Genomic DNA, 144,179 nt, shown 5'->3' with positions numbered 1-144,179 from the left:
ACATCACTCTGATACATACGGTGGCCCTGAGGGTCAAAACACCACAACATTTCACAAAACACAACAACATTTCACAAAACACGACATTTCACAAAACACAACAATATTTCACAAAACACGACATTTCACAAAACACAACATTTCACAAAACAAATTAACATTTCACAAAACACAACATTTCACAAAACACAACGACATTTCACAAAACAAATTAACATTTCACAAAACACAACATTTCACAAAACAAATTAACATTTCACAAAACACAACAACATTTCACAAAACACAACAACATTTCACAAAACACAACATTTCACAAAACACAACAACATTTCACAAAACAAATTAACATTTCACAAAACACAATAACATTTCACAAAACACAACGACATTTCACAAAACACAACATTTCACAAAACACAACAACATTTCACAAAACACAACATTTCACAAAACAAATTAACATTTCACAAAACACAACAACATTTCACAAAACACAACGACATTTCACAAAACAAATTAACATTTCACAAAACACGACATTTCACAAAACACAACAATATTTCAGAAAACACATTTCACAAAACAACAACATTTCACAAAACAAATTAACATTTCACAAAACACAACATTTCACAAAACAAATTAACATTTCACAAAACACAACATTTCACAAAACACAACATTTCACAAAACACAACGACATTTCACAAAACACAACAATATTTCAGAAAACATTTCACAAAACACAACATTTCACAAAACACAACATTTCACAAAACACAACAATATTTCAGAAAACAACATTTCACAAAACACAACATTTCACAAAACACATTAACATTTCACAAAACACATTTCACAAAACACAACATTTCACAAAACACAACATTTCACAAAACACATTTCACAAAACAAATTAACATTTCACAAAACACAACATTTCACAAAACACAACAACATTTCACAAAACACAAGATTTCACAAAACACAACAACATTTCACAAAACAAATTAACATTTCACAAAACACAACATTTCACAAAACAAATTAACATTTCACAAAACACAACATTTCACAAAACACAAGATTTCACAAAACACAACAACATTTCACAAAACAAATTAACATTTCACAAAACACAACAACATTTCACAAAACAAATTAACATTTCACAAAACACAACAACATTTCACAAAACACAACATCATTTCACAAAATACAACGGCAAAAGAGAAAACAATTCAACATTTCACAGAAAACGGAAAAGGTAGGTCCTTTCTTTGTTGTTACTGATTGGATGTATTCGTTGTCACTCAAGGTAACAGGAAGTGGGACCAAAGCAATGGCTCTGAGAGATGTGTTCCGCTGGTTCAAATGAACAGAAACTAACACTTCCGGTTTGGGCGTTTAGTCTTCAAAATAAAAGCGCAATATTTTAAACATGTATAAATACTGTTTTAAACCAATTACTTTGTATTTAATCGTCAAATTCAATAAGTGAACACCCATATTAATGTTTGATGTCAAAATAATAACTAATAAATAACTATAAACGCTGCATATACTACACTTTCTGACATTTTTGACTAAATTGGACACTGTACAGTTTACCTTTTAGTGTAACTGCACAAGTTACATGTCAAAACACTCCTGCAGACCTGAACTTTCACACACACTAATATTTAGGCCCAAATAGTTTAAGAAAAGTCATGACAGGCCCTCAAAGTCAGCCATACTCTAACACTGTGACATTTGTAGAAAAAAGTATCTAAGACACACATTTGAAACACACACAATAGTTTCAAGTCTTTTTACAGTTTTTAATTTTACTGGTTTCAATGGCAGGTGTGACTGAAAAAAAGAAATGGGACAAATTAGATATAAATACATAAATAATAAATACACAGCTTGGACCTAAATGATAGTGTGTAGAGAAAGTACAGGTCTACAGGAGTGTTTTGACATAGAACTTGTGCAGTTACAATGAAAGATAAACTGTACAGTGTCCAACTTAGTCAGAAAATGTCACAGTTTTACAGTATGGCTGACTTTGAGGGCCTGTCATGACTTTTCTTTAACAGCTTGGGCCTAAATGTTGGTGTGTAGTGAAAGTACACATCTGCAGGAGTGTTTTGACATAGAACTTGTGCAGTTACTCTAAACTGTACAGTGTCCAGTCAGAAATATTAAAAAGTGTAATATATGCAGCATTTATAGTTAACAATGGCACATAATATGGCATTTTTCATTATTAGTTTGACATCAAACATTAATATGTTTATATTCACTTATTGAATTTGATGATTAAATACAAAGTAATTGGTTTAAAACAGTATTTATACATGTTTAAAATATCGCGCTTTTATTTTGAAGGCTAAACGCCGTAAGCGTTCTTTTCTGTTAATTTGAACCAGCGGAACACATCTCTCAGAGCCATTGCTCTGGTCCCACTTCTTGTTACCTTGAGTGACAACGAATACATCCAATCAGTAACAACAAAGAAAGGACCTACCTTTTCCGTTTTCTGTGAAATGTTGAAATGTTTTCTCTTTTGCCGTTGTGTTTTGTGAAATGTTGTTGTGTTTTGTGAAATGTTGTGTTTTGTGAAATGTTAATTTGTTTTGTGAAATATTGTTGTGTTTTGTGAAATGTTGTGTTTTGTGAAATGTTGTGTTTCGTGAAATGTTGTGTTTCGTGAAATGTTAATTTGCTTTGTGAAATGTGTTTTGTGAAATGTTAATTTGTTTTGTGAAATGTTGTGTTTTGTGAAATGTTGTGTTTTGTGAAATGTTAATTTGTTTTGTGAAATGTTGTTGTGTTTTGTGAAATGTTGTGTTTTGTGAAATGTTGTTGTGTTTTGTGAAATGTTAATTTGTTTTGTGAAATGTGTTTTGTGAAATGTTGTGTTTTGTGAAATGTTAATTTGTTTTGTGAAATGTGTTTTGTGAAATGTTGTTGTGTTTTGTGAAATGTTGTTGTGTTTTGTGAAATGTCGTGTTTTCTGAAATATTGCTGTGTTTTGTGAAATGTTGTGTTTTGTGAAATGTTGTTGTGTTTTGTGAAATGTCGTTGTGTTTTCTGAAATGTTGTGTTTTGTGAAATGTCGTTGTGTTTTGTGAAATGTCGTGTTTTGTGAAATGTTGTGGTGATTTGACCCTCAGGGGCCACCGTAGGATACAGTTCCTAATATGGGATAGGATATGCGAAAGTGGCGCAGTTCAGATACAGTTAATATGCTCGACAAAGACATTGCTAGAATAGCATTTTAGCCAAAATCGCTAGCTAGCCTACTAAGTACAGAGACTGTGTAGAAAAACATTGCGGAGTTATACGCGTCAAATCCAGCAACCCTTCCCTATAATTTGTGGTGAGGCGAGTCATTCATAATGTGCATGAGCAGGGTGATGAGTTGAGATGAGGTGATGAGGTGTTTTTTTCTGGGCTGAACAAAGAGCAAAATTATTGTTAACTCTGTTTTATATGTAAGGGATAATGCCCGACTCCGGAGGACAACACGCGTCGTCCATTAATTCCTGATAATGGACACCTTGAAGGGCATTATCCCGCTTATACCATGGTCACTTGCCGAAGAAAAAAAAATTAAGACCATTAATTTATATTTTAATGCGTTTTGTAATCAAAATCTAAAGTTTTTCACAAGCCATAACTCAGTTTCCCTGGTAACACCTGAGGGTTTGACTAATACCTGGAACAATCATTACCATCCCATAAGGTTCTTATGCAATGGAAACGTTGTTCACTACTCCAGTAGATAGGATGAACCTTAGATACGACTTGGCAACGGGAGATATTTCTAGTCCGCTCAGCTCAGAGAACCCTTTGGCTCAGTTATGAGCCAGAAAGCTAACGTTATGCTAGCAAGATTCAAAGTCAATAACATTGCGTACGGTTGACAAACAGTAAATATAATTGGACAGTATGTTTAACAACAAGACTAGCTAGCTATCCAGCCATGTCATTGTCCCCAAATCAATATCAAGATTTTCACAAACAAATGATAGGCCATGCGTACTGTCGGCCGCAGCTTTGACTGCGTCCCTGTTGCTATGGTTACTCATTTTAGATACAGGCTGATACCTGATACTACGTAGCCAGCACATTAATTTAGAACGGTGAACAGACAGTTTCACTGGAACTACTTAGTTAGATTAGGTTGATTATATAAAATATTTTGAACTAGTACTCTGTCTTCTATCTTCTATTGAGAAATGTCTGACCATTATTCTCCTCAGGTGCAGTGCGACATTTGTCTTCGATGGGCACTCATGACTGTCTGAAATCTGTCCCTGCAAATGGAAATGAAAATTACATTTGCTTGAAATGCAAAAAATAGGTTACATTTTCTTGAGGAAATGTGTGTGCTTGTGAGATAACAAATAATAATAAAGATAAATGATAAATGTGTGTGTGTGTTTGTGTGTACATGTGTTGGGTGCTCATTATGAGCTACTCTACTTTTAACCATATTTATAGTAGTCCATTCCGATACATATTTCCTACCTGACAGAATGAGCTACTCTACTTATAACTACATTTATTGAGGTAGTAGTCCATTCCGATAGATATTTCCAGGGGTTAAAGTGGGCCGGAACGATCCGGAACGGTGTTCCGGCACCTTTGATTAATAAGTAAATAAATCTGATTGGCAGTTTCATACATAATAATGTCAAGTGAGTTCACAGGGCTGCCAACTCTCACGCATTGACCGTGAGACTCACGCAATTGACATTTTTCACACACTCTCACGCCACAAGTCCATTTTCTCACGCAATGAAAAACAAATTCATAACTGATAACGTCGCGGCGCGAAAAGAGACACTGACAGCGCACGGACAGACAAGACAGAGCAGCACCGTGCAGCAGCGAGTTATTCAGACCATCTGAATAGCGAGAAATATACACAAATCTATTATATTGTAATTTATTCCCAGGTTAGTATGCCTATGCAAAATCATGAATGTAAGCACCTCAATGCTGAAATCTAGTAATATAACATCATTTTACATTTTTGGTTAACATTATACAGGGTTGCTGTTTCTTTACTTACACCAAGAGGTTAGCTGGTGTAGAAATGCAGGAAATTTGTTTTAAATTACTATTTTTTTCTGACCCCCCCCACCAATTATGTATCTTACCCCCCCGGAAACAGGGTTCCTCCACCTGCCAAATCCCACTTTAACCCCTGGATATTTCCTACCTGACAGAATGAGCTACTCTACTTTTAACCACATTCATAGAGGTAGTAGTCCATTCCGATAGATATTTCCTACCTGACAGAATGAGCTACCCTACTTTTAATCCCATTTATAGGGGTTGTATGTCTGCTTCTCACACATATCTGACCTGAGTAGCTACTAAACAATGTTTTTTGCTAGGGTAGGTCATTACGAGTGAGAGGCTTAGTTCATCAGACTAGTCTGACAGGATGAGCTACTGGTAGCTCATCCTGAGTGGGTAGCGCAAACTGTCAGAACACCGGCACAAATTAAGCACTGACTTTGTCCCTACATACAATGGCCACTGTAAAACTAAACTGAATTAAGGCAAAGTGTATAAGGCAAAAAAAGTCATTCATCCATTTCATTGTGACTTAGCTGTCATCCTGGCTGGCTCCTCATCTACTGCATCCTCCCATATGGCACTGTAAACTCAACAATTAGCATGGGATTAGCATCTTTTTCCCCAAATCTACTGCCATTTGTCAATCTTTGCCCACCCCTATCTGGCCTATAATATGTCTGCCCAGAAAATCTGCAGAAGTAGAAACTGTAATAGCTTTGCTAGATAGGAATAGCAAAAGCTGAACTAAAAGTTAATTTGCTAGTCTAGTTAGCTAGCTAAGCAAACAAAAACAAAATGTCACAATGTGCGCAGTAGGGTAATTTGGTCCAAGATTGCCATCATTTGCCTGTCATTATTTACTCTTTGGCCAAACAAAAGGGCATGAATTACTTTACAGATTGCTAGTCAGTCTAGCTTGTACAGTTTCAGACCCTGTCCGCAATGCTAGTAGTGCAGTGTTAGTTCCATCGTAGTTTCTTCTATGCAGCATGTCCTTGTGGTAGAAAATAAACAATGTATATGTCTTAATTTGTGTGATAATTTATTAACCTTTATTTCATTTTAGAATGTTAAATAGTTCTGACAAATATATTTAAATTACATGATTAGCCTACATGATAAGTTTAAAGTGAGAGGTTCTAGTGAGGGTTCAGAAGGGAAGTTTCAGGAGAGAGGTTTCAAGAGAGAGGTTTTTAGGAGAGAGGTTCCAGGAAATAGGTTTTAAGAGAGAGGTTTCAGGAGAGACGTTACAGAAGACAGGTTTGAGAAGAGAGGATTCACAAGAGAGGTCTGAAGAGAGAGGTTTCAAGAGGATTCAGGAGGGAGAGGTTTAAGGAGAGAAGTTTCAAGGGAGAGGTTTCAAGAAAGTTTTCAGGAAATTTTCCAGGAAGGAGTTTTCAGTAGACAGTTTTTAGGAAAGAGGTGTCAGTAGAGAGGTTTCTGGCTGCAGCCAAACTCTCTTGGGTTTAGTCAAGTTGTAAAATGTGGCTTTCTCAGACACGTTTTGCTAGGCTCTACAGTGGAAACAGTGGAAGCATAGTATAAAGTATAAATGCTGATCAGTGAGTCAGCTATGGTAGAAGCAGCCATGTTAGCTCTATAAGCTCCATGGTCATTGCTGAATAACTAGCAATTCTGTTGCAATTGATATACCATGTTGGGCAGCTCACCATGGCGATGTTATCAAGGACATTGTTACATGTCTTTGTCCACTACTTTTTACCATGGTGCGATCTACTTTGTGCCTTCAGGAGTCAAGACACTTCACTCCTCTATAGCTGTACACTATCAAACTACAGTACATCACTCCTCTGTACATTATCAAACTATATCATCAAACTACATCACTCATCTATAGTTGTACATTATCAATCTGAATCATTCCTCTTTACCCGTATGCTATCAAACTACAGTATCAAACTTTGTGCCGTGGCACTGTACAGAGTCTGGACTTGTTTGGTTAGCAGCACTAAACAGATACTTGTGAGAGGTGCTGATGCTATTAAAAACGTATCTGAAGCACAGCATTTTCAGTGCCGAAAAGATGCTAAGCTCTTACAGCTGCCAGGAACAGGCAACAGAGCCTAATTTCCATTGAAGACAACAACAAAAAGAAGCCAACGCTGTAGAGACTGGCCTGGTGAACCAACAGCCATCTTCTCTGGTTAGAAATAGAAAGTCAACTAACAGGTCTGCTTGTTTTATTCTGATGCAGAAAGGAAGAGGAGGATGGTGTTTACGAGAACCAGGCTCTAGAGGCGGACGCGGGTGATGTCAAACAAACCAGCCTATAGAAACGCAGCCCCATCAAACCCATACAAGCCAACTCAAAACTGACCTGGAGAACACCACACTGCCATCACTGCTTCCCATTCAAATTTCAATCAAATTAAAGTTGTGAAAGGTCTATGAATGCTCCTCTGATTGGAGACCAGAATCACATTAAATTCACTTTTAATACAAGAAGTGGATTTTCTTCAAAATTCAGGTCTTGAGAGAGAGACTTTGGACAGACCAGTCATTGTTTTTAGCAAATGAATTGCAGTTTTTAATGTACTGAATGTGAACTGACCCAAGCACTGCCATCCTGTCCTCACCATTAGAGTCTACTGTTGTACTTTCCTGCCACCACTAGAGGGTCCCATAACATTACAGTAACAAGATATACAACATCAATATACTGTACAATGAAAAATATGTATACTGGCTTACATTACTGTTAGTTGCAATGTTACTTTACAGAACTCAAATAATAATACAGGACTAAAAATAATTATTGTGACAGGAACAGACTCATACTATTTACTTATAAAGGTTTTTTAAAGTTGTAGTTGTCCTTATAGGAAGGATCTTCAGTGTGAATGGGCTTCATGCTAGTAATGGACTCTGAGTGTGTCCACTACTAATTGGGTGGGATAGCAGAATAGAAAATGTCCTGTGGAAAGGAAGGAGGGAAGGATGGATGGCTGAATAAATGAGTGCAACTTACCAAAATTCTTTCAGTGTTTTCATTACCCTGCTGTCAGATGAATAACTCACATCTCCAAAAAGTTTTTCTTTCACTAATTAATGACACATTAAGTATATCAGCGACCAATAGGAATTGCAACAGCATCAAAAGAACTTACCCCCACCCCCTTTACCCCCTCTGTCCAATACATCCATGCCTCTGTCCCTTTGATCTACGGTGGTCTGTAATTGACACAAACAATAAAGTCACATTTTCCCAATGTAAAGGAGTATGGGTGTCTCTTATGCTTAAATGCTTGAAATTTTTTTCTTAGACAAATATAAATAGTGAAGTTGATCCTATGTATGAATTTCTTTCCAAAGCCTTTGCCTTTCCATCAAGGCAAAGGGCGGCTACTTTAAAGAATCTAAAATATAAGATAGTTTTGATTTGTTTAACACTGTTTTGGTCACTGCATAATTCAATTTGTGTTATTTCATAGTTTTGATGTCTTTACTATTATTGTAAAATGTGGAAAAATAGTAAAAATAAAGAAAAATGAGGTGTCCCCAAACTTTTGATGGGCTTTTTACTTGTGATAAAGGGATAATAAATAAACAAACTTGAACTTGAACTTAAAAACCATACTTACTGCCCCTTTAAGGGAAACAGCCTTTGTTTCACACTGATGACCATGCAATGGAAACTGCCATGGGGTTGGCTTCCTGACTGTTAAAAAAAACAGTAAAATGGAAAGAGTCTTTCAATAATTGATTAGTATTAATTAGTATTGATTGGTGTTGACTAGTAAGTTGTTACAGTGAAAAATGTATTTGAGTTCTGAGATTAATGTCTGTAACTTTTTTCTCATAATTCTGACTTCAAACTCATAATTCTGATTTAATTCTCAGAATTCTGACTTTAAACTCAGAACTCAAATATTTTTTTCACATGTGGCCCTCTTCCATATTATGGTTCTTTAGTGTCAGCTAATGTTATCCATATTTTAACCATAACAGAGACTTATACATGTTATAAACAACACATATGGCATTTCTGGAGGTTGTGGCAGACAGATATTTCACAAAACACATTTCAGAAAGTCCAGAGCCACTTTTGAACTGTAATGAAACTGAACCAGTCGTCTGGCCGATCATGCCAAGCATGTTACTATTTATTCAACAAATGTGTTTCCATTGCTACTTACCATATTATTTCTTTATCAACATAAAAAGTTCTGCTTCAAGTGAGTGTAAAACTTAGAAGGCTATTCTGCTCTGTCTAGTCAGTGTGAGGTCCGTCATGGGGGTTTGGGTTATGGTGTGTGTGTGTGTGTGTGTGTGTGTGTGTGTGTGAGTGAGTGAGTGAGAGAGAGAGAAAGAGAGAGAGTGTGTGTGTGTATTCTGTCCTGTAATTTTCTCTCTCTACCTCCTGTTGTTCCTCCAGACTAACGATGTGATTGGCTGAGGGCTGCTGTGTTTAAGCCTGATTGGCTGGATGTTTACACCTCTGGGGGAGGCTAATTGGCTAATTGGCTGAGGGGGTGGGAGCCTGGGGTTGATTGATTGGACTACTAATTAAAAGATTGTGTTTTGGTTTGTGTGTGTGGTGGGTTGTTTCTACATTACTAAACCCTCTGGAAGTTACAGTACTCTCCCCTCCTCTCCTCCCCATCTCCTCTCCTCTTCTCTCCTCGCTTCCCCTCCTCTCTCCTCTCCCCTCCCCCCTCATCCTCTCTCTTCCTCTCCTCTTCTCTCCTCCCTTTTCCTCCTCTCCTCCTGGACTCTCGTGAGCAAAACAAATGAGTATTTTGTTGCATGTTTACAGATGCAATGTACAGCAAGTGAAAATCTCCATTGCTAGCCAGTGGGCTGCTTTTTAACTGCACTACTGGACATAATGTCAAAACCCATTGAAAAGAACAATGAAGACCAATGAAGGCCAATGCTACCATAAATAATGGCACTAGTTTAAAGCATGCCTAAAACAGCAGTGTGACATTTGGTGGAGGAGGCCTGACCTTCTCGGCAGCCAGCTGTGGTTGGTCTGATCCAGAGACCTCAAGCCCTCAGCTGTCCAACCCTCTAACTGTAAGGCTCTAGCTCTGTGGGCTGACATAGACACTAGCCTGACCGCACTGCCACCACACTCTGAAAAACCACGGTTCCTCTCCTCAAGGGTTCTTTGGTGAGGGTAGAGGGTCTGTATGGAACTGCAATGACTCAATAAACCACACGGCGGCCATTTTGAACACTCAGGGTCGGAAACTCTACCTGGAAGAGCAGCTGCTCTACACTTAGTATTTCAAAGATTCACACTGAAAAACATATCAGAAACAAATGTATCTCAAGAATCAGAGGGAGGTTCACTCTACCTACCAGAGTCTAGTCTAGGCAGCTAGCTAGTAGCTAACTAACTAGTAAGCTAACTAGCTAACTTCCCGCTAAATTCAGGCAGTTGTTGTTGATGTTGCTAGCTAATCTGGTAACTGTTCGTCTGTCTGAAGTCCTCACTTATGTGCTGAACTAACTATTTATGCCGATCTTCCAGGTAGAATTTCCCACCCCGAGTGTTCAAAATGGCCGCCGTGTGAATAAGGTCAATTCCCTCACCTCCACCCTCTTTCCCTGGTCCTCCACCTTCCAAATCCCAATTTAACCCCTAAACACAATCCCTCATTTTAAACAACATATATAACATGACTTCATAAGGCGACTTCTGCACAAGTAAGGCACAGTGCACAGTAATTGAAAAGGTGAAACTAGTCCCTTTTAAACTTGATAATAAGCTGCATGATAAAGTCATGAGGAAAAACTGCAATACACATGTTGTTCAACATGATGTTTGAGGTTAGTCAAGGCAGCAGTTTGTCTCTGAGCTGTTCATGTATTTTTGAAAACAATGGGAGCCGATGACTTCTGGGAGGCAAGGCAAACCTGCAGTAGAACAGACAGCAGTAGCTCCTGACTGCCAAATACATTGGTGGGTTTAGACTTTTCATGGGCAGTAATGGTGATAGGAAAAACTTAAATTACTCCATTAATGTGTCTGATTTGGACCATTTTGTTCTTTGAAAAAACGTTTTTTACAGATCCACTATGTAACATTTTCATGAAAAAATACTGCCTTACTTTCAATCTAATGTGTTTGGGCTTAACAGTTAACAATCCACCCATCACCTGACCAATGGCGGAAATCTCCACTCAGAAAGCGACAAATCGAAACTTCCAAAAGTGTCTCTTCAACAAGCGAGCTCCGTCTAGAGAAAGCTGGACTCACCAATGGCGGAACCTCTTCACCACCTCCACCTCCACCAGACATTTAGTTCACTGTTGTCACCTTACAGGATTTCTGGGTAATGATGTCCTCAGAATTCAATTTGCCAATGTGCAAAAATGGTTTAATACTGATGATTGGAACATAAATAAATGAAATAAGTTAAGTCTTTTAATGCTGCTGATTCAGAACATTTCATGCTGTTGTTAAAGGGTTCTTTACAGCACCGTGAAGGGTTCTGCCCTACAAGCCCTAAAAACCATTTTCTAGTGCTATGCAGAACCTTTTTCGTTAACAGTGTGGTGAGGAAGATAGAGAGAGGGAGAAAAAGCGAGTGAGAGACATAGACAGAGAGAGAGAAAGGTCAATGTCATTATTTTATTTTAAAATGGACACTGAGTCACGGCGGACAGACAGACAGGCTTATTATAAAAAATATTTTCTTATTTGTGTTTTTTTTTTAATTTACAATAAAAACTCTTTTAAAACAAATTTTGTGTGTGTGTGTTTAGACAGCTGGCAATGTCCAGGCAGGAAGCATGTGGTGGTAGAGGTGTGTGTGTGTGTGTGTGTGTGTGTGTGTGTGTGTGTGTCTACTAGTTCCTAATCCTCTCCTTCAGAGTGACAGACCACTCACTAAATCGGAGAGAGAGAGAGAGAGAGAGAGAGAGAGAGAGACAGACAGACAGACAGACGGACAGATAGAGAGACAGACAGACAGACAGACTGAGTGAGAGATCGAGCATGGTCAGGATGGGGGTGGTTGGTTGGTGGTTGGTGCTTTTTTCTCCACTATAAATGATACAGAGGGACTGGGACTGAACAACTTTGATTTGATTCGACTCCTCTGTTTGGACTGGGAGCACCCCATTCTTCTCTAAGGTAACTGGTGAATTAGGACAGGTACTGGGAGGAGCTGGTACAGGCTGGAGATCCTTTAAAGGAACTGGAAGCTAATCAGGACTAGAAACTAACACAAGACAAATACTACGAATATGCATTGTGAAGATTATTCACATGCAGGGATCATCGGAGGATGCCAAACTCCTGGGGAATTTTACCAAAACTGAAACATGGTGACCTGCCAGAGAGGATACATCAAGAGAAATTTTATTTTTGCTGTTGCGTGTTTTCTACAGCAAAATTCATCTTTTGTGTGGAGAGGTTTTGGGAGCTAAGAAGACCACAGCAAAGAGGGACAGGTAGAGACTTTGAGTATTAAGAAACAAGTCAACTATTGAACTCATCTCTGAAACCTGACTAGCCAGTCTGGTCTACAGGGACTCGAACTAAAACACACAGTGGACTGGGACTACTAGGATGCTGTAACTGGTAACATCTTGAGGCAGTGGGAATCCAGCAGGACTGAAGATGACAGAGATGAAGCAGTGTAGAATGTAGACCTGGTTTGAGCCTCTGAGTGAGGAAAAGCACTTTGGTTTCTGAAGGTCAGAAGACTAGTTCGGTGTGCGGAACCAAGAGAATGTTATATTCTAAGAGTACGGATTGTCTTAAATAACAGTATAGGTCATGTTTTTTATTTTGAGAGACTCTGGAGAAAGCTAGATAATACCTGTGAGGCTGCAGTTTCTAGTCACTGGGTTAGTATCCTTAAGTGGTATGTGTATTTAGAAGTAAAATGTATCTCTAAGGTGCAACTTTTTCAGTGTTCAGGGATCTACAGGAGCTATATATAGGGACAAGAACCAACCACAGAGGAGTGAAACTGGTTCGGGATACAAACTGGGATAAAGCTGGGAACTTATGAGGAAAGCATTGAAAGCACGAGGCCCCTGCAACGCAAAATCCCTCTAGTCCCTCCGAGTTGCCATAGTTCAGGGAAATTACCTATTTTTTAAAGCGACGATCGCTTGGCGTCTCGGCGGCTCCCTCCCCGTTGTCATGGCGACGCCAGGGTGTTGCGGTGAGGCCGACAGCTCGGTGAAGTGGCAACTGTGTTATGATGTCACCGCCAAGACATGGTGGATGGTGAGTTTGACTTCTGACCCCTGACCTATACCTAGGGTTAAACCAATACATATGATCTTGTCTTGTCTCATGTTGTCTGATATTGTCCTTTTATTGAAATCCAGTCTGATATGATGGATATGATGCAGTTTGATTGATTAGAAAATGTATTCTAGAATTGATCAATACTACACTGGTTGTCTATGGGAAGGCCTTAACCTGAATGGATTCTAATGAGACATTTTGATCAAGTATGCATGAATATGTTATTTTATTATTATTATTATTATTATTAGTAGTAGTAGTAGTAGTAGTAGTAGTAGTGGTAGTAGTTGTTGTTTAGATTTGTATATGATGATGAGTGGTAGAATGCTTTTTTAAAATTACACAATGGCTTTTTAAAGGGTTTCATTCCAACATTTATAAATGTTTCTATACAGAGGATTGAGTCAAGGTTTTTATCTTTATATATATGATTTATATGTAAATCCTACATTTAAATATAATGTACTTAAAAGTCTTATCCTGTACATGATTTGTATATGTCAGTATAGGTGATTTTCACATTGTGACCATGTATATTTTTTTATAGAAGTATACTACAGAGAAAGAGTTTGACTCACCCTCCTACAGAGAAAGCGTTAGTCAGTAGAGCTGGTTTTGAGGGACAAGTTTAGTTGTGGGTAGGAAGAACAAAATGGCTCCCCAGATTTATATAAATTGGTGGCCCAAGCTACCCATATTTTTTTCACATGTGAAAACCCTCATGTGAATTCAAAGCACATGTGCTTTTTGGACACATGTTGGTTTTCATATGTGAAAAAAATATTGACATATCTAATGGCAAGTGAAAATGTGAAAAAGAAATCACATGTGGAACAAAAACACTTCATCTAGAAATTGAAATTTTTACATTTTTTCATCATCTAAAAACATGACATCAGAATGCAATGTGAGAAAAATTGTTCACATGCGAAAACCAACATGTGTCCAAATGCACATGTGCTTTGAATTCACATGTGGGTTTTCACATGTGACTCTTTTGTGAGGGACTAGCGACCTTTAGTGAGCGTCAGTTCTGCTCACTTAGCCCCAATAGCTCAGATCAGAAGTTGCATTAAAAATGTGAAAACCACTGTGTATCAGCATGTGTTCATAGCCAGCAAAACTATACCAAGGTTATTTTGTTATTTTGGACAGCTAGTCAGTTTGGTTGGTGTTCAGTGGTGAAAGTGAAGGACGCTTGTTTTGATGTTCAAAACAGATCAGCAGTAACATCAAATCAATAATTGATTCAGATAGAATAATAATATGAAAATACCATGTGCCTGCTGATGTATTTGGTGGGTTGGTGGATCTGAAGAGAAGAGCAGCCATGTCAGAGTAGAATAGTAATAGTAGTAATAATAGTAATAGATTCTGGTCCAGTCTGATATGATGGATATGATACAATTTTATTGATCACATAATTATTGTAAAATTGATCAATACTTCACTGGTAGTCTATGGGAAGCTCTTAACTGGAATAGATTTTTGATCAGATTCCACACAAGTATGCATGGATATGTTTTATCATTATTTCTATGTTTATTCTTACTCTAATTCTTGGGTTCCTAGGATTCAATGGAGAGTTTTAGTGCACCATGATCGAAATGCTGTTTCAGACTCATTTCCGCCCTGACAAGAATGGAATTTTGGAGGAAACCAATTTAAAGATATTTAATATCGGCACAAAATATCAGACACTGTAAAAGCAAAATAGCTGAAAAAATAGAGGAAAAAAGACTGTAAAACATAGTTTTTATACTTATGACCCCATGATATTGAATGTCTAAATTCAAATCTGTAAACATCTCTTCCACAACTAGAAATCAGGGTAATAAGGATTATCTGTGAGATCACAGAATAGCATGATAATTCTATTTTTAGTTTTACTTTTTGCTGAGTAAGCCCATTTATGTAGCAGAAAAGCTAATTTATCAAAGTTTTCTGGTAAACAACAGACTAAACCTATTGCTGACAGCAGACCCAATGCCTTCCTGCAACTCCAATCACAGCCAGTTTAGATTTAAACAACTCACTGGGTGGCAAATGATGTGGAGAGGGGGGAGTAGGAGTGAGTAGCAGTGAGTAGGAGGCCAGTAATCATCTTTATAATGAGGGGAAAGGGGGGCAGAGAAGGAGAGCGACCGAGATAAACAGTAAAAGAGAGAGGATGAGGAGCTTAAAGAAGAAGAGGGGGTGAGGAAGAGAGACAAGAAGGTGGAGAAAGATGAGGTAGGGAAAGAGAGAGAGAAACCATTCATTAGCAGCAAATATATAGGCAGGGCGAAGTGAAAAAAAACACCCAAACAACCATGTTGGTGAGAGAGAGAGAGAGAGAGAGAGAGAGAGAGAGAGAGAGAGAGAGAGAGAGAGAGAGAGACGCTGGATGGGCTTCTTTAAAGCTGCTATATGTAGCATTTTTAACCATTAATATCACTGTCAAATTAATTGTGATATCTAATCTACCGTAAACAAATGAGAGCATGGTGGAGACGATTGGTCGCCTCCATCTCACACTCTCCACATTAAGACTACATTTCCCATAACCCCTGTTGCTTCCTAACCTCCCTCCCCCTCCCTGAAGAGGATAAATATGTTGGAAGTGATTTTTCCATCGGCCTTTCACTCCTTCCACCATCTGCTGCCAGAAACTCTGAAAGCTTTAGCTCTGTTGGCACTAGAAGAACAGCGCCCTCTTCCTGTTTTGTTTCGTTAACCAATCCAGCACAATGTAAAATACAATGCAGAGGCTGGTAGAGGCTGTCGTCTCTGTTTACTACAGACAATCTTGTTGGAAGCTGGTAACTTACTTTAGCTAATAATAAAATAATTTGAAATCAATATTCTGTGTCAAATGATTAACATAGTCAGTAGCTGTGTAATAAGCGGGATAATGCGCAGTGATCCTCAGGTACTTGTGATAATGACCGGCTTGTTGTACATTATCCCTTACTTATGAGTGCAATTATAAGGAGTTTTTTTCTCGTGCTCAAACGCAAAGCTTGCCAAAGACAACAAGAGAAAGTTAGTGATGCTTGCTGATGAAGAGGAGGATGAGGAGTCCATTCTGAAACAGAGGATGTAGGTACGTGACGTCCTCCTAGGGAGAGCAGAGCACCCACAGTTTATCATCTCACCCAAGAACTCCACCTAGACAGTGTGGCTGTTTTCAATAGCTATTTTCACATTGACGAAATACACGGCAGCTTATGCTGAGATAACTTGGAGAGGCCAGGGCAGAACCGTTCCCTATTACAAAATAGTGCACTATATAGTGTGTCCGCCATGTTGTAGCCTGATAGTGTCTGAATTCTCAACGGTTAATTTGATTCACTATATAGTTCACTATAAAATACCCACAATGCACTGCAAATTGTAGTGAACAGACGATGTACCCTACAGTTTCTACAGTTCAACTCTACAGTTTCTGTATACCACATTGCAATGCGATCGTGTCGTACATAAGAAGAGTAGCTAGCTAGTCGCTAGCTTGTGAGCTAGCTACTGTTAGCTCACAAGCTTACTCTTTGCCAAACCAAAACAGCTTACTGCCCCATTAGGAGACAGCACCTTAGTTAACAAAACCACACTTGCAAATGAGAATTCAGAATTTCAACAATTTATTTGTCATTTAATGTTTGAAACTTCCTACAATCGATACCTGAGTACATTTCAACCAGCTGTCATGAGCATTCTGAACGCAGCTCAGGTGTATAGTTTGGAGGAGACGTGCCTGCCATGACCATTGGGACTCGAGTCACATTACTTGGACTCAAGTCAGACTCGAGTCACAGTTTTAATTGCTTGAGACTTGACTTGACGCATGAAGAGAAGACTTGAGACTTGACTTGAGTTCGTTCTGGTGACTTGGGACTTGACTTTGACTTGTTCTTTGATGACTTGAAAAGGTTTCTAAAGTCTTGACTTGAGATCATGTGTTTGTGTAAATGACTTAGATTGAAAGTGATGAGATTTGTTCCAGCAGACGACTGAATTTAAATTCTGTTTTCTAAATTTGTACGGAATGATTGAATTTATTGAAGTTGAAACTGATTATAGAAATCAAACTCATGATGCTCTTACCAAGTTTTTATCCAATTAAAACCATATTGCATTGAAAAGTCCTAGAAATTTAGTTTTCTTTAAGATATTAAATTGATACTGGACTCTTAATTTGTTCTGACTTGACTTGCTGTTCTACATTTAGACTTGGGACTTGACATTAATGACTTGGACTTGACTTGGACTTGACTTGGTGTTCTACATTTAGACTTGGGACTTGACTTGAGACTTGTGCCTCGAGACTTGAGACTGACTTGGGACTCGAGCAGAGTTGACTTGGTCACACCTCTGGAAAAAAGTGATGATGGCCTATGTGATGATGGCCTCATGCACTATAGATGTGGTGGTCATAGAAAGCATTATCAAACATGCTAGTACTGTGGTGATGTGTGGACTCAGCAGAAACAGGCCAAGCTCTAAAAGACTGTGATGCAGCCAGAAGCCCAGCTGATCAGTCTTAAAGCAAAGCTGCCAATAGCCTGATAAATCCTCCACTAACATCTGTCCTCTGGATGCTTAGAGAGACACGCAAACCTGACCTCCTCCCCCGCCTCCTTTTTCGCCACCTCCTCGCCTTCCTCCTCTTCTTCCCCTTCTCCTCCTCCCCTTCCCTCTCTGCCTCTTCCCCTTCTCCTCCCCCTCTTCCACCTCCTCTTCTTTGTAGTTCACTCCCTGCTCTGCTGTAGGCTACCTCTATATTTTTCCTTGTTTCTCATCCTCTGTTTTTTTTTTTAAATTTTGACTCCATCTTTGGTTTTCTGTTGATGCAGTTTGAGTTTCTGTAGGTGGCGCTTTTTTCTTTGTCTGTTCATCCATGGTGGCTATCACTGCCCAGTTCTTCTTCTATTTATTCCAAATAAACTGGAAACAAAAAAATGCATCACTTCCTGCACACAGAGGATTTTCCCCAGGAAAGACCTACCAGACACAGGGTGTTTAGAACAGCAAATGTAAAAGCTTTAGGTTGAATCACTATTGTGCTATGTTAACTGGTGATAGAGAGTAGCGAAACTAACAGTTACTTATATGAAAATGTTTCAGATTATTACTTCAGTGCACAACTGAGAGCAAAATTAGTACAGTCCAATAGCCTTTTTGCTATCAACCCATCAATCAATCATCTTTGCTAATGAAGCCGTTACCGTGTAAGCCGTGTTGAAGTCTTGGGGTGATGGACATCAAAATTATGAAAAAATGAAAACCATCATGCTTTGATTCCAAATTGTAAATGATAATATGCATGAATGGGGCAAATTAGTAATGTAAATTGCTGAGCATGCAGCTCAGTCAATTTTCCCTAAATAAGTAAAGGTTTGAAAAATAGAATCAGTTGAAGTCAGCTGTTACAATGTCCTGTCTTGAAGGCCTGGGAGGTTGAAAAACCTTAAATCAAATACTTGTTTTGAATATGGTTGTAACTGTGGGTAGCATGGAAATGTGTATTGTGCATGTATCCAAGGACTCAGACGTCTTTGCAGGCCTCTAGCGCTCTCTGGGTTTTACTCTAACTCTGGTTTAATCAGAGTAATGCTGTTTTCTGGCTGTTGGTCCTTGGTGTGATGGAGCTTTGGAGGCTGAGAGATTTAAACTGAAGCCCTTGTAGCAAAAAATGACAAGCTTATAGCAAGTGCTGTATTCAGACTTGTCAAGCTTATTTCCATATATTATAAGCAAAATCATCTTGCCGCACTGGTAGTAACTTTAGAAATTAACTTGTTTTACCATAATGTAACTTGTTTCAATACATTTATTTGAAATAAATCAGCACAATATTCAGTAACTTGCAATAACTAAAATAATAAAAAATAATCACTTGCTATACTTATACTCCCAAGTTTTAGTAATGTTGGCATGTCTTCATATGTCGAGCACTAATCTTTCCTAAGAGTATTTAGGTTTGCTCATGGTAAGTAGATTTGGCCTTCCCTTCAACTGTCCAGTAAAAGCTATCCTATCCTATCCAGAGACATTATAAAGTGAAAATACATCTGAAAACATAATTTGCATATTATGCATATTTCTATGATCTTAGATTGCATTTACACAAGCAAGTCAAGGGACCAAATCGGATCTTCTGAATATGTTTGATAATTGGTATCCTGGTCAAATCCTCCAGACACAAGCATGCTGAAATTAATCTTTGTACACTGAATGCCAGTGGGCTCTCATTCATAAAAACGCACACAAACTGGATTTCATTGAATCTAATTTAAACACATTTTTCAAGTAACTGAACTGGATTTACAGAAATGATGAATGATTTTCTAAACTGTAAACATCCTGTTATACCTGCATTTTTCCCAAAATTCACAAAGGCTTGGTTAAACCAAAAGTAATGTTATTCTAAGTACCCTTGATGTGAAGAGCTTACATTACATTAATATCTCCCATGAGAGGGGTTTGGCAGCTCTTGAGTGTTATGTTGAAGAATGCACCAGAGGAAGCTCTCCCACATTGTTTTTTTTTATATCTGTATTTTTTTTTTATATCTGTATTTATTTGGATAAAATCAACTATATATTTTTTTCTTAATACCTAAGATGGTCAATGTTGTTTTTTTCTTTTATCTTAGTATAGGTAGATAATTACTAGCCATGATGAGCCTCACTTTGCAAGCATTATAACAGCTCTTTACATTCCCCCATAATGCACTCTGGGTGTTCTCTCCTCACCCATATTTTAAAATAGTTTTTCTCAACATAACAGAACTGTCCTGTAAAAATACTTGAGCAATTCAAGCCACCAGCTCCTCTAGAATTACTTAGGAAATCATTTTAATCTGACCCTGATGCAGTTTTGGGTTTAAAAATCAAATTTAAAAAGGTTTACAGTGCTAAATCTAATAATGCAAGTCGCCCAATGTCTGGCACAGAGGACTATAACATCTGCATATTGGCAAATGACATGATTAATGTGAAAATATATGATACTCTACCTTTGTATCTTTTTTATTTCGTTGACATTTATTTTCACTCCCTTTTTACACTCCTGCCAACCCCGGAGAAGGCGGAGTGAACATGTAAACTCCCCACAGAAAGGACTGGGAATCGAACCCACAACCTTCTGGCTGTGAGACCACGGTGCTAACCACTGAGACACCGTGCTGCCCTAATAAATAGGGAAATTCTTGTAGGGAAATAAGTCTTTTCTATGGCCCCCCTGTACAGTGTCTTGCTCAAGGAAACATCCGCAGGGTGGGGGGGGGGTTGAAGGACAGTCAATCTAATCACCGGGCCAATTAAAGAAGATTTTCTGTAAAATTCAACTAGTGAAAAACATGTGACACGTGGCTGTATGGTAGGTTAACAGGAACATGATGTAAGTGGATAAAATGAGAGATCTTTTGGTGCTTTCTGTAACCACTGGATGGAGCCAAACAGCTTTGTTTGTCTCAGAGCTCACTATGGAGGCTGGGTTTTACTTTCAATTTGAAATCTAAATAGAAACTGAAATTCATTGGCTAGTGATAACGCATCCATTCTAAATAAATTCTTATTGGGTTGACTACAACAACCTGCTTATGTTTAATGTTTTCCCATTTGTGAGATTTTAATAAATCGACAAGCTGTATTGACTGAAATCAAATAACTTTCCGTTATCTTTATAGGTTTTAGATTCACATACAATGATAAAACACTTAAAATGACACAAGAAAAAAGGAAATGCAAACTGTGCGGGTGAGAGGAAGAAACGCCAAGAGGCTCGTAAAAATATGTCACCGCAAAAGAGAAAGGCAGAAGCGAGATGACAAAGACATGAATGAAGTGGATCACAGAAACCGAATGACATCAAAAACTCAGCAAGGAAGAGAATGAAATAAAAAAGAACAAAATGCATAAATAACAAGTAAGGGATATAAAACATGCCAAACATAGCCCTGCTTCAGATGATAATAATTAAGTCAGAGGGAAAGTGTTAAAGTGTGGTAGTGAGTTGGAAGGTTGTGTGTATGTACACATGTATGTATGAGTATTCAAAGAATAAAAGAGGGCGAGAATGTTGACTGCGACTGTTGTATGCGTAATAAATAACAGATCAGGTTAGATCAGTCTTCAATAACACCTTGGAGAGAACCTGAGAGTGCCCCTGTTTCCCCAAATAGGATTCAAGACCTGATCTTCTCAGGGACTACTCATCGCTTTAATATGTCAACTTCTGGCGCAATCATCGCCAACTCCTTGTTTGTGTAATGTATTTCTACCAGGTAATATTGCTCACATGCACTATGAAGGAAACATCTTTATCTTGACTTTACTCAGACTTCAAGCTCATAACGTTATTGTAGAGTTTCACCTCAGCATGGTGGCGCCCTTGGCCAACTCCAGGCGCTCTACATGCCACAGTGTGTCCTTAACCAAACCCATTCACGTATTAGTCCGCGGTACTATATACTGCATCCCTTTTTCTCTATATGGAAAATATGTTTTCAAACTTGAACACATTCAATAATGAAAATAAGTGCTATTTAGGAACTTGAAACAGTCCCATATACCTTGACACTTATGCTATGCATCTTGGTACCTTAATGACTACTCAAAGTATAGATTTCAGTGTATGAACATACACAACATAGCATAAAGAACAAGAAATAAGTAACACTACTTTGTTTTCATCACAGCTTGTCACTCTATCATTTATGAACTTTTGAGAGTTTTTGAGAGAATATTTTGAGAGTATGATGTTCAGTTCGTTATTGATATCATCAGCACCAGAGGTTGCTAGCACTTAGCCTTCAGGTGGAGCTCGACCTTTACCACTAGCTTGTCAGAAAGTCTTTGTATCTCTCCGGTGGTCAAATAACACAGCCGCTCCTGGTTTGAGGTGTTGTTGAAGACGGAGAGAGTATGCTGTCTGTCCTCGGACTGAGTCATCAATGTCTGAAATGTCGGAGTCTGTGTTCCTCTGGACAATGTGAGGTTTTTTCCTCAGGTGACACCATCCTCGAGGAGTCTCCATGGATACTGTAGTGCCAGGTTGTAGTATTGGAAGTGGCTTTGCTCCCATGTTGTAATACTGCTGTTGTCGTACCTGTAGGTTTTTTAGTGTGGTGTGTACATCTTTTGGCACTGCAGGTTGAAGACTCGTGCTGGAGCATGGTACTGTGCTCCTGGGGACTCTGCCCATGATCATTTGTGCTGGTGAATACTCCATGCCTGTCACCAGAGTGTTTCTCATGGAAAGTAGTGACAGATGTGGCTCTGTGTTCGTCTGTTGTGCCTTCTTTAACACATGCTTCACTGTTTTCGCAGTTCTCTCTGCCAGTCCGTTTGACTGCACATATCCCGCACTAAAGTGAATGAGTTTTATGCCCCAGGTTGCTGCAAACTTCCTCATTTCAAAGGGAACATGGTCACCCACTATCTCTTTTGGTATTTCATTTTGCTGATGACTGTGTGTGCAGACTTATCATTAATGTTCAGTACCTCTGTGTATTTTAATAGGTAGTCTACAATTAACAGGAATGACTGACCTTTTACTTCAAAGATATCAGCTCCCACCTTGAGCCAGGCGAGCTCAGGGATATCATGTGAGATCAGTGTCTCCTTCTGGTCTTTGGGTTGGAACTGCTGACAGGTCCCACATACTTCAACTGTTCATCTGTTCAATCTCTCTCGTCATGCCAGGACAGTATAAGTGCTTCCTGGCATGAGCTTTTGTACGTTGCATACCCTGATGAGCAATATGCAGCTTCTGTAGCATGGAGTTCCTTGTTGTCCGTTTGAATAGTCACTCTTAGTCCATACACATACTGGTGGAACTTCTGCTGCACCTAGACCCTTTTTAGACGCATCATATGGGCTCAATAAAGGGTCAAAAAGATTTTGAGCTTGTAAAAAAAGATTCTGAGCTTGTGAAATGATTTTTGCAAATAATTTGAGACTTGCAGTTGTATATCACCATTTGTGAACATGTGAAAAAATGTTGAATGTGTGAATGTGTAAAAGAGATTTAAGCCAACAGAAATAATTTGTAAACGTGTAGAAAAGATTTGTAGTTGTGAACAACATCTTGTGAATGTGTAAATAACATTTGTGCGCACACGATTTCAGATGTGAGGATGCAAAAAGAATCAGAGAAAACAAATATAGTTTTATGAATGTGTAATAAAAGATTCAGAGCAGCAAACTGCGTGAAAAATGTCATTCAAAGTTTAAGTCTGTCCATGTGACATCCAGGTTATCATTTTTATTAAATAAAAGAATATCAGAAACAATAAAGAAACTCAGAGAGAGAGAGAATGTGCACCTCTTTAGCTTCCTTTCAGCTGTACAGTACCATACATACTACCAAACAGTGAAGCTAATTTACACTAATGGCAGGCGGCTGCAAGTGGTATTGGACTTAAGGAAGGAAGATAAAGAGGTGCACATTCTCTCTCTCTCTCTCTCTCTCTCTCTCTCTCTCTCTCTCTCTCTCTCTCTCTCTGTCTGAGTGTCTTCATTGTCTCTGATATTCTTGATTGTGATCATGTGACTGCAGCCATCTGCATTACCTGTAGCCCTTCCAGCCTGTACCTGTTTCTCCTGCAGTCATGCAGCACACTTGAAACAGACTGAGGCTGAAACTCTGGGCTTTGTCTGCTGACTCGATGGAATAATAAACTGAAATAGCAGCTACTCTTTGCTTCAGTGATGTGCTTTCCCTGGGACTTTATATTGTTGTTGTTATTATTATTATTATTATTATTATTATTATTATTATTATCATTGTTGTTGTTATTATCATCGTCATTATTGTCATTATCATTATTATTATTATTATTATTAATAAGGGACTTAGCACTGCACAGCAACCACCTTTTAACAGATGTAGTTACAGCTTTGGGTTGTGTGTGTGTGTGTGTGTGTGTGTGTGTGCGTGTGCTCCTCCAGGGGGAGTCACTATGCAGATTTAAGGAGGCTGAGTCAGCAACTGCTCCTCTTTTGTTCTAGGACACACACACACACACACACACACACACACACACACACACACACACACATCACGGCATGTTGTCCATAATGCCTGTTTGGTCCACTGGTCAGTTGTCTGAAAATCAAATACTGTCCTGTCTATTCATTCTGTAGTACTCTATTGCACTCTACTTTGTTGTATTGTACTATATTGTACCCTTTGTGTTCTACTATGCTGAACTGTACTTATTGAGCAATTTTCCCAACAATGCGAAGATACTGTAGTAGGCTGTGCTACGCACAGAAAAGGAAGGTTCTTCAAGGGTTCTGTTTGTTTTTCTACATTGAACCGTGACGACTCAAACAACTCTCTGATTTATCAATTGTTTTTAAAATGGCCAATCAGAATAAAGAATCCGGTTCTTTATAGTTCCATGAAGGTTGTATTCTGTTTTGTAATAAACCACTTTCTGAAGCGCCAAAAAGGTCTCTGCTATGGTGCAAGCCTAAACAACAATGTTCTGGTACTCTGTAGAACTCTTTAGAGTGTATGGCATAGTGCATGTAAGCATGCAAGAGTGACACAAATCAGGCAAAACTGAGCGCTTTTAGGTGTCTAAAGTTTCATAGTCAGCATCCAAACTCAGTCCAGAACCTTCCATTAAGATGGAGAAGAATAGAAGAACTATCATATTGTCAGTTTGTTGTGACATCTGATGGTGGTGGTGGTAATATAATATGGAGATTTGCCGACGAGAATGATCTCTTTAATCTTTATTTTTGGCATTATATTTTTGGCATTTCTGCTTTATTAGACAGTGAGAAGTCAAAGAGACAGGAGTGTTGGCTATGGTTGGGGCGGGGGGGTGGTGGTCAAATGACAGCAAAACTCATATCTCCTAAACTTCTCTAGAATTAATGAAAGCAGTCTGTGCAACACCCATGTGTTTTTAAAAACATATTTTTAAGTGTGTTTTAAATTTTCTTGAGGGTCATGACCCTTATTCAAAGCATACTGCATGGCATACTACATGGAACGTTTCAGTTCAACTAAAAAAAAGAAAAGTACCAAGCTGGAGTTACAAGTTTTTCATGTAAATTGCTGTGAATTATTTTTAAGTCAATAAATCTGACAAATGACAAAAAGTCTCCACTGCAGTGAAATAGATATAGAGCAAGCCAGAGGTGTGGTGAATGTACTCCGGAATCTGTCCTGAGTCTTCGGTAGTTGTTTTTAATGGCTCACCCTGCCATCCACAGCTACAGTAATGGCCCAAAGTGGGAAATTACAGCCAGTTTGGCCTTGGTAAGCAGTCAGCCAAACACTGCTCTGCTCAGAATAGCTGGCACCCACTCTAGCTGTTGGAAACCAATGAGTGGACCAATGTGGACACTTTTTCCACACTCTTCTCTTTTTTTCCCACTATCATGTGACTGCTGTTGTGAAAGTTCTGTAGTTTCTGACCCGTCTGCCGTTGGAAGAAATGATGGCATGTGTACTTTTCATTACCTGTAGAGTAAATCTGAGTGAAATTGATTTGTCTGCACTGGAGATGGCAGACAACAGGTTGTATTCCAAGGGTTGACAAACTTTTTGCCCATTCTATTGTAGATTAACCCTAATGTGGGTGGCACCATGGGGAGTTGGGGAAGAAGTGGATAGCTATTAAAAGAAGAGTGCTGTTCCCCTGCTGCTTGGTACCTAGAGATTTAGTACCCTTGGGGATTATGTCTTCTCTGTGTAAGTGTGGCTATTACACTGTCACAGACATAGTCCAGAACATACATTGTGCGCATGCGTCGGCATGTTTTGGCAGCTCAACTTCTCTCTCTACATTTTTTGATTATTTATTTATTTATTGATTTAAATCTCACGATCGGAGGCTGTACAAATGTATAATAAAAAAAGTTATTGGAGCCAAAAATTTCTGGCTGAGCGGTGCCTGATTCCATGGAGTTGGGAGCAGATTGTCCCAGGTAGCCTGACTGGATTGGATTTATATACATGAGACAACTATCACCAACGGGTACATCTTGGTAAAACTTGGTAGAATCACTACCAATCACCCTTTTGTCATCGTTAACCATGCCGCCCAAAGCCTCGAGAGGGGAGGAATGGGTGTCGCTCTCGCAGGTATGCAATTATTTGTGGACAATGTGAACAAAGGGATGGATGGAACTAATAAGAGAGGCGCAAGAGCAAAAAGTAGACTGCAATTTTCTCAAAAAGACATCGAAGATCTAAAAGGAGATAATGACAGGATTGTGACTGAGTGCAAATCCACACGCACAGACATCAACACATTCTGCATTCTGTCAGTCTCTGCTGACCATGTCTGAGAAACCTGGTTACCTTGAGGGTCAATCTAAGAGGAATTATGTGGTTGTGGATGGGATTCCTGAAACGCCAAAGTCAGGAGTGTGATGGCTGAGAAGCTGCATCTGGATTGTGGGAAGATCGAATTCCCTCATGGGAAGAGGCCAAATTTCTCCGAAACAAAGACAAAATGGCTGTGTTGAGAAAAGCCAGGGAATTAAGGGGCACTAATATCGACATTAATGAGGATTACTCTGAATCTTTAAGACAGAAGCGCAAGGAACACATCCCTGCCATGAAAACTGCCAGACAGCGTTGAGACGTTGCTTACATTTGTTATGATAGGCTCATTGTCCATCCTCCCTCTCAAAAGCATGGGAGTGGAGCTAGCTCCAAGCCCTCTGGTTAACTGCCCTGGGCCTCGTTTCCCAAAAGCATCTTTAGGGCTAAGATGATCGTAACATTCTTTGACCTTTGACCTTCCTGCTCCAGTTCTCTCTCCATCCTCCATTGTAGGCTGAAAACCCAAACTGTTCTAGAAATACCTCCCGTCACAGTCTCCCCACTGAATCATATTCCCTTTCCTCTACTCACTGTAATTGCTCTCAAAAAATCCCTATCTCTATTCTCAGCTCTAACTGAGAAGGGCACTATGCCCCAAACCTTGGAACTCCTCACTATTGTTTTTTTTTCTTTTTTTCTTTTAAATAAGTTTTTTTTGTGTCATTTCTGCTTTATTGGACAGTTGCAGTAGAGAGAGACAGGAAAGACAATGCAGACAGAGAGGATGACATGCAGCAAAGAGCATGGGACAGATTCAAATCCATGCTGCTATGATTAGGACTTAGCCTTAATAGTATGCACTCTACCGGCTGAGCCACGCGCAATGTAGGAATTTAAGCATATTCTATATGGTTGCACTTATTATATGTCAGTGGATAAGAGCATCAGCTAAATGCCCTGAATGTAAATGTAAAATGGATAGTATAACTACTACAGTAATCACAAAACAAAAAAAAACACTGTAATGAGAGAGCATAACCCTAACCCTTCATGCAGCAAACCATGAGATTTGTGATTTGTATTTACAGTATCTTTGCCATCTACTTAGATTGGTTGGACACTTTTTTGTCACAATAAAGGATCCCTAGTTTGGTATTTGCTCAGCATAGCTGGAAAGCATGTTTCTAAAAACTTGCTGGCTTGATGGTCCCGCCTCTAACATGACCATCAGCCAATCCTAACTCAGGATTTTGCGGTGGTACCTGGGGTGGCCAATCAGATTTGAGGAGTGCCCCTTGCCACCCATGGCCACTCCCTAGACCTGCCCCTAGTTAGCATTGGCCGAACGTAATAAATTCCACATCTGTTACGCTAAACTGCTTTGCTAGCTCAATCTAGCTGTAACTAAAATATTTGCCAGCAAAAATATTTGTGTTACACATAGATTAGCTACTTCAGTTACAAGCACACATTACGATACTAGCACCGAGCTAGTGAGAATCACTCAGTACTATGTGAGAGAATGCCAATTCGTTGGGCAAACATTGGGCAAACTCCAGACCTATTGCACAAACTGCTTGGTAGCTCACATTGCATCCACTACTCAATCCTGCAGATCTGCTCTTTGCAACATCCGTCACACCAGACTCTACCCTCACCAACTAGTCTACGCAGCTCCTGATCCAGGTTCTTGTCATCTCCAGGTTTGACTACTGTAACTCCCTTCTTGCTGGCCTCCCTACATCCACTCTAATACCCCGTGTACACTTAGCCACTTCATGTATTTTGAGCTGATCAGATAGCTATGCGATCGCAAAAAAGCCATGTGTAAATGCAACCAAGACCCATTGGAGACGGTTTTCTATCTGATTGCTAAAACCACCTTTGGAGGTGGTCTGAGACGCATTGTATCCCTCAAGTTAGCCAAGTGTAAATGCATTGGTTTTGTTAAGCCGCATACATCAACCCTAAACTGAAAAATGTCACTCACCATGCAGCGTTACTCCTCCTCAGGGACCTCATTTATAAAACTGTGCGTAGACTCCACATTGAAAGATAAGATAAGACAAGATAAGATAAGATAGCACTTTATTGATCCCCTTGGGGAAATTCAGGTGTCACAGCAGCAATTGACAGACAATACCAAAGAAGTAAAGTACAGGTAATAAAGAAATAAAAGAAATAGCTTCTAACATAGAATAAAGGTAATGAACATAATATACAACAATAGAGACAATAGATATATTGCAAATAATGCAAATAAATGCAAATAATAAATGCAATTCGGATAATCAATAATTCGGAGGTTCTGCACAAAAGAGGAAAAGTACATATGGACACAATGAATCAGATTTATAAAACCGTGTGTACGCACACTGGCACGCAACTCCCCATTTATAATTCTTGAAATGGTACGCATGCGCACAAGCTTCACACTCCGCCCACTTAACTCCCACAATTAAACATAGATAGTTAGTGAAACTCCCTTAATGAATAATGATATGCATGTAAATGTACTTGTCATTCCATTTCCCCGGTGGCCTCAGTTCGGGCATCACCAACGAAAAAAGTTTTAAAGTGGCAACATGTCACAGCAGCAGTTAATGCCACCAGTTTTTATTCACAAGTTTTTTATTCTCATTTTCTGACTCGGGGTATCAGACAGTGGGTATGACTGGTGGTGAAGAGGTGGCTGAAGAGGATGGCTATGTGCCTGGCATCAGCATCATTATTTTAGAACCTTATGACATTAAGTCCAAATGCTTAACATCTTGAATTTGTCGCAATTAATTGGGACAAATTGGGGCTCTGGTAAAAGACAGTAATGCACTTAATTGAGACTAATTCACACCATATGAGCCTATAATTGTGGATGCTTTTTGGACAAACGATAGGCAACAAAGACACTATTTAGTTTTGACATGGAATATTATTATTAGAGGGATTTTAATTTGGTCAGAAGGCCAGTAGAAATTAGCCTGAACCTGTTTATAGGTCTTTTGCATTGTGCAAACAGTTGGTGGGCCAGGTAGAGGAACGCTGCATCTCGCAGCCAAAGGTGCCCTCTAGAGGCCATCTCACGAAGCGTTGATGACAGACATTGGACTGACTGCTTGCCTGCCTGAGCTGAATATGCCTTGTGATGCCCTCGACTGCGCCGTGAGAAAAAACACTCAGCAGAGTGTATATATATCCCCGTCAGTGGCTGATGTGACAATTTGGGGGACTCATCATAATTTAGCTGCAGTAAGGTGTTTCAACACTTCTGTTTCATTCTGCCCACTGTATTGAGCCTTTCTAAAGGTCAATGAAATGGAATTGCAATGTTTCAGATCAAAGGATTGCCTTCTGTCACTGAGTACATACATCCATTTGTATTTTACTAAATAATTCTTTCTTTCTTTTGGAATTTTAGCAGAGAAATTATGTAACTGTTGAGCCATCACTATGATTACAGTCATGGTCTTGATTGGACTCAGTCTCAGTTTAGGTGGTCTTGACTTCAATACTAGCCTACGTTGTAATGAAAGTAAACTTGATTTATACTGTCAGCTACAGAGCATCTCCAATGCAGCAGTGGAGATGGGGGCTCGGTGCTGTGCTCAAGGGCACCTCAACAGTAGTTGTTGAGGAAAAGGAGTGTTAGTCATTCACATTCCCAATCCCACATCTTCCCAGTTAGTGGAACAGACAGAACAGTTTTTATAAATCTAACAAAAATAACAGCACAAAGATTTGTATTAAGTGTGCACAAAGTCAAAGGAAAGGAGAGAGACATAAGAAAGAAAGGAAAGTGAGAGTGAGGAAGAAAGGGAGAGAGGAAGAAAGGGGTGGAAGAGAGGAAGAAATTAATAAAAAGAGGGGAGTGAGAAGAACAACAGAACTGACAGGAGAAGGAAGGAAAGACAGGAAAGATAGGAAGAAAGGGAGATGAGAAAGGTAGAGAGGAGGTAGAGAGGGGTAGAAGGTGAATGTAGCTCTATTCTCTTCTGCCGCAACCGACCGGGCGGCGAGGGGGGGGGGGGGGGGGGGGGGGGCAGACTGCCGTGGAGCTCGAGGCTTGGCGCGGGACGTTTCTGGTCTCGAGCACCGCGGATTTACTCCTGCTGGCACGCGCATAATAACAGAAATGAATATGGAATGATAACGACCGACAGCGCGAGATGGGCAGGCGGTGAGATCAGCTTTAACTTCCCCCGGTGGCGGCTCCGCTTCGACATGGTAGGACAAAACCTGTTCCGGTACAATAATGTAGTAGTGGGTCCGTTCCTACCGGTGTGTGGTTCGGTGTTTTCCAAAAAAGACGCAATGCGAGGAGCAGAATGGTAGCTACGCAGTTTAAAGTGGAGCAGAAAGCGGCGGTAGTTGACTCCATTTCTCCCACTGTTAGCCAACCTCTCTATCTCTTCTCTCTTTTTTTTCCCCCTCTCCGTCTTTCCGTTTGTAGCAGCGTCTGAACAGCTCGCGCTGTAGTCCGGTACGTTCAGTTCTCTTTTGTATGGAGAGAATGTCTTGCCAAACTATTAAAAATGTGACATATCAATGTTCCCGTGCTTACTGACAGGGGTTCACGCCTGGTAGAACATGACTTGGGAGCTATTTGGAATTATCAGGATCCAGCCTTAAATTCGGCATACAACCAATACACGAAGCATCACTTATTTCAATAAAATCTCAACTTTTAGAATTGGTTCGCCCGTTATTCTCATAGTCGTCTTCCGCCAAAACACACCATGGAGGGCGGAAGCGAGCAGTGTGAACCGATTGTAAAAGTTGAGATTTCATTGAAATTAAGTGCAGCTTTGGTGGATTATATTTATGCCGAATTTACCAGAAGACTCCACTGATTTGCAAAAGGTATTAAGTCATGATCTAGGAGGTGTGTGCCTTTGTCAGTTAACAGGGCAAGATTAAACTGCCAGAGTTTTGAATGGATTTTTGGAGTGACGTTCCCTCCGTACAAGAGAACGGGACGTATTGGGGCTAGTCGCCCTCTGCCACACAGCCAAACGCCGTTTCTGCACCCTGGAGGCGCGTGAGGAGGCAGACAACCCGTTAACGTGCCTTCGGTGTGTCTGTCAGCGCGTGCAGTGGCGGGTGAAAGTTGTTCAGTTTTTGGCTTTGTGGTGAGCGCGTGCAGCAGCAGGCCCGTCTGCCCTCGTTCCGCTCCGTTCGTCACGCGGGACGGCGGAAGGCCAAGTTGAAGTTCAGCTCGAGCCTCCGTTTCCCGGTGTGTGTGTGTGTGTGTGTGTGTGTGTGTGTGTGTGTGTGTGTGTGTGTGCGCGCGTGCGTGCGTGTTTTATGTGTTTGTTGTCAGTCAGCAGAAAATGGCCGCAGTTGGAGCCAGCGGGCTGAGTTAGAATGGCAGGCCGACAGAGGGCCTCCTGTCCCGGGATACTACCGGAGCAGAGATCCGTTAGGATAAATACAGAGCTGCAGCTGGCTGAGACAGTCTTCCTGTAACTACAGTCCTATTGGAAACGCTCACTGGAAGATTCCAGTTCAAGTTCTGCACTGAGCCACATGACATCAGCTGGGATAAGAGAAATCTGGACTAATGTCTAATGTTGCTCCTACCAACATCAGCTCAATTAGATAAGACATAGGCCTAACACAGATAAAACTAGACTATAGATAGACTGTATTACATTCATTTCAGGGATATTGTGGAGGCTAAACCCTCCTAAACTCAGTTTACACACCCTTTTGGGCTTAAATAAATCTTTATTAAGCATATTTAAATCCATCATATCATAACTGTAGGTTATATGAGGATAAATTATTTATGTGATGAAGTATAAATTAATATTTTATGAAAATACAACTAGCTTTTGTTTCTATTGGTGGTTATTTGCCTTATGATGATCACTGACGGGTCGTAGTTTACCCACATTTGTAACACAACAGGACTAACAAAATCATAGTGGATAAGTAAGAATAAGAAATTATGTTGTAATCACATCTTTACAATCAAGTAAAGCAGCTCGTAACTTTGTTTTGCTGTACAGTTCTTCTTCTTCTTCTTCTTCTTATTGTTATTATTATTAATAGTAGTAGGCTAGTTGTTGTAGTACTACTACTAGTAGTAATAGTAGTAGTACTATAATGCTGGTCCTGTTTGATCAAAGGAGACTTAGACATTTTCAAGCCATCAATAATTTGGTGTGCCATGGAAAATAGTGGTAGCCAGGCCAGGCCATAGGATATTAGCTATAGCCTAACAATGACTATAATAAACTTTATAATTATTTAAAAGGCTGTATGATAATAACAACGATGCATGGTTACTATAAAAGGATGCCATTTTCACCACAACAGGAGTAAGTGTAGTTTGGGACAACACATTTTGTGTTTCAACGAAACAGTTGCTAAAGATATGTTATCAGTAAGGGGTGGCTGAAGATCATATCATGATTTTACTCACTTTTTCTGGTAGAATGGTATAAAAAAAATCTTTATGGGTAGTAGGCTATCTGATTATAGGATACCTACCAATGATGGGTATAAATACCCTGATACATATACCTTAAAATAAGGTAGTGTCCCAGGGTCAACAGCAGTTTTTGGCTCTAAAACCCAGTGCTGTGGAAAGAAAACATCATACTGTGTGTGTGTGTGTGTGTGTGTGTGTGTGTGTGTGTGTGCGCGCGCGCGCTGGCGAACTGTAACATATATGTTTCTCTGCAAATGTCTGTGACCTTGTCGGATGTTTTTGGATGTATTGTGCTTAGTGTGTGTGTGTGTGTGTGTGCGCGCGCGCGTCTGTATGTGTGTGTAAATGAGTTTTGCTTTGAGGCTAGAGAACTCTCATTCATACCCTTCCTCCCTTGGAAATGCTGGCTAATATCTAGCCCCATTACGTTCCCTCTCTCTTGGATGGAGAGAACGTCATAATAGTCGGACAGTTAAATGCTGCCTTGCTTGTCGGCAAAGGAACATACCCGATAGAACATGACTTAAGCCATTTTCGGAATCATAGCGTCCTCTAGTAAATTCGGTATGTAGATAATCAACGAAGCAGCTAATTTATTCCATCAAATGTCAACTTTTAGGAGTAGTTCACAGTCCTCTTCATAGTTCACCACTGTGTGTTTTGTGTGGAAGAAGATTATGGGAATAACGGGCGAACCGATTCTAAATGTAGAAATGGTATCTAAATAAGCACTGATTTGTGTTGGCTGTATGCCGAATTGAAGAGTAGATCCTAATATTTTGTGAAACTACTAAGTGATGTTGTGCGAAGTGTGTATGTTTGCCGATAAGCAAAGTTATATTAAATTGTCATTTTTTTGGAGGAGCTTGGCCTGGCGTCTTACCATACAGAGAACGGACGTATCGGAACTATTAACACCTTACTTGGACTACACTGTGAGGCATCGTAAGTGCAATCGATGGGTATTATGCGCCCCTAGAAATTTTGCAAGGCTATGTATTAAGTCCATAGCATATTGTATAGGCTAATGCTGTGGACAGAGTAAAGATGTGATGTAGTAAAGATGGTCCTGTGATGCATTGATAAATAGTGTGATAGTGTGCGTGTTATAAGGCCAGTTTGGGGAGTCAGAGTCCAGCAGCTGCTGCGGCTTTAAGCCTGTTGTTTGGGATGGGCTGTATTCATAACGTCATTCCAGCCCTCTCTTTCTTTTATTCCTCGCCTCCCTCCTCTCCTTCCTTCTCTAAATGACACAGGCCGCCTGGCTCCGTTACACCTCCGGCCATATTCTCCTAAAATTATTATAAAGTTTCTCTCTGTGTTTTTTTTCCCTCTGCGGGGGATTTTTCCTCGGTCTCAACTTTTCTGGCGTGTCATCATTTCTGGAGTTAACGCAGTAGAGTCATCCGAGGCGACCGGAGCTCTCTCATATCTGGATTTCTCAAAAACCCAGCTAAACGACCCAGGAAATCCAGGCGGTTCTTTCTAACCCGGAGATACCGCTGCCGAACAGAAGCAGTGGAGAAGAGCTCTGTTTAATTCTGACCAAACCACTGAAGACACTATGGAAATGTAATTTTTCAGCCCAGGGATGTTTGTGCTAAAGTAAAGCCTGGTTTGACTCTGCTCTTTCTCGTCAACATGATGTTTTCTCCTCTCCCTCTGTCTCAGGTAAAACTATACTGTGCATCTCTGTGACTGTTGTTTTATTTGACTGGCACTGTCAGAGGATAGCCTATACCCTACATAGGAATCAATTTATGTTGTAGTAAAATGATTATTCATGACATAGAGTCGAGTTGAATTTATTAGTGGATAGGATTGGACAATGCAGTTTCTACATAAGTAGTAATATTTCAACAATTAGCAGTTGCAGTCATTGTACAGTGTAGGACAGGCCAGGATGTGAATCATAGATTCATGTAATGAACAGGTAACCAGAGTGAAGAGGTGTAGATTTGAATCATAGTATCCATGACTGTACAAGGCCTATTGGGCAGTGAGGGGCTTGAAGTAACACAGATTGTGCGTGTTGACAGTTGGAACTGGTTAAAGGAGTGTTTGAAACCTACACACTGCATTGCATTATATGTCAGTCAGCTTGTCTGCTTATTTGCTTGTGTGTTTTGTGTTGGGAAATATTTCCATGGTCAGCAGCCCAAATAGAGAGAGAATTTCTCATTTTGTTAACATGTAAATAATGCAATAGATAAAGTCAACCAATAATTTCTTCATTTTTCTGCTGTGGGGAGTCAACAGAAAGCCTCTAATAGAGCTGTAAAGGTTCACCCAGCTGACAGGAAACAGAATTGAAATTCCATGAAATTCCACTTGTAAGAGAGGTTGTCTTGACTTGCTATTATAAATCAAACATTATGAATCAAATCAAATGTATGTATTACAATTACATGTTATGCATCAAATACCACCTGAAAGGTAACACATTTTATGATATTTAGTATTGTAGTAGTAACACTAACTAACACTTGTAGTAACGCTAACAAAACATGGAATTTCACAGAATTTCATTGATTTAAATTCAACATCCTGAAATTCTAATTCAATTCCAATTCTGTTTTCTGAAGTTTTTTTTTCAAATTCCAATTCCTCAGCTGAATTGGAATTGAGTTCATTCATGAATTGACCCCAACCTTGCAATGGGTATACTATGTTATGTGTTTGTCTATTACTAACTGTATTGAACCAGGGCTTCCTGGCTCTGAATGTAGTCTTGCACCTTGTGGGTTGCCACATTTATTATAACATACTGCCACGTATGACATATGCAGACCTACCAGCAATCGGCGTGTGACCCACTTTAAGTCCCAAACCATAGTTTAAACAACCAGGAGTTTGTCAGTGTTGAGCCAATGGGGCATCTCAGCTTTATTATTTAGGATACAGTGGAGAGAAACAGGGGACATGGGAGTAAGAGGCATGGATCAGGGTTCGACCAATATGTGTTTTTAAAAGCCAGTACTGATATTTTTAGACTGAAGCTGCAGATTTTTCTGTCGATATTCATTATCTTTAAATTTGACTATTTTCATGTCCAAAAACTTACAAAACATGCCAAGTATTCAGCATTTCTCCCAGGATTTTTTTTTTGTCAGGGTGGTAAAGCCTCTGAAACAGAACTTAGACCATGGAATGTTAACTCTCCATTGAAAACCAGGATACTACTACTTTTTTAAATTTTTTTTATCTACTACTATTACTGTACTGCTGCTGCTACTACTGTTATCACTACTACTACTACTACTACTACTATTACTACATAATATCAGACTGGACCAGATCCCATTTTAATAAAAGGATAATATTGGGCTGATATATATACAAACTGATACCTTAGTCTACCCCCAGCATGGATAATCTGCAATAAAGATGGTGTTGCCAGGTTTGAGGCCAGATCTCAGCATTCATAATATCTACACTCTGCTAACTGAATCAGGAATATAGGCTACCACAACTACAACCTCCTCACTTCATTATATAACTTATTTAGCTTATTTTCCATCCACAGTCAAATACCCTTTTTTTTTAATCAAATGAAATAAATATTTACTGGGTGTCAAAAGTCTACAAACCTTTCAAATATGCCTTGAAGCCAGAAATGCAAACCCATTAAATCGGACTTTTTCACTTTCATTTGGACAATGTAAATCAAGCTAAAAACAAAAGACTAGGTAATCATTTCTTACAATGTATTAAAATGGAAAATTAAAGCACCTTGCTTGCCTTATAGCTGGGGGTTGGAACTGTGTTGGAGTTAACTAATCACATTCCAAAGCACAAAGCTGATTTGCTTGAGTGTTTCTAATTAGATCAATTAAAACCAGGATTTGACTGAAGGTTTCTGTGTTGTATATACTACTTTCTGTGTGGAGTTTGCATGTTCTCCCCCAGTGCTTGCGAGGGTTTTCCCCAGTTTGATGTAACAATAATAATATAGATTAATAATGTAATAACTTGTAGGAATCATGAAAAACATCATGGGCATGCATGTGCATGTTGCAAGCTACAAATGGGCTTTTATTTTATTACTCTACTGTGCAAAAAAGAACAAGTTAAATGAGAATTTCATCTTTAAACATGACAACGGTCTGAAGCACACAGCCAAATCAACCGTGGAATGGCTGAAAAAAGGAAGATTAATATCCTGGAATGGCCCAGTCAGAGCCCAGACCTCAATCCTATAGAAAATCTGTGGACTGACCTAAAGAGGAGTGTATATAGGAGGTCCCCTTGCAATTAGAGTGAACGTAATCTTTTCTGCAAATGAGAGAAAATTCCTGAATCCAGATGTGCTAAGTTGGTAGAGACATTTCCAAACAGACTTACTGTTGTCATTAAAGCTAAAGCTGCTTCTACTAAGTATTGCATTAATGGAAGGGTGTGCACACTTACACAACCCAGGTGTTTTGGTTTTCCATTTTAATATATTGTCAGAAATGAGTAGTCTTACTGTTGGTTTTGCTGGTTACTGTAACTAAATGAAAGTAAAAAAAATAAAAAGCCTCTGATGAAATGGGTTTTCATTAAAGGCCTCAAGGCTATAAAAACAAGGAAATTTGAAAGGCTGTGTAGACTTGTGAAATCCACTGTACATTTCTAAATACAACTTAAATCATTATGAGGGTTACGTTCGTTACTCAAATCCCATGTTGATTTGTCTTTTTGTTTGTTTGAGTTGACACTTGCTGCCAATGTTCCTCCATGTTCCTTTGGTTTCCAGATTGAAATAACCAACCTCACATTTTTCATTCATTTCAGCTAAATATCAGGTAACTGCACTCATAGAAAGGATGTATAATTTTCAACACATCAGTGTGGGTAGTTTCATACAGTAGTTCTCAACCTGGGGGTCAGGACCTCCCAGGGGGTTGCGAGATCATTTTGGAGGGTCGCAAGATTTTTAATCGTGTAGGGAGAAAACATATTGCTACTATACAAATTTATTATCATGTCTATTTTTTCTGATTTTCTCAAGTTGTTGCTTCTTTCTTGTGAAATACTGATTCGTTTTCAGCTAGGCCTCCTCTGATAATCCAATGAAAACAACTTGAAAAGGGAAACCATTCTTGAAGAATATGTGCTGCTATTGACGTGTGTTGAAAAGTAACTGAAGATATAGTTTTGTCTCCAAACTACATTAATGTATGTCCCTTTTAAGAACTGACAAATTGATTTGGACTGACCTTATAAAATAGAATAATTTCCATTCTGTTAGGGTCACATTAATAACTCCCCACTGGTAGTCAAAAGTGGACGCTGCACCCAGAGGTCTTGAATTGGCTGCTGATTTGAGGCATTTTAGGTCTAGTATGGTCCAGTCATTCTTAATGCCATTTTGACTGGTGTTACAGCCACACCAGGCACCATTGCATGTTGGCGCCCCCAAATGGCAGTGAGCTGTTTGAATTTTGAGGACTTCATTACCCAGAAATCCTGTAAGGTGATGTCAGTAAACTAAATATCTTTGTCTTCTGCCATGTTAATGTCATATCAGAAGAAGTGGAAGAATGTGGTGACATCTCATTGAACTTGGAAGCACTCAAGCGTTAAAATCACTGGAATGCCCACAAAATAATTTTGACTTATCAATTTAAAATCAATCATAAACAAACTGCAGCAGATTTTGCTCGCTTTTCATATGTACAGTTTATTGTATTACTGTGAATATAACTGATAATTTCTATTGGACTGCCGACATAAGTGGTTTCGCTGCTGTTTGCTGCCTGTGTTGATACACTTTTGCAATTTGTGACACCAAGTGAGAGCTATCAGAGCCTACATAAAATTTCCTTTAAATGTTTTTTTTTCCTAGTTGGCAGCTCATATTTACAGTAAATCCAACATAACATGAACGTGGTATCAGTGTCTGGCGGGGGTGCAAAACAGCAACACAGACATATGTATGGTCGCACACAACACACTCAATGAGTCATAATAACACAAAATAATACTAATAAAGTGCAAGATACGGTGCAGTCTACACAGTGCAGTAGTGTGAGTGCATTAGTCCAGCTATTTGTTATTGAGCATATGAATGGCTTGGGGGAAGAAGCTGTCCTTAAAGTTTAAAGCATGGGTCTCAAACTCGCGGCCCGCGGGCCAATTGCGGCCCGCGAGACGATATTTTGTGGCCCCCACCTTAATATGAAAGTTTAATGTTAGTGCGGCCCGCGAGTTTTATATGGATGGCACTTTACAGTATTGTGTGCGGAGCTGAACGAACCTACCAATCACGGTGGGGTATATGGCTCTCGGGGGTGGGACATCGACCGGGCTTGACGCAAGCAGAGAAACATTTCTCAATGAGTGAAAGTTACAGCAGCGTTGCCATGGAGAGTTTTCTTCCGTGCCTGGCTGGCTGCCTCGTTTCTATTGGGCACACGCGGACATTCGTCCCAGCGCGCTGCGTTCACAACACTTCCAAAAAAAAGTTTTTTAAGTTGCTGCCCAGTGGGACATTATACGTATATATGTCTCTCTCTGACAAAATAAATCAAAGTGATGCGTACGCGGCGGGATAAAAGAAAAGTAAGGAACTCAATGTAGCCTAATGTAGTCTGCAGTCACATAGCGACACCTGTCCGTCGGCGATAACAGTCCCCGGTAACCCGGACCAATTATAGGGTCGCACCGTTATTTGTGGGTCATTATTTTTTATTTGCATCGCGCTATTTGCATTGCCTCACACGATGAACACTACATATATTTCTATATGATGTCATTTGTTTTTTTTGTTTCTATGACTACGTTTACAACAACAACAACAGCACGGTGTCATTTCCGCTTCTTTTTGCTGTAACAACAGCACGGCGGATAACACTCCGGGAGCAGTCGCCTTTTTGCGCTCGCTATCCCGGTACTTTCTACCATCTACAAATGCCATGGTGTTCATGTCATCATGAAAGACATGAACATCGAGCGCAAAAACAAAGGAGACTGCTACTGGGCTATTATCCGCCGACCGCCGTGCTGCTGTCACAGGAAAAAGAAAAGAAAGACAATTCATATTCAGAAGAACCCATTGAGGTTAAAGAACTGTTAATAAAGACGTTTAAATCTTATTTTGTGTTAAAAAATAAAAATAAAGACATTTGAGAAGATTGGAATTTTTTTAACAAAGCTTTTCTTGTGGAATACCTGATGCGGCCCAGCCTCACCCAGACGCTGCCTCCAGCGGCCCCCAGGTAAATTGAGTTTGAGACCCCTGGTTTAAAGGATAAGGCTGGTGTTTTTTAATGCATTGCTTACCAACAAAATCAGCAATGATTTTGTGTCAAAGAACCATGCCGTTGCTCTGGGCAGCATATTTCATCATCACGATGCACCGGGCCAGCCGACTTTTTCCTCAAACAACTTAATAAGCCGGCTGTAAACACTTTGCGATCTCAGGAAAGTAGTTCCATAGCACCGAAAATAGTCCCCGGCGTAATGAAGAATTTGTTCCCATTTGAATTTGATTTGGTAATAACTACAACAGTCTGACTTTTCGTGGTAACAGTTAGCGATTTTTAAAATTGAAACTATGTCTTTGTGAGCTGTATTTCAAGGTTTTTAGCTTACAATTGGAGCCAATTACGGGTTGACGGCTAAAAACGGTACGTGGGAAGTCAGAAAGTAATGGGAGTAGAGCAAACGCATTGTTGATTTTGTTATTTTCATAGGATTTGTTGATGGTAAGCAATGCATTAAAAAACACCAGCCTTATCCTTTAAGGTCCTTGTTCGTACGCTGCAGTACCGCTTGCTTGATGGCAGGTGTGTGCAGGGTGGGAGGAATCCTTGATGATGTTGTTTGCCTTGCTCAGGCAATGACTGTGGTAGATGTCAATGGGTGGAAGAACAGAGTTTGTAAGTTATTGAGCAGTTTTGACAATCTTTTGTATAGCCTTACGGTCTTTCTCTTTTAGCTTGTCCATACCAAACTAATGCAATCCGTTAAGGTGCTTTCAACGGTGCACCGGTAGAAGTTAGTGAGAATTGTTTCAGCCTCCTGAGAAACTGGAGGCGCTGTAGTACTTTTGTGATTTGTCGATCACTGGACAGGCGACCTGTCACTCACTATGGAAACAACCCTGTATTATATCCGCTATATCCTGTTAATGACACAATTATTTTGAAAGGACACACATTAGAAGAATTGAAATACTGAGGCCATAACCTCATGTCGAAAAAATGTATTGACTTTATAATTTTAGCAAGAAGTTGGGTTGTGGTCCCACTGACTTGCATGGAGTTGGGCCGGGTTTGGAGTCTTTTTGGAGCCAGCCCCTAGCGGACGTTAGAGGAATTGCTTCATGCCACCACTTCCCTATTGGCTTCAAAATTAACCAGTGGTTTTGGCCGCTTACTTTGCCTTCAATGCTGGCGACTGGGTTTCAATTCCCGGCGTTTACGAAGGACATTTCTACCATGAGTTACATTTTAATTTTTAGCTAAGTTTTTCTTATTTAACCATGGCCAAAGCCTATCCCTAACCTTAACCAAGTTGTTTTACTTGCCTAAACCTTCTAAGATTATTTTGTTGGGCATTTTCACCTTTATTAGACAGTTATAAATGGAGAGAGACAGTAAAGATTGGGAGAGAGGGATGACAAAGATCTTGGGCCGGATTGGAACCCAGAACGTTGCGTTTACGTGGTACACGTCTTAGATCACTGAGCCACCAGCACGCCCCCAATTGCCTAAACTTAGCCTAACCGTTACCCAACCTTAAGCTGAAAATGCCATGTCCAATTTGTGTTATTGTCACAGAAACCAATATGTGGTGGAGGAATGTAATTAATTTTGTGGTGGAGATACGTAATTCAATTCGTGGTGGAGGAACGTAATTCAATACGTGGTAATAATCTGTGTCCACAGCACCTAAATCTGTGTTTCAGAGTTCATGTTCATTTCATGTATTTGTGTGAGATCATGTTTGGAAAAAGCTTGACTGTGTCATTGCTTTATCAATGAATGAAGTGAACAGAGCCAATGTGCGTCCTGATTGGACATTTACACATCTTCTCCATCAGTTTCAAAACTGGACAGTTGATGTGTACATCGCTGTTGACAGCAGCCTAATGAGGCTACAGACTTTTAGGAGTTTTGAGGAGTCTTGTTTATTGGTGTCAGGAAGTAGAAATGGGGACGAGGCTTTAACTGGAGCAGCTCCCTTCAACTTGACATGGGCCAGAATGACTGACAGGAGAGGTGGAGGGGAGAGGGGAGTAGTTGATCAGACTGAAGGCTCTGCTGGTTAATAGAGCCTGTCACATCACATCACATCACATCACATCAGATGTCTGCTCAAGTTTTGCATCAGTTCATCCCAAGCCTCTCAGCTCCAACAGGCTGCATGGTGAGATTCTCTCTATTTTAATAGCTCAATTCAAACATACACCACTTCCATGGTTTGCAGTGACTGACTGCACTTGCTTTAGTTCTCATTTGTTGTGTCAAGTGAAATATTGTAGATTCACTTTTGATATTTTCTATTTTGTATTATCCATTCATCCATCCATCCACCCATCAATCACTTCTTGCTTTGGGACGCTTCAGTAGTGTCTTAGTACAGTGTGTGTGTAATACACAATTACAATATATTGTCGCTGTCAGATGAAAAACATTTCAGGAACTAAGAAAAACAGGCTTGTTTTTGGGTTTTGAAAGGGTTTCATAAGCCCAAGGGTTGTAGATTTTTCTCAACCCATAGAGGAACATACAATCCTTCATTTTCGCAGTTAGAAATATATAACAAGTGGCGATTGCAGGGTCCAATCACACTTTGAAAAGACAGACAGACAAATCATTACGGAAGGTAGACAGAGAGACATTAGGGGTGGGCGGTATACCAGTGTCATCGTCAACAACATGATATGGATTTTGCAATACCGTGGATACCGTGATAAATTAATTAAAATATAAAATAAGGCATTTATACTAGTGACAAATCTGGCGACTTTTTCTGACCTTGGGGAACAGTGTTAATGTGTTGAATCCCAAAGCATTTGGCAATAAATTGGTACGGCTGATGCCGGTTTGCTTGCTTGTCTAATCCAGAGAGGTCTGATGATCACAACGCTTCCCACACACAGTGTTGCCCCCCTCCCTCCGCTGAAAGCGGGGCCTGTAGGTTATATTGATATGCAAAGTAGCGTATGATGTCATCTGGCCACTTCTAGCGACTTTTTATATATTATTATATATTATAATTATATATATTTATATATATGTATATATATTGAGTATATTGCCGTTAACTCCGTTCCGTCCGCGGTCTGCCCGTTGTGTTGAGCCTATCTGCATTTTACATATGGGTAAGTGAGCACAGTTAACTAGTTTTGCTTTTTTTTCCCAACCAGCTGAAGTTGTACCGTAAGTAACTTGTAGTGTAGTGTAGCCTAGGATACTAATGTGTAGTGTGGTGTGGGCGTACCGTTGCCAAATAGAAGCTTCTCCAACATTTATTTAAGCAACATTGGTTTATGTTTATTTATCTATTTTGTTTACTGACATGGTGATAAATGACCACAGTAAGAAAAATAGTGGCATTTATATACATTTATATGGCTAAAATACGGAACAGACGGGTTAGAGTTGTCACGGTGGTGCCATTTTGACACTGGTGTAGTTTCCACATACAACCACATACAACTTTATAGTGCTCTCTATTGACAGATGAATCAATACTAAATCACATGGGGTAGAAAATTGCTGCTGCACTGCTCTCTGTGGGTTGAAACTTTAAAGCGTGTTGCACTTTTGGCCCCACCCCAATCAGTGATGTCAGGTATTCAGGTAATCAGGTATTTTGTCTTTGACAGATGATGCCAAACACCTGCTTTGAGTTGGCTTTGATTCGTTTTCTGCACAATGTGATTTGGTGTTGATTTACTCTTTCAGTAAACTTCAAAATGATCCCTTACACATCATCCTGACAGTATTACCTGTTTTTTGTTAGTTTGCTATTCATGACTGGCGGTAGGTCTGTGACATGAACTCATTATCTTGTGCTCTGAAGATCTGTGCTTAACCACTCCGCCAACTTCCACTTTGGTGTGCCAGTGTGGTGAAACAAAACAAAGGGATAAGTCCCACCTATGTTGAAATCCTCAGAAAGAATATTATAACTGTATTAGTGCCCTGCATTAATACATTTAAACATGGCTTTACTGAGGTCATTTTGAGATTACATACAGACATAATTTGTCTTTCGTTTGATAAAGATTGATCAAACTATGTTGAACCTGTCACATTGTCAATTTATCAAAGTATTTGCTGCTGGACATTTTGATTACTGTATGCTCAATTTTCAAGATATCGATATGATTTTTTGTCTGTTTACTAATATGTCATTTTTAAAAAATCACGTTTTTTTTCTGTAACTTACAGTTTAGGAGGGCAACATTGACTACGTTTACATGCGCACAATAATGTGACTATTGCCAATACTGCAATTAAGGCAATAATCTGATTAAGCTGTTTACATGATTGCATAAACTGACAACTCCCCAGTATAATCCCGTTTACATGACTGAAGCACTTAGTTTGATTATACAGAGAGAATTGTGGAAATGGGATATAGGCTAGACATAAAAATAACTTGTTTCCCGCCACTTTAAAATGTCATCAAAACAACTACAGCCATGACTGTGCTCTACCACATCATATTGTTTGTCACAGCCATATGCCTATGTCTATTACAATTACAAAATGGCATGATTCAGGCTTTACTATTGGGAAACCTGTTGGAAAGAAGGAGACAAGACAATGCATGCAATTGTTGCTCCCCTGGCCTGGAGTGTTCGGATGGAGCTGTGTGAACCGCTGTGTCCAATGTGTCTCCAGGATGTCACCGTCTGTCTCCTGTATTCCTGATGATTTGCACTGTAGAAACTTGGAAGCTGTGCGGAATAGCGTACCGGTTTGGTTTACACAAAAACACAGAAGTTTGTGTACCTATTTGGCAAGAGCCTGATGTTGGTTATGCAATATTAAATCAAGGTACCTTCATTGGTTGACATGTGCGTAATTGAAAATGCGCACCACATTGTCAGACATTGGTAAGAATAACCACCTAATCTAGCCCAGTATGACTAAAATTAACTTTTACCTTCACATGGTGAACTAGACACATGCGCAATTTGGTCACAGTCCAAAAAAAGTGACTATGGGCTATAGGCTACATGTCCTATTAATGCGATCAAGATCAATCAATCACGACTTGGAGACGTGATTGATGTAGGTGTAGGCATGATTGATGTAGGATCATGTCCAAATCAAGAAAATGTCATAAAGATAGAATAATAATAAGAATAAGATATAAACTTTTTGCATTTGTAGCACCCACTAGGTGTAGGCCTAGAACTCAAAATGCTTTTGTGGGTGTGCTCAAGCAGTGTTGCTTCAACATGTGTTTCAAATTTTGGTTTTGTCAATTAGTTATGACCAATCTTGTGTTGGGCTGTGTTCCGTTAAAAGTTCAAAGGTTGATAAAAGCCAAACCATTTGGCCTATCAATTATCTTTATGCAACTTTTATGGAGGATGGTCCCAAGATGGCCCACATTACGTTTTGTGTGAATGAGATGAATGGCCTAAAAAAAAGTGATTTTTGACAACAGCAATACATAAAATTTAATGGGTTGTTAACAAGTGGTAACCCTGAAGCTAATAAGCATTTTTCAAGCTTTCTGTTGTTACTAGCATTTTAGCAGTTGTTGGACAGTCTGCAGTCTCTGGTTGCTCTCATCATGTGTCTCAATAAAGCAGGGCTCCAGACTAACTTTGTCCACTAGGAGCACTGGTGCGTAAATCTTTGAGAGCATCAGCCCAAATTTTGGAGCACTACCTTATCATCGACCATCGACATTTAGCACAAGACGTTCATATTTTTTCCACCTTAATTGTTACTGATCAATGCTTTGGTAATAAATACAGGACTTCACAGAAATAAGAATGAGCTGTTTTATTTTAAAAACAGTATTTAAATAGGCTATATAAAGTTTGTGGTAAAATCAGCAAACTTAGTTTTCCCCGCAACTGTTTGGTCACACTGATCAAGAGCCAGATCATTAAGAGGCATATTCAGGTCAGGCAGTCATTTAGTCAGTCAGGCAGGCAGTCAGTCAGTCATCTGTTGCTTCATGAACGGGATTTGTAAACAGTAACTTGATAACTTGGCTTCTGCTCCCCTACAAACTTTAACGGTAACGTTATTACCTTGTGGTATTTAAGTAGTTAGTGGCATTAGGTAATTTAACTTAATTTGTGTGGCAATGCTTCAATGCATTTACTTGAATTTGAACTGAACTGAACACGCGCCGTGGACCTGTACAGGATCTGTGCTTGTTGCAGTATCTCAGCCACGTATTTGTGTGAGCCATTCATGTCGGAAAGCGTATGTGTTTGTCTTTTTCACGCAATCACCTGCTGTTGACTCTTCATCTGATTTGTCCCCCTCCTCAACAAATTGGCACCAGGAAGGTCTTTTCTTTAAATGAATCGATTGTTCTTTTCATTGTTCGTCTCACTCTTACCAACTAGACAAAACTCACGCACAGTATAGAAATATAGCTCCACACTCTAGTCTCTCTCTCTCTCTCTCTCTCTCTCTCTCTCTCTCTCAGCAGACATTAATTATTTTCCTCCCAGTGATCAATGTGATGTACGAAATTAACGTGATATACAATGATAATAATAATTTTAAAAAAGGTAGGGGGGGTGGCATGTTTGCAAGTTGCACTGGTGCTCCTAGTTACAAATTTTAGTCGCACCATCTCTGCAACCATTTAGTCGCAAAATGCAACTAAATGGTTGCACTCTGGAGCCCAGCAGTAAAGTGATATAATCATCCATGGTGTAAAGTAAATTAACATGGTATGGAAAAAATATTTACACAGTAGACTTTACAGTAGTTTCACAGTAGGAAAAATAATTTACTTTGCCACCAATTTTACTATGGACTTTAAACCTGCAATAAACGATATCAGACCATATAACCAATCCTGAAACTAATTTGTGCTATGTGGAGATTCCATTGAGACATAATCATATTAATCAATATCCACACATTCCAGCTATGTTGCTGTTTTCACCTCTTTTCTAAAGCATGGGCTACTTAGGGCTACAAAAGCTAGATAAACTATCAAAAACTGAAAAAGTGACACCCCCCAGGATCTAGGCCTAATGGCAGTAGAAACTGAGCTGTTCCTGACAAATTAAAATCATTGAACTGGATCTTTAAATTGCTTGACTTAATTCTGAAATATTTTGAGTGATGGAGGTGTTTGATGTTGCTGCTTTGTCAGCCCAGTAATTCAGAACCAGTATGATAAAGGCTGTGATTAATATGACTAAAGCAGGTGAAATACTTTGAATACAACATATCAATATGAAGTGCATATTTTCATAATTTTCTTCATGTAGGCTAGACCTTTTAATGTCTCTCCACTCAGCTTTAACCTTACTGCACTCACATTGCTTTTAGAAAGAGCTAATAGACTGCAGGCCTGTGTGTGTGTCTGTGTGTGTGTGTGTGTGTGTGTGTGTGTGCGAGTGTGATTGTGTTACTGTTGGCCAGGCAGTGAGCCAGTAGCACTGTTGGCTGTGACCTTAAATTACACCTGACCGCTATGGTTGGAAAAATTACTCTCATAATGTAATCTATTACAGATTATAGATTACTCCTGTTTTACCTGTTCAATGAACTTTCTCATCAGATTTTAGCATCTTGTTTTCTGAGGCAGTGTTGAACTCTTGAAGATTACATTACATACCTAATAAAAAGTACAGTAATCCTATTAATCCACCACTCATCATCCCTGACAGTGACTATGTCCAGTGACAGACCGGTGACTGGTCTTCTGGTTTGTAAGATTAAAGTAATTTTCTTGTATTTATAAAGCTATTTAATTAGGACTGTTTAAAGAAGACATGGTTAATATCTTAATTGAGGGAACAGATTGACAGCTGTAAAATTCTCAAAAATCCATTTATTTTTACTGGCTGCAGAGAGCTTTACATTTGTCCTTTGTCGTCAGAGTCCTTTAACAGTATTAACCGATGAAATTATTTTTATGGAGATGCTAACACTTAGTATTTGCTTTACTTGAATGTAAGGAACATTTTTCTATGATGTGCAACCTTAAATTAGGCCAGGAAATTTGAACCTGACAAGAATACCTTGTATTTGAGGCCATCTGTAATACCTTTCCCTGTGAAAAAAAAAATTCAGTCTCTTGGAAATTACAGTGATCAGTACTGCATATATACATTCACTGCACAGTTAAACTGTGCAGTGAAAGGTATGTGAATTTTGGAAAAGCCATTGTAATGTGCTATTAGTTGATTAGCCCGCTCACCTTTGTAGTTAATTTTCTAAGGTAAAGCTTTGGATTAATCAATGGTCATTGTCAGTATGTTCATAAGTGTTTGTCTTTACTTTAGATCAGCAATTCTTAGACTTTTCCAGCCCAGAACCAAAACAACAAATGTATTCTTGCCCTGGGACTTATTAAACCAGACGCCTTAACTGACACAAGTATTTTATCGTCGTATTTACAAAACATCTGCTGGTTGCAGTTGGAGCTTTTACATTCACAGCGCTGAGCAACCCTGTTACTATCGACCAACTGACAATGTCTGTAGTGCGGATTCTTAATAATTACCATCATTCCAGCTAAGTAATTCTTTTGGAATAGTGACACTGGCTCACTGGCTTGCATTATGTAAATATTCAAACCAATTAGAACAACGAATCATATGATGTAGACACAGTGCACCACTAGGTTAGCTGGCAAACAATGTTACGTAGCTTAGCACATGAGAGCAGTGTTTACCATTTGTATGTGATGTGAACGTCATCCACAGCGATCCCAATCAGATTTTCTTAATACAATATAGATGCGCGCATGTTCCCCCATTTATCATTCTGCAACCAAGATTCCAGGCTAGGGCTGGGTGGTTTCATGGTCATTTTTGTTTTTCCATTCACAGTGTATAACCGAGTTGCTCGTGTGGTCGGAGAAAGAATAACAATGTTTCACCCAAAAACAAAAATCCACTGCTGTAATTTGGCAGCATTTTGGATATCGACCTAATGAAAAAGGAGAGCCAGCAAATTTAGATGAAGTGGTGTGCAAGATTTATATGAAAAACGTCACGACTTGAGATGGAAACACTTTAACTTTAATTTAACTTTAATTTAACGCAACGTAAGGTAACGTTACTCATTTATCCAGTCAAGTGGAAGCCATTTAGAGTTAATTATTCATCAGACTTCTTGAATTTAGCCATTGAAACTAAAATCTAATATCTCCCATTGACAATGAGGTCACCAACCTAGCTCAGTCTTTTAAGACCCTGTCCGGCAGTACTGATAATATAGGCTGATCTTCAGAAAATGATTGACGCAAATATGGACAATATCAAAAGTACAACCAACCGTCTTGCTGAATTAGAAGACTATACACAACGGTGTATCCTACGCCCCCCCTTTTTTTTCTCTATAGCATGGTGTCCTTATCTATAAAAGACTGTATCTAAGTAAACATTAAGTTGTCGCTGTTTTAGCAGGACTACTATGATCTCTACTCACTTAAAAACCTGTATACTTTGACATGGTTACTATATACTGTAATTTGTTTAAATCTTCTATAGGAAACGTTTAGTTGATGATGGTGGTGGTGACGATGATGATGACGATTATGATCATCATCATCGTGAATGATGAGGATGATGTAAATAGATAGAATGAGCTTGATTTAGTGCTGGCTTCACAAAGAAGACATCAGTTGCGCTTTTATTTTTATGTTTTGGGGTCCTCACTGTTACTTTGTTATCCTTGAGGCTACTGCTACTTTTGCCGCTGTTCAGCCAACCATTGAGCTGGGCTATGTCCTCCCCCTGATCTATTTACTTATTTATTTTGTTGATCTATGCTTCAGGCCTGGATTGTAGCCTTGCTTACTTTTTCACAAATTGTATTGGAATGCTTGTCAAATTGCTGTACACAAGCACTTGGTTTGCAGGGTGCTCCGCCCAAACCAGTGAGGGGTCATTCAAAAGTCTAAACCAAATTCAAAATCAAAATCAAATTCAAATCAGCTTTATTGGCATGACAGGAAAGAGTCATATGTTGCAAAGCAATACAGTGCTTCAATTGTAATAACATTGCAAATATTAACCAATAGTCTAAACCAAATCAATATCAGTCAGGGAGAGAAAGGCAGTTTTATTTGATGGGAGGGGTGGAGGGGCAAGATTGTTCAAAAATCTGTGATGGTTTTATTGGTTGGAATTTATATTTACACCTACTGGTGCAGCATGAGGTCACCATTAAAGATACTCCAGAAAGTAAAAGTAATTGGAGTTCATTTCATGGGGACTTTAATTGTAAGCTTCCGCCCTCTTTTATTATTCCACCCCTATTGATTAGGGGTCCAAGCACGTAGTGCTGGAACTGCCGGACAGGGTGAAAGTAATTTCTTATTCTTGTGCCACAAACAAAACAAAAGGTGTCTTAATTGCTATCAAAAAGAAATTAAATACCATAATTGGTAGTTGTAGGGGGTGGTGAGGGAAGGCATTGCTACACAACGGTGGTGCTCAGTGACATCAAATACTGCATTTCCTCGTTCAGTTCGGTTGACTAGTTCGGAACTCTGAGGTTTGGATAAATGTGGTTTTACTGTAATTAATAAATATTATACATATATTTATTATTGTATAAATATTAGTAAAATATTTGCCTTTTTTTTAATTTATTTTTTTACATTTTCTTACATCTTTTCTGTGTCGTTCAGCTTGTCGATCAGGAGGGGTGGAAGGTGACTGGCCGAGTACTGATCCATAATTTTTGTCTGAGTTGATTTCTTTAGGAGAATTCAAATCAATGTTAAAAGACTTGGAGGAAAACTTGATCGGTCAGTGTCTCTGCCATTCATTTACCTGACCTGTTTTAAATGTATGTGTGTGTGTTAACTGTTGTTCTTGTTATGCTGTTATGTTGTCCTTGTATGTAACTTTGTACTGCTGTTCAATGCTGCCCTCTTGGCCAGGTCGCTCTTGTAAAAGAGATTTCCTTTTAATCTCAATGAGATATTACCTGGTTAAATAAAGGTTAAATAAAAATAAATAAATAAAAATAAATTAAATGAAGTGTTTACTTTTCAACACTTTGTGAAAGCTCAAATCAATCCAGTGTGCGGTCAAATCAGGAGTGGCATGGGGCTGACGTCTGAAATCCAAATTTCTAGAGTGAAACTGGTCACATCTTTCAGTCAATCCAAAGGCATCTTTACAAAGATAATTTATAATGGCATAAAGCCGAATCTGTCCTGGCTAAAAATTCTGTGTAAACATGACATGCCGGTAAAAAGGAGGGCTACGTTATCCTAGCATTGACCCACCTCTCAAAAGAATTTAATCAGTGTAAAATGAAGCCAGACAAATGCAGGTACAAATGCCATGGTAACCGTGGTAACTATCTGCGCCACAACAAGTGTTCCATCACCTGTGCGTAAGATGCGCATGGAAGTTGTGGCAAACAGTCACTTGCCTTCTGCTTGAGGTGAGGGAGAAGTTAGGTCAATGGAGACTTTGTTTCAATTCAAGCACTTTAGCTAGCAAAACTGTTAACAGTAACATTTAGAATCTACTGGATGTATAAATGGCCTAGTTTTAAAATGATATCAAACAACAATCATCCATGAGATACAGTTCCCGCAGATCCCCCTCCCACAGTGTAAAGATGATTGCACCAGGTAAAAGGTGGATAAAGGACGCTTGTGGAAATGTATTATTATTAATTCTATCGCAGCTCTACTATGGCATTTTTCGCTGGGCCAGCTGTCTAAAGATGGTTCAAAAGAGGCGTTCACATACCTTGTTGTGCAGTCGCTCCAAATGCTCCATTAAACTGCCACCACCAAGAGGGGCTGGTCATCCAGGGCAATAAATTCAATAATCCTCTCTCTCCTTTTTTCTGCTGTTGTGGTGTAATTTATCTTGTTTTTTCAGCGCATCTTCTAATGTTTGCTGCCTGGGCGCAGACTTCTCGCTAGCTACTATCTGTGAGAACTTGTACTCCTTCAAATGTTGTTTCTTCAAGTGCCTGGTTAAATTAGTAGTAATGAAGCTATAGCTAAAGAAGCTCTCTCTTTCTCTCTCTCTCTCTCTCTCTCTCTCTCTCTCTCTCTCACTCTCTCTCTCTCTGTTAATCTATCTATCTATCTATATCTGTCATATAGGATGAGTTTCATCCGTTCATTGAGGCCCTGCTGCCCCAGGTCCGTGCCTTCGCCTACACCTGGTTCAACCTCCAGGCCAGAAAAAGGAAGTACTTCAAAAAACACGAGAAAAGGATGACTAAAGAAGAAGAGAGAGCTGTCAAAGACGAACTCCTAGGGGAGAAAGCAGAGGTGGGATGGATAAGTAGATAGATGGATTGTAGAGATGGGACTTTTGAATTTGATTTGTTTCACAAATCGAATAGCGGCATGAATTTTTGATTCAAATTGAATAGTCACACCAGTGTCTTGCAATGTAGCAATGTAAATAGGCCTGATCAGAGGGAAAAACCCATGTCAATGCAAGGTGTAAATGCACAGAGCACACACTGCGATGGGTAGAAATATCATCGTTGCAGGTAGAAACGTCATAACCTCATGTAGAAATGTCATTCCCGCTTGTAAAAACATCAATGCAGGTAGAAACATCAACGCAAGTAGAAACGTCATCAACGCAGATAGAAATGTCATCACTGTGGATATAAGTGTCATCACCGCGGGCAGAAACGGAATCACCGTGGGTAGAAACGCCATCACTGCAGGTATAAGTGTCATCACCGTGGGTAGAAACATCACTGCCACAGGTAGAAATGTCATCACCACGTGTAGAAACGGCATCACTGTGTGTAGAAACATCATCAACTTAAGTAGAAACGTCATCACCATGGTTAGAAACGTCATTACCAAAGACACAAATCATCACTTCAGGTAAAATCTTCACCACAGGTACAGATGCCATCACTGCAGGTAGAAACATCATCAAGGAAAGTAGCAATGTCATCACCGCAGGTAGAGACGTTATCACCGCAGGTAGAAACATAATCACTGTGGATATAAGTGTCATCACTGCAGGTAGAAATGTTATCACCGTGGGTAGAAGTATCACCACCGAAAACAAAGGAAAAGTAAGACCAGGCTGTACAGCAACAGGAGCCACGTCAGTTTTTCTTGCCTCCTCCCCTTCTACTTGCCTGCTTTGCAAAAAATGACAATCACAAATTAGACAAAATGCAGACATCCAACACGACCAGATGGAAATCGGCATGATCAGATTGTTCATTATTCAAACAGCATATCCAGACGCAGATCACATTTTAATACCAGATGTATATTAAGTCTAAAGTTTTCATTTAGCACAGTATTATTCCTCAAAAAGAGTGTTAATATACAGTATCTCTGTGGTGATTTTGAGGGTTGGCTCTCCATCAGTCATACCTGCTTAAATGGGCTCAAGCACCCTAGCATACAAATCACTCAGTTTCTAGCCAACTAACCACATGATCCACACCACCCATCTACTTTGTGTCTTGTGCTTTGTTTTGTTTCCTTGTGTCTTATTTTGTTGCATACTGTATTGCATCATTTTGTTTTATCATTGATTGTTGATTAGTTAGATCTAGGCAGGCTTGTTCTCTGTAAAGTCCTTGGAGACATGCTTGTGATGAAGGGCTATATAAATAAACTTGATTTGATTTTAAAAAGGGACCAATGTATTTTAGTCAGGACTTTGCTTTTTATGTAACTGAAGTTAGTAAATAATTGAAGTAATTATTGTGTATTATCCATTCTTAAAGAAATAATATCCAGATGTCAAAAGTTGATCTCAATGTCCATTAAAGCTAATCTGGGATTTGACTACTCATACCCATTGCTAGTGGTTAGGTAGATAGTGAGACAGGGATTTGAACCTCTTAACTCTGGAGATGGTTGGTATCCTATTCTGGTTGTACCCACCATGCAAAAATGTGTGCACTCTGGGCATTGTAAGGAAAATGTCCACCTAATGACATACAATCAGTTATATGTAGGTAAGAGCTAAGGAAAGTCTTCTCACTCACCTACAGTGTAATATGGATTCCACATCAAAAGATGGAAAGAACAGGCTGGCTGGTTTTGATTATGGGTCTTTATTGGCCTCTAACAGTGTTAAAAGAATAACTTTTAACATTGTTTAGCTCTCTGTCCCAATACTTAAGCTTTAGAAAGACTAGATTTTCCTCCGTTCCAGTACAGCAAAATCATCAGTGCTAATTTAAAGGAACAATCAGTAATATGGACTCTTTAGTAACATCAAACGGCAGCCACAGGATCTACAACAACATTGGCAATTGTGTGTCGTCCTCCACAAGTCCCAATAGCCTTTAGCCACTTACTAGCAACAGGTTGTTTGTGAGCATATTGCTTAACAGATATCTATTTATGTGCAGCGAAGCTGTGGCGAGCTAACCAGTGTTTCCCCTATATATTGTACTGTGATGGGCTGCCACAGTAAAATCATGACCCGCCTGCTGCAAATGTGCAAGACCTTTTTTTTTAATCAAATGTATTTGTATACACTGGAGCTGTTTGCTATGTAGCTTATGTGGCTAACGTTAGCTACATCATAGGTTGCTTCCCCGTCCAACAAATGTAAGGCCAACTCTGCATCAGTCTTTAAGTTTTTCAGAGTCCTAAGCTACCTCTACCTTTGAAATGCTGCAGTAATGTTCACTCTGGTTTTGGTGCGGGCTTTGTCAATGTGGGCTTTGTCTGGCTTTTGAGGCTTTGTTGCAGTACATTCTTGCATGGTTACGCAAATGAAACTTAAAGAAGTTCCGAACGCAAGGGGGTGTGTGGATAATTTCCACCAAAGCATAGTATGGGCCAGACTGCTTGCGATCCCCCGCTGATATATTATGATTATTTTGTGCAACGAGCCAGTAAAATATTTCGGATTGTTCCTTTAACTCTGAGAGTATAAAAATGAATACTATGCTAGTGTGTATATAAGTCCACAGCCATCAGAGTTAATTTAAAGGAATAGTTCACCCAAAAATGAAAATTCAGTCATTATCTACTCACCCCCATGCCAGTAGAAAATCGGGTTTGTTAGTCCATACAACAGTCCCGGAGCTTGCCAGCTGAAGTACGTTGCAGCGTTCTCCAAAACAACTGAAGCTGCTGGGGTCCTGTCTTCAGACCTTAAAAAATTACGGAAAATAACTATAAAATGGCTCCATGCAGCTCTTCCAGAATAATCCAACTCTCTTGAAGCCAACAGATCTCAAAGTGACTTGAGAAGACCGACATTTACACCATTATTTAGCTGAGCCACTCTACCTGTTGTTTTCAAAATACGTCATCGTGCACCCCGGCCTCGATACGTAAGACTAGCTCCAATTACCAGATACAAGACTTCCGGTTTGGCCGTTTAGCCTTCAAAATAAAAGCGCAAGATTTTAAATAGGTAGAAATACTGTTTTAAACCAATTCCTTTGTATTTAATCATCAAATTCAACAAGTGAGCATCCATATTAATGCTTGATGTCCACTTTAGTCTCTGTTCTGTATGTATTGTGCACAGTGTAATACATGCAGCGTTTATAGTTAAAATGGCACATATTATGGCATTTTTCATTATTATTATGACAAACATTAATATAGGAGTCTTACCTATCTAGGCTGGGGTGCGTGCAAACGTGACGCGATTTCAGCTATATAATGGTGTAAATGTCGGCCTTTTCAAGTCACTTTGGGATCGTTTGGCTTCAGGAGACTTGGATTATGCTGGAAGAGTTGCATGGAGCCATGTTATGGTTATTTTCCGTTATTTTTTGAAGTCTGAAGACCGGTTCCCAGCAGCTTCAGTTGTTTTGGAGAACGCTGCAACGTACTTCAGCTGGCAAGCTCCGGGACTGTTGTATGGACTAACAAACTTTATCCGATTTTCTACTGGCATGGGGGTGAGTAGATAATGACTGAATTTTCATTTTTGGGTGAACTATTCCTTTAACACTTGATAATTTTGAACAGCTATCCCAGAGCCATATCAGCTCTGTGACTGGACAAATAACTCTCAGTTAATGCTTGTCAACTCCAAAAAAGTATTACTGAAAAATAATCACTTATTAACACTGAAAATTGTAGGTTGGATTTGGTCTGATCTTTAAAATCATGATGAAAGTCATGAAGGCATTAAAAAGACCAAATTTAGATATTTATCCAAAAACAGTATGCTATTGAGTGATTTTTCTTTTCAATGTTTTTCTATTTCCAGGTGAAACAGAAGTGGGCCAGCCGTCTTTTGGCCAAGCTAAGAAAGGACATCAGACCTGAATGCAGAGAAGACTTTGTCCTGTCAATCACAGGGAAGAAGGCAGCGTGTTGCGTCCTATCTAACCCCGACCAGAAAGGCAAGATGAGACGCATTGACTGTCTCCGACAAGCTGACAAGGTAAATTAAACCCTGTTAATACTACTCCTAGCTAGATATTTAGTCTAAGAAGTTTTGTTCCAGAGTTATGTTTTCACCAGGGAGCAAAACATGTTGGAAGTTGAGCAGGTGAATATGATTCGGGGCTACAATTTAGGGTTAGAATGGTACATGGAGCAGATATTGTCCTTTTATTAAAAATCAGATATCAGCCACTCATTGTCATCCATTTCTGATATGGTGGATATGATGCATTATTTGATTAATTACATACAGTATTTATTGTAGAATAGATCAATACTACACTGGTCGTCTAGATCAGGGGTCTTCAACCTTTTTCAGCCCAAGGACCCCTTGGTCGATAGAGAAACAGAGCAGGGATCCCCTAGATTTAAAAAAAATAAAATTGTGTTGCATTTTAAGCCTGGCCTATAATAACATATTTATAATCCCGTATTAACCTATTTATATACTCAGTTATTATGCTTACGGTTGCTAAAACCTTTATACATCATTATTATTGATTATTATTATTATGATTATTATTGATGAGGCTTATACATTTTTTTTTTTTTTTTACAATGAAACATTTAGCTTAACTTTAGCTTCAGGATAACACATAGGCCTACCTCAGTGAGATGACTGACCCTGGTGAGTGGCACACAGCTTGTCTATTCTGGGGGAGATGGAGGTTGTCAGGCAGAGCATCATATCATCCTCAGGCTGCAGTCTTGAACGGTATTTACTCTTCAGGTAGGTGAGGGAGGAGAATCCACTTTCACAAAGATAAGTTGTTGCAAAAGGCAAAAGGCTCACCATTGCCTTTGCTGTCAGCTGGTGGAAGGCTTTCTGGCAATAGATCCAGAACTGGATGAGAGGCCTTGACTCATACACATTCTTATGCGTACTGTCTGTGGATAGGTCAATCAGCTGATCTTCCTCAGAGGCTGTCAAGTTTGAGCCGTCCGATGCATTGTGTTTGAATGGAAACTGTATCCATGTCTTGTCCCTTCTCCAGGACTCAGCCTCAGAAAAGTATTTTTCAAATTGACTTTCGAGTGCCTCCAAGCGTCCAACAATTGCACGTTTCATGTCAGGCGAGCGCACCGCAGAATCAGCCAACTCCTCCATTGACAGAAACATGGAAATGTTACCTCTCCTGATTCACTCTCTCCATCTTTTTGTTTTCTTCAGAAAGCCTTCCATCTTGTCATACAGCTGAATGGCATGTGTATTGCGGCCCTGCATAGAACCGTTCAGTCTGTTCAACTCTGAGAAAACGTCTGCCAGATATGCCAGTTTAGTGACCCAGACATTGTCATTGAAATCCGCAGCCAGCTCCGCGCGGTTTTGACCAACTAAAAACTCGTGGATAGCTGTGCGTAACTCGAACACGCGTGCCAATACTGATCCACGAGAAAGCCATCTGACCTCAAAATGGTAAAGGAGCGCATTATGTTCCTCTCCCGTAGCATCGCAGAGAGAAGCAAAGAGACGCGTTTGCAAGGCACTCTTCTTAATAAAATTGACAGCCTTCACAACAGTGTCCATAACGTCAGCAAATTCAGCACTCATTTCTTTGGCAGCGAGATATTCTCTGTGTAACATGCAATGAGTCCACAGAACTTGTGGGGCGACATTTTTGACAAGCGCAATCAGTCCACTTTTTTGACCAGTCATAGCTTGCACACCGTCAGTACAAATCGCAACACATTTTGACCAGATTATGTCATTTTCTCTGAAAAAGTAATCAATCACTTTGAAAATTTCAGAACTTGTTGTGCATTCAGGAAGCTTCTTACAAAACAAAAATTCCTCACACATTTCATTTTGGTCAACAAAACACACAAATGCCAAGAGCTGTGCGTCCTTGGACATGTCCACAGATTCATCCAACTGTAATGCAAATGCCTCCGCCAATTTTAGTTTCTTGATTAATTGCACCCTCACATCAGATGCCATTTCACCAATTCGCCAAGCAATCATTGTGTCTGACAAGGGGATAGTCTTCAGTTTATTTACATATTCATCATTCCCAAACATTGTCTTGCACATATCACTGGCCGCGGGCAATATCAAATCTTCTGCAATTGTATATGGTTTTTTACATTGAGCAATGCGAAGAGCAACTTGATATGAGGCTTTCAAAGCAAGCTCTCCAACTTTCGCTGATTTTCTCATCATTGTCTGTTGGCATTGGAGAGAGTTCAGACGAGCCTGATAGTGTTCCAGTGTTTTATCTTGCAAGTGGCCATGATTCTTCTCCAAGTGTCGCTGCAGCTTTGATGGCTTCATGCTTTCGTTTGAGAGCGTCGCCGAACAAACAACACACACCGGCAATTCAATCCCTTCAGTTTCTTTGAAGGTAAATCCAAACTTTAGGTAGGTTTCTGAATATTTTCAGGACTTCTCTCTTTTGCATTTACCCTCTGCCGCTGGGGCAGGTGCTGCTGGGGCAGGTTCACCTGTGGTCTCGGACGAGGTGGAAGGAGTAACGGTAGGATCCCGAGCTCGAGGCCTAGTTACTGTTACAAAGCGATCCATTCTACTTCACATATTAACCTAGTAGTAGGCTAGTTATTAATTATTTTAGCATCGAACTGCATTTTAGCCAACACTTAGCTTGCTAGCAAGCCAGCTATTTTTTTTCAATGGCGGTTGGTCACGTGTAGGCTCTGCATCACGCACCGTGGTTGCATGGGAATCATTCATTTTGTAAATCGTTTTTGTCAAAAGTATCTTATTATTGCCTATTAATGCTTGGAGTTTACTCAATATTATTATTTTTGTCTAAAATACATTTTTAAATTTTTCACATAAATTATTATGACGAAAATTGGCGGACCCCCTGCAGTACCTCCGCGGACCCCCGGTTGAAGACCATTGGTCTAGATAGAACAGCTTTTTCAGAATATGTTAACAGATAAACACAGCTTATTCAGAATAGTTTAACAGATGAAAAAACATTCAGAATATGTTAACAGATCAAAACAGATTATTTATAAAAGCTTAACAGATAAAAACGCTTATTCAGAATAGGCAAACAGATTAAAAAAAAGTGCAGCTTCTTTAGAATAAGTTAAATAAGTTGGTAGGTTTGCTGTACAGTAGGTTTACATAACAATTCCAATCAGTATCACCATCACAGCTTTTTGAACGGACATAACAAACACCATGTTCGAACACAAGGAGGCTCATACATGGTATCAGACCACCTTCGGCCAAAGGTCGATGATTGACTTTGTAGTTTTTTCTTCAGACCTGAGGCCATATGTTCTGGACACTCAGGTGAAGAGAGGGACTGAGCTATCAATTGATCACCATCTGATGGTGAGTTGGATCAGGAGGAAGGAGGCCTTCTGGGCCTGGTTGACACAGGCTACTCCGGACTCAGCAGAGAGGTACCAGCAGGCCAGAAAGGCTGCAGCTGCAGTAGTTGCAGGAGCGAAAGCCTGGGTGTGGGAGGAGTTTGGAGATGCTCTGGAGGATGACGGCCTCAGACAGGTTCTGGAAAGGCAGGACATCACACAGGCTGTTCTCAGCACGGGTGGGGAAACCTCAACTTACCTTACCTCAACTGGGGATACTGTCAGGAGATCAGGAACTCCCGAACCCAATAGACATGTCTCAGGACAGGAGGCAGAGCTGGAAGATTATGGAAGGGGTCAGAGCCCATCTCCTTGGCAGAGGTCACTAGGGTAGTCAGAAAGCTTCTCAGTGGCTAGGCGCCAGAGGTGGATGAGATTTGTCCTGAAATGCTGAAAGCTCTATGTGGATTTCGGGAACAATGCCCTTGGATTGGCAGACAGGGGTGGTGCTCCCCATTTTCATAAAAGGGGACCGGAGGGTTTGTTCCAACTACCCTGAGAAAGCCTATGCCAGGGTGCTGGAAAGGAGACTTTCACCGAACCTGTCGAACCTCAGATTCAGGAGGAGCGATGTGGATTCCCTACTGGTAGTGGAACAGTGGACTAGCTTTTTACCTCGGAAGATTGGGTCGCAAGTATATTTATTTGTGTATATTTCACTGCTGCTCAGAAAGTTTTGCATATTGCCACACTTTGATCAAGTTTTCTGTCTTTATTATAAAACCCAAATTGGGTCCACACTTGTGATTTATAGGTGTTTGGTGTATTTATTTATATTTTGGTGTATTGTATTTTGCTCTCTGTTCATTCTTGACAAAACAATGGTCAGAGGAGCGCAGAGTGGAGGGGGAAGTTTGTTTTCTTTGAGCGAGGGGCAGGGGGATATGATATGAACCTTCACTGGGCTGACACTGGCAGAGACAAGCATATGGACTAGGACGGAGCGAAACACATGCAGAATAAATGACATTATAAGGTGCTAACATAAAAAAGTGTTAGCTGGGATTCTCCACTTCTGCCCGATTGAAGTTGTTTGAATCAATGCAGCAGTATCTTAGACACAAGTCCCAGCGCATTTATTTGAATTGGTAAATTGTTATACCCCTACTGGTTGGAGTTAGTTTTATATTATGTTCAATCATAGTGATAATCACTGTTATGTTTTGTCTTATCCTAGGTGTGGAGGTTGGACCTGGTGATGGTCATCCTGTTTAAAGGAATCCCATTGGAAAGCACAGATGGAGAGCGGCTGGTAAAAGGAGGCCAGTGCTCCAACCCAGTCCTCTGTGTCCAGCCTCGACACATCTCTGTCTCCGTCAAAGAGCTCGACCTCTACCTGGCTTACTATGTACAAGAGAGAGGTACGCACACATGCGCGCACATACACACACACACATGAGTACACACATTTTTGAGTTGTTAATTGTTATTTTGTACTTGTTCTGGTCATTGAATCTGCGGCCAATCACATTTCCACACATGATTCATCTCAGCTCCACCATTGTGATTTTGTCGTCACCAATTACATTCAGGGTCAATCCTCTTTTATTAAGCTGGCACTTGGTTTTGTCCATCATGCTGTTCCTCTTTTCTGGGTAACCCCTGCTCATACAAGGGTTGATTTGGTTAATTTGTTCCCTTTCATTATTTTGTGTTCACAATTTCATCATTCATGTGAGAAAAAAATAATTAACATGGGCCCACAATTTAATAGAAACTGTATAATAATTTTAATTAGCCAGAATTTTTCTTGATTACAAAATTATTTTGTTGAATTAGGCTTTTGACAAAGTATAATAGGTAGAGATTTGTGAATCAAGTTTTACTTCAGGTAATAATTATTGCCTACTGATAACATTTTGATGGTATTATGTTGTGTTATTGTTAGTAAGAAACAACTGACAAAGATATTGACAGTTGATGGGTTCTACTGTCATCAATATGCAGACTGGAGAGATGATATAGACGTCATAGATGGGTTTCTCTGCAACATCACAACTGAAGCGCGCACGCAGATTAGGGCTGTCACTCGCAAAAAAGGGCTCTAGATATACACATTTATATCTACTTACACAATTTGAAGCAAATTGCAACTCCACTGCGCACTTCATGCATGGTATACACACAGTAGCATGTTGTGTATATCAGTTAATACTTTGTTACCCTGAAATACATTTTCTCACTACAGGGTGACACTCCCAGGCTCCATACTTCCCCTTCATCTCTTTCCTTCCTTTCATCTATCTTCCGTCGCACAACCTTATCTTCTCACATACACACACACACACACACACACACACACACACACACACACAGCCCTGGCTGTTTGATAAGGCACTGCATGCACCATGCACACACAGAGAGAGAGAGAGAGAGAGAGAGAGAGAGAGAGAGAGAGAAGTAGGTTAAGGGAAGAATAACTAGTCAGCATTTTATTGTTCAAGACAAAGAGTAAGAGAATGGCAGCAGCCTGGAAACAGAGAGAAAGAGAGAGATAGAGACTAAAATAGTGCAGGGAGAGGGAAAACATGAGTTCTTGAATATCTTTAAGTATTGAGTATTTTTGTTTTTGTTGGTTTAAAATGAGATAAGTGAAGAATCATTTGATCATACCAGGAATAGAGGTGACCAGGAATAATAATATCTCAAATTTAATACAGCAAAACAGCATGGCTTAAGAGATCTAAAGAAAAACCGAGAAGCAAAAGACCTTGCTAACCAGCTAACTGTCAACTGTGAACAAGGAAACTGCCAACTGTCAACAAGCTAACTGCCAACTAGCAAGTGAACAAAAGACCACAGCACTGAGCTTTAACTGTAATCAGCATTGATGTGAGTAATCCTTGCCTAGAAGCCTTTGTATGTTTTGTTTTTTTTTACCTAAAACAAAGTTTAGATAGATCAGTCAAGGCTAAACTAAGCTAACAAAGCTAGGCAATCAAATTACATTGGACAAGGGGCATTTTCATATTCATAAACCAACAGCCAATTTACTGCAATATGACAACAGAGCAGCAGCAGACTGAAGACCCATCCTCAATGCACGTAAAGCCTACAAACAGAAGCTTTTCAATGAGGAGCCAGAAACTCTGTTTGCAGACCTTTATAAAGCCGGGGACGTCAGCAATCTGATTTTCTTCACTGATCAACCACTTGCATGGCACGCTGCCATCAGAATGCAATATACCTCTCTGTTAAGAGAGAAGGTCTCTGTAATGGCTGGAGACTGAAGAATAAGGAGGAAGATTACCCTGACTCCCAAGTCATCGCTACTGTTAACCTCCACAAAACTGCAGCTGTAGTCTATGACAATTCCAGAGTGACTTCTACAAGATCAAGGAGATGGCACAGCAGGAGAAAACTATCAACAGTGTCCATAACAGTTTACCTACAGTCAGCAGCCGTAGCCCCAGCTGCACCAAACACAACCAGCCACTAATGGAATGTGATCTCTCACACACAGAAGTACAAAAATTCTCCCAACTTGAGGTGATGCTTGTGCACATAAGAGAGCTGGTCACTAAGTCCACAGACCAGCAGCACAGCAGAGACAAACAGAAGAGGGAAACAACTACAGGGCAGAACTAAATGCGCTGAGAGTGGAGGTGAGAGCTGCAGGTAACGAGAGAGAGAGCCTCACAGCCATGCTGACAGCCCTTACAGAGGAAGTGAGGGAGCTTAAGACAGACAGAGAGAACAGGAGAGAGCTGACCCTCCTGACACAGAAGCAAGACAGGAGTAACCACACACAAGCAGGACAACCAGACCCCACCCAGCCAGACCCTATCCCACCCAGTGAGCCCAAAGGGACAAGGAGAGTAGACTGATCAGCCTGTCAGACCAACACACACACACACACACACACACACACACACACACACACACACACACACACACACACACACACACACACACTTTCTCTTGATTCCAAATACTTTTGCATGATTCCATTACTGTGATCACATTTCCATCATATTTTTATACACATTTTCCTCTTTATCTCATACATTAATATTGGATGAATTAGGTCCATTGTGTGTGTGTGTGTGCCTGTGTGTGTGTGTGTGTGTGTGTGTGTGCCTGTGCCTGTGCCTGTGTGTCAGTCTGTCTCAGCAGTGTGAGTATTGATGTGGGCTCCCAGGTTATTTTTAGCTTTGCTGCGTTTTGCAGACCGGGGAAACAGTGAGGGAAGACCTAGATCTGATTTTCTAACCAGGCTAACTATAAGGAGGCTAACACATCTGAACGCTTTTTCCATAAGGGAAAATACTAAAGGGAAGCTAATACTTCATGGTTCACATGCTATTATGGTCTATGGTAAGAGGGAAACTCAGGTAGGGCTGCAACTAACCATTATTTTAATCTGTCATTTATTTTTTGATTAATTGATTAATCATTCAGTCTATAAAATGTCAAAAATGACAAATGCCCATCACAAATCACCAGAGCCCAAACTGATGTCTTAAAATTGCTTACTTAGTGTGACCAGCAGCCAAAAAAGTATTCATTTTATGATATCAAACAGAGAAAAGCAAGCAAATCTTAGCATTTGTGAAGCTGTAACCAGCAAATGTTTGGTATTTTTACTTGATACATGACTAAAATGATTAATCGATCAACATTATAATCAATTAATTTTCAGTCATCATTTAAGCACTAAACTCAGGTCAGTCAATCCTCTATGCTGTCAAATTCCATCACTCCTCTATAGCTGTACACTATCAAAATATGTCAATTCTCTATACCTGTACAGTATCAAACAACATCTCTCCTCTATACATGTACAGTTTCAAATTACACTGAACAAAAATATAAACGCAACACTTTTGGTTTTGCTCCCATTTTTCATGAGTTGAAATAAAAGATCTAAGACTTTTTCTATGCACACAAAAGGCTTATTAGGGTTCATACCCCGAAGGGGTAGAACCCTATTGTTTTTGTGCTGGTTTATTATTAGGGCCTGAGCACCGACCGGTGCGAAGCCCTATTGAAATGCAAGGAATTATTATTATTATTATTATTATTATTAGGGCCCGAGCACCGACCGGTGCGAAGCCCTATTGAAATGCAAGGAATTATTATTATTATTATTAGGGCCCGAGCACCGACCGGTGCGAGGACCTATTGTAATGCAAGGAATTATTATTAGGGCCCGAGCACCGACCGGTGCGAGGACCTATTGAAATGCAAGGAATTATTATTATTTTTCTCGGGCCAAATAAATCGCATTTTTGAGGGCCTAAAGCTGCTCGAAAAGTTGCGAAACTTTGCACATGCGTCAGAAGTGCTGAAAATTTACGTATTTTATGGGTCTCGCGCATGGGTGTGGCAAAATGGCTCAATAGCGCCCCCTACAAAATTAAAAAAAATACTCATCGCTCTACGTTTCACCTACATGTACGAAATTTGGTAGGCACATGTATCATGTCCAGACCTACAAAAAACATCAGTAGGTGCCATGACCTAAACCCAACAGGAAGTCAGCCATTTTGAATTGATTGTGCTTGAGTTTTCCTCCAACGGTGTGGGCGTGGCCTGGCGTCGAATTTCCATGTTTCGCCATGAAACAGGAAGTGCCTGTAACTCCACCGTACATGATCACATCTGCCCCAAACTTCACATGTTTGATAAGTGTCCCGGCCTCAACATTTCTACATGCCGATTTTCAATCACTGTCATAGCGCCACCTACTGGCAACACAGGAAGTGCTTTGTAACTCGGCTGTATGTGGTCACATCTGCCCCAAACTTCACATGTTTGATGCCAGTCCTGGCGTGAACACATCTACAGGCCAATATTTACTTATGGTCATAGCGCCACCTACTGGCAACACAGGAAGTGCTTTGTAACTCCACTGTACATGGTCACATCTGCCCCAAACTTCACATGTTTGATGAGACTCCCGGCCTCAACACATCTACAGGCCAATTTTCAATCATAGTCATAGCGCCACCTACTGCCAACACAGGAAATGGCACGTTCTATACTGAAAATTCTGAGCCGCGTTGATCGGTCAGTGTCCAGTAGCGATGCGGCGGCTGCGGCACACCCCGACGTGCACGGAGTGCGAGGGCCCGATCATCGCTGCTTGCAGCTTTAATTAGGGCCCGAGCACCGACTGGTGCGAGGACCTATTGAAATGCAAGGAATTATTAGGGCCCGAGCACCGACCGGTGCGAGGACCTATTGAAATGCAAGGAATTATTATTAGGGCCCGAGCACCGACCGGTGCGAGGACCTATTGTAATGCAAGGAATTATTATTAGGGCCCGAGCACCGTCCGGTGCGAGGACCTATTGTATTTCAAGGAATTATTATTATTTTTCTTTGTAAAAAAAAAACGCATTTTTGAGGGGCTAAACGTGCTCGGAAAGTTGCGAAACTTTGCACACACGTCAGAAGTGGTGAAAAATTACATATTTTATGGGTCTTGCGCATGGGTTTGGCTAAATGGCTCAATAGCGCCCCCTACAAAATTTCAAAAAAATACTCATCGCTCTACGTTTCACCTACATGTACCAAATTTGGTAGGCACATGTATCATGTCCAGACCTACAAAAAACATCAGTAGGTGCCATGACCTAAACCCAACAGGCCATGTTGGGTTTAGGCCATTTTGAATTGATTGTGCCATTTTTGTGCGTTTTTGCCCATTTACAGGGTTCATACTTTAACGAACTCCTCCTAGACGGTTAATCGGATCAACCTCAAACTTGCGCAGCGTATATAACAGACCTTGACGATGAAAAATTGTTAAAAGCTTGAGTTTTCCTCGAACGGCGTGGGCGTGGCGAGGCGTCGAATTTCCATGTTTCGCCACGAAACAGGAAGTGCTATGTAACTCCACTGTACATGGTCAAATCTGCCCCAAACTTCACATGTTTGATAAGTGTCACAGTCTGAACACATCTAAAGGCCAATATTCAGTTATAGTCATGGGCGGGGCGTCGCATTTCCATGTTTCGCCACGAAACAGGAAGTGGTTTGTAACTCCACTGTACATGGTCAAGTCTGCCCCAAACTTCACATGTTTGCTAAGTGTCACAGTCTGAACACATCTAAAGGCCAATATTCAGTTATAGTCAAGGGCGGGGCGTCGAATTTCCATGTTTCGCCACGAAACAGGAAGTGGTTTGTAACTCCACTGTACATGGTCAAATCTGCCCCAAACTTCACATGTTTGCTAAGTGTCACAGTCTGAACACATCTAAAGGCCAATATTCAGTTATAGTCATGGGCGGGGCGTCGCATTTCCATGTTTTGCCACGAAACAGGAAGTGCTTTGTAACTTCACTGTACATGGTCAAATCTGCCCCAAACTTCACATGTTTGCTAAGTGTCACAGTCTGAACACATCTAAAGGCCAATATTCAGTTATAGTCATGGGCGGGGCGTCGGATTTCCATGTTTCGCCACGAAACAGGAAGTGGTATGTAACTCCGCTGGACGTGGTCAAATCTGGCCCAAACTTCACATGTTTGCTAAGTGTCATGGCCTCAAGACATCGACATGGCAATATTCAGTTATAGTCATAGCGCCACCTACTGGCAAAACAGGAAGTGCTTTGTATCTCGGCTGTACGTGGTCTAATCTGCCCCAAACTTCACATTTTTTATGAGAGTCCTGGCCTCAACATTTCTACATGCCAATATTCTGTTATAGTCATAGCGCCACCTACTGGCAACACAGGAAATGGCTTGTAACTCGGCTGTACGTGGTCTAATCTGCCCCAAACTTCACATGTTTGATGACAGTCCCAGCCTGAACAAATCTACATGGCAATATTTAGTCATAGTCATAGCGCCACCTACTGGCAAAACAGGAAGTGGTTTGTAACTCGGCTGTACGTGGTCAAATCTGCCCCAAACTTCACATGTTTGCTAAGTGTCCCAGCCTGAACACATCCACAGGCCAATATTCAGTTATAGACATAGCGCCACCTACTGGCAACACAGGAAATGACACGTTTTATACTAAAAATTCAGAGCCGCATCGACCGGTCGGTGTCCAGTAACGATGCCGCGACTGCGGCACACCCCGACATGCGCGAAGTGCGAGGGCCCGATCATCGCTGCTTGCAGCTTTAATTAGGGCCCGAGCACCGTCCGGTGCGAGGACCTATTGTATTTCAAGGAATTATTATTATTATTATTATTATTATTATTATTTTTCTTTGTAAAAAAAAAACGCATTTTTGAGGGGCTAAACATGCTCGGAAAGTTGCGAAACTTTGCACACACGTCAGAAGTGGTGAAAAATTACATATTTTATGGGTCTTGCGCATGAGTTTGGCTAAATGGCTCAATAGCGCCCCCTACAAAATTTCAAAAAAATACTCATCGCTCTACGTTTCACCTACATGTACCAAATTTGGTAGGCACATGTATCATGTCCAGACCTACAAAAAACATCAATACGTGCCATGACCTAAACCCAACAGGAAGTCAGCCATTTTGAATTGATTGTGCCATTTTTGTGCGTTTTTGGCCATTTACAGGGTTCATACTTTAACGAACTCCTCCTAGACGGTTAATCGGATCAACCTCAAACTTGCGCAGCGTATATAACAGACCTTGACGATGAAAAATTGTTAAAAGCTTGAGTTTTCCTCGAACGGCGTGGGCGTGGCGAGGCGTCGAATTTCCATGTTTCGCCACGAAACAAGAAGTGCTAGGTAACTCCACTGTACATGGTCAAATCTGCCCCAAACTTCACATGTTTGATAAGTGTCAAAGTCTGAACACATCTAAAGGCCAATATTCAGTTATAGTCATGGGCGGGGCGTCGCATTTCCATGTTTCGCCACGAAACAGGAAATGGTTTGTAACTCCACTGTACATGGTCAAGTCTGCCCCAAACTTCACATGTTTGCTAAGTGTCACAGTCTGAACACATCTAAAGGCCAATATTCAGTTATAGTCATGGGCGGGGCGTCGAATTTCCATGTTTCGCCACGAAACAGGAAGTGGTATGTAACTCCGCTGGACGTGGTCAAATCTGGCCCAAACTTCACATGTTTGCTAAGTGTCACAGTCTGAACACATCTAAAGGCCAATATTCAGTTATAGTCATAGCGCCACCTACTGGCAAAACAGGAAGTGGTTTGTATCTCGGCTGTACGTGGTCAAATCTGCCCCAAACTTCACATTTTTTATGAGAGTCCTGGCCTCAACATTTCTACATGCCAATATTCTGTTATAGTCATAGCGCCACCTACTGGCAACACAGGAAATGGCTTGTAACTCGGCTGTACGTGGTCTAATCTGACCCAAACTTCACATGTTTGATGACAGTCCCAGCCTGAACAAATCTACATGGCAATATTTAGTCATAGTCATAGCGCCACCTACTGGCAAAACAGGAAGTGGTTTGTAACTCGGCTGTACGTGGTCAAATCTGCCCCAAACTTCACATGTTTGCTAAGTGTCCCAGCCTGAACACATCCACAGGCCAATATTCAGTTATAGACATAGCGCCACCTACTGGCAACACAGGAAATGACACGTTATATACAGAAAATCAGAGCCGCGTCTACAGGTCGGTGTCCAGCAACGACGCCGCGGCTGCGGCACACCCCGACATGCGCGAAGTGCGAGGGCCCGATCATCGCTGCTTGCAGCTTTAATTATTATTATTTTTCTCGGGCCAAATAAATCGCATTTTTGAGGGCCTAAAGCTGCTCGAAAAGTTGCGAAACTTTGCACATGCGTCAGAAGTGCTGAAAATTTACGTATTTTATGGGTCTCGCGCATGGGTGTGGCAAAATGGCTCAATAGCGCCCCCTACAAAATTAAAAAAAATACTCATCGCTCTACGTTTCACCTATATGTACGAAATTTGGTAGGCACATGTATTATGTCCAGACGTACAAAAAACATCAGTAGGTGCCATGACCTAAACCCAACAGGAAGTCAGCCATTTTGAATTGATTGTGCGTTTTTGCCCATTTACAGGGGTCATACTTTAACGAACTCCTCCTAGACGGTTCATCGGATCCATCTCAAACTTGCTCAGCGTACATAACAGACCTTGACGATCAAAAGTTATTAAAAGCTTGAGTTTTCCTCCAACGGTGTGGGCGTGGCCTGGCGTCGAATTTCCATGTTTCGCCATGAAACAGGAAGTGCCTGTAACTCCACCGTACATGCTCACATCTGCCCCAAACTTCACATGTTTGATAAGTGTCACAGTCTGAACACATCTAAAGGCCAATATTCAGTTATAGTCATGGGCGGGGCATCGCATTTCCATGTTTCGCTACGAAACAGGAAGTGGTTTGTAACTCCACTGTACATGGTCAAATCTGCCCCAAACTTCACATGTTTGCTAAGTGTCACAGTCTGAACACATCTAAAGGCCAATATTCAGTTATAGTCATGGGCGGGGCGTCGAATTTCCATGTTTCGCCACGAAACAGGAAGTGGTTTGTAACTCCACTGTACATGGTCAAATCTGGCCCAAACTTCACATGTTTGCTAAGTGTCACAGTCTGAACACATCTAAAGGCCAATATTCAGTTATAGTCATGGGCGGGGCGTCGCATTTCCATGTTTTGCCACGAAACAGGAAGTGGTTTGTAACTCCACTGTACATGGTCAAATCTGCCCCAAACTTCACATGTTTGCTAAGTGTCACAGTCTGAACACATCTAAAGGCCAATATTCAGTTATAGTCATGGGCGGGGCGTCGCATTTCCATGTTTCGCCACGAAACAGGAAGTGCTTTGTAACTCCACTGTACATGGTCAAATCTGCCCCAAACTTCACATGTTTGCTAAGTGTCACAGTCTGAACACATCTAAAGGCCAATATTCAGTTATAGTCATGTTTTGCCACGAAACAGGAAGTGGTATGTAACTCCGCTGGACGTGGTCAAATCTGGCCCAAACTTCACATGTTTGATAAGTGTCATGGCCTCAAGACATCGACATGGCAATATTCAGTTATAGTCATAGCGCCACCTACTGGCAAAACAGGAAGTGGTTTGTATCTCGGCTGTACGTGGTCAAATCTGCCCCAAACTTCACATGTTTGATAAGTGTCCCGGCCTCAACATTTCTACATGCCAATTTTCAATCACAGTCATAGCGCCACCTACTGGCAACACAGGAAGTGGTTTGTAACTCGGCTGTACGTGGTCACATCTGCCCCAAACTTCACATGTTTGATAAGTGTCATGGCCTCAAGACATCGACATGTCAATATTCCATTACAGTCATAGCGCCACCTACTGGCAACACAGGAAGTGGTTTGGAACTCGGCTGTACATGGTCAAATCTGCCCCAAACTTCACACGTTTGATCAGAGTCCTGGCCTGAACACATCTACAGGCCAATTTTGAATCATAGACGTAGCGCCACCTACTGCCAAAAGCAAATGACATGTTTTATCCTGAAAATTCATAGCCGCATCGACCGGTTGGTATGCAGTAACGCCGCCGCGGCTGCGGCACACCCCGACGTGCGCAAAGTGCGAGGGCCCGATCATCGCTGCTTGCAGCTTTAATTAGGGCCCGAGCACCGACCGGTGCGAGGACCTATTGAAATGCAAGGAATTATTAGGGCCCGAGCACCGACCGGTGCGAGGACCTATTGAAATGCAAGGAATTATTATTATTATTTTTCCCTCCAATGAATCGCAGTTTTGAGGGCCTAAACGTGCTCCAAAACTCACCAAACTTTGCCCATGCGTCAGAAGTGGTGAAAAATTACGTATTTTATGGGTGTCGCGTATGTCTGTGGCAAAATGGCTCAATAGCGCCCCCTACAAAATTTCAAAAAAATACTCATCGCTCTACGTTTCACCTACATTTACCAAATTTGGTAGGCACATGTATCAAGTCCACACCTACAAAAAACATCAATAGCTGCCATGACCTAAACCCAACAGGAAGTCAGCCATTTTGAATTGATTGTGGCATTTTTGTGCGTTTTTGCCCATTTGCAGGGGTCATACTTTAACGAACTCCTCCTAGACGGTTAATCGGATCCACCTCAAACTTGCTCAGCGTATATAACAGACCTTGACGATTAAAAGTTGGTAAAAGCTTGAGTTTTCCTCCAACGGCGTGGGCGTGGCGAGGCGTCGAATTTCCACGTTTCGCCACGAAACAGGAAGTGCTTTGTAACTCGGCCGAACATGGTCAAATCTGGCCCAAACTTCACATGTTTGCTAAATGTCATGGCCTCAAGACATCGACATGGCAATATTCAGTTATAGTCATAGCGCCCCCTACTGGCAAAACAGGAAGTGGTTTGTAACTCCACTGTACATGGTCACATCTGCCCCAAACTTCACATGTTTGATAAGTGCCCCGGCCTCAACATTTCTACATGCCAATTTTCAATCACAGTCATAGCGCCACTTACTGGCAACACAGGAAGTGCTTTGTAACTCCACTGTACATGGTCACATCTGCCCCAAACTTCACATGTTTGATGAGTGTCCCGGCCTCAACACATCCACAGGCCAATATTCAGTTATAGTCATAGCGCCACCTACTGGCAACACAGGAAGTGGTTTGTAACTCGGCTGTACGTGGTCAAATCTGCACCAAACTTCACATATGTGATGAGAGTCCCGGGCTGAAGACATCGACATGCCAATATTCAGTTATATTCATAGCGCCACCTACTGCCAACACAGGAAATGACACGTTCTATACTGAAAATTCTGAGCCGCGTCAATCGGTCAGTGTCCAGTAACGATCCGGCGGCTGCGGCACACCCCGACGTGCGCGAAGTGCGAGGGCCCGATCATCGCTGCTTGCAGCTTTAATTATTATTAGGGCCCGAGCACCGACCGGTGCGAGGACCTATTGAAATGCAAGGAATTATTAGGGCCCGAGCACCGACCGGTGCGAGGACCTATTGAAATGCAAGGAATTATTATTATTTTTCTCGGGCCAAATAAATCGCATTTTTGAGGGCCTAAAGCTGCTTGAAAAGTTGCGAAACTTTGCACATGCGTCAGAAGTGCTGAAAATTTACGTATTTTATGGGTCTCGCGCATGGGTGTGGCAAAATGGCTCAATAGCGCCCCCTACAAAATTAAAAAAAATACTCATCGCTCTACGTTTCACCTACATGTACGAAATTTGGTAGGCACATGTATCATGTCCAGACCTACAAAAAACATCAATAGGTGCCATGACCTAAACCCAACAGGAAGTCAGCCATTTTGAATTGATTGTGCGTTTTTGCCCATTTACAGGGGTCATACTTTAACGAACTCCTCCTAGACGGTTCATCGAATCCATCTCAAACTTGCTCAGCGTACATAACAGACCTTGACGATCAAAAGTTATTAAAAGCTTGAGTTTTCCTCCAACGGTGTGGGCGTGGCCTGGCGTCGAATTTCCATGTTTCGCCATGAAACAGGAAGTGCCTGTAACTCCACCGTACATGCTCACATCTGCCCCAAACTTCACATGTTTGATAAGTGTCCCGGCCTCAACATTTCTACATGCCGATTTTCAATCACTGTCATAGCGCCACCTACTGGCAACACAGGAAGTGCTTTGTAACTCGGCTGTACGTGGTCACATCTGCCCCAAACTTCACATGTTTGCTAAGTGTCATGGCCTCAAGACATCGACATGGCAATATTAATTTATAGTCATAGCGCCACCTGCTGGCAATACAGGGAGTGCTTTGTAACTCCACTGTACATGGTCACATCTGCCCCAAACTTCACATGTTTGATGAGTGTCCCAGCCTGAACACATCCACAGGCCAATATTCAGTTATAGTCATAGTGCCACCTACTGGCAACACAGGAAGTGGTTTGTAACTCCACTGTACATGCTCAAATCTGCACCAAACTTCACATATTTGATGAGAGTCCCGGGCTGAAGACATCGACATGCCAATATTCAGTTATGGTCATAGCGCCACCTGCTGGCAACACAGGAAGTGGTTTGTAACTCGGCTGTACGTGGTCAAATCTGCCCCAAACTTCACATGTTTGATGAGACTCCCGGCCTGAACACATCTACAGGCCAATTTTCAATCATAGTCATAGCGCCACCTACTGGCAAAAGGAAATGACTTGTTTTATACTGAAAATTCAGAGCCGCGTCGACCGGTCGGTGTCCAGTAATGATGCCGCGGCTGCGGCACACCCTGACGTGCGCGAAGTGCGAGGGCCCGATCATCGCTGCTTGCAGCTTTAATTATTATTATTTTTCCCTCCAATGAATCGCAGTTTTGAGGGCCTAAAGCTGCTCCAAAACTCACCAAACTTTGCACACGCGTCAGAAGTGGTGAAAAATTACGTATTTTATGGGTGTCGCGCATGGGTGTGGCAAAATGGCTCAATAGCGCCCCCTACAAAATTTCAAAAAAATACTCATCGCTCTACGTTTCACCTACATGTACGAAATTTGGTTGGCACATGTATCATGTCCAGACTTACAAAAAACATCAATAGGTGCCATGACCTAAACCCAACAGGAAGTCAGCCATTTTGAATTGATTGTGGCATTTTTGTGCGTTTTTGGCCATTTACAGGGGTCATACTTTAACGAACTCCTCCTAGACGGTTTATCGGATCCACCTCAAACTTGCTCAGCGTATATAACACACCTTGACGATGAAAAGTTGGTAAAAGCTTGAGTTTTCCTCAAACGGCGTGGGCGTGGCGAGGCGTCGAATTACCATGTTTCGCCACGAAACAGGAAGTGGTTTGTAACTCCATTGTACATAGTCAAATCTGCCCCAAACTTCACATGTTTGCTAAGTGTCACAGTCTGAACACATCTAAAGGCCAATATTCAGTTATAGTCATGGGCGGGGCGTCGCATTTCCATGTTTCACCACGAAACAGGAAGTGGTTTGTAACTCCATTGTACATGGTCAAATCTGCCCCAAACTTCACATGTTTGCTAAGTGTCACAGTCTGAACACATCTAAAGGCCAATATTCAGTTATAGTCATGGGCGGGGCGTCGAATTTCCATGTTTCGCCACGAAACAGGAAGTGGTTTGTAACTCCACTGTACATGGTCAAATCTGCCCCAAACTTCACATGTTTGATAAGTGTCATGGCCTCAAGACATCGACATGGCAATATTCAGTTATAGTCATAGCGCCACCTACTGGCAAAACAGGAAGTGGTTTGTATCTCGGCTGTACGTGGTCAAATCTGCCCCAAACTTCACATTTTTTATGAGAGTCCTGGCCTCAACATTTCTACATGCCAATATTCTGTTATAGTCATAGCGCCACCTACTGGCAACACAGGAAATGGCTTGTAACTCGGCTGTACGTGGTCTAATCTGACCCAAACGTCACATGTTTGATGACAGTCCCAGCCTGAACAAATCTACATGGCAATATTTAGTCATAGTCATAGCGCCACCTACTGGCAAAACAGGAAGTGGTTTGTAACTCGGCTGTACGTGGTCAAATCTGCCCCAAACTTCACACGTTTGATGAGACTCCCGGCCTCAACACATCTACAGGCCAATTTTCAATCATAGTCATAGCGCCACCTACTGGCAAAAGGAAATGACATGTTTTATAATGAAAATTCAGAGTCACGTCGACCGGTCGGTGTCCAGTAACGACGCCGCGGCTGCGGCACACCCCGACGTGCGAGGGCCCGATCATCGCTGCTTGCAGCTTTAATTATTATTATTTTTCTGCCGAATGAATCGCATTTTTGAGGGCCTAAAGCTGCTCGAAAGCTCACCAAACTTTGCACATGCCTCACAAGTGCAGAAAAATTTTATATTTTATGTGTCTTGCACATGGGTGTGGCAAAATGGCTCAATAGCGCCCCCTACAAAATTTCAAATAAATACCCGTCGCGCTACGTTTCACCTACATGTACGAAATTTGCCAGGCACATGTATCATGTCCAGACTTACAAAAAACATCAATAGGTGCCATGACCTAAACCCAACAGGAAGTCAGCCATTTTGAATTGATTGTGGCATTTTTGTGCGTTTTTGCCCATTTACAGGGGTCATACTTTAACGAACTCCTCCTAGGAGGTTAATCGGATCCACCTCAAACTTGCTCAGCGTACATAACAGACCTTGACGATGAAAAATCATTAAAAGCTTGAGTTTTTCTCCAACGGCGTGGGCGTGGCGAGGCGTCGAATTTCCATGTTTCGCCACGAAACAGGAAGTGCTTTGTAACTCGGCCGTACATGGTCAAATCTGGCCCAAACTTCACATGTTTGATAAGTGTCATGGCCTCAAGACATCGACATGGCAATATTCAGTTATAGTCATAGCGCCACCTACTGGCAAAACAGGAAGTGGTTTGTAACTCCACTGTACATGGTCACATCTGCCCCAAACTTCACATGTTTGATAAGTGTCCCGGCCTCAACATTTCTACATGCCAATTTTCAATCACAGTCATAGCGCCACCTACTGGCATGCAGGAAGTGCTCTGTAACTCCACCGTATATGGTCAAATCTGCCCCAAACTTCACATGTTTGATGACACTCCCGGCATGAAGACATCGACATGCCAATATTCAGTTATGGTCATAGCGCCACCTACTGGCAACACAGGAAGTGGTTTGTAACTCGGCTGTACGTGGTCAAATCTGCCCCAAACTTCACATGTTTGATGAGACTCCCGGCCTCAACACATCTACAGGCCAATTTTCAATCATAGTCATAGCGCCACCTACTGGCAAAAGGAAATGACATGTTTTATAATGAAAATTCAGAATCACGTTGACCGGTCGGTGTCCAGTAACGACGCCGCGGCTGCGGCACACCCCGACGTGCGCGAAGTGCGAGGGCCCGATCATCGCTGCTTGCAGCTTTAATTATTATTTGTCTTCCGCTGCGGCTCAAATTCCCGTGAGCTGGAATGAGCGAAAACCACGAAACTTGGCCCAATAACTGGAAGTGACTTGCAAATGCTTCCCGAGAAATATGAGCCCAATCGCCAAGCCAGTAGGTGGCACTGTAATTAAGGCCCAAAAATTCAATTTTGGAAAGGCCATGCCCCTCACACCGTAAGTCCGATTGACTTGAAATTTGACACACAAGTCCAGCTGAATGTGCTCTACAAAAATGCCATTTGGACCATAAAGGTCCGCCTAGATGGATTTTTTGCTAATTTGCATAATGTGAAAAACAGTAATGTGACATCTACTTTTTGGATTTTGACCGAATCAACACCAAATTTGGCATACGGCCTTGGGGGACTGCGATACACATTTCTATTATAAATGAGCAAGATCGGTCGAAAAACATGGCCGCCATCAACCAAAATATCTTCGCAAAGGGCGGGGCTTAGCAAATATTGGCCATAAGTCATTAACCATTTGTCCGATCATCATAAATCTTGGTAGCTAACTTCAGTCCGTGTTTGGGAATAGGTCTCCCAAAGCATTTTGAGCCCGACCCATAGGGGGCGCCACAAATGCCACAAACGTGTACCTGAAAACCCTGTGTACGGAATTTCACCAAAATTGGTGTGCATGCTCAAAATCTGAAGTGCCGTATTGATCGGTGTAAGTGGGCGTGGCCTATCACATATTTGTTCATAACTCAAGATGCCTTTGAGCAATCCTGATTAAACTCACCGGAGACATCCTGCGCTATCTCCTGAACATACACACCGAATTTCGTTCAAATCCGATGGAGGGGGGATGAATGGCGGAACTTTGAGTGCGCAGTTATTGAAATGCTGCAGGCTTTGTGATGATGAAACAACTGTGTGTAATTGGTCTCGCTCCTTCTTTAAACAGAATGAAACTAGCTGAAGTGACTTTGCTCACCTTTGTGAAGCCTGAAACCCGCTCGTTGCTGCTCGCGGCTTTAATTTTGGCCGATTGAGCTGCTTCCTTCTGTTGAGCACAAAAAAGGTATGAACCCTCGAATTGCCGCTTGCAGCTATATTTTCTCTCAAATTTTGTTCACAAATTTGTTTAAAGCCGTGTTAGTGAGCACTTCTCCTTTGCCAAGATAATCCATCCACCTGACAGGTGTGGCATATCAAGATGCTGATTAAACAGCATGATTATTGCACAGGTGTGCCTTGGGCTGGTCACAATAAAAGGCTACTTTTAGTAGTAAGTAGGTTCAAACTGAGATTATATAAAAATGTCTTCTTTTTAAGGAAAATAAGAATAAATTCATGTTTTCTAAAAATATGATTGATTTTCGTTTATGTTGGTGGTTGTATGCCTTATGATATGATAATCACAGATTGGGGTTATGTAGTTTGGCTACCTTTTAATTTACCACTACATCACTGATTAGATATGTTTTTGCCACAAATGCGCTGCTAGACTGTACAGAATCTGTACTTCTAATATACAGCATGTTTGTCCTTATTTTCTGAGGATACTGAGCTAACCAGGCTAGTTTTAACCCCAGGCCTTCAGAAGTCTATCTAAGCCTGGTAGTCTGATTCCCTGAAGAGGAAGGAGGAGAGGACGAGGAAAAGAGAGAAAGGGAAGAAAAAACAAGGCAAATATCATAGCTTTTCAGTCGGATAGCTTTTCAAAAAGCTTTTCAGACAGAGAGTCCAGATGGCTTCAACTTAAAGTTAATGTTTACCACATGACTGAACCATACTATAACAACAGGATGAGAGAGTGTGATATCCCACTGTATATACTGTAAGTACTGAACCAAGGGCGTTTGAGGAAAAACGCTGTGTACAATACTACCTAATACTCTATTCCACATCACAGGAGATCACGTTACTCTGTAACGGGGATACTCTCCAGGTTTCCCTTGATGTAGGTTGAGTTTGATTAGCTAGATTAGACTAGATTTTAAAAAAAGTGAAGATGAGACTTTTTTTTTAACAATATATTTATTGATTTTTCAATAAATCAAACGCATACATGGAATAGGCAATGACACAGTAGGCAATCGTGAGGCAGTCACTCTAAATCTTGAGAAAACTCAAGTAAGCTACAACAATACATGAACTACAATGTAATGAAAATTACTTCCTATATAAATGACCATGTTAACTTTAACTTCAAGCAAGAATATGGACAACATCTAAATAAGAGGCTTTTACATGACTGCAGTGATGTGCCAATGCATCTCTGGCCTAATTTGTTGCCATATTTGTCAGAAAAAGCTTCTCTTGGTTCTTGAAAAGATACTGTATGTAGAGAATGCCTTTTTCTAATTAGCAGCTTTTCTTTTGTCCATGACGCATTGTTATAGAGGATACTTAAAGAGCCGCTGATGTTGTTAAAGGGTAGAGTCAGAGCTGCTGTTGGTGCTACAGGAGGTTCTCTGAGAGTGCTACTTTCTCATTGGTTGGTTGAAACCTTTTGTATAAACATATTTAATGTGACTAGGAGTTCAGTCCAAAAACAACTGGAAGAGAACGCAGTGTTCACATCTGGTTTTTATATTGTGGTTTTAGGAGCTGTAGAACTCTAGCTCAGCAACACAGAGAGGCAGCAACATGGAGGGAAAAGGCAGTGCAACTACAACAGCACCCATGATTGGATGTGGCAAGACCCACAATGAGGTCCCTTCAACAGTAAATAGAGTATGAATTGACTACAGAATAAACATGATCAACAGTCAGCTTGGGGGACATAAAGGTTCTTATACCAGGATCTGTTGAGACGGAGCTCCGACTCTGGCATCACAGAGTCAAGACTGTGGTTTTAATATTGTGGTTGTAGAGGCAGCTGTAACTCAGCAACATAGAGTCAAGATGAGAGCTTTAAAAGGACATACTGCCATTTTCTTCAAGTCATTGTTTTTAAAAGGACCTTGGACTATTCATTTTCAGTGCAATCAATTCAAAATGTAAATAGAAACTAGTAAATAGTATTTAATTTGCTAATGATAGAGAATTGGTTCTATTTTTTTTCTAATAGGCTGAATATGCTTAATTGTGATTATTAGACATTCAGCATGTAAATGAAGTAAATCCACTTATTCAACTGAAAGTGAACCGAACACCTTGTTGGATTCTGCACCCCTATAACTGACTGAAGTGTTGATCTCTACCTCTTTTAAGTACCTGGAAGTTATTGTGGTATTAAATATGGAACTGATTACTTTCAATTTCAGTACTTTATTACTTTTCATTGGCAGATAATCAGTTTTCACCGCAAATTATATTCTAGGACCCACATATTCAATTAGTGGACCATGGTCCAGATCCAGACCCAGCAAAGTATCTGTACAGACTAAAGAGTGTTCCTTTTTATAAATGCCAAAGTTAGTTATTCCAGAGTGGTTTCAAATGATCTCAGCGTAGCTATGCCACTTTGGCAGACCCCTCTTGTCCAATCACTGCTTTTATGCAAATTACGTTATGCAGCAGAGCTACACAGCTGCAAGTACCTTACTAGTCTTACCAGTGACCACCTGCGCAGGCGGCTGAGAATTGTCCTTAACTCCATTTTTGCTGGGGTTCAAAATATTGGTAGGACAAATAAAATCTCCTTTCTCTGAATGGGAGAGGTAACATTCTTGTAAAAGTGTGTCACTCATAATTTTCATAATTGCTGAGCTCTCAGTTGTCCTCCAGAAAATTTGCACTTTAGTTTTTTTCTGTTTGTTATTTAATTGAAGGCATGGCTCAGATTACAGAAACACGCGAACAAAGTGACTGTTCAAAGTAAATTGTACATAAAAAATAAGCATTCATAATCCTTTGACACAAATCTAACTGGTTTCACTTAAAGCCATTGTAGATAAGTTTTATTAGATGACATTTTGCTTGAATTCAGCAAAAGCAACCTCCATGTTGATGAGTGAGCTAACATGTCAGAATCTTGGCAATATTGATAGCGCCATTTCTCTGCTATTTGCTTTCAATGTAAATATTGAGGCTCGGGCATCATTCTCTTTACGACAGGAAGCAGTGGGGTTTATTGGAAATGTGGTCTTTATTTTGAGAAACACAAAATGCCCCACGTAGTACCTTTTTTGTGTGCCTCCACGCCGGCGACAGCTGTGGCCAGAGGCATTATGTTTTCGGGTTGTCCGTCCGTCCGTCCGTCCGTCCGTCCGTATGTCCATCTGTCCGTCCCATTCTCGTGAATGCGATATCTCAGGAACGCCTTGAGGGAATTTCTTCAAATTTGGCACAAACGTCCACTTGGACTCAAGGATGAACTGATTAGATTTTGGTGGTCAAAGGTCAAGGTCACTGTGACCTCACGTCCGTCCCATTCTCATGAACGCGATATCTCAGGAACGCCTGGAGGGAATTTCATTACATCTGGCACAAACGTCCACTTGGACTCAAGGATGAACTGATTAGAATTTGGTGGTCAAAGGTCAATGGTCAAGGTCACTGTGACCTCACAAAAGACATTTTTGGCCATAACTCAAGAATTCATACGCTAATTATGACAAAATTTCACACAAATGTCTAATAGGATAAAATGATGAAGTGATGACATTTTATATCCAAAGGTTCAAAGGTCAACTTCACTGTGACATCATAATGTTTTGGTTACCACTGTAGCTGAGAAAACGATCTTGGGTCATTCTACAAAAATGGTGGAAGTGCTGTCACTTACTTTTGCAGACACCAAAATCCTTTAAGTTTACCTAATAATCTGGCTTATAGACTAAAAAAGCAGCAGGCAAACAATAGTATTTTTAAGATAAGGGACCCTCGGTCCAATTCAACAGTGTATAATGCAGAAGATATTCATAATTGTTTTGAAACGTATTATAAAAAATTATATGCCCAAACAAGTGTTAACAACAACAAAGCTCAAATGGATTCCTTTTTAGATTCTATAAATTTACCAAAAGTAACTGAGGAACAGAATATAGCCCTGATAGAAGAAATTTCAGCAGAAGAAATTAACACAGCAATCTCACATCTTAAAACTAACAAATCCCCTGGTACAGATGGATACACGTCAGAGTGGTACAAATCACTCAGAGAATCATTAATCCCCTTACTAAAGAATATGTTTAATTGGGTTTTAAAAGAGGGGGAAATTCCACCCTCTTGGAGGGAAGCTATAATATCTGTGATTCCAAAAGACGGTAAGGATAGGTTGGAATGTTCTAACTATAGGCCCATAAGTGTCCTTAATCAAGATTATAGATTATTTACTGCAATCCTGGCCAGATGAGTAGAAACAATTCTGCCAAAAATAATTCATATGGATCAGACGGGTTTTATAAGACAGAGATAGACACAAGACAACATCAGACGTACATTGCATGTAATGCAACATGCTATTGAAAAACGAGTAGAAGCAATAGTGGTGGGGTTAGATGCTGAAAAAGCTTTTGACTCAGTGAAATGGGATTTTTTATACAGAGTTTTGGAGCATTTTAACTTTCATGACACCTTTGTCAAGACTATGAAGTCTCTATACAACAAACCAACCGCTAGGATTAAAATTAATGGGGGACTCTCAAATTCTATCATACTGGAAAGTGGTTGCAGGCAGGGATGTTCGGCTAGTCCACTCCTCTTCGCGATTTCCCTGGAACCGTTAAGCCAATGGATAAGGCAAAATGAAAATATTAAAGGTATAGTCATGGCAGGGGGAGAACAGAAGATAGCTTTATTCGCCGATGATGTTCTGTTTTATTTGTCTAGACCGGCTACTTCCCTTCCTGCACTCATGGCTAGTCTAACAGATTATGGATTACTATCTGGTTATAAATTAAATGTACAAAAAACCCAGGTCCTTACTTTTAATTACAGCCCAGATCAATATATTAGAGAAAGGTATAGATTTGATTGGGAAATGAAATCAATGAAGTACCTGGGTGTCAATCTTCCAAAGGAGCTAAATCAATTAAAATCCATAAATTATAACCCATTAATCTCTAAAATAAAAAATGATATTTTAAGATGGAATTTAATTCCTTTCCTGAGTATGACCTCAAGAGTGGAGGTGATTAAGATGAATCTACTCCCCAGGCTGCTGTATTTGTTTTAGACTCTTCCAGTGGAAGTGACAGAAAAGGAGTTTGATGAATGGGACAAAATAATTTCTAGATTTATTTGGCAGGGCAAGAGACCGAGGATTAGATTTAGAACATTGCAGTTACCCAGGGATAAGGGGGGGTTAGCGGTTCCTTGTTTGAAGAGCTATTATCAAGCTGCACAAATAAAACCGTTGGTGAATCTGTGTAATCCAGCATACTCTGCAAGATGGAAAGAAATCGAGTGCAATACATCTGATGGCACCCCGGTACAGGCTATAATAGGAGATGGCAAACTTAGAGAACATCTGGGAGAGGAGAGAAACCCATGGTTGGGAATATCCCTTAATATTTGGTTCACAATAACAACTAAAAACAAACTGACCGGACCTATTAAGATTTTACGTTGGATTGCATATGATTCCGATTTTACTCCAAATATAATAGATAAAAGGTTTAAATCTTGGGAAAGGGGACCTACAATTTACTGGGATCACTTCAAGAGGAAGGAAATCAAAAGCTTCCAAGAAATGAAGGACCAATTTGGCTCAACTAATCAGGACTTTTATAGGTATTTGCAATTGCGACACTATCTAGAGCAAATTATAAAAAAGGATAATCTGGGTGGGACAGAAATGGAATTGATTAAAGTTTTTATCTCAGCATATAAATCAGAAACAGGGAAAAAATGTATATCAAAACTGTATACAGGATTGGAAAATTTAAAAGGAAATGATACATTATATATAAAAGAGAAATGGGAGAAAGAGGCAAATATTGTGTTATCAGTAGAAGAGTGGGAAGAAATTAATAATATACAGTGGAAAACCACGTGCTCTCTATCCTGGAGAGAATATGCATGGAAAAATATCATACGGTTTTTTATAACGCCTGCACAGAAGAAATATTTAGATATAGGTATGGGATGCTGGAGATTATGTGGAGAAAATAAAGCAGATCACTTCCATGTTTTTTGGGGTTGCCCTTTGGTTAATCCTTATTGGTTAGAGCTTAAGAAATGTATGGAAAAAGTTTTAAGGGTAAAGCTTCCACTTACTTTTGAGGTATTATACCTGGGAAAAATAAACAAGGTACTTGAAAGATTTGGAGACAAATATATGTTTAAGATAATGTTAATTGCAAGTAAAAAAACTCTGGTTGAAAACTGGTTGAAAATAGAGGTACCTAAGGTTGAAGATTGGATTGAGGTAATACATAATATATATAAGATGGAAAAGCTGAGTTTCTCCTTAAGGTTGGAACAGAACAAATTTAATAGAATTTGGGAAAACTGGATGGAGTACGTCACGCCAATTAGATCTGACTTTACATGATAGAGACGGTAATACAGATGTGAAAGATGTGAATCAAGATTCCCTATGTTCAATGCTACAATGTTCTACTATTGTTTTTGGAACTGTAATACTTAACTGACTCTCTATTCAAGAGAAAATGTAGTTATAGATACAACTGTTAAAAAAGAAAAAGAGAATGTTGTTATCCTGTCTTTTAACTAGTTTTAACTTTATGTTTCTTTTTCTTTTATTTATTATCCTTTTATTTTTTTATTTTTTTTGGAAGACCAAGAGTAGATGTTGACGTCTATAGAAATATAGGTTATATAAGTAAATATATATAAGATTATATGGAGATATGTTAATGCAGATGTAAATGGATACAGTATATACAGAAATTGGTCTTCTATTGTTCTCATTTGTAAAAAAAAAAAAAACATGTAAAAGACAATATAATTACAGCAATAAGTGATTTTGTCAATGTTTCAATAAAAAGAAATTTGAAAAAAAAAAAAAAAAGTTGACCTAATAATCACATTAATTATATATGTTCAATAAATAAAGACTGTCCTTGCAAAGTTTATTGGCGGAGGCATACAACCGTGAGGCGGTTATTTCTAGTTTCAACATGACATGTTAAAGATGTGTTAATAGTAGTGGCAATAGTAGTTTAGAAGTGGCAGAAATGTGGAGACGGACAACTTCTCTCGCTGACTACACCAACTCGTGTGTCATTTATTTTAAACCCACAGAGCCAGACAATTTACATCGCACTGCCCAAAAACACAACAACCCTACGTCGAGCTGACGTCACTCAGAAAACACAGACTTTCTTAAAGGGATCACTCATAATATGGTGCTAGTAGTGCTCACAGTTATTGTTGGTGAAATCAAATTAGATACAGTAACAGTCATCAATGATGCAGTAGTCCTGTATGATTGATAACTTTTATCATTTTGGCTTCATCATCCCATAACAAATCCCTGTTTTTCTTCTGACGTACTCTTGCAGACACAACATGCACACAGCATCCCACAAACAGACTGTACAGATATAGCCTATGACAGTCTCTTGATAGCCATCAAGCCATCATCATACTCTCTTCACCCTGCGCAGCTTTAATTGATTCAAAACGTGTTCAAGGTTGAGACATTAGCAATCATCAAGTGTACTGGTAATTCACTAGATGATGAGATTGAAACTCATCTGACAAACTGGATGTCCTAGGTGGTTCCAGTTCTGCTGTCCTGGTTAAAGTTATCTATAATTTTTCTCAACCTCTATCGGCAACCAAGAAATTGTAATATGGGTCCGTCGTGGGGCCCGTGCGGGCCGGTTGCGCCTGTGTCGGGTGCTGCAGGGGACATGGGGTGGGGCTTCCCCTGGATGTCTCGGGGGCTTGGCGGCTGGAGTGCATGGGGTCTATGGGGCTGTCATTGCTGTGCGTGGGGTATTCTTGATGGGCGGGGGGTTTGGGGAGTGGAGCAGTTGTTTGGAGTGGAGGCAGTGGTTTGTGGCATTGTCTTGGCTGTGCCTTTTTTGATTGGTTGGTGCTGCCTTGGCGGGAGGAGTAATTGGTTTCTTTCGGGGGTATGGAGTTTTCTCAGGGGCTCCAAACTTTGAAACTTTTAAGCTTTTGAACTTTTGAATGGCAGTGTATCTCCTTTTTATTGTTTATTTTATAATTGTGTTTCTTCTTCACGTTCACTTTTATCTGATTACATCTGTGTTTAGTTACATGTCTATTCGTTTTCTAGTTGTATCCATTTATCCCCTGTATTACCTTTTATTCCTTTTTTTGTTATTTTTTATTTATTTATGTTTATTATTCAACTGTTTTATTTATTTGATTGTGGTAAATTCTGCATCGTTTTTTGGGGTTTTTATTGTATGTAAAGCACTTTGTAAACTTTGCTTTTAGAAAAGTGCTATACAAATAAAGTTATTAAAGTTATTATTATATCAATAGGTCTCTAGCAATGCCTACAGTGGCCTGTAATTGACACAACAAATAAAGTCACATTTTCCCAATGTAGAGGAGTAAGATAGCTAATTAGAGCAGAGATAAAACAGAAATGTCTAGTGAAGAGGTAATATACTGCTAAATACTGGTAAAATACTCTATACTGTAATAATACAGCTTTGTCATTTGCTTTTTTGGCTTGAGAACAAGGCTTTTTAGGGATAGCGGGGGGTTGTTCCAAAAAGAATACAGGCCAGAAAGTGAGTTTTGACAGGCTAAACACCTAGTTTGGAAATCCACGTTGGAGGACAGCAAAAAAAGTTGTAATATTTTAACATTTGCTGCATCAGATTACGCCATCATTTAGTATGGAGAATGAGTGATATCCAGTTTCCCATCTAACATCTATTGGCACAATCTGAATGCACTATTAAAGACCTGTAATCTGACAGAAAATTAAATATTCTTGGTGTTTAGGCACATTTTATAGTCATAGAAATGATGTGTTACTTTCAACACATCTGCAACAAGTTTTGGACAGCAAATATTCAACAGCACATGGTGTGCCAACATGTTGCTAATAACAGAACACATTCATGTGGTCTTGCAAAGTATTAGAAGCTGTGTTTGACGAATCTAACCAGATTATGTTACGTCGTTACTTTGGGAAGGGGTAGGAGGGCCGTAATGAAAATCATATAATCAATAGCTATTTTCCATATATAGCTTCTTTTTTTTTAGGGCGGTTTCTGTAAAAAGGGCCTATTAGAACAAAATAAGGAGTGAGAACCATAAGCCCCTTTTATACATGAAGCCCATAAAATTGCCGTTTTAATTTTTCTGTTAAAGGTAGCAATCCAGGGCAATGAGAGAATAAAGGAGAAAAAGGAGAGATGAATCCACAAGAAGAAGAACTTGGAACGAGTGTGGGGAGCATAGGGGGAGAAAGTGAGGAGGAGCACACATAAGAGGAGATTTTAGGCAGAGATTTTAGGAGATTTAAGGAAGAAAGTTGCTTTGATGAGTCCTGTGAAATTGAAGACTGCGTTGAGAAATCAGGTTGGAGACATTAGAATGACTTTCATTGCTGGGGTAATAAATGCCACTACTGAGGTCAGTCAGTCATGGGTTTTATTAATATGGACTATGGTGTTAATTTTACAGTGGAATGCTAGAAGTTCATTGGCTAATGGACAAAAATGTAATCCAGTTTATTAAGTTTATTGATGATACACCAAGCAAACCTGACATCGTATGTGTGCAAGAGGTCAAATGTGGATTTTAGTATACATGGCTATGTTGCAATTCACTGTGATAGGGAGGAAGGAGGTGGAGGAGGGTGTGCTACTTTCATTAGACAGGATCTATCATTTAGAGCAGTGGTTCTCAAACTATTTCTACTACCCCTAGATATTTTTTCAGCCGAGTACCCCTTTCACCAGCACAAAACATTTTAGGGAGAAAAAAAAAGGGAAATTAACATAAATAATTTATGTGTGTGTTATTTGGCAGTGTAAACATGAACATGTTTAGTGAACAATTTAGTGAGACACATGGGCTTGTGTTTCACTTATGAGTTTTGTCATTCTGGGTGGCAGGGAGGCAACTGCAGTGATCAGGCTCGTTTCCAGGTATAGTTTGCTTCTTTGCTTTGTTTTGATCTGGGTCATTGCAGAAAAGGATGTTTTGCACATATAAGTGGATCTAAAGGGTAGTATCTCCTCCAAAGCTTTATTTCCCAGCTCAGGGTGTTCCTTCTTCCTTTCTCTTGCTTTCCGACAACAGAAATTAGTTTCTCACCCAGCCCAGCTGTGCAGATTTGTCTTAAATATTAGCGAAGTAAGAATGAAAATCAAGTTGGCCAAATGTTCCTCTATTACTGACTTCAGTGGAGCTCTCTCCACATTGTCATTGGATTTCACCTGCTTTCCTCAGGTGGAAAGCAGGTGAAATCCCCCTCTCCACATGCCCTCTTCCACAGCTCTGCTTTCTTGAGAAAACCACCCACCCATACAGATTAAGAATGTGAGTGTCCTTGCCCTGCAGAGACACATTCAGTTCATTCTGTTTGCTGAGTATATCTGCAAGATAGGACAGCTTTTCAAGCCAGCGTGTGTCCTCAAACAAGGTGGCATGGGGAGATCTGTGGTCTGACAGAAAGTTGTGCATGTCGGATCTTAATTCAAACAGCCTGTTGCTGCAAAACAGCCACGCATTAAAGGATAAGGTCGGCAATTTTGGACCTACATATAATTGGTCTTTTACATACCTGTAGTACTTGGACACCCAGAGAATATTGGTGCCTGAGTCAGCTGTCAGTTGAAACAGCGAGCTCCATTGCTAGCCTCTTGCTGCTAACAATGAGTCCAATGTCAAAATATCTAAAAAAAAAAAAGGATCACTAAGAAATAAGCTCCCCAAGCTTCAATCATGCACAAGAAATCTCCATGAGTACAGGGACAGCTGTCTATTGTGCTTTAGAGAATCATGGCTCAATCCGGACATAAGTAATGACTGCCTCAGCATACCTGGCTTCAATTCACCTGTACGACTCGATAGGGCTTTAGGAGCCACAGGGAAAACAACCGGAGGCGGCGTTTGCATGTACATAAACTCTAAATGGTGCACAGATCACGTAATTCGACAAACTATCAACTCACCTGATGTTGAGCTTCTCTCTGTGTCCCTCCGACCCATATATGTCTCCGACCCATATACGTCTCCCGAGGCCAGGTGTTTGTGGTCTTGGTTTACATCCCTCCCTGGGAATTACAAACAAGCAGCAGAAACTGTTTATAAACACACTCTAGAACTTGAATCCATATCCCCCAACGCTCCTAAACTAGTACTGGGCGATTTCAACAGATGCACTTTGAAACAGTGTCTGCCAAATTATTAACAATATGTGAAATATGCTACATGAGGAAATAAGGCAATCGATCTTTGCTATGGCAACATAAAGCCTACAAGGCTTCAAACAAACCACCGCTGCTAAACGTTCCTAAACTATGGAGACTATCTGAGATCATCCTTGTGCCAGAAAACCCCATCCATCAGAATTGAATAACTTAAGGCCAGTAGCTTTAACATCCATTGCAATGAAATGCTTTGAGCGCCTGGTTCTTAAAGTTCTTCAGCAGGAGCTATTGGCCCAACTTGATCCCCATCAGTTTGCCTATAGAGCTCAAAGACGGGTTGAGGATGCTATTATTACAGTTCTCAACACAATTTACAAACACCTTGAAACTGCCATATCTCATGCTCGGATTTTATTTGCTGACTTCTCGTCTGCCTTCAATATTATCCAGGCCACTGTTCTCATTGAAAAGCTTCTACGTATGGGACTGAACCCATCTCTAACCCAGTGGATCTTTGACTTCTTGACTGCAAGGCCCCAATATGTTAAACTGAAAGACGCTACTTCATCTGTACTTACTGTGAGCACTGGTGTGCCACAAGGATGTGTACTTTCCCCCATGCTGTTCATTCTGTACACAAACAATTGTATAAGCCACAACTCCAGATGTACACTGGTCAAATTTGCAGACGACGTTGCCCTCGTTGGGCTTTTGACAGACAGCACCAGCGAAAAGGAATACAATAATGAAGTGACACGATTTGCTGACTGGTGCACCAACAGCTCACTGCTACCTAACACCAAAAAAACTTAGGAGATGCAAATTGACTTCAGGAAAAACAAACCAGAACCTCTCTCATTATCAATACATGGAGCAGACATTGAGATTGTGCCAGAGTACAAATACCTGGGGACAATCATTGACCACCAGCTGAGAACAGCAACACGGATAGCATATCTGGCAAGGCACAGCAAAGGCGGAAGCTCAGATCTTATAATGTTGGTAAGACACTGCTTGCCCTGTTTTATAAAAGCTTTATACAAAGTGTCCTGACATTCTGCATTGCAGCCTGGGGAGGATCTATGTCAGTTCAAAACAAAAGCAAACTCAATAAAATTATCACCATGTCAAACAAAATTGCCACTACCAAATTCACAACCATCACCACTCTAAGTGACAAATTCACACTGGACCTAGCCAGATGCATTACCAGCGATGTCACCCATATCCTGTACACTGAATACACCTTAATGCCATCTGGACAGCGCTTCAAAATGCCTGCAGCAAAAACAAACAGGACTGTAAATTCCATAATCATGACCCTAACCTGCTGCAGCACCTAGCTTACCTGTATGTTGAAATGTTACAATGTCATTCCTGTTTTGCAGTTTATGTGTGTTCCTTGATGTCTTAAATGTTATCTATTGTGGAACGTCTGTAAATGTCTGACTCAATGCTCTTAAATACAAAGCAAATTCCTGTAAAAGGCTAAATAAATTAAATCTGAAAGAATCTTGACTCCTAATTCAGCTGTCGGTTGACGCGGCAAGCTCCGTTGCTAGGCCTCTTGCTGCTAACAATGAGTCCAAATAGGGTATGTCAAAATATCTCCAAAGAAGCCAGTCTGTGAAAGCAATATGTGACCTGCTCTATCATTTCCAGTCACATTGACCCCTCAAAGCATTTTGAGTTTAATACACTGTTGGAAAGAGGAGAATTTAAGCTTTCTGGTGATATCAAAATTATATTTGTACTCCAAAGATTGAGTGAGATGCACCCCTTGATGTCTTGACTGTTTCCAAACTATGTTTTTGAGAAAAAGGGCCTCAAAGTTTGAAGTCAATTCTGAGACATTTATTCAAATAAAGAAATCATTTTCCCGCGGATGAAACAGTAATTTTGATTAGACAATAAAGTGAACGATGGTCAACCTGTTACTAAGCAGATGTTCATTCATAATTTTAAGGGACACATAGTAAGGGAGAGAGGGACGGGGAGAAGTGTTGCCAGGTTCTTAGCGACAAAACCCTCCCAGTGCCAATTAAACCCAACCCATTAACAGCCCAATGATCAATGAAACTAGTCCAAAATAACAAACCAATAACAAAACTCCACAATACAACCCTGACAAACTTAATAAACAGCGTTTTAAGTCCTACAGCATTTATAACATTTCCAAGTACATTAAAAACCGCAAACCTGGCAACATGAGGAATGCGAGCTTTGTTGACAAACTAAGCTAGTAGTTCTGCTTGTCACCCTACCTTTATGAGCTTCAAAACTATATTTAGCATTTGAATTTCACAATAATCTTTACACAGAATGAAAGCCAAGGCTTTATTTTATTAAAATCTGATGAAACCCCAAAACAGCCAAAAATCGATCTTTTCTCATAAAATCACGTTTATCCACAAATACGCCGTTACGACTTCCGACTGAAAATGATAGAACGCGTCACATATGGTGTCCAACTGACATATTTGTATACACAGCCCGGAAATTTTCATTTCCACTCAGTGGATAGTCTTCTCCCAAACTCTACCTGGCACCATGTGCAATTGTTTACAGTCTGACCTGACAGTCCATGAAACTAGATCACGCGGCCAGTAATGCATTTTCACCCCACAGCAGTCTATACAGAGGTAGAGAAAAATTGTTCTGTGATTGTCTGCATTAGTCCTGATTAGTCAAAGTGTGCTTGATGGCAGAATTGTGCCATGTTTACTCTTACCCCCAAAGGGACGCTAGATGGCTATACCATTACTAGCATGCCAAAGATCTTTATCCAACTCACCGTTATCGAGAACTTCATTTAGCGACGCCTTCCAAACGCCTGCTCCTTGGTGGCTCAAACTTACATTGAGGCTTACATTGGGCTTAGTAGTAGCTAGTATTAGGCTCAGCAATATACCAAAACCTGTGAGAGAGAACAGGTACACACAATACTGTGTAGGTTAAGAAGTGACTTCTGGATGACAGAAAAGTTTATACTTTGTCTAAAACATGCTATTTAACCTCACAGGTTTGGTATATTGCTGAGGAACCTTTAGTCTGAAGGGTCGGCGTCATCAGCGTGATAGCATTAGCTGTAGCTCTCAGCTCCCAAAAGCTGCAATTTGTGAAAACGGAAGACTTAATTGGAACTTTTATGGTGGCGTGGACATGATACTAAGCTCAAGTACACTCAATGTAAGTTTGAGCCGCCAAGGAGCAGGCATTTGGAAGGCGTCGCTAAATGAAGTTCTCGATAACGGTGAGTTGGACAAAGATCTTTGGGGCTAGTTTACTGTCAACTCCCCTGGGGAGCCTACAAACGGCTTTTTTGAAGATATTTTGACATACCCTATTTGGACTCATTGTTAGCAGCAAGAGACCTAGCGACGCAGCTCGCTTTTTCAACCGACAGCTGAGTCAATATTCTCTGCGGGTCCAAGTATTACAGGTATTAGGGGTATGACGATTCACAAATTTTAACAGATGCGTCGGGCTTAATGTTTAAGATATGGCTACATCGATTCAGACGGCTTGCATTAGGCAAAAGTTGAGAGGGAATCGTGGCTAATACGATTCATTATATCAGTGTATCCGTAAAGCCCCATATGACACGTGTAATAATTTGCCGTTTGCATTGTGTCTTTCTCTCATGTTTTCTCCAAAGCTACCTGCTTCTCTCTCTCTCTGCCTGTCGGTCCTCCTGTGAGTGAAGGCTCACACACAGGTCATGTGCCCCCCCACTCCTCGCTCTCTGCCCTCTCCTTCTGTGCGTGTTCCTCTTGCCTTTGTTTTAGCAAGGATGTCCACTGACCGTGAGGAAATATACAGCGCACCAAACACTTACAAATCACAACATTGGTCTTACTTTGGATTTTACAAGAAAGACGGAACATTTGATAATAGTGTGGCAATATGCAAAACCTGCTGAATAGAAGTTAAATATACAGTTAGCATGATTAATCTGTATATGGACTAAGTATAGGCCTGTTAGTCCTGTGTAAATGGGAGAAATGTCTGTACAAATGCCATGCTAACCATGATGTCAGCAACAACTTTTATAGGTCAGGCGATATCATTTAATTAGGCAATTGATTGACTGATTTGTCATATTTTGGGGATGCTGTGATTTTTATTTTGCACTGACTGATTTGTGTTATAGTTCAAAATAAAAAAATATAATCAGAAAATAATTAGATGTAATGAAGTACCATTAAATTGTCAAGTATTTAATTTAGTTAAATTTAGTTAGCCAAAAACAGGCATTAGGGGCTTCCGTAGTCCAGCAGCTTTGCTGTGGTTTATTTACAAATGTATTGCGGTTTCTGTCACCCTCTAGTGGTCATAAAATCGCTTAGTGCAGCTTTAAGGATTGACTTATGGCTAGGGCTGCGTATCGGTACTCGATACCTTTAAGGTATCGATCGAAATAACCCAGTACCAAGTAGTATCGAAACTTCTCCAGTCAAACAATACCTGCATTCGATACTTTTTGTACACAGATCTAGAAAAAAATGACTATTTGTATGGTTTTGCTCGCAGCCAATCACCGCAAGCGTTCTTCGATTTAATGCGATGTGTGATTGGCCCACTACCGCAGCAGCTACAACCCATACAGTCTGTGGTCGAGTGCGGTGTATGTGACGGAGTTGGCAGTTCAGCGTGCCGAGATGCCACCAAAACGTAAAAAAAATGGTATCAAATGAAGTACTCTATTGGTATCGGTATCACTTTAAGGGTACTGGTATTGGTACTGGTATCATAATTTTTTAAACGATACCCAGCCCTACTTATGGCACAAAGATAGAGCCTCAACCAAAACAGAAAGAGGACTCACTTTGAATTGCTCTGCTTGTTTGTATGGAATCAAATACACAGACAAGTATAGATGCTGTCCAGTCCCATGGCACCTATAGCTACATGTGCAGCATCAACTGTAGATGGCCAATGTATTGTCAAGAAGAACAGATCCACTCCACTATATTGCTATGATTCAGTAGGTCAGCTGTCTTTCAGCATCATTTTAGCCTGTTAGACACGTTGTTAGGGATGGGAATAGAGAACCGGTTCCAGTTGAGAACCGGGTCCAAATTGTCTGATCCATCGGAATCGTATGCCTCCGAGGTTATCAATTCCTTTTATCGATGCCGGCATGTTTTTCTGACAGTTGCGCATGCGCATTGCAAAAACTCATGTGTCATGACGTCAAACTCTGCATCTACGTTGCTGGAAACAAGGAGTCATGGCCGAGAGGAAGAAACGGTCCAAAGCGTGGCTTCATTTCACGAAGAAAGATGACAACAGTGCTACTTGTAACGTCTGTAAAATTATAATTTCTGTGTTCACACATAGCGTTTTTTGATGTGGAAAAAGCGCTGCCTGGAGTGCTTTTTGTGAGGAGAAATAAGAAGCGGATCACGGCAACGTCAACTGACGTTAGCTGAGCAGCTGCAGCTCACTAACCAGCTGGTTAGCACTTCTAACAGACAGAACAGTGTTGTGCAACAAGCAAAGGCTTACCAGATATTTCCAATACATGTCCAGTATAATCCATACTGCCTTTATGATCGCTGTTGCGGTAACGGAAATTCACTTATTACAACGTCCAATTTCTCCACCGGCACTTTCACTTTCTCCATATTTGTTGTTGCTATGGGAAACGGCCAGCGTCTCTGTCATCGCGATTGGTCGGCTGGGAAAAAGCGGTTCACGTCACCTGGCGCTTTTCTGAAAAGTTGAACATTTCTCAACTTTTGAAAGCGCTCCGCTCTGACGGAAAAAACGCCGCTGCAGCGCTTTTTGGGAGCGGCTGCCTTTTGTGCGCCTTGCGGCCGCTTCCCATTGCTTTTAATGAGAAAAGGGCGCTGGTGGTTGGGGAAAAAACGCTATGTGTGAACGCAGCCTTAAGGGTGGAAACACCAGCAATATGTTGAAACATCTTAGGGTAACCATCTAAAGATCTTATTTGTTTTCCAAGTTATATAATTTTAAGAAAAGGAGCATTGTAATTTATTTTAACATGTTCAAATGTTATTAGGCAGACATTCTACACTGTGTTCAGACTCGAGATAATAAAACAGCTGCGTTGACGCTGAAAACCTGTGTAGGCCTACTTATTTTTTCCACACAGAATATTGATCGGGAATCGATAAGGGAATCGATAAAGAACCGGACCGATAAGCAGAATCGATAATGGCATTGGTATCAATAAAATCTTATCAATTCCCATCCCTACACGTTGTTTTGTTAGCATCGCCCAAACTTAATAAATTCCATATCTGTTAGGCAAAACTGCTTTGCTAGCTCAGTCTAGTTGTAACTGAAATATTCATCAGCAAAAATATTTTTTACAGATAAATTAGCCACTGCAGTTACAAACATACATTGTGATACAAACACTGGTTGAGCGAACGTCAGCGTTTTGTTAGCATTGGGCGAACTTAATAAATTCCAGTGACAAATCGTTTTTGCGAAAGTGAAATAAAATACTACCACTAAGGGACTCAAGGGTTCACCAAACTTATCAAGTTTCAAATTCTACTGGTAGTAACTTTAGATAAAACCTAATGTATATAATAAGATAAGCACAACTAATGAAAAACAATATTGCAATATTCACCCATACACTCCCATCTTGCTTTTACTTCGTCTCCATCTTTGGTGCTAAGCAGTCATTACTGTGGTGTTTTTGTTTTTATTTTGTCTCCATCTTTTGTGCTAAGCAGTCAGTGGTGTGGTGCTTTTTTATTTTGTCTCCATTTTTGGTGCTAAGCAGTCATTGCTGTGGTGTTTTTTTATTTTGTCTCTCATTGCTGTGGTGATTTCAATAAAATATTGTGGCCAGTGCTGTGACATTTTTTTCCTTGGATTTTCTGTTGATGATGTATTACAAACAAACCAGAAATGTAAGATGCATCACTTCCTGTGCACCAGAGGATTTTCCCAGGAAAGACCTACCAGACACCGGGTGTTTAGAACAGCAAATGTTAAAGCTTTCATGAACTGGCTGTAGGTTGAATTACTATTGTGTTATAGCAATCAGTGATAGAGAGTAGCAAAATGGACGTTTATTTGAAAATGTAGCAAAGTATTACTACAGCAGAATGTTTACTCAACAGACAAACCTCTCCATCTGAATATCTCTCTCATTCTCTCTCTCTGTCTCTCAGTCTGTCAGTGTCTCTCTTTCTATGGGTCAGTCTTGACAGAGAGACAGAGAGACTATGTAAGAAAACAGGACTGTCTGCCAGCAGTTCACTCCTCTGCACATAAAACTCCTGCCAAAAAACACAAGTCCAAAAAAATTACCTCTATAAACACACATCTTCCTCAGAAACAACAGAAACAACTTAGCAACAGTAACGATCACAGTATTACAATTACAAATTTTTTTGTCCTAAGTGATGTAAGTGTAACCCAAGGTAACTGATGGTAATCAGATCAGGTTTCTGAGTTGAGTTAAGTCCAGTGGGTTACAGTAGTGTTTACAATTTTGAGCATTTAGTTAGTGATGTGAAAGAGAAAGTAATCTTTCAAAGTACCATGTTATATTTAAAGGGGCAATAAGTAAGGTTTTGTAAGTTTTTTCAACTAACTACTAGATAATGTCCTATTGATAAACATGGGCCATCCAGATAATTGTGGCGCACAGCTACAAGTCTCTCTTTATTAATGTTAGTATTTATAAAGTAAGTTATATTACAAAAATAATTCTCATGATTTTTACAGCCTGTTGACAGCGAAGACAGCAAAATATGTAAAAGACGACTTGGCTAACAAACCAGCTAGCAAACACATGTTCAGTTTAGGTTCACAGACAATCTGACAATCTGTGGTGTCACAACACTGGTGTGTTGTTCTGGGTTTTCTTTGTCTCGCCCCACCTGTTTGTATCTATATGCTAAAATTATGACATTTCTCTTCCTCTGTCTCTCTCTCTCTGTCTCTCTATGTCTCTGTCTCTCTGTCTGTTTATCTGTCTCTCTCTCTCTCTCTCTCTCTCCAGAAGCAGAGCAGACCAGCAGTCCCAGTCGTACAGGAGTGGGTTCTGATCAGGAGGACAGTCGAACCGCCACCATGGGTAAGATAAAGGATAACACACACACACACACGCCAGCGTTTGCCTTAGCTCATAATTGCCACTTTATGGGAAACATTATGAAAGTACAAAAAATGTCAATCCACACAACCCTACTTGCAGAAAAAAAACATACTAAATCCAAAATTTGGTTGTTAATATATGGTTAATATAGCTGGAATTAAAAAAAAAATTCCAACAACCTTGAATTTACCTGGACATTTTATTTGACAAAAAATAATCTGTAATACTTTCCTTGAAGTGGTATTTATAAGCCATTACAGTTGACATATTTGTTACTGGAGTGGGACTGTGTCATTTGTGATGGACATGTGTCCTGTTGGTAAAAAGTGTGGAAGCTCAGGCGATGCTCACTGCCAAACAAACAGTCTATTATATAATGGTGGAGAAAGGGGTGGAGGATGAACACCAACTCTAGTTTTTCCATGATGGGGTGATCTTCTCTGGATGCAGAGACATCAATATGGTTTCTGGGGATCCCGGATCTACTAACATGTCACAATTCCAGGCGCAGCGCAAAAGCAATTGCGTGTGAAATTTGTACCGCCAGCACAAGGTATTTACTAAAGTAGGGCACACAAATGAGTGGAGGCGCAGATAATTAATTAGAATTGCGACTGCGCAAATATAAGGGCTAAACAATGCACACAATAGCCCATTTGTGGCAACGTAATGATGGGCAAAAGGAGCACAGATTTCTCTCCAGTGGAGTTGGAAGTGTTGGTGGCAGAGACACCCCAAAAGAGCTCTGTGTTGCAGAGAAGAGATGTTTTACCAGCGCGTAAAATGTCACTCTGAAGCGACATAACAAATAAAGTGAATGCAGATGGGCAACAGAAGCACGATTTAGCGGAGGTAAAAAGCGCTGGTATGAGGTGAGGTGAACCAAAACGCTTGCAACAAATAAAGCATCTGCATATGGTTGTGGCCCCTCTGAAGAAGAGCCTTAACTCCCTTGGATGAGCAAGTGCAGGAGACGCAGATGTCAGGTGTGGGAGGGATGGAGACCTTGTGAAGTTACGGTTAAATATAGCTGGAGAAGCCGCACACACCTTTCCACTGTCGTAACAATTATTACGCACAAATGTTTAAGCTGCATTGTGTTCATCAAGGCAGTGTCGCACCCCTGCAATGCGATTTGAAAAACCATACAAACCATTAGTAGATCCCAGCCCATGTAAGACAAGGGGAGAGTCTGTTACTGCATCCTTTCACTTACAAAACCAAATCCCTAGTCTTATCTGGCATATTAGGAAGCTGGTTATAACTAGTCAAACACTGTTATAATGATGTGCCCATTAAAACACAGGCAGGAATTCATTTCTGTAATTTATTTTCAGAGATTTCTCCACATAAAAATTTTGCAATTGGCTTCAGAATCAGAATCTCTTTATTTGCCAAATGTACAATGTACACAGGAAGTTGACTAGGTGATACAGCGCAGTAAAACACGAAAATAGCAGAATAAAACAAGAAGAGCACACTAAGATTATGTAAAGTGAAAGTAAAAGGAGAAACATAATAAAAAACATCAATAAGTGTGTATGTATGTGTGTATATATATATACACACATACTTATTGATGTTTTTTATTATGTTATGCAACGATACGTGGTGAGCGGTCGGGGGATGAGGTGGGAGCTAGGATGGGTTGTTGAGGAGAGTGATGGCCTTAGGGAACCTGCAGAACCTGCGGCCGGATGGAAGTTTTCTGATGAGGCAGTGAGCCGGGTGTGATGGGTCCGCCACTATCCTACTAGCCCGCTTCCTGGCTCTAGCTTCATGCAGAACACTCACAGGCACCTGTTCCTGGCCTGTGAGCCGGCTCGCTGTTTGCACGATGCGTTCCAGTCTGTGTTTGGTGTGGGCAGAGGATGTGGGGTACCACACAGTGATGGAGAAGGTGAGAACACTCTCGATGGTGGCTCTGTAGAACTTGGTGCGGACTTTCGAGGAGATGTTCATCTTCCGGAGCAGTCTGAGGAAGAACATCCTCTGGTGAGCTCGCTTGATGATATTAGATGAGTGTGTCTCCCATTTCAGGTTGCTGGTGATGGTGGTGCCCAGAAACTTAACAGACTCCACCACCTTTGCAGCTGCATTATTGATAAGTAATGGGGGATGTGAGGGCGGGTGTTTCTGGAAGTCCATGACCATCTCCGCCGTCTTGTTGACATTGAGCTCCAGGTTGTTTTCTGTACACCATGCTGCCAGCTGTGACACAGTGTTCCTGTAGGCCAACTCATCATTGTCCTTGATGAGGCCTAGGACCGTGGTGTCATCAGCAAACTTGACCAGCTTGATGGAGGGGTGGCTGGAGGTGCAGTCATTGGTGTACAGAGAGTACAGATATGGAGAGAGAACACTACCCTGTGGGGCTCCAGTGCTGGTGGTGAGGGGAGCAGACAGGTGGGTGCCAAGCCGTACCTGTTGCTTCCTGTTGGTCAGGAAGTCCGTAATCCACTCGCAGATGGGGCAGGGTACCTGCAGCTGTAGCAGCTTGGTATGCAGACGGTCGGGGAGGATAGTGTTAAAGGCTGAACTGAAGTCCACAAGCAGAGCCCTGACATAGGTGCTAGGCGTGTCCAGGTGCTGTAGTATATAGTGGAGGCTGAGGTTAACAGCATTGTCCACAGAGCGGTTAGCTCTGTAGGCAAACTGCAGAGGGTCCAGAAGGGGGTCTGTGATTGGTTTCAGGAAGGACAGGATGAGTCTTTCGAAGCACTTCATGACTACAGATGTCAGAGCAACAGGTCTGTAGTCATTCAGGCACGTAATTCTGTCCTTTGGAACTGGGACGATGGTGGCTGCTTTGAAACAAGGTATGTTACAACCCGGCTCAACAAAGGAGGGGAGACATACGCCAAAGTAAAAGCTAAAACAATGATTTATTAACTAAAACTAAGGAGTAAACAAACACAAACTACATCAAACCAAAAGAACAGAACAAAAGGTGTGCATAAGTGAGGAGGGAGAGAGACACTGATGGTCAGCCGGCTTTTAAAGCCCAAGGAGTACACCGGGCCCAGGTGCACTCAATCAGCCTCAATGACAATCCCGCCTACCAGGCTCCTACAGGACAGACAAGACACACAGCAGCAGCCGGCAGAGTGGGAGGGTCGTCACACCCTCCTCCATAAAAACAGGGTCCCACCGGGAACTCCTGTAACACAAGCAAAGACAAAATTATACATTTAATGTCACCCGGCGGGTTGGAGCCACGTTGCCCCTGGCAAGAATTGAAACACTCACAGTTTTTATGCACGCACAACACTTTGGGATATTTCCAGCACCCGAACGAATAACATCTACGTCCTCCGTGAGTCTATGCCCAAGATGGAAAGTTACGGTAGTGGACGGGACAAACTGCTAGGTGTACATAACGTGATTGGATAACCATGGTAGTTGACTGACAGCTGTGATAACCAATAGGAAACTGATAAACGTAAATGAAAGATAGAATGAGAAAGGTTGGCCTTTTTAACAGCCGCCCCCAGATTTCTTATGGAAATTTGCACAACACTACAAAGGTCCTCTAATCAAGGGGCCCAGCCCTTAAAGAGGGAGATTCTAATCAGGCAGTGCAGGAAGGCGAATGATCTGGGCCACCGGACGCACGTAGGTCCGGTCTCCAACTTGTACTTCCACCGTCCTGACTCTGTCATCTGATCCAGGGAGGACTTGAGAGACTCGTCCCACAGGCCAGAGTGCTCGGGGTAACTGTGGGTCTACGATCATGACCGTGGTGCCGACCTGGAGATCTGGTGCTTCTGCTTGCCATTTCTGACGTGCTTGGAGACCAGGCAGGTAGTATTTCAGAAAGTGCTTCCAGAAATGGTCCGCCAGCAACTGACTGTGTCTCCATCTACGCCAACTCAACAGGTCTGACTCAGGATAGACGACCTGTGGGAGTGACGCGTCTGGCCGCCCCATCAGAAGAGCATTTGGGGTTACCGGGTCCGGGTCAGCAATGTCTGAGGAGATGTAACCCAGAGGTTTCGAATTGAGGATTCCCTCAATCTCGATGAGGACCGTCCTCAGGACCTCTTCTGTCACTGATTGAGCTCCCAGTGTTACTCGCAGAGCTTGCTTGAGGGAGCGGATCTCCCTCTCCCAACAACCACCGAAGTGTGGCGCACTTGGGGGATTGAAGGCAAACTGGATTTGCTGGCTAGCGAGTTGGGCCTGAACTTCTGGTTGGAAAGCTGTGAAGGCTTCCTTCAGCTCTCTTTCTCCTCCCCTGAAGTTTGTCCCCTGGTCGGACAACAACTCGAATGGTTTTCCTCGCCGAGCCACAAAACGTCTGACTGCCATCAGGTAGGAGTCAGCATCTATGCGGCAGAGGAGATCAATGTGGACTGCACGCGTCGTCATACATTTAAAGAGAATACCCCATCTCTTTTCGCTCCGGCGACCAATTTTAACCTCATAGGGGCCGAAACAGTCTACTCCGGTGGAGTAAAATGCAGGCTTGTGGAGGCGCAGTCTAGCAGGGGGCAGGTCAGCCATCTTGGGAATCTGAGGGGTTCCACGTCATTTCCGACAGTCGGTGCACTCCCTCTGATGACGTCGGATGGCCTCTCTGCCACGGATGACCCAATACTTTCGGCGGACTTCGGCGAATACTCGCTCTGGGCCTGGGTGGAATAATCTCTCGTCGAACTCTTTGATGATCAACTTGGTGATCCAGTGCTGGGGTTCAAGCACGATTGGGTGCGTAGCATCCTGATCCAGCAGATTGCTGTGCTGCAGGCGAACTCCCACACGGATCAACTGGGTGGTATCATCAAACTCAGGGGCGAGAGTGACCAGGCGGCTGCTGCGGGGTACAGTTTTCCCTGCTCTCAGTTGTGTCACATCAGTGGTAAAACAGTCCTGCTGTGCTCGCTGGAGAAGGGATATCTCTGCCTCCTTGAAGTCATTGGCTGAAGGGCTTCCCTCTGCCGCCCCGTGAATAGAGAGCGCAGTAGCCTCCAGAAGTTTGCCAAAGGTGGTGAACTGACTAGCTTCTGGGGTGTCTGGGATCGGCGCTGTAGCGGTAAGGCCGCAGAATGTAGTTTTTCTGAGCTTATCTCCTTCAGTGGGTGAATCGATCGGCTTCTTAGGCCAATGCTCGGGAGTCCCTTGCAGGAATAATGGGCCCTGGTACCAGCGACTCTGTGTACCTAGCTCGGCAAGAGCTTTCCCACGTGTGATGTCATCGGCGGGATTGCTTGTGGTATCCACGTAGCGCCATGAATCACGGTCTGTAAGGTCTTGTATCTCCGCCACCCTCGTGCCGACAAACACCTTAAACCGACACGAGTCCGATTGGAGCCATGGGAGGACCGTGGTGGAGTCGGACCAGAAGGTAACTTGGCGCATGGGAAGAGAGAGTTCTGTCAGGAGTACCTTGGCTAACTGCGCCCCAGTAAGTGCCGCACATAACTCCAGACGAGGGATTGATTGCTGCTTCCTAGGTGCTACCCTTGACCTTGCTGTGAGGAATGCCACCTCGACCTTGCCGCTGGAGTTCTCGGTTCTGAGATAGGCTACAGAGCCGTAGGCTCGCTCCGATGCATCGCAGAACACGTGGTTATCTCTTGAACTGGTGGGGGAATCCATCTCTCGACTGCTGTAGCACCTAGGAAGAGCTATGTGCTGCAGGTCTGGCAGTTCCCTCTCCCACTCTCTCCATGACTGAAGGAGGACTTCGGGTAGCTGGGGGTCATCCCAGTCTCTCTTCTTGTCCCAGAGCTGTTGGACTATTATCTTGGCCCTAGTAGTATAGGGAACGATATAGCCCAGCGGGTCATACTGGCTTGCCAGGACCTTATAGATGGTGCGCATTGTGACCTCAGGACAGTCGAGAGGTCGGGACTTGTACGACAGAGTGTCGGACTGGCAGTGCCAGCGAAGCCCAAGTGCTGATTCTTGAGCGTCTGATTGCTCTTGTGCAATCCAGCGTTCAGCGCTGTCTGACCTAGCATCGGCGGGAAGATGGCAGATCACCGAGGGGACATTGCTTGCCCATTGACGCAGGTCGAAGCCTCCTTCCGCTAGGAGCTTCCGGAGCTGGTCCACGAGTGCTTTGGCCTCCTCTTCGGAAGTCAAACTCACCATGCAGTTGTCCACGTAAAAGGACCTTTCAATCGCCTCTCTGACTGCGTCCCCCAGGTGGCTGTTGTCCCTGGCATGTTTCTGGAGGGCGAATGTCGCACAGCAGGGACTAGATGTAGTGCCGAACGGGAGGACACGCCACTCGTAGACGCTAGGCGGTGCTTCGCCGTTCATGTCTCTCCAGAGAAATCTTAGCAGCGGCATGTCTTCAGGGAGGAGCCTCACCTGATGAAACATCCCGCGGATGTCACTGCTGATGCCAATAGAATGCTCTCTGAATCTGAGGAGAACTGAAAGCAGAGATGGACTTAGTGTGGGCCCAGGGAGCAGGAGCTCATTGAGGTTATTCCCTCTGAATTGGAATGAGCAATTGAACACTATGCGGTTCTTGCCGTTATGTTGCACCATATGGTGTGGGATGTACCAGCTGGTGGCGGTGTCCTCCTCAACACCAGGTGCTAGTTTGACCACGTAGCCGGCCTGCTCCAGCTTCTGGATTTCGGCTTTGTAAGCCTGGGCTTGATCAGGTGCCTTCGCCAGCCTCTTCTCAATGCCTCTTAACTGTGAGAGCACAGCTTCCTTAGGCGCGCGTAGCTGAAGCATAGTTGCATACCGTTGGACTCTGTCCATCTCGACCCTCACAGTCCTGGCCTCGAGAAGGTCCATGGCCTCCTGGTCATGACGTGATCTTGTGCTGGTCTTCTCGCTGCGCCATGGTAACACGTCAATCTGCCACAGCCTTTCGATCTGACTATACAAGTCAGCAGATAAGGGGAGAGTGGATGTAAAAAGGCACTGCTGTTCAATAAAGCTGTGCCTCAACTCCTGCGCGGGGCCCTGCAGGGTCCATCCAAGGCGGGTCTTAATGGCAGCTGGCCCTCCAGGTGGCCCAAGTCGGACCGGTTCCACCGGTGTTGTCAGGTGGGGGTAGTCCGATCCAATGAGTAACACCGGCTGAACCTCGACGATGTGCTGTAATGGCAATCCCTTGAGGTGGCGAAACCTGTGTTGCAGAGCACTAACAGGGTGGGTGTGCTTGGCCAGGCCCAACTGTTTCGCAGTGAATGCGCCCTGGATGTCGTACAGCTTCCTAGGCTCTGCTGCGGGAGAGACGGAGAAGGAGACTGCCGCCCCATGAAGAACTTGTAGTTCCTGTCGCACTGTGCGGAGGGTTATGTCCTCTGGTTGTCCCTTGAGCCCAAGCTGCTGTGCAGCTGCATGGAGGAGGATCGTGCATTCTGATCCATCGTCTAGGATCGCGAAGGTCTCCATAGTTCTGTCTCTGTTCCTCAGCAGGACCTTACTGAGCTTTAAGAGGACCTTACGACCTGCTGGAGGCCTGTCGATGTACAGTATCTCATAGGTGGTGTTAAGCAGGACAGAATTTGCAGCTTCAGTCTGATCCTGGGCTTTCTCTGGTCTTTCAGGAAAGCCCTCAGAGACCTCATGGAGCGCCATTAAGTGTCGGCTGTTGCAGGTCTTGCAACGCATTTTAAGGTTGCATTCCTGCACATGATGGTCTCGACCACAGCGCCAGCATCCATTCTTCTCCTTAACCCAGCTTTCCTTCTGCTCCCGAGTTAGTCGCTTAAAGTTGGTGCAATTATTGAGTGAGTGGTTCCCGTTATTGCAGTAGGGACAGTACATCTTCACTTTGTCCCTAGTGGTGGGAGCTTTTGCCTGTGCACCTGGGGGCCTTGTCTCTGTGCCGAGGACGGTGGTTGTCCGGACAGCAGGCTTAGACTCTCTTCACTGGTCCCGGGGCCTCCCTCCGTGTGGTGTTAGTGAACCTTGTGTTATCCTCTTGTACCTGGATCTCATATTCCAGCCAGTCTGCCAGATCAAGCAGAGTGGGACTGGGAGTCCGGTGTGGGTGGATGTACCGGCGGAAGCTGGATCTCAAATCATGTGGGAGTTTCGCTAGCAGCCTAGAAACGTGAGAGCCACACTCCAGTTCCACCTTAGGTCACCCTCAGTCTTGGTGGTGGATGGAGTCTTGCCGTCTATGGGGCTCCCGCCTATGGCCCTCAGCCCTGGACGAACGTGAATGGGAGGCGACCTGATGGGAGTAGGGCGACCTATCCATTACTTGCTCCTGTGGTCCTGTCGCTGGGCCAGGACTGCCTGAGCATGTAGCCTTTCCAGGGGTAGCGCTTGGTCTCTTGGTCCGCGGGGCTGGAATAGGTGGGGTTCGCTCCACTTGTACCTCCTGCATACTTTGCCGGGGAGATGGCACAGGGTGTGTGGATGGCCGGAAATGGTATTGCATCTGCTCCCTCTCATGGCTTGACCTGGGATGATGGTCTACACAGTCCATTCCCATCCTCTGCATTTCTGACAGCAGGACGTCCTGTCGACGGCGGAGGTATTCGATCTCCTGCCTCATTTCCTCTTTGGTGGTCTCCCATTGGTCCCTTATCACCCATCGTGGTGGTTAGTAATAGGCCTGGCTTACAGGAGATGAGGGTGCATGGTCTGCCGTACATTGCCGCTCCTCTTCCTCAGCTGTGTAACGGCTTCGTAGGTGTGGTGGTGTGTGTGGTGGTGACAAACGCCTCATCTGACCTAGGCCGATGAGGTCATGGTCAACCAGGTGTGCGGGGAGGGATGTCTGAGTGCAAAAAGAGGAGTACAAAAACTTAGGACGAGCCCCCATATGTTACAGACATATGGATCCCGGACGAGCCCCCATATTGTTACGCCCCACCGTTGGTCGGCCCTATGGGACGAACAACACTCCGTACGTATGTCTCCCCTCCTATGTTACAACCCGGCTCAAGGAAGTAACAAAGGAGGGGAGACATACGCCAAAGCTAAAACGATTTATTAACTAAAACTAAGGAGTAAACAAACACAAACTACATCAAACCAAAAGAACAGAACAAAAGGTGTGCATAAGTGAGGAGGGAGAGAGACACTGATAGTCAGCCGGCTTTTAAAGCCCAAGGAGTACACCGGGCCCAGGTGCACTCAATCTGCCTCAATGACGATCCCGCCTACCAGGCTCCTACAGGACAGACAAGACACACAGAGCAGCAGCCGGCAGAGCGGGCGGGTCGTCACAGGTGGCACACAGCATTCAGAAATGGACTGATTGAAAATGCATGAGAACACTGATGAGAGCTGGCTGGCGCAGTGCCTCAGTGTGGCTGAGGAGACACCATCAGGTCCTGGGGCTTTCCTTAAATCCAGCCGAGTGAAGAGCTTATGGACATCCTTCTCTGTGAAAGTGAGAGAGAAGGGAGAGGGGGAAGGGAGGGGGGAAGGGTGAGGCAGGCAGTCCACAGCTAATGGCTTTGGATTATATTCCTGAGATGGGGTGTGGGTAAACTGATGGTCTTGAGATGATGAGGGTGGCCCAGACAATGGGCCATCAGTGTGTATATTAGGAGACCTTTCAAACCTGGTGTAAAAAGAGTTGAGTTCGTCAGCCAGTCCAGGGGATGGGGAGATAGCAGTGCTTTTCTTCTTGTAATTTGTGATTGAGTGTGTTCCAGACAGCTGCAGAGTCGTTGGTGCTTGAATCATGCTCCAGCCTAGCTTTGTACTCCTCCTTGGCAGATTTGATGGCCTTCTTGAGGTTTTGTCTGGCCAGCCTGAATGTATCCATATCGCCTTCCCTGTACGCCTGTTCTTTGTGTCGCCTGAGTTCTCTGAGCTGTTTGGAGAACCCGGGCTTGTGGTTATTGTACCTTATGATGGTTTTGGTTGGGAGACAGATCTGCTCACAGAAGTTGATATATGAACATACAGTGTCAGCAAATGAGTTGTTGTCCTCAGGGCCTCTCAGAAACTCCCAGTCAGTGGACTCCATGCAGTCCTGAAGCATGTCTGTTGCTTCTGGAGTCCATCTCTTTACTGTAGTCCTGGATGGTTTAGCCCTCTTCAGTTGCTGTCTGTATGTAGGGACCATCTGTATTATGCAGTGATCTGAGTGTCCAAGGGGTGCACGGGGAATGGAGCGGTATGCACGTTTGATGGTGGAATAAAAATGGTCCAATATATTACCGTCGCGTGTGGAGCACGTCACCAGCTGTTTGTAGCTCGGCAGTTCATGTGAGAGACTACACGAGTTGAAATCTCCCATAACAAGAACTACCGAGTTCGGCCGAGTGTTTTCCACGGAGGAAATTTGTTCAGCCAGCAAGTTTTGTGCTTCTCGAACGGGGGCTTGCGGGGGAATGTAAACATCCGCGAAGATGACAGACGAGAATTCTCTCGGGGAGTAGTATGGTTTGCAATTGATAAAAACTGATTCCAGGATACGAGAGCAATGTTGGTATGATTTTACTGCATCCGAGCACCAGTTGTCATTGATGTAAAAACACAAACCTCCACCTTTTGATTTCCCACATGCCGCTGTGTCCCGGTCAGCTCTGATAAGTTGGTATCCAGGTAAATCCACAGTGGTGTTGGTGATGTCGTCATGCAGCCAGGTTTCGCAGAAGAATAAAGCGGAGTTCCTTTGAAAAACTTTATTGGTCCGTAAGAGTAGATTGACTTCATCCATTTTATTGCAGAGAAAGTGCACGTTTGACATGCAGATGGCCGGGAGCAGTGTGCGATGTCCTGTCTTCCTCCATTTGAGGAGGGCACCAGCTCGCCGACCCCTGTAGCGCCACACTATTTGTTCATGGGCCGGACGGCCTCTCTAGTTGTCCACGGGGAGTATGCAATCGCGGATTTCCTCCAATGGACTCAGAAAAGACGGAGATGAAACAGTTGGCATTAATTCCCTAATGTTTAGGAACGTATTCCGATCGTAGCTGTAGCGCATGTTGGAAAAAAAAGTAATAAATTTACACAAAAAATCTATGTAGTAAAGGGAGCGCTGAACACCGTGGCTGCCAGCTCCGTGGGCGGCTGGGTGCTATTGGAGTAGCAATCCAGCTAACTCCGTTAGCTAGCTTCATAGTATACCCCCTGGTTGACACTTACCCATACATGTACAATTTGTTGTCAGGATGTCGCCTTTTTCAGTATGCACGTACACCCATGCATTATAGGGCTTTGCCTTCATACTTTGATGCTGGCTGGGTAAGACCTCTGCTCTTAACACACAAAACTCACCAGAGATGTAATGTCTAATTTGTTGCACATGCCCACATACTATGTAATTTACAGCATCGAGAGATTTGTATGTATACACTAGGCTTTTCAATGTCTGGCCATTGGATGGGTGGCCACTTGCCCATGTCTACTAGCCATTCATCAACTGGGATTGAATAAAGGTCCGGCAGTCGTTCACCCGTACTTAAAACACGTTGTTCTAAATAATCTGCGCAATCAGAGTCTGACAAACTAGCCAGGTATGCCATTGCTGTCCGTTTGTTTGTTGTTATCAGTGTGAAAATGACAGCCAAGTTGCTATAGCTACGATAGCCACAGCGGCTTTTCTGCCCCTGAGCTGCACACGCATCCTCGACTGTAAACGGGAAACTCATCTATTGAACTTGCGTATAAACTTCACTTGTTGTAGTTATTGTGGTTGTTGTAGGTGTTGGTTTCAACAGAAAACATTTTGCCATAGAACTATCAGCCAGTATTGATATAAATATATATCCAATAAATAAACAAGCATTCTCATTACCACAAACGATTAAAGTCCCCATGAAATGAACTCCCATTACTTTTACTTCCTGGAAAACAGAGTATCTTTCATGGTGACTTCATGCTGCTCTAGTAGACGTAAATATACATTTCTAACCAATAAAACCATTGATTTTTGGACAATCCCGCCCCTCCGCATTCCTCCCATCAAATAAAATTGCCTTTCTCTCCCTGACTCATATTCCATTGGGTTAGACTTTTGAATGATCCCTCACTGCATTATGACCTGCCCCAACATCATGTTTCAACAGGAAATGCATCAAATGAAGGAAGTAAAGATGCCATTTCATGGGATAAAGTGCAATCCTCAGTTGATGGATCTTCACCCCCACTGCATCGCCCCACTCTGCTTGTTTTGTAAACATTGTGGGTGGTGGGGTGAAGTGCAGCAGTGCCGCCTCCAGGTGCGCCTATAAATAAGGTGAGGGCAGGACGCCTATGTTGACCTAAGAGTGGAGCTGGATTGAAGAAGACTAAAGTTGGAAACTGACCTAATCTATTAAGATTAGTTAGTGGTAATGATTTGTAACCCAGGACTGTCAGACTCTACATCTATTGATCGTACATCTATAACTAAGATATGGCACACAGAAGAGCTAGCTACATTCTTGCTACACTATACAATACATATACAATTGGTGAGCAATAGGTGAGCTTTGTCATTACTTTTGTCATTACTATGCTAGTTTGGGGTGACCAGACATCCCTGTCCTTAGATTTCCCCCTCTCTGGATGGTATCAGTATTACCAGGAGAGATCTGGTGATTGGTCATTTTTATCTCAGGACCACATAACAACATAGCCCTGTCTAGATGGGATTAGCATTTTAGGACAACGTCCATCCATCCATCCATTTTCTAGTGCCTTATGCAGTTCAGGGTTGCGGAGTGAGCAGAGCAGCTCAGCTGTCCTTTTCCCCAGAAACTTCCTCCAGCTCTTCCTGGGTGATCCCCAAGTGCTCCCAGGCCAGCTGGGAGGTGTAGTCCCTCCAACATGTCCTGGGTCTACACTGAGGTCTCCTCCCAGTTGTGCCCAGAACACCTCCAGGGGGAGGTGCCCGGGAGGCATCCTTACCAGGTGCCTGAGCCACCTCAACTGGCCCCTCTCAATGTGGAGGGGAGCAGCTGCTCGATACCAAGGTTCTCTTGGATTGCTGAAATCCTCACCCTATCACGCAGAGTGAGGCCAGCCACCCTGTGGAGGAACCTTATCTCGGCCGCTTATATCCGTGATCTCATTCTTTCAGTCACTATCCATAGCTTGTTTAGGTGAAGGTCGGAACAATTTTGATAGGTAAATCGATAGCTTTGCTTTGTGGCTTAGCTCTCTCTTCGCAACCACGGTCCGATAAGACCCCGAGATACCTGAACTCCTCCACTTGGGGCCTCTGCCCCTCCTCACCTGGATGGGGCAGGCCACCTTCCTGTGGAGAGATCCATAGCCTCAAAGATGCTGATCCTCATCCGGACCGCGTCACACTCAGCTGCAAACCACTCCAGTGCACATCGAAGATCACAGTCAGATGAAGCCAGAAGGATGACATCATCAGCAAGCAGCAAGGATGTCATGCTAATGTCACCGAACTGGATACTCTCCAGACCTTAGCTCACCCTTGTCAGAGTCCAATGCCCACCTTGAACGTGCTTGACTTAATGCCAAGAATGCGAACACAGCTCTCACTCCAGGTGCACAGGGACTGAATGGCTCGCAGCAGCAGCCCTGGCACCCTATATTCCTGCAGCACTTCCCACAAGATATCTCGGGGGAACATGGTCATAAGCCTTTTCCAAATCCACAAAACACATGCATACAGGATTAGAAAATTCCCATGACCCCTCGATTATCTTTGAGAAGGTAAAAAGCTGGTCTACTGTTCTGCGACCAGGACAGAATCTGCATTGCTCCTACTGAATTTGAGATTTCCTTTCCAGCACTTTGACATAAGCTTTTCTTGGGAGGCTGAGCAGTGTTTATTCCACAATATTTGGAACACACCCTCCGGTCCCCTTTTTTGAAAATTGGGACCACCACTCATGTCTGCCAATCCAAGGGCACTGTTCCTAAAATCCATGCAACATTGAAGAGACATGTCAACCATGACAGGCCAACAATATCCAGAGCATCAGCATTTCAGGACGAATCCGCTATGACAAGCACCGATCACCTTCTGGTCAGAGCTCCTTGCAGCTGCTTCCACAACAGTGTTTTGAACAGTGTCTATTCAGACTCCATATCCCCAACCTCCACCTGCATAAAGGAGAAGCTCGCTCAGAGGTGAGAGTTGAAATCATTCTGTACAGAGTGCTCCACCAGGCATTCCCAACAAACCCTCACCACAGATTTGTGTCTACCAGTCCTATCCAGCAGCCTCCCCCGCCAGCTGATCCAACTCACCACCAGATGGTGATCAGTTTACAGCTCAGCCCCTCTCTTCACCCGAGTGTCCAGAACATATGTCCTCAGGAATGATGAAACAACTTCATTGTCGATCATTGTACCAGGTGCTCTGGTATCAAGTACTCTTATGAGCCTCCTTGTGTTCGAACATGGTGTTTATTATGGACAATCTATCCCTTACAAAAAAGTCACATGTAAAAATACATGTGAATTCAGAGCAAATGTGCTTTTCAGACACATGTTGGTTTTCATATTTTCCAACATCACATGTGACAGTTTGTACTTAAGATGTGAAAATATAAATCTATATCTTTTAATAATAATAATTAATAATATCTTTTTTTCACATGTAGTCACCTGCTGTTACATGTAACAAAGTTTGTTTAACATGTGAAACATTATTGTATTTCACATGCAAAAACTAGCGTTAGCTTTACTAAAAACAAACATTCTGGGGCATATATTTTTGTAATTCCTCTTGCACAGGAGCATCCCCTCCAGCTGCCAAAACTCTCCATCCATGTAGGAACTACAGTTAAATACACTTAAGCATACTTCAACAGAATCACAGGTGAGGAGGTGCGACAGTTGTGGGATTTTTCAGTCCTGTTCGTTGTCTCATTCCTTTGTCCAAAACTACGAACTGTTCTGGTTCATGTACTCGTCCTCTGGCTATTTAAAGGGAGGCAGCAGCAGATCACTAAATTTGTAAACGACAAACATCAGGTTTTGGTGTCAGCCCCTCAGAATCAAAGAGCAAGGGCTTCTTTCTAGACCCACCATTATGCGCCTACATTCAACGATCATGCAGGGAGAAATCCATTGTAGAAGAGACAGGAATACCCATTTCTCCATCAATAGTAAACTCAATAGACCAGGTAGAGGTAGATGAGGCAGGTTGAAGGAAAGTGGGTATATCAAAATGATGATAAATAACAGTGTAAGAAGATCTGAGGGTGGATTTTTCCTTTAATCAACTCCCAACCCACAACCCACTGGTCTCTAGCTGGGGGTGGGTGCTGTCCTAGGTGCTGGGTTTCAGTAGAGCGTCAACATGGCCGCCACGCAAGCAATAGTGTTTTGGTTCCTAATGAACCAGAAACTGTGTTTAATATTTATTTGTCCAGAGGAAGTCGACTGAGCTCCATGAACTTTTACAGCATTGTCCTGCTTCACATTCATACTGTTCCACACATTCACACCAGGGGTTGCCCAGTACAACCACATTTTGGTACTTACAGTCTTCTACCTTTGGCTTCTGGGAATTGCCCAGTAAAGCCTACTGTTGACCACTGAACAGCTCCACTGGAGCATTTGAAGCTTCAGTGCCTTGCTTAATGGCACATTGATGATAGTTATTGGAATAGACCAAGTTCTGTGTTAAAACTGCACCCATTACCCAGAATTCCTGTGATGTCAGCAAACTAAATGTCTTCTTAGTGTGTGCTGGGGTTGGAGGTAGTGAAGCCATCGTTGGTTAGTCCAGCCTTCTCTGGACAGCTCTTTTGGATTTCACTCTTATGTTTTGATTTGTCACTTCCTGTGTGGAGACGATTTCCTACCAGTGACCATACCAACACCAGAATTGGGCAAGTAGGGCAAACCATACATAAACTTCTGCTGTGTTTCTATAGATGGTCCAGAGTTCCAGGAGAGTTTTGTGACGTCAGGAGTTTTCAACGTCACTGAGCTGGTCCAGGTCTCTAGAAGTAAGTCCACCTCACCTTAACCCTTACCCTTCACCTAACCTTTAAGTTTTACTGCAACCACTAATACTAACCCTAACCCTAACGTCAGCAGTTTCAATGACATTGACCTGGTCTAGGTCTCAAGAAGTACATACTATCCTTAACTAATCCTAACCCCTAATCCTACGACTGCTGATACTGATCCTGGGCCATAAGCCTTTCCTGGTGTTCATTTAGTTATGAAAAAGGTGCAAATAATGTTGGCTATAACCATCATTTCCCTGCAGTGTCATACCCACTGGTATTGTATAAGTTTCCCATCATCGATATTAGTTGCTACATTAGAATATTGTCAAATGCAATTCTTTGTTTTCATCAGATTTAAATTAAATATAGGCAACATTAGCGGACACCAACTGTTCACATTGTGAGTAACATGATTGATGTATCACTCTATTCTAACCGATTATGGGCAGGGCCAGGGGCCCCAATTGCATCTATGTAGTGGTCTGCAGCTACAAATTTTTGAACAGTCAAATTGTGTATTTTTTTGCTGCTTTTGTATTGCATTTCATCAGGGTTCCCATGGGCCTTGAAAGTCCTTGAGAGTTTGTGGATTTTAGAAAAATATAATGAGGCCTTAAAAAGTTTTTCAAAATGGCCTTGAAAGTGCCTTGAAAGTGCTTGAATATGCCTCAGCTCTCTGGACCTCCTACGATCAATATTTCATATCCTGAGAAAAACCCTGTGACAGATATTTGCATTGATATAGTAGGGATTTTAAAATGGATGATTTCACCATGATTTCATGAGTAAAAAATGATACCTCTATGATGCCAAATTTTGACCAATGTCATGTATAGACCTTGTAAGTCTGACGCCCACATGCCCATATATGGCTCACGGTTCCATAGCGATTTCTCCATAGGGAAAATTAATGGGGTTTCACATAATCATCTCTGTCACAGTCTACGTTTAATGCAGGATTTTCAAAGTCGGTCCGTTTTTACCTTTGTATATTTATGTCTCTAATGGCACTGGGTCCGTTGATTTCTATAACCGTTTTCTAGTCCAAGTAGTATTTTTGCAAGCAACAAGTTAAACACTTCAGCGCATGTAATTTGTGTCACCCACTGGTGGTGGTAGCGTAGGTCTCCCCCCGGCAGACCTTCTCCCTCTCTCTCAACTCTCTCTTTCTCTCTCATCTGAGCACCTACACCGCCACGTTTGCTGAATCGATTGCATATCTTTGATTTCCATGTTTTATACTGTAAATATTTCTATTAAATTATAGTTGTATATATATATATCATTGTTGTTAATCGTTGTTTGTTGTTAGTTTCTTCAATTCTAGTCAATCAAGTATTTTTTGCTAGCTAGCTAAACGTGGAAGCGGTGAGGGTTGCTAAGCAACTTATAGACTCAGAGTAGAAGCCCACTGCCAGCGGGTGATGCAAATTATATGCGCTGAAGTGTTTAGCTTGTTGCTAGCAAAAATACTACATGAACTAGAAAACGGTTACAGAAATCAACGGACTCAGTGCCATTAGAGACATAAATATACAAAGGTAAAAACGGACCGACTTTGAAAATCCTGCATTAAACGTAGACTGTGACAGAGACGATTATGTTATGTTCATTTTCCCTACGGAGAAATCACTATGGAACCGTGAGCCATATTTGGGCAAGGCTGACATCATTCGACTTACGAGGTCTATTACCCCAAAGCATGCCAATTTTATGTCCTGTGAATTTGACGTCCAATTGAGTGTGGCAACCCTGTTTCATAATGTTACATCTTTTTGATGATAGCTAGCAAGCAAGTGCTAATTGGGTAACATTGAAAATGAACAGAAAAACGAAATAAAATTACTTCAGAGCTTACCATCGAACCCCATGATGCAACCCTTCTCCAAGCATCGTTTTCGAAGCATCGTTCCTGTAGTCTTTCAGATACAAGGCTGTAGAAAACTGGGAAGCTTGTAGCTGACTGTAATCAACTTCTTGTTCATTTTTCACTTGCCCAGCAGAACTACTGTTCATGAAACAAATTATATATATATATATATATATATATGTATATATATATATATTCCCAGTATATATGGGTCTAACCATGTGTGTGTCTGTGTGTGTGTGTGTGTGTGTGTGTGTGTTTCCCTGTGTGTGTAGCTCCAGTAGTAACAGGAGTAGGTCCTAGTTTCTCTCTGGGGGAGCTGCAGGGTCATCTGGCCTATGACCTCAACCAGTCTGTCAACCAGTCTGTCAACCAGCCAGTCAGCCTCAGACGATCACTGGCCAGCACCTCATCCAGCGGGTAATCACAGACACACAGACACACACACACACACACACACACACACACACACACACACACACATACACACACACACACACACACTAGGTTCCCACTGGTCCTGGAATTCCTGGAATATCACACAGAGTTTTGAGAGGTGTGTCCAGACAGGAAAAGTCAGGGAATTTGATAAATTCTCTGGGGAAGTCAGAGAATATCAGGGGAACAGGAATATAACAGCATGTATGCTCCAACCTATTTCACACATTCATTGCATTACATGATTTTCAGACTGAAAAACAACATTAACAAACCAACAGTTTTAGGTCATGGAAGCCCTCCAACTTAGTTATGGAAAGTCATGAAAAAAATCATGGAATTTTACATCAGGGCGGTATACTGACACACACACACACACACACACACACACACACAAGTGCTCACACTCAGTGTTGGGGAAAGTCACTTTTGAAACTAACTAGTTACTTTACTTCGTTACTTGCCCTAAATAGTAACTAGTTACATTACTAAGTTAGTCTTTATTAAAAGTAACGCATTAAAGTACTTTAACATTACCCACTTAAAATCATGCCTTTAAAACGTGTTCTGCTGAGCACAAATTTCTAAAGGATTCAGAGTGCTCAAATGGGAAAAAAGGGCATCCCCTCACCACCACCACCACCAAAACCGACTACCATTGAGCACCCTGAATCCTTTCAAGGTACTCAATGGTAGTCTACCAGGTGGTAGACTACCAGTCTACCAGAAATAATTACTTACGCTTAAAGTGACACTCAGATATATACTCCAGTCTAGTGTTGTAGTCGAGACCACCTAACCGAGTCAAGACCAAGACCAGAGCATATCAAGTCCGAGTCAAGACCAAGACTTTGATGGGGGCGAGACTGAGTCAAGGCCGAGACCAGACCAATGCAAGTCCAATTCAAGACCATGACCATGACACCATTTCTCTGCTACAATTCCAAAAGAAGGAATGCATTATTTAGGAATTTTAGTTAAGAATGAAAGCATTATTTAGGAATTGTATTAAAATACAAATGGACATATGTACTCAGTGACAGATGGCAATCCTTTGATCTGAAACATTGCATTCACTTTCTTAGGCTTATAAAAGGAGCGAACAACACGTTTCGCTTGTTGCTCTTACAGGAAGCAACAAGCGAAATGCATTGTTCGCCCCCTTTATAAGACTTTTTTGCAAATGCTATATGAAAAATAAAGAGCTGTAAACTTCTTCTTCTTCTTCTTGTGACTTTGCGGCAGGCTAGACGCCCGTTGGTGTATTGCGTTATGTAGTCTTAAGAGGGCAATCGGGCAGATGCCCAGGCACCGGTTGGCTCCTATGTGTGCATATGCCTGTGCGGCACAAACGAGGGGCCTCAACCAGGAGAACCAAAATTCCAAATCTGTTATGAAAAAAAACTGCTTTGCTAACTCACTCTAGTGTAACAAAAATATTCACAAGCAAAATGATCTTTTGTCACACATAGATTAGCAACCACAGTTACAAACACACATTGTAATACAAACACTGAGCAAGTGAGCATTACTGAATATGACATGAGTTATCGTTGTGTCGTCAGCATTGGACAAACTTAATAGATTAGGTTTAGGTTTAGGTTTTATTTATTTGCACCATGAAAGAAAAACAATAAAGATAATCCAAAAAAATACGGCCATGTGCCAGAGAGGTTTGAAACCCAAGTGGGCTTATAAAAGTACCTCACCGATAAAAAAAAAAAATTATATGATGTATACAATGGAAACAACAATAACCAAAAACAACAACCCCCCCTTGTGTTATATGAGTGAATTTTATTTACCTCCATTACATCTGTTTTTTCAAACTAGAGAAGAAATGGGAAATTGCCCTTAATGTAATCCAATGGATTACCCTTGGGTTTTCCAATGTCTTTCACCAGAGAGGAACCCACATTTGCAGAAAAAAGTTGGCTCCGGATGAGCACATCATGTGCCATGGGAAAAATAACTCTTCTCCTTACACATGTTTATTGCATTTCTATTATTCAGTTTGCATTTTAACAATTTCAGGTTATACATATATAGATGTATTCTCTCTGCAATCTGTGGTGGGGGTTTGTGGGGGGGGCAAGTCTTTTTGCAACTTGTTAATCCAATTTTGCTTAAAATATGCATGTATTAAAGCTGTATGTGCTTTTACCTTAGCACATTTTACCTTAGTCAATGTGTAATTCTACTCCAAGACAACAGAGCATGAAATAATAACTGTATTTATGTTTGTGTGTGTCTTTATATTTGTCTGCCTGTATATCTGTGTGTCTGTATATCTGTCTGTACACCTGTCTGTTTATATGTCTGTCTGCAGGAGTAAGCGTCATAAGTCAGGCTCTATGGAGGAGGAGGCCGACAGCCCAGGAGGGGAGTATTACCCCTCACCTTCCTCCCCTGCCAGCAGCTCCAGGAACTGGACTGATGACATGGAAGGAGGTAATATAACTAGGACTGCATGCAGTAATGAATGGGGCAAGCCTGAAATACTGTAAGAGGAAAAAGAAGTAATAAGAAGAATATCATTAAAACCTTGAAATATCTTTCTAAAATAGAAGTTTCTGAAATCAGACATACTTTGCCTACAATGACTGGAAAAGTTTATTTTCATTAAGATTGGACATTTATTAAAGAAAAGAAAACAGAAATAATGCATTTTAGAAACCCAAGCAAAAGTATTAGTAAGTTTCAATTTTATTTTGGGGGGGAAAAAGTTGAATTACACAAAATACTACAAATACCTATTATACTTGGATGAACATATGAGTTTTGTAAAAGGTATTACTGAGTCAGCTAGCAGAGCTCTTGGTGGTGTTATTGGCAAAACAAGGATGCTGAGAGACATGGATTTCTCTACATATGCCAAACTCTATCAAGCCTGTGTATGTCCAATCCTAGATTGTGTAGCAGGGGTTTGGGGATATGAGAATCGCCCCACATGTGAAAAAAATTCAGAATAGGGCCCTTAGATATTTTTTGGGTGTACACAAATTTGCACCTATCCTAGCTATTTCTGGTGACATGGGGTGGAAATCGCGCTGGAGTATCTGTATTATAAGGCTGTGGAACAGATTACTGGAAATGAGGGATAACAGATTAACTAAAAGTAATTGAAATAAAATATAACTAGATGGCACTCAGTAGAGCGCATACCTCCGCCGACGCTATGCAATTGTCAATATATGCCAGTTCCACATGTTGGATTTTCACCACAAGTTAATAATTTTTTCCATGCCACATTACCAACTTGTTTCACATCAGGAGATACACACATTTTCATAACTTCTAGCCACTTGTAATCATTTAGCTGATTATCACAACATCACGGAGCCAATCAGCACTATATCTGTTCAGTGGGCATTAGGGCTGCCCTTCTACCACTGTACCAAGTTTTGGAAAAATTGGCAGGGCGGTAATGTCTAAACCGATTGGGCCAATAATGGAGGGTTTGCTCCTTCTTATGTCTGTTGATAGGCCACAAAGTTTGGTGGTGTTACGTGAATCCGTTCAGAAGTTATATGCCTTTTTATGAGAAGCCACGGCCACTGCCACACACCCTTTTGGCCAGTTGGTGTGAAAAGTTAATCAGTTGTTCCTTGCCCGATGACCAAACTTTCGACAAAGTTTGATGGTATTGCGTGAATCCATTCAGAAGTTAAATGCCTTTTTATGAGAAGCCACGTCCACTGCCAAGCCCCCCTTTGGCAAACCGGTGCGAAAAGTAAATCAGTAATTCCTTGCCCCGTGACCAACATTCCACAGTTTCATGGTGTTTTGAATCCATTCAGAAGTTATGTACCTTTTTATGAGAAGCCATGCCCACTGCCACGCACCCCTGTGGCCAATTGGTGGGAAAAGTTAATCAGTTCTTCCTTGCCCCATTGACCAAACTTTCCACAAAGTTTCATGCAAATTGGGGCGAAAACATAACCCCCGTCCAACTCTGTTGGCGGAGGTAAAAATTATCAACAGGTAAACTTTACGATTTTTTTTAAAACCTTGTAATAACCTCAATGTAATGCGAGGCAAATCCCCCAAAACGTTATTAATATTTAATTTAATTGGGTCAAATGTAAGAGCCCCTGTTAATGTAAGAAAACTGCCAGACACAATAACATTTCTTCCATAACATGTAGAGAAACACTTAACTGAAACAGAACAGTCCTCCTACTGTAATGATGGTGGTAATAAAGGTGAGCTGTGAAGCATTGAGGGAATGTGTCTAAATCTGAAATCTGAAGTGTAGGTCTGTAACACTGTAGGTATTTGTGTTACTGTTGCTGCCCCTGGCGTGTGTATGTGAGTGTGTATGTGTGCGTGTGTGCAAAATGACAGTGTAGCGCCATGGTGAGGAGCACTTTTAGTGATAGGGGGAATTACAGTAGGCCTAACCACATACAGTAGCTTTTACCCTGTTGAAATGAATGGTTACACCACTTGATGTCACTATTGCTGTCTGTATTAGTTGTGGTTGTAGTGGTTTTGGGAGACAAACTAGAAAGTAATTTTAATACTTTGTAACATACTTTTTGTGACATTTGATGATGTTAAATTAGCTATGTTTATTCTCTTTTTCTGTCGCTATCTTGTCAGTTAGCAAATATTAACTCAGGCTACTATCAGTTGTGGCGAAATTGATTTTGGCTCGCATGTTATTGGCCACAGAAGGTGAAAACATCACTGTCCGGGACGCCCCTTACCAGGTTGTGAATGGGAGTAAGCTGGCATGTTTGTGAATTGCCAGGTGGGGAATATTTATGTATATTTATGATATCTACTACTCTCCATCCACCACTGCAAAGGTTTCACAGTTTGCAGATGATTTTTGTTACTGGTCCCGCTCTGAACACCCTGCACTAGCTGCTAAGAAATCATCCACCTGCACACAAGAAATAGAACAGTGGTCAAACGTGGTGAATTTCACTAAACCCTGCTGTTTGCCAAAAACCCAAACCTTACAAGAAACAACCCCATCCACCTGTCACTCCACAATCAGCCAATCACTATCAGCAAAGAAGCCAATTTCCTCTGAGTTACCTTCCAATACAATTTGACATGGACAAAACACATCTGCTTTCTCAAAAAAGACAAGGAAACATCAGACCGAACCACCTCAAAGCCCTCTGCGGTAAACATGGAGCATCACGCATGACAGTCATCAAAGTCTACCTTTCATACATCAGACCACTATTTGAATACTTTGCCCCCACTTGGATATCTGCCTCTGATCAGCAAATACAACTACAAACAATACAGAACAAAGCTTTAAAACTGGCCCACAGACTACCCTTTTACATCAGCAACCATTACATTATAACAGGACACACTATAACAGACATCAATCAGACAAAGACACCAATCAATATCACTAAATAATATCACTAGCCGCTTTTCCACCGCATGGTACCGGCTCAACTCGCCTCGACTCGACTCTACTCGCTTTTGGTAGTACCACTTGGTTTTCCACTGCAGATAGTACTCCCTCAATGTGCTATTGTGTTATTTGTGTTATTTGGATAAACTGACCACATATTGGGAATCTACATGGTTACTTTCTCGCCTGAAAAAATATTAAAACTTAATAAAGTGACATATTAACAGTCATAGAGCCAAAATTACAACAGCTTTTAGCCTGCTTTAAAATCCCCGCTATCGCTGCCGGCAATGATGACAATTCTCTAGATGAAAAGAGCACTAGAAGATCCCTTACTAATGGACCACTGGTACCTTACTATCCTGCACATGCTGCAGCTGGAAAACTACAACTACTTTTAACTTAAACTTTTAACTTTATCTTCTATTTTTATTCTATTACACTTTTAGATTTCTATTGTTCTTATATTTTGAGTAATCAATAAAGTTATATTTAATTATATTTATGTGGTCAGTACATGAGTTTAGGCAGTATGTTTTAGAGAACACTTGGTCCACATGCGCCCTCCAGCCTCCTGGGTCCGTCTGCCTGCCTTGCAACTTCCAGAAAGTCAGTCTGGGTAGAAAAGGGTTAAAACCCTGTGTTATCCATCCAGTCTCAAGAACTTTTAGTTTAGTTTAGTTTAGCTTAGTTTAGTTTAGTCTACCATTCAGTAGAACTGATGAAGCCTCTCGGATGAGTGGCGAAACATCTTCAACTCTTAAATTTTAAGGACATCTTACTACCTGGATGAGTGAAATGAATCCACACAGATAAGATGGGTGAAGTTTCCTTCTCTCACTTGTCTCAAAAGCAGCTGTAGCTTCACCTGTAAAGCGTTAACATGGGGGTACATGTCACAGATAAGTTTCTCCTTGCCTTGTAGCTGCAGATTGAGGCCATTGAGACATTCTGTCACGCCGGTTAAAAAGGCAAGATACCATTTCTACTCTGCATCAGTCAGCTCCGTGACAGTTGAAGAAACCCATCAACTTCAGGAAACAGCTGATAATAGTCCCTTGGTTATATCAACCATGCTCAGTGCACCATCTGTTGTCACGCTAGCTAGCTTTGCCCAGTCAAGTCCCAAGTCTCCAATCATTTGAAAAACCATGGCGAAAATGTTCCTACCAGTCGGTGTGCCTTTGAGGCTTTGTAGTGCTGCAAGATCCTCAGATATCTTATAATTGGTCCCATCTACTCCACAAATAAAAATTAGCAGCTGTGCTGTGTCTTGTATATTGCTGCTTTCGTCGAGTGCAAGTGGGAAAAAAAGTTTTTCGATTTCTCTTGCAACTGTGTTTGTACGTTGCCTCCTATTTCTTCAATTCTCTGTAATCATACTTGCAGATAAACTCACAGCACACAGGGCATCTTTCTTATCGGGACATACCTCGTCTGTGATCGCTGTCAAACACCTACTAACTCTCCTTCAGTGAAGGTCTTTCTGCTGTTTGCGATCAGTCTCACCACCTGAAAACTGGCCCACAAGAATGACTGGTTTTGCTGAGCTTGCCTTCTTTATTGTGTGTCCCCGCACTTGTCTTTGCAGATGATCATATTTTTGTCTCATAATGCTGGCTACTGATTCCTAGGAGACCAGACAAATGGTCTTGTCTTTGCATTGTACAAAAAAGTCAATCACTGAAAATTAACATCAAGGCAAGATAAGCTATGTGAAAAACTTAAAGTGCAGTAGGCTAAGGCTGCGTTCACATTGCGGAGCGGTTTCCGCTCAAAACGTCATTATTTCCTATGGAATGGCGCAGATTCCGCCCTCACCACCAGCTGCGCGGCGGATCGTGGATTTTTCCGCCGCGGTTGGTCGCGCAAAGAGTTGAAAATAGTTCAACTTGAGCGGATAAGATCCGCGCGTCAGGCATCACTTCTCACAAGAGAACAACTCAGCGCTACTTTGGTTGCCTGGCAACAAACTGAGCGCTCCACTCCGCTTTGTTTCTGCCACTTTTTTCAAAGCGAGGCGGGTCGCGGATTTCAAGCAGAAAACACTCCGCAATGTGAATGCAGCCTAACTACGTGCAAGGGAGGGAGCCAGCATGGGAGCTGTTGCTATGGTGACTGTGGCGCACATTTTAGTATGGCAGCCAGGTGAGGACAATTTGTGGTGTTTCAAGCAACAATAGTTAAATATTGCATGTGGTGAAATTTTAAGCTAAATTATTCAGTGGACCAGACACAATTTATCACCAATACAGCATCAACAGCATCAGTATCAATACAGTGTGTTTCACACATACTATAAAGTGAGAAGAATTTGCTTTCATTTATAAAATCAATATAAATTTATGTTAATTTATCACTCTTGACCTTGGTGGTAGATAGAATGTGTTGTCAATTTGCAAACTGCAGCGACGCCGGCGGATAAACGTGATTTCCGAGAACAGTGGAAAAAAGCGGAAAGGCATGTCTTGTGTGAACACAGAAACTGCTACCTTTACCGGAAAAATTTAAACGGCAATTTTACAGGTTTCATGTGTGAAAGGGGCTACTGATTTGCTGTCTCTCTGTTTGCCTGTTTGTGTGTATGTGTGTTTGTGTGTGTGTGTGTGTGTGTGTGTGTGTGTGTGTCCAGGTCTGTCTCCTCCAGTGAAGAAGGCAGAGCTGGACAGTCCCTCTCCCCAGGAAGACTCACCGAGACTGGGCTCCTTCACCCAACACCACCGGCCTGTCATAGCTGTACACAGCGGTCAGTATGTACACACACACACACACACACACACACACACACCAGTGTTAATTTTGGCAGGGATTTTCATTTCAGTTTTGGTCTCAGTCATTCACAGATCACTAGCAACCACATAGTAACACCCTGGCAACAACTTACAATCACTAAGCAACCACCTAGTAGCACCCTAGCAACCACCCAGTAACACCCTACCAACCACCTAGTAACACCCTACCAACCACCTAGTAACACCCTACCAACCAGTAGTATTTGCTGAGCAACCACCTTGTAACACCTTAGCAACCACTTCTAAGCAACCACAGTGACAAAGCATCCATAGCATTGCTCAGCAATCACCTGCATTTTCTTCAGGAAATGCACTTTTCCTTTTCATATTAGACATTTAAAGAAAGCTATGCTGTAGTGTAGCCAAGAGGGTGATGTGTCCGAAGATGCCTTTTTAAGTTAGTAAGTTGGTAGTATTCTTCCCCCCCCATCTTGAACTGGCATGGGTTCTCTCCCATTTGCACAATGCACTCGTTTTTCTTTCAAGTGGGTTGTTGGTGCGTCCAGATATCATTTCTTCCTTTTCTCCCTACTATGTGGCTGAATCTTTGCCAGGTCAGGTCTGTCAGTATGTTTTCTTGAAAAAATTGTAAAAAAAAAAACAAACAAAAAAAAGAGCTTTCTGTCAATAGTTGTGTGCTATTTGGATAGGAACTGTTTTTTCTCAAAGAAGCACTACCTTCTAAACCGGTGTAAGCGTCCACGAGAGCCAGAAGAATCCAAACATAACTGCTGACAGAAAGCTCGTTTTTTTTTTTAATTTTTCAAGATAACATACTGACACCCGTATGATTATACAGTGAGCGTCGTGTTTTGAAAAACAAGGTTTATCATAGTTTTCAAAGACTGTGGCGTATGCCCCTAGGTTTCTATTGCAGTAGAGTAGGAGGGGCCACCCAGTTCTTACCGGATGGGCGGAGCAGGCAGCTAGCGAAGTTATGATTTCTACTAATAGGGATCATGACGGAAAACATGGTATTTGGGCCCATTGTTCAAAATACCAAACTATTCCTTTAAGTCTCGTTATTTTTTTCCATTGTGGTTTTTCATTTCATAATTTTTGTCAAGGAGAGCTGTAAATAGATTTTGTCATATTTTTTATTTTCAAGGATCAATAAATTATCATCAATGTCACATCATCATCATCATGGTAATATTAGTCATCAAAGAAAATGTATCAACAAAATTAACACTGACACACACACACACACACACACACACACTTGGTTTGATTACATGTGGACTGATACATTCCTACCACCAGAAGTAGCTTAGTAAACTAGATGACTCTTCAACACACAAAATACACCACTTTGAAACTGTCAAATGTAGCTTCAGCATAATAGTTTTTCAAATGTTTCTTTCTTTCTTTCTTTCTTTCTTTCTTTCTTTCTTTCTTTCTTTCTTTCTTTCTTTCTTCCTTTCTTTCTTTCTTTCTGTGTGTCCAGGTCTGTCTCGGAGTCCACACCCCTCTTCATCTCTTCATTTCCCTTCCTCTTCCTACTTCCCCCATGGAGCGATCCGCTATCCTCCCCACCTCACCCAGGACCCCCTTAAAGACCTGGTCTCATTGGCCTGTGACCCCGCCAATCAAAACCCCAGCTCAGTGAGTATAACCAATCAAAAGGTTAGCTTTGAAAAAACAGTGAGAGTAGGTGCCGAGCTCCCCTAGCTAATGCCTTCTTCTATCAGAAATGTTCTGTTAATGCACTGACTGCTGCCTTGACTGTTTTACAAAGACTGCATTAGAAATACCAGACCTCAGATTTTATACTTGCTCTATTAAGATTAGACCAATATATGGGTTTGCCAATATATAGACTGATATTGCTCTGTTATTAAAAATGAGATCGGGTTCTGTCAGTGTCGTCCACCTCTGATATGATGGATATGATGCAGTTTGATTGATTATATATTGAATATATACAGTATATTGAGAATATATAGTCTAGGGAAGCCCTTAACCTGAATTGAGACATTTTGATTTGATTCCACACAAATATACAGGAAAATTGTCAAATTTAAAGATATTGAATATTAGCACAAAATATTGGCTATCAGCAGCTTCAATCCAAAACCCATATCAGTTGAACCCTAATGTCTATCTTTACTTATATCATGAACTGCATTGCATTGCATTCAACCGTATGAAATGTGCTACTAAGTTTGAGCATTTGGATGTCTGTCTTTGTGTGTCCAGCTGAATGGCAGCAGCCAGGTTAAAGTGCCCAGTCATTACATCTCCTCTCAGATGTTGGCACCCCCTGGCCCAGCGCCCTCCCTGGCCCCACCCTCGTCTTCCCTTCCCAGGCTGACACTGCCTGCAGACTCCAAGGCCAGCACCACCTCCTCTGACGGGGGGGCAAACTCCCCCACATCACCCAGTAAGTGTAATGGCCAAAACACTAACCCGTTTACAATTACAGTATAGGGGTTTAGCATGATGCTCATATCCATACTGCCTTACAGTGAATGTTAGAACAGAATCAATGTTTAGAATCTCAAATCTGTTCATAGTTGAGTGCAGAACAAGTTCAAGTGGAGGCACAAAAGACAGATAATACAATGGGCGTTTAAAGCAATATTCCACGTTGTTTTAACATGGGGGTTATTTGGCACTTGGCACCATGAAAACCATAATATAAACTACTCATCAAGATCGGATGCAGCGGGGATGAATTTGTAGTGTTCAGATTTTTACTTCCCATTCATTTGAATGAGGCCATGAAAATATTAATTTAACGTGTTGCTGAACATATTCAACAACGGATATTGCTTTAAGGACTCCTGGTCAGGTGATGACGTACAGGCTGAGTGGAGTTTGTCCTCGTAGTGGCAAAAAGCAGCCAACAACCAATACAGAAGCCAGTAGCGAGCGCTCTTTCCAGAGAAAGGTGGACTCACCAAAATTCCTATCTTCGGTATCTTTTGGTTTAAAACAATCACAGACCATCTGGGTTGGTAACCATGAGTGCATTGTGTGCAGTTTACTGAAGTCACCTTACAGGATTTATGGGTATTGAAATCCTCAAAATTCAAGATGATTGGTGTTTATGTCTATGTTTATTGCATGCACACCCATTTAACCTGGTTTGGACATAAACACCAATCATCATCATGGGCCAGAAAAATCAGACTCATTCTCTGCTTACTAACAGCACCACAGCATCCATTGTATCGTTACACACAACCATTACGCACCGCTATACATTGTGAGCCATAATAGCTTATTGTATTGATCACACATGAGTAGGTCTAATTAAAGGTCGATATGTGCGTTATTCTTATTTCCACATTACTGTACAATTTGGTGACATTAGAATAAAAATCCTGCTTGGAGAAAAAAGGATAAGGAGGAAGATGAACTTAGAACTTAGTTAGAGCTTTCGCAGCAGGAATAGGCAGGTAAAGTTATTCCAGACAGGATGTTCGATTAGTAGAATGGTCTTTGAACATATTTTCTTTCATAAAGATAGTTTACTAGTATTATTATTGAATTTAACAGTGCCTAGCTCTTGCCCCCCATTTCTGTGTCTCATTCTCCAGGCCTCCATGGTGCTGAGAGGGCGCACAGCGATATATATGCGGACTCGTAGTGCAACGGCTATACTTCTCAGTCCCAAACATAAGGATCTCGTTCCCATGTGTTAATAATAAGTTTTGACCACGCATTATTTTATTAACATGAGATGTCACCAGACGGGCTCCGTACAATTCTATGCACTGAAGTACTGCGACACGGTTAAATGACCTAATTCCACTAACGTTACTTAAATACCACAAGGTAATAACATTACCTACCGTTAAAATTTGTAGGGCAGCAGAAGATGAGTCATCAGATTACTGTCTACAAATCCCGTTACTAACACAGGAGAGTTTGGAGCAAATTGTGGAATGTTAAGTTTCAGTTTTGGTTTCACACCAAGACTCTGTGGATTGAGTACAATGCTGCTGGTCTGCTGGACTGTGCATCCCCAAATGACAAACATGACGTGATGCGCGCATTAGAGATTGATTTAGATCAATTTCTATACATTGACCAACTTTTGATCTTGTACCTCTGTATGGGAAACACTGCATCTTGCAGTCAAAGACGCCCTCTTGAGGCCATCTCACAAAACGCGTCATCTCATGAAGCGACAGATGACTGACTGGCTGACTGCCTGCCTGACCTGAATTTGCCTCGTGTTGCCCTCGGCTGTGCCGTGGAAAAAATCTTACCTTGTGCAGCTACTGGAATTAGAGAGACAATATCGGTTTGATGCTGTTAACTCATCCTTCCATCTTTCTCCTTTAACCCCCCCCCAGCATACTCAGCCCCCAGCACCCCCCCTGCCAACCGCTCCTCCTTTGTTGGTGTCGCCCCCCGAGACCCAGGTGGACTCTACCAAGCCCAGGTTAGTAGGGGTTCAGTGGACTTTCCTAAGCCTGGGTTAGTGGGGGTTCAATTGCTCCTAACCAAGCCCAGGTTAGTTGGGGTTCAGTGGACTCTACCAAGCCCATGTTGGTGGGGGTTCTCTGCACTCTACCAAGTACAGGTTAGTGGGGGTTCAGTGGACTCTACCAAGCCCATGTTGGTGGGGGTTCTCTGCACTCTACCAAGTACAGGTTAGTGGGGGTTTAGTGGACTATGCTACACCCAGGTTAATGTGGGTTCTCCGAACTCTACCAAGCCAGGCTTATGGGGGGGTCACTAGACCCTACCAAACTCAAGTTAGTGGGGGTTCAGTGGACTCTACTAAGCCTGGGTTAGTGGGGGTTTAGTGGACTACCAAGCCCAGGTTAGGTGTGGTTCAGTGGACTTTACCAAGCTTATGTTAGTGGGGGCTCTCTGGACTCTACCAGGCCTACATTAATGGGGGTTCATTGGAGTCTACCAAACCCATGTTGGTGGGGGTTTGGTGGACTTTACCAAGCCCAGGTTAATCAGGGTTCTCTGAACTCTACCTAGCCCAGGTTAGTGGGGGTTCAGTAGACTCCACTAAGCCCAGTTTAGTGGGGGTTCTTTGGACTCTACCATGCCCAGGTTAGTGGAGGTTAAATAGACTCTACCAAACCCAGGTTAATGGAGGTTCAGTGGACTCTACCAAGCTCAGGTTAATAGAGGTTCAGTGGACTCTACCATGTCCAGGTTTGTGGGGGTTCTCTATACCCTATCAAGTCTAGGTTAGTGGGGGTTTAGTGGACTTACATACACCCAGGTTAATAGGGGCTCTGAGATTTTGGCATGAAAATGGTCAAATTTAAAGATATTATTATTATATAATATTCTACGGACTTTAGTTGATGGACTTCAACCGATCTTTTTTGTTATAAGCTATTGTTGCTTCTAACTTGGTGTTATTTTTATTTGATGTTTTTGTCCTTTACATTGTTTTATGCTGTGTGTCTGTAACCTTTATGTCCCACATCGATGTTGTTTTTCTTGGCCAGGTCCCTCTTGTAAAAGAGATCTTGTATCTCTGAGGTTTTCCTGGTTAAATTATTATGAAATGAAATAAATAACAATCAGCACAAAATAACAGCTATCAGCAGTTTCAGTCCAAAAATATCATTGTCAGCCGTCAAAACTCATATCAGGGGGTGTCCCTAGTAGCTTAGTGGTCTAAGGCAAATATCATGTGAACATTATGTCCTGGGTTGTCCACCCAGGACAACCTTCCAAACCCCGGGGGAGCTTTCAATATACTGTAGGTATGAGTGTTAGTGATAGTTATGGTAGTATAAGACATAGTTACATTACAGCCTGTGTAATGGTGACTCAATATGGAACATTTTCAATAACTGTGGGCAGTGGTGGCCTAAAGGTTAGAGAAACGAGCTTGTGACTGGAAGGTCATGACCGGAAGGTTGTCAGTTCAATCCCCCGGACCGGCAGGATAAATCTGGGTGGGGAAAGTGAAAAGCAGCGCTTGCCCCGCCCTCATTTCCATCACTGAGGTGCCCTTGAGCAAGGCCCTTAACCCCAACCGCTCCAGTGGAGCTGCTCAGTGGCCAGCAGATCAGACTGTGGTTGTACTGGTCAGCTTCCAGGTGTGAATGTGTGTGAATGTGATCAGAGCGTTCCTGAAAAAGAGAGCATTGCTCTCAGTGAAACTCCCCCTGAATAAATAAAGGTGAAAAAAATAAATAAATAAATAAATAATAATAATAATAATAATAAAAGCAAAACTGTGGCTGTATTTGTATTTACTAGATAGATAGATAGATAGATAGATAGATAGATAGATAGTGTGGGAGGGAGGGAGTTAGGTAGGTAAAGAGGTAGGTAGTTAGGCAGGTAGGTAGTCAGGGTGGTAGGTAGGTAGGTAATTAGATATGTGTAGATTGATAGTAGAGCCAGGCCTTGTATCTTAAACTGCAGTGTGGATTCTGGCTGCTGCTGCATTGCAGTGCTTCTGCTCCATAAAACAGCCTGGCAAATACTGCTGAGCCAGGAGCCCCTCTGTGTGTGTGTGTGTGTGTGTGTAATGTATGTTAGAACTGAATGCAAGGTGAAATAAGTTCTTAGTAGTTTGCAGTGACAGCTATGTGGTCATCCCAGGTTCCAGATTAGAGACTAGGGTTAGTTCCACGTCACTGACTGATAGGACTGGTTGAAACCAAGGTTGCCAAGGTTACTTTCATGTTAACACTTTAATCAGTAGCATAATCCACTGGACTACTCAAAATGTATTAAAAAGTTAATGTCATTTGATTACCTTCAGTTACTTTTGGATTACTCTATGAATGTCAAACAGAATTATTATTACCATTATTTTAAAATGTGTAAAATAATCTCACAATACTAATGTCTGTTTCACTTAAAACATGATTGACTGGGGACTGGCCGGTTTTGCCATTCTGATATAAAGATGTTGTGTGCCAACATCAATTCAAAATTTCTGCCAGTGGACAGTGGATGGAACTGAACTTTTCAGGGTCATGTGCCATTGTGATGTGCCGTTTCCCACTCTTTTCTTCACTGAATTAACATTATGTTGTACGTCACTGAACACTAAGGTCATAGGTTATAATATGACATAATGTTTGATCATTTGCCAACACAATTAAGTAAATCTGACCAAGTGCTTCTATTCAATTTTGTTTCTTAAGTTATTCTGGTATGTTTAAGTTGGGCAGTAGCCAACTGGTTGCCTGGTTGGTATTGTGTCTAATGGATTATGAGTATTACTGTAGCCTAAGTACAATGCAAATACACAGGTATAACTGCAGTGGTACACTTTACTTTAATGAGGCCATTCCAACATAACAACTAGTGGGGACACTGTACTGTCCTAAGGTATTACATATAAAAAGTATGGATCAAACATGTATTAGTATTTCTATTCCCTTATTTTGTATTTTGTGGCATGTTTGGAAGTGTTTGTACAATTTGTAAATGCATAAGACTAAAGGTAAAATTGCACTACATTTCTATTAAGCCTGATTATCCTATAGCACATGATTTTCTGTTGGCAAATTATCAAACATTATAATTTATCACCTCAGTGCTCATTGAGGACCAACATTAGACAAGGGTGGGAATTTATATAGCTCAGATTCAAAATGTTTTCAAACTCTCAATCTGCTCAGTTCACAGCCACTATAATGTTAAAAGACCATCCAGCCCACCTCCATACAAGTATCTGCTATGTTGTTCATGATGAATATTATAAACAACATTGTCTGGGGGGTTTACTACATCCATAAGTAAGAGGGAGATAGGAGGACTTGTTTATAGAATTTGGTTCAGAATGGCATGTGAACATGAGTCATTCCATCTGTTATTTGCACTGTTTTTCTCTTCAGTATTTCCCTTGCTTAAATTTTGCTTTACTATCACATGAAGCCAATAAACATTTTTCAAGTGTCATCCTCTGTGTAAGCTGATGCAGGCAGTTTAATGACAAAGGAGGACACACTGCAAATTGTTTATCTTTTTATTTCATAATAATTTTAAAGATGGGTCAGAATTGATTGACATAGGCAAGGGTAGCCCTGAGGTATTGCTGATGGAAAAAATAAACCTCATATTGTAACATGAATAATGACATATAACACTTTTGTTAACCAGCAGCATGTAATATAAACAAACACTTTCACACTAAATAAACTTTTTATTAAAATTCAAACCCCATATTTATAACAAAGAAAATCCTCCGAAGAAGACAACAGTATGTTGCTATGCCTTGGTCAGATTCATTCCAGTGTGATAGATGTACCTTTTACAGTAAAAAAATATATATAGTAAAAGAAAATGAAAGACAATAAAACTTTGCATTATTCTGTTCTAGTTTGTTCAAATCTTGCCTAAGATGTGTTCAGCCATTCAGTCAACCTGTGTTCATTCCCCAAAAAAGTTTTTTGCAGTGAAAGACAGGAGGGATTGGGAAGGTTTCCCTACCTACTGGTCAAATATTGGACTATAATAACCATACAAAGAAACCTGGATAAACAGTATTTTGTTTTTCATATTTACCTCATAGATGAAAGCATATTAAACAGCTTTAAACTGCTCATAGTTATTTTGCACACCCATTTAATGCTGTAATTATTTTCATTTTCTTCAAACTTTCTTTCATACATTTCTACTCAACACATTCTAGTGCGTTTCCCCACAGGGATCATTAAAGTTGAATCTAATCTTATCTTAGAATTTTGATTTGGAATTCATTTAATATCAAGTTGTGTGTGAGGAAAAACATGTCTTTAAGACAAATTATATGTCAGAAAAACTGTGAGAGCTGACTCAATTTTAATTATATTTTGACTTGTGTTTCTCTGTGTTCCAGTCCTGGTACCTGGGAAACTGAGTGAACTTTGGAGGAGAGGTCATTACCATGGCAACACAGTGTCCTGGAGGGGAGGCAACAATGTTGTCAAGACGATGCAAGAGGAAAAATATACTCAACTGTGTAGAAGCATAATAAGTGGTTATACATATATATAAATACACATGGGAATATATTTATATATGTGTATGTACCTAGAAGAGGTGTCAGAGACAAACTTTGGATGGAGAAAGATACAGGGCGGGATGCTGCTCTCACTCACACCATTTTGCAGCCCCAAAATTAACTAAACCGAATGCCAAGAGGGACTCAAAATGGCTGCCACAAAATGGCCGCTGATGTGAGTTGTTCAAGTGAAAGCAAAGGATTGAAGCAGATGTCTGGATGGTCCAGATGAACTGTTGGCCAGAACCAGGCCTTACCAGATCCTAAGAAGCCCCTACCCTAACTCTGTCCCCAGGATGAGGCCTGTTCCCTGGGATGGACGTCAGCCTTTATCCCCCTCCTCTCCCCAAACCCTCCCAGAATGACAGTCCTCTATCCAGGGCCTCTACTCCTTACCCTGAACCCAGTATGAGGCCTCCTCGCTGGGAAGGACATTAGCCCTGAACCCCCTCCCCACCCAGAATGCCCCTCTCCGCTGCAGGTGCTGCTTCTTATATATGCAAATAAGCCTCCCTTATTTTCTGAACCAACCAGAAAGAGAGAGATCCTGTTGTTAATATATAATGTTTCTTTGCACTTTTCGATATGTTTTTGATGCGCTTGGGGAAATCAGACAGCGCAGTTTTTTCCTCTCTTCCCACCAAAAGACAGAGGCTTTCTCTTTCCTTTTATTGACAATCATCAGCCTGAACCCGTCACGTTGCTTTGAGAGGCTCATGTTTTTAAGAATGTTTGATTGTGCTTTTTTATCAGAAAACAACGAATAATGGTGGAACGTAGGAACTATATTCATGCCTACTCCAACACAACACACAATGCTACAGTTCTACACCAGTATAGAGTTAGGCACAGTGTTATTACTATCAGGACAGTGCACAGATATTTGGATTTTGGAGGGAGAGGCTTTCTTTACTAGGGTACCTCTTTTTACAAGAGTGTCTTGCCCTGTTTTAAGTGATGAGGGAAAACTAAATTACAAGCTACATCAGTAAAGAATTTCTAGGAGAGTGACTCCAGCCTCCTTAGGCCGTGATCAGATAGGAGGCTTTTTTCTACAAATCTCAGCTGTGATTTTAGTAACAGAGAGCGTGCAATGATCATTCTCACCCCTTTCTCATTCTCGCTGAATAACGTTGAAAACAAAATGGGCAAGAGAAAATTAACCCATTCCTAAATGGAGGAAGACGTCGTCCTCCTAGAGTGTGCCCGTTTGAAGGGCTATTTTCACCTGGCAGTGGAGGAGTTCAACTGGCTTGTTCAGCTTATGAAACTACTCATATATAAGAAGACCACAAACGTCCAGGAGCCCATCTGTGGAGGAACGTGTGAACATGCTGAGGAAGTTTTCTAGCAGTCGTGAAAAACCCCAAAAACCAAACATAAAGCAAGCCAGTAGCTGAAGGTAATATTACTCACCAAGAAGAGGCTGCTTACTTCCCTTCTGGCACTGATAATTTTTCCGATGTTATGACAGTATTTATTTGTTTAACCGTATCGCCGAGGGCAGCACCCCAAAACGTGCCGCTTCCAAAATGCCAGGCGCATAGTTTGGAGGAGATGTGCACCTGCTGCAATCAAACCATTGAAAATAACTGAAAAAAGGCGTTTTAAAAAAAAACATCCTATGTGATCACGGCGTTAGACTCTACCTGTGTATGTGCCTGATTGGGAAGCATAATGCTACTGCTGTAAGTCAGTTGTAGAAGAAGCTGTAATGTTGAAATGCCAGCGTATGTCAACCTAGTGGTTAACTGGTTCTCGTGCAGAATTTCTAGCATTGTTGTTTGAAACTGTAGCATAGTGTGCTTTTGTGTTTGTCAGAATGTGAATATGGTTCCTGTATGTCCATACTCATCCCTGCTCTTATCTGAGGAGACTTTCTGTAGATTTTGTTTGTGTCTCAGAGGACACAGTGTTGGCTGTTTCAGGAGGGGGTTTGTACTTGTATATGTAGGTAGAAGACTATTGGATATAGCAGGCATTGCACTATGATTAAGTTAAATTTCCTTTTTTGAGCAACTTTTTGGTGTGATAGTGTGTTGCCAGGCAGGTGGGCCATAGTGTGTTTTTGTTGAGGTTGTCAATGGTTTTGACAGCTACATGAATGTTGATTTGAACTGAGCACAAAATCCGGGTTTCCTATCCAGTTCTAGAATGAGTGGTGCTCTAGAATGTGTCCCTAATGGGTTCTGCACTGTGTAACTCATGACCCGACCGACCTCCACAACCTATGGAGGAACGAACCTCAAATCTGTAGCTCACAGTTAATGTAGGGATGAGTTATCGACAACCATAGGGTTAGGGCCAGGTTACCCAGAATGCTATGGTTGGTTTCAGATAAAACCCCAATGGTTTTCTACTAGCAACAAGCAAAGTATAGAGCGCTTACAGCTACAGTTCATAAGTTATGAGCTTCAAGCTGAATTTTAGGGCCCAACCTTGACACAAGTTTGCATTATGAAAGCGCTTTAGTGGGACAAAGCATTGTTCTGCTATGATGGGCTTTTTATAGAGGAACTTAATTTACTGATCCCTCTGGATTTATAATCATTTTCAAGGCATTTCATTGCTTCAAATCTTACATACTGCATTTTATCATTGAATAGACACCTGACATTTAACAGAGTTAGCATTAAACAGAATACAAACCAAACATTAATCCCTATCTGCAGCAATGACATTGGACAACATGTCAAAGCCATATGTTCACAGATTGATCGTAAAGCAAGACATCAGCCAGGGATAGCTACATCGCAGCATGTGTACGTGTAGTTGTCAGAGATCTGAATGGACCCTGATGGATGTCCTTTGGCAGACAGCAAATCAAAACAGAATCAAATTGTAAAACACATCACCATGCATATTTGCATGTATCAACAATGAAATTCCAACGGATGTGCAAAAGTAAGAGCTTTTTGCATCCTGGCATTTTTATATATTTGGAAGACCGTTCAGTTTGGAGGTTTGTGGTCTGGATAAACTAAGTTATGCTGTACACTCAAGAACACATAAAAGACAGTACTTTGGTGTAAAATACTGAAAATGAATGTTATTTATAGGGACTAGTGTTTGATACCTGATGCCATGTTTTACTCTCTAAGGCTTTGTAACTGTAAAGCAGTCTATTATAGTTTGTTGCTTAGGGTGGTATGCATTTAAAGGATTAGTGTTTTCTGTGTTCGAGTGAAGTTTTCTTTTCTAACGGGTTAGGGTTCAAGTTAGCAGTGGCCAATGCCTACCAGGGGTTCGATTTTTGTACCGAAGATGCTGATATGAGCTGTGTTTGGTTAGGGCGTGGGTTAAGGTTTGGTTAAAGTTAGCTGAAAGCTGATGTATACTGCATGGTGCTGCTCTGGTCGCTGTGCTGACCTAAAGAATGCATGGCTCAACCTGACAATACCTCTCCCTCCCTTTCCTGCTCTTCCTCTTCCTCCTGCTCCTCCTCCTCTTCCTCCCTCTGTACTACAACAGAGGGCATTATACGGAAGGGTTGTCCCTACTAAATCTACTTCTTTGGATTTTAATAATAGCCCTGTTGTTAAACTTCTATTTTGCACGATATTTCATAAAACACATTATGTGCCTTGCCTTTAGTTAAAGAACAATAATACATCTTTTTTTTTTCTTTTCGTGGTAGCACTTCAAAAACACACAAAAAAAATAATGCTGCATGTGTGACTGCCTGTCATTACCCAGTGTACGTGGTAGACAGTTTTAGGTTAAGAGGTGGCAGTCTGTTAACAGAGATACTAGAAATGTCCATCAGTAGAGATACTAGCCTGAGTGTCAGCCCCATGAAAGGTTTCAACACGTCTGTCCAGAGCTGGGACAACACTAATCCTGTACTGCATTTCAACAAAATACACAGCAAGTTTTCCAGTGTTAAAAAGTTGATTTTCAGTGATAATTATATGGAGTTGCCAAGTGTTGAATGGAGAATTGTTTGTCCACTCATAGAGCCGATGTTGCTCTGCGGCAGCTGTTCAAAACTAAAGTGTTAAATTAACTCTGATGGGTGTGGATGAATAGAAACGCTGGTAAAGTGTTGATTTTTACACTCTGAGTTAAATTAACACTGACAGTTTTGCTGTGTATGGTGTTGTTTCAAAATGTGTTGCCGATAACACATCACAACATAGCAACGCATGTTGCAAAGTAACAAGATGTGTGTTGTCCCAAACTACACACACCGATGTGTTGAAAATGAAACACTATTTTAGGAGTGTAGTTATGGCTACCTTGGATCTGACAATGGCACTTTTGTTAGTTACAAAAGAAAGTAAAAGCAAAAATGCTGATTATGAAGTAACTTTGTCCTACCATGGTGGTAATTCCTGATGAAATGTTCACAATATATTATGAATAAAAGCCATTTTCAGAGTCTCTGGTTAGCTCTGTCTACACTCTGTTTTGGTAATGATATAAATAAGTATTAAATAAATGCAAACACATATGATAGTGTTTATTGTGGGGAAAAGTCTTACGCTATATTGTGAATTTTTTGTCAGGCATTTTGCTATGCCCATATTAATGTGCTATCATTTAGTTCCCTTGAGGTTGTGGCCAAGCCACTCAATCTAAATTCCATCAAATGGAAACATGTTAATGTTTTAGGTTTAAGGTTAAGCTTAAGGTGATGCCTGTCAGCTATTGGTGGGCTTCAAGGTTCTGCAGCTCTGATCGGCCAGCAGAACACCGTCCATTTCCTTATTGGATGATTTTGACCATGTGACTGATCATGTGACAGGACGTTAAAAAAGGCCATGGGTGAGTTTTGAGCTTCATACTGATGCATGCACTAAACACTATCCCTACTCAACTTGGCTTTTATTTTATTTTTTAATTCTTTAGTTATTATGTTGCTTGTAGAATTATCACAGTTTTAAACACGATAGTGTGTATAATAATATGTACAATATAGACATCAATTATAAAGAAATGATAAATGTGTATAGATTGTTTAAGTTTGTCCATATTTGTGTATTTTGGTTTGGATCTCTTAAGCTAGTGGCCAAGCCTCAGAATAAAGGATCCATGTAATGGAAAAAAGCTGGGTGGGCTAAGAGCTACGGTTTAGCCATGTAAAGGATAATAGGGTGAAAGATGATAATGGAAAAGAGGTCAGGTGAAAACAAAGTTAGGCTGAATAAGGTAGAGCTGTATGTCTGCTGAAGAGCAACAGCATCCATAGGGTGAAGTTGGTTTTAGTATTGGTTGTCATTATTAAGGGCTTTTTAGACAAGATGCGACAGCCACCTGGTAATCATCCATTTTCAATGAGAGGCAAGCAAGGAGGCACAGAGGAGCATACAGTCTGGCAGGTGGAGCAGCAAGTGGGCTCGATCCCGTGAAACGGTCGCGTTCATGCTCGTGTCACACACACATCCGCCCGCCGGTTCAGTCTTGAGCCGGTGGTGCTGGTCTTGAACTTTTTGACACCGCGACGTGGAGTTTCACCAGACAATTGATTCATGAGTGGACACCATGTTGCATGACTAGTGAAATGAGAGTGAAGATTATGTTCCTCCACCATGAATTGGATTCTGTGACAATAACGCCATGTTCACCTAAAAGTTGGCTAGCGGTTACATTTAGGCAAACAACTTTGGTTGGGTTAAGGTTATGGTTAAGGTTAGACAAGTAAAACAATTGTGCTTAAGGTTACGGTTAGGTTTAGGCAACTAAAACAACTTGGTTAAGGTTAGGGAGAGGCTTTGATCATGGTTAAATTATAAGAAAAGCTACAAATTAAAACTTCACTCATGGTAGAAATCTTGGTATAACTTGGGAATCCAACCCGGGTTGTTGGAATTGAATTGAATTGCCCTACTTCAATGTGTCTTCTTTATAGTTGTGCCTCCTTCACGTAACCTTTTCATGCTTGGAAGATGTAATTCTCTCACTTTTAGTGCACAGAGCATGTATTTGCATTTTAAGTCTTTGTGCTTATTTCACAAAATTTCAGGAGATCAGGCTGGGTTGCCGTGTCTCGTCTAAAAAGCCCTTTAACCTGGGAAGCTTCTAGCCAGAGCCATGGATACAGAGTTTGGCCAGGTTATAATTTGGATGCCATGTTGCTGCTGCTTCTTTAAATCAAAGAGGTTTTGACTGTAACAATGACCTCCAAAATATCACTGTGGTGTGATGGCCAAGATTTTAATCATCAGCTGGCGTAGAACCACCAGTTACATAACGCCAGACATGGAGCTGTATTATGGTGCTCACATGGTTGCTGCTGAAAAATAAAATGTCTAAACTCTCTTAATCAGTGGCTCTGCCAGCAGGATAAAAGGATGTTGTTTCTGTGAAGTGTGTTTAAACAAGTAAGGAGCGTGTGAGCTTATGATGGAAATGGCTGTGGTTAACTTTGTATTACGATGTGGCTATCATCGGGTGTTGGTTAACTCTCAGCATATGCACTACAGGGAAGAAAGGGACAACAGATGGATGTGTAGAAAGAAAAAAGATAACTGACAACAGACATTTAGGTCGACAAACAAGTCAGACAGAAGAGAAAAAGTCTCCTCATGCCATCCCTGGGTTGATCTATCCAGTTACAACTCAAGTATGTAGCTGAAGCTCATCCAGACTGACTCATACGACAGAGGGAAGCATGCAACAATATTATAGATCACTTTTGGCCCCACATCCTGAGTGGCAGATGCCATAGAATCCTATTTTACTCAGCAGAGTTTTTTCAAAGATAGGCCAGATTCTGGATGTAAGGCCTGTTGGCTGTCAGGAGAGTCCAGGGTTTGATTCTGTTGAAGCAGGTTGTGAAGTATGATTCCTCTTCATCTCTATTCTTCTCTACTTTCTCTGTCTAACCATCTGACCACAGACTAAATGCACAAAGAAGGCCAGATAAGTTCCCTATACACAATACCACTTGTCAGCTGAGTGGAAAAAAAAAAAAACTGTGTTATGAAGGTAGCTATGAGGTCTAGAGATGGTCAACTGTGCTGGCTCAGTTGAAAGTTGTTGAGTGTTTTATGCAAAGTGAGTTTTAAATAGTCTTGGGAATCTGCTGTCGTCACTGAGTGGGTTTTAATGGTGGTCTGGGCATCAATTTTACTGTGGCATTGACAGTGTTCTATCTTCAAAATGGATGCTTTTTGCTCCCATTAGCCCATCATGCAACCATCGTCATCAAGAGAGTACTGATTAGATGAGTTTGATTGAGCAGTGCATGGGCGCAATGAATTTGATTTACATTTAAATTGTTGATTTGCTGAACAGATAACTAAACCCTGGGGACTGTTGAACTGAGGATGAAAAAAAGTGTGTGGAGAGGGTGTTTAAAAGAAACTTCGAATGACTTGGCAACTTACTGCTTCAATAATAATAATAATACAACAGAGTGAGAACACCTTTTTCCGAGGCTTTCTCAATATTGTGTTTTACCTGGTACGTGAATACAATGTTTGTTGTTATATTGCCACTTCCTCTGTTTCTGCGCGATAGCCTTTATTTTTTAATTCTAATCTATCGTAGTAAACCAAACAGCACGAAATGTTATTTTGTGTATGTTCAAGGTTTTGACAAAAGGCCTATTTGAATTAAATGAATGCGTTACAGTAAGCCTATAATCAACCATAAACCAACTAAGCATTTCAAAACTGGACAGTGCAACTAACTGTAGGCCCTACATTTACACACACGCGTCAAAAGTGGTTTCCAGAGTCCAATGTGTCGCTCTCTGTCATCCAAATCCTCCCCAAGACCTTCCTCCTCGGTGCTGTGATTGGTTATCAGCTGCACAACGCAGGGGAGAAATGGAAAGAAATGGAACACGACCAAAGATGCGCTTAAGGTACGGCGCTCTTACCTTTTGGGAAATACAAACTTTCTTAAAATCGCTCGTAGGAAACCTTCACAACCACTAACAGCGATCATTATTGGGAAGTGCAGCCCAGGCCTATAATTGCCTTGTTTGTGTCTTTGTCTGCAGGGGTGTGAAATTCTACTCCAGTTTTACCACTCTACTATTTTTCTATGTACAAAATGGAAGGCTTTTGATTGGGCAGGGAAAACTTAGAAATGAAATACGACCACCATGCTCCTTTGGCCATACGTGACAAACAGTATGCCCAGGCCACTATATGAAATCCACTCAAAGAGAACATTTTTCAGCCATGTGACACAAGGTTACCATGGTAAAAGACCATGTTACTCAAGTAACTATGGAAGCAGAGATGCCAAGCACAGAGTGGAGATTTCCTCCAACTCTTGCCAAAGGGGAAGTTGTGTCTCTAGAAGTCTGAAAGAACAGGTAGGACTCTGAGCTTTAGTGTGTTCAGCACAACTGGGAACTGAGAAATTTCTCACCTCAAGTCAAAAGGCTCGATGAGGTGAGAATAATGTCTTCACCAGAAACTGAATCGCACTGAGCAAGTGATCTACCTGTCGGTTCAGTTTCTCATGCAAACACTGTCCTCTCCTCAGGTAATAAAATTTCCACTTTCCAGTTGGCATGGACACTTATCACTTTCTCTCTCCTCTTAAATTAAACCAGCAGGTCGACAGCATGGAAACTGGAAAAACCAAAAATGATTTCAACAAGCAGTGCCTATCATTTTACTGCTAGATTGAGTTGTTTTGTACGCTGAGCTTTGCAGTACTTGTATTCAAATACTACATGGTAATGTGACACATTGAAGCCCAGAGGTTGGTGCTCTGTGATGAGGACATCACCAGCCTTGGCTAATAGAGATGGGCCATGCAGGTCCTGAGGTGATAAGCCATACAAACCAAAGAGTATAAAAAAATCTAGAGGAAATGGTCCAAATAGACTCAGTTGGAAGTCCTGCTGCATTTTGAGGCAAATTGAGAAAGATCCAGCCATGGCTTTACCCAGCTAGAACTCTGTTTGGCGACCCAATGTTGATATTGTATGTTAATGCTGCATTCACATCATATGGGAATAACTGTGGGAACGACTTGATGGTTCAACACACCGACCTAGAAGTCATGATTTGGAGACTGTAGACTTTGGTTGCTCCTGATCAGCTTTTTCACACTGAAAACAAATGCACCTAGTGATGAATAGAGTTTGAACAGTATTTTCTTGTAGTATTTACCATCTGAAAGCTGAAGTGAACAGTATTTTCTAGTAGTATTTACCATCTGAAAGCTGAAGTGAACGGTATTTTCTAGTAGCATTAGCCAGCTGAAAGCTGAGATGAATGGTATTTTCTAGTAGTATTTACCATCTGAAAGCTGAGTTAAACTTTCCCATAAGACGTTAATGCAGCGTAAGTGCCACCTTGGCAGCAGGAATGATGTGTTGGAAAATCAGATCTCTCTCCCAGTGATGTGGAAATATTCACTGTAAGAATGGTCAATTTGTACAAAAGCACATGGTTGAAGATTATGTCAATCAATTCACACCATGTTAACTAAGATGGAGGTATTCATTGGGATTCATTGTCATAAGAGTTCCCTCTAGTTTTTTTACTCTGTGATATAAACCAAGTGCTGTTCTGATCACTGTTAGCACTGTTAGCAGAGAGGATCACTGTTAGCATGTGCTAAGTGCCAACAATGCCAACAATGTTTCTGGAGGATCCCTGTTGGGATCGTTAGCAGTTATAATTCTGATCAGTAGATCATTGTTAGCAATTATAACTCTCTTCTGACAGCCCTGTCAACAGTTATAATGGCTCTAGATGATTCCTGTTTGCTAGGTTAGCAGCAGAAACACTGCGATTTTTCAGATCTTTGGTTGCTGTGTGAAGAATAGAGGGACTGTTGGATACTGAAACAAAGTGTTGGGGTGGTTTTCAGGGCTCTTTTCTATAAACAGTTTATGTGATTCCCCACTCTTCTGCTCCACCCTATTGCTGCTGTTGCCTGAAAACCTTGTAACTCCAATATTTGTGTTTCTCTTATTTTTCTGTTTCTTAGTTGAATTGAAATTTTACATGATGTGCTAAGTTTAATGGCCCTAGCACAGGCAAAATGTTTTCAGTTTTTTTTCCTGTAATGTCAAAAATACACAGCAGTTGGATAACAAGAATTATTTTCTTAGTTATTAAAAAGCAGACTTTGTAGAGCTATGAGGTTTCCTGTGACAGCAGTGTCATATTGGTTCTTTTCTGTATTTGTTGGTACTTTGTTTCTGCACGCTGTTTCCTCCATGTGCTGTAGACAGTTTCTAAAGAAGGGAAAAAACAGAACTGTTTCTCAGAGAACATTTTAATGCAGTGTCATATGTTACAGATTTTTTTTTCTCATTATAACTTTACAGATAATATTATAGTAAAGGACTGCTTTGCTTGCTGCCCGACATAAATGTATATCCCTCACATCAGACAGGGCATAGGCATGAACAGCTTTCATATGTATGACAGTGCAGTCCAGACAGACCTGATTCCTTTTCACAATAAACTTAGCCCAAGACATCCTACAGCTTAATTGGCCCTGGGTTAACCACAATAAATGTGTTATTTTCAACACATCCACATATCTAGTTTGGGACTAGACACTAGCTTTTCACTACATCTTATATTTATAAGAACCCATGTTAGATAAGATGAAACTTTAATGGTTTTGGGGTTGTTGCAAAAGCAAATATTAATAGGATACATTAAAGAAAAATAAACTATGGCAAATGAGGGTATTAACACAACACTGCTGATTCCAACAACATATGACCTGGAAATGTATGAATGAAAAGTATGGGAAGAATTGAGTTGCTGCATTATGAGGGTATGGAAAAAAACAGATTTTTATGTCCTAACAACATGGTACATGGTATACAGGACATTATGTCATCACAATAACTAAACAACAGTACATGATAGAAACTTCATACTTACAAAAAAAACCCAACTGATTTTCTTGAATCTATAACTCCTTTATGCTTTAAGATAAGGAGTTCATATTTATACCACCCATGTGTTATGCAAAGACATATGTTGAGATAGAAATATTTGCTAATTCATAATTAGCTTAATTAATGACCTCATTAGCATTATTATGTTTAATATATTATGGTGATTATGGCGGGACGTTAGGCAGCTCAAGTGCCTCTTGTTTGATATTATGCATTGCTATTGACATACAATATGTTGACAAGTAACACAACACAACATTAAGCACATGGAAGTGATGGAAGTGACACATCCTTTTTAAGTGTGTACCGTTGGATTTTGCCTTGACGTTAGCTCTGGAGCAGGTTTATTCCCAACTACAGATCTAAAAGTTGAAATGTAGATGTCAGTCCTGGGCTGATGCTAATGCTGGGCTGCGATGTTCAATGTGGAAAGAGCTGGTGGTCTGGACTGTTCTGGCTGTAGATTTTAGCAGCTTCAACGGGAGTTTTAACCATAATTACTTTACTTTTTTTTTTCTTTTTTTTTCTCAGTTGAAACAAAATTCAGTAATAAACGTTTCTTTACATTATGTAAAATGTCCCTGTAAGGCTGCACACAGGGACAGGAAATGATGTCCACACTGTGGCACAGTTCTGCCACAGAACCATAAGAACATAAATTGGATTTTCTGTTCCTGTTTGAATCCAGCACAGTGACAATTTTCTGAACTGGTGTTTCTGAACTGGTGTTATTAATCTGGTGTGGGGGATATTAACTGCTTTGATAATATTTCATTATAACCATATTCAGCCATTGCTATCAGCAAATGCTGATGAATTCATTACTGGAAGTGAGTATGTTTCCCTATGCAAAAATATACCATTAATAAACAAGCTATGCCACAACTCGGCCAACAGGCCTGCGTCCTGTTTTCATTCATCCACAGGCTAATCGCTGGTGGTACGCCAAAGTTTACCCCCAGCTAAAGGCTAATGCTAGCTCATACCATCCACAGGTTTACTCCACTGTTGTTGGATGGCTTGGAGGAGGATTGTGATGGCACACAGTTTAGTCCTCCAGCCTACTGACTGTGCAGATTGCGTATTACTTTTAGTGCGGCACACTGGGTATGTCTTTTAATTAATGAGAGACATCTAAAAA

The 144,179-nt window shown here is 41.3% G+C and overlaps 1 protein-coding gene across 1 annotated transcript; it reads left to right on the top strand.

Annotated features, from left to right (window-relative positions):
- The first annotated feature begins 30,717 nt into the window (after positions 1-30,717).
- Positions 30,718-133,797, top strand: nfic (nuclear factor I/C). The gene is made up of 13 exons (XM_078285446.1): positions 30,718-30,820; positions 52,281-52,451; positions 56,356-56,532; positions 61,057-61,240; positions 96,864-96,938; positions 112,697-112,771; positions 114,923-115,067; positions 117,415-117,536; positions 123,104-123,217; positions 124,711-124,868; positions 125,463-125,646; positions 127,571-127,659; positions 132,037-133,797. The coding sequence occupies exons 1-13, from the start codon at positions 30,740-30,742 to the stop codon at positions 132,055-132,057; spliced, it is 1,596 nt and encodes a 531-aa protein (XP_078141572.1). The 5' UTR covers positions 30,718-30,739; the 3' UTR covers positions 132,058-133,797.
- Positions 133,798-144,179: the final 10,382 nt, after the last annotated feature.

The sequence above is a fragment of the Centroberyx gerrardi genome, chromosome 9 (genome assembly GCF_048128805.1).
Source record: "Centroberyx gerrardi isolate f3 chromosome 9, fCenGer3.hap1.cur.20231027, whole genome shotgun sequence".
Lineage (NCBI taxonomy): Eukaryota > Metazoa > Chordata > Actinopteri > Beryciformes > Berycidae > Centroberyx > Centroberyx gerrardi.
Note: the sequence above shows the minus strand (reverse complement) of the source record. Positions and strands in the feature narration are given on the sequence as shown.

Excerpts from the sequence above, each read along its gene's own strand:
- nfic (XM_078285446.1), top strand. The coding sequence starts at position 30,740 with ATGATAACGACCGACAGCGCGAGATGGGCAGGCGGTGAGATCAGCTTT. Across the intron at positions 30,821-52,280 it reads GGCGGCTCCGCTTCGACATG|GATGAGTTTCATCCGTTCAT; the intron begins GTAGGACAAAAC and ends TCTGTCATATAG. Across the intron at positions 56,533-61,056 it reads GTCTCCGACAAGCTGACAAG|GTGTGGAGGTTGGACCTGGT; the intron begins GTAAATTAAACC and ends GTCTTATCCTAG.